The sequence below is a fragment of the Parambassis ranga genome, chromosome 19, assembly GCF_900634625.1.
Source record: "Parambassis ranga chromosome 19, fParRan2.1, whole genome shotgun sequence".
Lineage (NCBI taxonomy): Eukaryota > Metazoa > Chordata > Actinopteri > Ambassidae > Parambassis > Parambassis ranga.
The window spans coordinates 13,125,918-13,243,814 of record NC_041039.1 but is presented as its reverse complement, the minus strand read 5'-3'; the positions used below and the strand labels follow the sequence as shown (position 1 = coordinate 13,243,814).

At 41.3% G+C, this 117,897-nt stretch overlaps 15 protein-coding genes and 1 non-coding gene across 29 annotated transcripts; 7 read left to right on the top strand and 9 right to left on the bottom strand.

Moving 5' to 3' along the window:
• Positions 1–41,413: 41,413 nt before the first annotated feature.
• kif23 (kinesin family member 23) lies at positions 41,414–49,535 on the bottom strand. 3 transcript variants are annotated; one of them, XM_028430886.1, is made up of 24 exons: positions 49,438–49,535; positions 49,133–49,199; positions 48,802–48,930; positions 48,581–48,686; positions 48,324–48,460; positions 48,127–48,239; positions 47,844–48,014; positions 47,644–47,688; positions 46,927–47,039; positions 46,557–46,678; positions 46,368–46,470; positions 46,214–46,293; positions 46,014–46,133; positions 45,769–45,928; positions 45,399–45,560; positions 45,128–45,294; positions 44,875–45,048; positions 44,572–44,775; positions 44,027–44,368; positions 43,660–43,893; positions 43,245–43,333; positions 42,787–42,865; positions 41,724–41,794; positions 41,414–41,629 (listed from the first exon to the last, which is right to left on the bottom strand). In XM_028430886.1, exons 1-24 carry the CDS (start codon positions 49,449–49,451, stop codon positions 41,614–41,616), a joined length of 3,018 nt encoding a protein of 1,005 aa, XP_028286687.1. In that variant the 5' UTR covers positions 49,452–49,535; the 3' UTR covers positions 41,414–41,613. The 3 variants fall into 3 exon arrangements, with proteins under 3 accessions (XP_028286687.1, XP_028286685.1, XP_028286686.1); XM_028430884.1 differs by lacking the exon at positions 44,027–44,368; XM_028430885.1 differs by lacking the exons at positions 44,027–44,368; positions 47,644–47,688.
• LOC114452787 (Z30 small nucleolar RNA) lies at positions 46,771–46,867 on the bottom strand. Its single transcript, XR_003672364.1, has one exon. It is a non-coding gene; the product is annotated as a Z30 small nucleolar RNA (small nucleolar RNA).
• Positions 49,536–49,921: 386 nt separating the features above from the next.
• On the top strand, positions 49,922–53,004 carry ddb2 (damage-specific DNA binding protein 2). Of its 2 annotated transcripts, none has more exons than XM_028431033.1 (11): positions 49,922–50,026; positions 50,094–50,222; positions 50,299–50,408; positions 50,508–50,699; positions 51,110–51,276; positions 51,488–51,587; positions 51,679–51,856; positions 51,970–52,115; positions 52,282–52,437; positions 52,612–52,657; positions 52,736–53,004. In XM_028431033.1, exons 2-11 carry the CDS (start codon positions 50,102–50,104, stop codon positions 53,002–53,004), a joined length of 1,485 nt encoding a protein of 494 aa, XP_028286834.1. In that variant the 5' UTR covers positions 49,922–50,026; positions 50,094–50,101. The 2 variants fall into 2 exon arrangements, with proteins under 2 accessions (XP_028286834.1, XP_028286835.1); XM_028431034.1 differs by having other exon boundaries at positions 50,011–50,026; positions 50,076–50,222.
• A 220-nt stretch (positions 53,005–53,224) lies between these two features.
• Positions 53,225–53,708, bottom strand: LOC114451673 (protein FAM180A). The gene is made up of 2 exons (XM_028430460.1): positions 53,671–53,708; positions 53,225–53,575 (listed from the first exon to the last, which is right to left on the bottom strand). Exons 1-2 carry the CDS (start codon positions 53,677–53,679, stop codon positions 53,225–53,227), a joined length of 360 nt encoding a protein of 119 aa, XP_028286261.1. The 5' UTR covers positions 53,680–53,708.
• A 925-nt stretch (positions 53,709–54,633) lies between these two features.
• On the top strand, positions 54,634–57,867 carry kbtbd4 (kelch repeat and BTB (POZ) domain containing 4). Its single transcript, XM_028431031.1, has 5 exons — positions 54,634–54,701; positions 55,420–55,893; positions 55,976–56,117; positions 56,280–56,386; positions 56,475–57,867. The coding sequence occupies exons 2-5, from the start codon at positions 55,432–55,434 to the stop codon at positions 57,333–57,335; spliced, it is 1,572 nt and encodes a 523-aa protein (XP_028286832.1). The 5' UTR covers positions 54,634–54,701; positions 55,420–55,431; the 3' UTR covers positions 57,336–57,867.
• An 840-nt stretch (positions 57,868–58,707) lies between these two features.
• On the top strand, positions 58,708–64,301 carry rapsn (receptor-associated protein of the synapse, 43kD). Its single transcript, XM_028431035.1, has 8 exons — positions 58,708–59,340; positions 59,882–60,220; positions 60,687–60,845; positions 61,508–61,606; positions 61,685–61,807; positions 61,899–61,952; positions 62,489–62,688; positions 62,763–64,301. Exons 1-8 carry the CDS (start codon positions 59,116–59,118, stop codon positions 62,833–62,835), a joined length of 1,272 nt encoding a protein of 423 aa, XP_028286836.1. The 5' UTR covers positions 58,708–59,115; the 3' UTR covers positions 62,836–64,301.
• Positions 64,302–64,580: 279 nt separating this feature from the next.
• On the top strand, positions 64,581–67,003 carry LOC114452433 (zinc-binding protein A33-like). Its single transcript, XM_028431750.1, has 6 exons — positions 64,581–64,981; positions 65,105–65,200; positions 65,335–65,565; positions 66,014–66,036; positions 66,110–66,228; positions 66,320–67,003. The coding sequence occupies exons 1-6, from the start codon at positions 64,589–64,591 to the stop codon at positions 66,868–66,870; spliced, it is 1,413 nt and encodes a 470-aa protein (XP_028287551.1). The 5' UTR covers positions 64,581–64,588; the 3' UTR covers positions 66,871–67,003.
• ighmbp2 (immunoglobulin mu DNA binding protein 2) lies at positions 66,932–72,380 on the bottom strand. The gene is made up of 16 exons (XM_028431749.1): positions 72,242–72,380; positions 71,663–71,745; positions 71,311–71,480; positions 71,034–71,229; positions 70,858–70,955; positions 70,609–70,772; positions 70,286–70,486; positions 70,057–70,201; positions 69,793–69,967; positions 69,496–69,678; positions 69,164–69,282; positions 68,983–69,077; positions 68,467–68,590; positions 67,586–68,392; positions 67,289–67,488; positions 66,932–67,211 (listed from the first exon to the last, which is right to left on the bottom strand). The coding sequence occupies exons 2-16, from the start codon at positions 71,737–71,739 to the stop codon at positions 67,014–67,016; spliced, it is 2,952 nt and encodes a 983-aa protein (XP_028287550.1). The 5' UTR covers positions 71,740–71,745; positions 72,242–72,380; the 3' UTR covers positions 66,932–67,013.
• An 83-nt stretch (positions 72,381–72,463) lies between these two features.
• On the top strand, positions 72,464–75,831 carry chid1 (chitinase domain containing 1). The gene is made up of 12 exons (XM_028430466.1): positions 72,464–72,852; positions 73,010–73,153; positions 73,283–73,415; positions 73,500–73,544; positions 73,636–73,742; positions 73,827–73,888; positions 73,978–74,067; positions 74,153–74,254; positions 74,346–74,495; positions 74,752–74,832; positions 74,917–74,956; positions 75,052–75,831. Exons 1-12 carry the CDS (start codon positions 72,748–72,750, stop codon positions 75,148–75,150), a joined length of 1,158 nt encoding a protein of 385 aa, XP_028286267.1. The 5' UTR covers positions 72,464–72,747; the 3' UTR covers positions 75,151–75,831.
• On the bottom strand, positions 75,392–77,569 carry gatd1 (glutamine amidotransferase class 1 domain containing 1). Its single transcript, XM_028430470.1, has 7 exons — positions 77,379–77,569; positions 77,143–77,219; positions 76,604–76,709; positions 76,422–76,529; positions 76,261–76,352; positions 76,088–76,181; positions 75,392–75,965 (listed from the first exon to the last, which is right to left on the bottom strand). The coding sequence occupies exons 1-7, from the start codon at positions 77,425–77,427 to the stop codon at positions 75,850–75,852; spliced, it is 642 nt and encodes a 213-aa protein (XP_028286271.1). The 5' UTR covers positions 77,428–77,569; the 3' UTR covers positions 75,392–75,849.
• Positions 77,570–77,631: 62 nt separating this feature from the next.
• cd151 (CD151 molecule) lies at positions 77,632–81,520 on the bottom strand. Of its 3 annotated transcripts, none has more exons than XM_028430468.1 (9): positions 81,382–81,520; positions 80,548–80,659; positions 80,026–80,217; positions 79,338–79,412; positions 79,008–79,028; positions 78,597–78,701; positions 78,335–78,490; positions 78,168–78,254; positions 77,632–78,015 (listed from the first exon to the last, which is right to left on the bottom strand). In XM_028430468.1, the coding sequence occupies exons 2-9, from the start codon at positions 80,629–80,631 to the stop codon at positions 77,956–77,958; spliced, it is 780 nt and encodes a 259-aa protein (XP_028286269.1). In that variant the 5' UTR covers positions 80,632–80,659; positions 81,382–81,520; the 3' UTR covers positions 77,632–77,955. The 3 variants fall into 3 exon arrangements, with proteins under 3 accessions (XP_028286269.1, XP_028286268.1, XP_028286270.1); XM_028430467.1 differs by having other exon boundaries at positions 80,548–80,632; positions 81,382–81,519; XM_028430469.1 differs by lacking the exon at positions 79,008–79,028 and having other exon boundaries at positions 80,548–80,632; positions 81,382–81,519.
• A 272-nt stretch (positions 81,521–81,792) lies between these two features.
• cracr2b (calcium release activated channel regulator 2B) lies at positions 81,793–89,461 on the bottom strand. 2 transcript variants are annotated; one of them, XM_028430463.1, is made up of 18 exons: positions 89,380–89,461; positions 87,501–87,757; positions 87,312–87,423; positions 87,098–87,245; positions 86,499–86,645; positions 86,310–86,400; positions 86,134–86,229; positions 85,867–86,054; positions 85,277–85,348; positions 85,099–85,153; positions 83,883–83,962; positions 83,672–83,792; positions 83,407–83,533; positions 83,246–83,327; positions 83,046–83,160; positions 82,817–82,924; positions 82,625–82,701; positions 81,793–81,929 (listed from the first exon to the last, which is right to left on the bottom strand). In XM_028430463.1, exons 2-18 carry the CDS (start codon positions 87,753–87,755, stop codon positions 81,845–81,847), a joined length of 1,959 nt encoding a protein of 652 aa, XP_028286264.1. In that variant the 5' UTR covers positions 87,756–87,757; positions 89,380–89,461; the 3' UTR covers positions 81,793–81,844. The 2 variants fall into 2 exon arrangements, with proteins under 2 accessions (XP_028286264.1, XP_028286266.1); XM_028430465.1 differs by having other exon boundaries at positions 89,384–89,434.
• A 256-nt stretch (positions 89,462–89,717) lies between these two features.
• tmem138 (transmembrane protein 138) lies at positions 89,718–92,694 on the top strand. 2 transcript variants are annotated; one of them, XM_028432092.1, is made up of 5 exons: positions 89,718–89,845; positions 90,345–90,819; positions 91,502–91,673; positions 91,828–91,903; positions 91,994–92,694. In XM_028432092.1, the coding sequence occupies exons 2-5, from the start codon at positions 90,692–90,694 to the stop codon at positions 92,104–92,106; spliced, it is 489 nt and encodes a 162-aa protein (XP_028287893.1). In that variant the 5' UTR covers positions 89,718–89,845; positions 90,345–90,691; the 3' UTR covers positions 92,107–92,694. The 2 variants fall into 2 exon arrangements, with proteins under 2 accessions (XP_028287893.1, XP_028287894.1); XM_028432093.1 differs by lacking the exon at positions 89,718–89,845 and adding an exon at positions 89,861–90,144.
• Positions 92,695–92,961: 267 nt separating this feature from the next.
• tmem258 (transmembrane protein 258) lies at positions 92,962–94,511 on the bottom strand. The gene is made up of 4 exons (XM_028432094.1): positions 94,441–94,511; positions 94,013–94,122; positions 93,198–93,326; positions 92,962–93,112 (listed from the first exon to the last, which is right to left on the bottom strand). The coding sequence occupies exons 1-3, from the start codon at positions 94,441–94,443 to the stop codon at positions 93,200–93,202; spliced, it is 240 nt and encodes a 79-aa protein (XP_028287895.1). The 5' UTR covers positions 94,444–94,511; the 3' UTR covers positions 92,962–93,112; positions 93,198–93,199.
• Positions 94,512–94,940: 429 nt separating this feature from the next.
• myrf (myelin regulatory factor) lies at positions 94,941–112,705 on the bottom strand. Of its 7 annotated transcripts, none has more exons than XM_028430797.1 (26): positions 111,850–112,705; positions 104,998–105,088; positions 104,575–104,859; positions 104,096–104,157; positions 103,337–103,559; positions 103,119–103,216; positions 102,840–102,954; positions 102,142–102,337; positions 101,984–102,060; positions 101,784–101,894; positions 101,594–101,699; positions 100,169–100,369; positions 99,835–99,943; positions 99,540–99,649; positions 99,294–99,454; positions 99,120–99,192; positions 98,965–99,047; positions 98,800–98,868; positions 98,334–98,401; positions 98,166–98,240; positions 97,861–98,091; positions 97,597–97,690; positions 97,422–97,484; positions 96,969–97,074; positions 96,803–96,877; positions 94,941–96,681 (listed from the first exon to the last, which is right to left on the bottom strand). In XM_028430797.1, exons 1-26 carry the CDS (start codon positions 111,893–111,895, stop codon positions 96,601–96,603), a joined length of 3,009 nt encoding a protein of 1,002 aa, XP_028286598.1. In that variant the 5' UTR covers positions 111,896–112,705; the 3' UTR covers positions 94,941–96,600. The 7 variants fall into 7 exon arrangements, with proteins under 7 accessions (XP_028286598.1, XP_028286602.1, XP_028286597.1 ...); XM_028430801.1 differs by having other exon boundaries at positions 103,140–103,216; XM_028430796.1 differs by having other exon boundaries at positions 103,119–103,219; positions 111,850–112,704.
• A 1,993-nt stretch (positions 112,706–114,698) lies between these two features.
• LOC114451672 (transmembrane protein 80-like) lies at positions 114,699–116,015 on the top strand. Its single transcript, XM_028430459.1, has 5 exons — positions 114,699–114,717; positions 114,873–114,889; positions 114,989–115,082; positions 115,169–115,261; positions 115,706–116,015. The coding sequence occupies exons 1-5, from the start codon at positions 114,699–114,701 to the stop codon at positions 115,927–115,929; spliced, it is 447 nt and encodes a 148-aa protein (XP_028286260.1). The 3' UTR covers positions 115,930–116,015.
• The last annotated feature ends 1,882 nt before the right edge of the window (positions 116,016–117,897 follow it).

Genomic DNA, 117,897 nt, shown 5'->3' with positions numbered 1-117,897 from the left:
GATAGACAGACATTTATACTGTTTGAGCTTATGTCAGTAAGGCATGTCAAGATTTATTCAAAGATTTGGCTCTTTTGTCCTTGTAGGTACAGTGGTGTGCAATGCATGTTTTCGTGTGTTCCTGCTGAGTCATGACCTACAAACATTATGCACCTCTATTCACTTTTGCTTAGCTACAAACTTTCACCCTGGTCATTAATCTGTGCTAAACCGAAGCTGCTTTACAGTTTTTTAAGATTTTGGATTATTTCACATTTTGCCACTTAAAGCACATAATATGACTTATATTTGGTTATGTGCATGTATATATTCTTTAAAGAATGCAATCAACAACACACCAACCTACTGTATATCACATAGCACATTCACATTGTCCTGAACCAGGATGCTTACCGTTTCCTCTGCACAGAGTGAGTAGTCTAAAACTATAGAGAGCTACAGATGCTCTGTATCAAAGTAATTATAGTGAAATTGGAAAAGTCTTCCTCTTAAATTGGCTGCATTATGGCTGGGGAATGTGCAGCGTTGCTAGCACATTCTTCTACATTCTGTAGTTTAATTTAAATTTTCCTTTTCCAAGATGGTGTAAGAAAAGCATTTTTATCAATTACTACTTTTATTTGTTATGACTATGGGGACATAAAAGATAAACTCCTTTCTCCAGAAGTGCATTTTAATTTTCTTTCATCAAGAAATTATTCAGGCATTATGAAGATTTCCACAAAGTCCTTTCAAGAAATGAGTTGCAATCCTATCTTGTGAGTTATGTAGCAGAATCAGTGTTGAAGATGATAAAAAATCTTTCCATCAGGAATATACAGACCATATGTTAAGTCATTTAGTGTGTTTAGATTTAGTTGAGTTAATTGTGATAGAGGCAGGGATGTAATGGTGTGTGTCATTGTCTATAAACAGACCAATAAACATGGTGAGCTGCTGAAGCAGCTCTGTGGAGGAATGTGTTATCGGAGCTTCGACAGCATGTTGTAGACTCAGCACTGATGTCATTCACTGTCTAATGAGATGAGCTCTTACTGCTAATTAACCCATCCATAACTCCCAGAGCTGCATTCATCACCTCACAAAGCTGAGTGAAATCAGATACAGAAAAGGACAACAAAATGGTGCAAACTATTTAATGCCTCACAGAGGTTTCGGGCATGGTAGTTAACACTCAGATGATGACAATTGTTTGTGTTATGGAAGATAATACATTATCTTAAAAATAGTTCATACCCATTATGGTACTTGCTTTTTGTTTTTGCCTATTGCCTCTCCTGGGATGTAGGCCTCCACCTCTCCCTGTCCTCTGAGCTAGCTCCAGGTGTAAGCCATCTCCTGCATGTACACAACAGTGCCAGGTGTTTGGCCAGCCTGGCTTCTCTCAGGGGTTAGTGGTATGACACTCTATGCAAGTTTACATTGTGTATACTCAATCATTAAGTGTACATCATAGTGTACATGCACCAGTCGGCCATAACATTATGGCCACTGATTATTTGTTATAATGGCACCTTACAGCTGAATATATTTTTATATTAAAAGTAGGAAAAAATGGGAAAGCTGAGGAATTTGTGTGATGGCTAGAAAAGCATCCTCAAAACTGCAGCTTTTATTGGGTGTTCTAGTCTGCAGTGGTTAGTACTTGACAGAAATGGAATAAAGCAGTTAACCAGGAATAGGGTCACTGTGCATTGTATTTTGTTGTGTATTGGATCTCTTAGCAACAGACCAGTCAGGGTGTCAGTGCTTACAATCAATAGTTTTATTGTCTTCTCACACAATGGTCTGCATTTCTTGCATAAAGAAGCAAACCTAAAACGAAGGATACCTATTAAAACTATAAAAATATAATGACCTGCTGTGTGTATTTTATTTAGACTTTTATTGCGGGGATCCTGGATATTTTTGTTTTCAGCTTGTGGAACAGGCTGTTGCATTGGGACACAGATGAGCAGCATTAGTGCCCTTGTATGAGAATTAGATTGTGCCCTTCTGGTTGTATTTGATTCTGGTTTATTGCATTGATGGCAGCTTTCAATTTCCCCCTGTTCCCTTTGGTTTCAGAACTAAGCTGCGTAAAAAAAAGGATTAAGATTATGCTTTGAATGAGTCATCACTTTAAACTACAGATGGAGTTTACAGTTCAAAAGGGATTATAAATATTAAATAGGGCATTTTTTTCTTTTCAAATGATTGGGTTTTGCTCCAGTGCATTGCTGAATCACATAGCATGCACAAATTCAAAGGATTAGGCAAACATAAATCTTCAAGGTCTCTCTCATGACTTGGCTTGCATATGAATTACCTCTGAATGATCTCCAATTAAAAAAACTCATTGTTTTTGGAACAAACAGGAAGAAAGACAGACAGTCCTGTCATGGAGGCTGAGTAGCACAGGAGGTTAAGTCAAAATATGATCAAAAGGCTCAGGAGAGAAGTAAAATCATTTTAGTACAACTGTACATTTGGATTGTAAAATCTATAATTCCATCGTCAATATCTTTTCTCTCACTAAGATAGACCCTGATTTGCTTAAAACATACTGAATCTCTTAACACATCATTTCAATGGTTTGCTCTCTGTGAGTGTAACGGAGATACAGGTCATCATGGAATGGAAACCTCATCTCAAAATCTGTTTGGCAGCAAATTACGAGCTGGGTCAATGACCAGTAAGCACATGAACAGATCAATATCTTCACTTTGAGGGAACAATCTTCACTTATAATGACAATGTATTGACTTTTTAATACCCGCTCATGTTTCAGCAGTGCTAATTATTTTGCTTGCTTCTGAAAATGGATCCCTAACTGTGTGTGCGTGTGTGTGTGAGAGTGCATAACATGTTCAACATGAAAGATGTTAACAGAAAATTGAAATATCTCACCTGCTATTTTAATTCAAGCAGTTGTTTGGCTTTTAAAATGAGACACTCACTGCAAATGACAGGATGCTTTGACTCTAGGTCACATGAAACGTTTGCTGGTTCTGACCTGCTGGTTTGGAGGTATAACGGCCTTCCTGATCTGATAAAACTGGCCCTTTATTATAAAATAATAGTATAGTAATATAGTTTTAACAGGTGGGTAACATAATTTTAAATTTAACAACACATTTCTTTAAAACAATTTAAAAAAAAAAACAATTGTTGAAAAAATTTAAATTAAATGACTGTGTTTATGCCAGAGTTAGTGCTGGAGTTTTAAACCTATTAAATCCCACAACTGCTTAATATTGCATACTCGATGTTGGTTTGACCCAACTTTAGTTGTTGTTTACAACAAATATTTATTAGTTCACTTTCAAATGTGTGCTTTTGTTCTTAACACATTTTTTTAAAAATTAGAGCAAAAAACTCCCATACCCAATCCATACAACAATACCCTTTGTAATATATATATTTTACCTTCTAAATGTCGGCTGAATGACAAACAGGTTTTGAACATATAGATAGAAAGTAAATATAACCCCAAGTGCAATTTTCCCTCAGCTACTTGTGTCTGCCTCATTGCTGTATTGAGAGAGAGAAGAGGAGCAAGAGGCCCTGTGTTAAGTGTCTTATTAGTGGGAAATGACTGCAGTGTCAGACGAGCCCAAGCTGTCATACTGCAGCCATCATTAGAATAAGCATGAGAAGCTCTTGTCGTGGATGGAATCACATTTTAATCCCCACCACATTATTACGGTGGTGAGGAAGGTCAGCACTCAGGCACATTTAAGCAGGAATAAACTCCCTTGAGAGCTTATGATAATGTCTTCCCTCAATGGGAGATATTGGTCATATTTTAGTTTCAAGCTTTTTGTAGAATACGGCACGGCTAATGAAGAGCCTAATGTAATGCAGCTGTGCGGGCCGCCATGGTAACCATGAATAATTCAGCCTACTTGTTCTTTGGTTTCCTGGTCTCAGGAGGGTTCTGCCTATATTGTCCATTATGACAGGCCATTATCCAGCCTTCAGCTTGCTAGCTCTCAGATGGTGCGCAGAGCCCATTTGTTACCCCTCTTGCCCCTGGTAACCTTCAACCAGCTGGAGAGAATGATTGAGACTATACTGTTATATAAACATGAGAGCAAGAGGTGCAAGAGGCAAGAAAACGAAGAGACCCCTCCACCACAGGGAATTCAAGGAGGCCCTTCTATTTCATTACAAGTGCATATTACATTTCCCTCCAAAGCCATCAGTTACTCTTTGAATACAAATTGCACCAACAAACCACTGAGCGATATTAATGTGCAATGTGCATATCATGTTTGTGGAAGGTGTAGTCGGCTTCACACAAGTATTTTATCACCCCAAACATCCAAAAATCCTGCATTCAAATAACTACTGAGGATTCAGCTAAATGCAAGTGCAAATGTTCCAGTTCCTTGTCTAGTATTAATATTATTAATATTTTTTTTTTATTATTTTATAATTAAACGCAAAAAGCCTGTTTATAGATTTTGGTATGCTTCTTTCAAAGCAGCTTTGTTTGTGTATTCAGACAGAGCTGTGCTGGATCAGTGTCCAAGAGGCTTAACAAAATCTGGAGATGTTGTGTTATAACCAAGAAAGTTACCAGACCTCTGGCGACTTTTTTCATCTGTGTTTGAGACTGTTGACTGCAGGCTGTGTTAATTGAACTATCAAAATACACCAGAATTTTGAAACAAACTAGGTGGTCAAATTGCATTGTGGGTACCAAATTTTAACAAGACCTAAGTGCATCTAATTTTACTTTATTACTAAGTAAATGTAGTGAATATGAAACTATTATTATTACTGTGATTATACTTTGCATTGTAGTGGATGATTAATATTGTAATATCTTCAGTGAAATAATTGAGTATTTCTCAATACTCAAAACCATTTAATTTGCATTGAGGTAAAAAAGGATAAAAGAATGAATGAGTGATTTGTGTGACTTGGTTTAGTCTGGAATGTACTTAGTACTGGACCAGCCAGTTGAGGAGGTGTGATGCATTTGATCTAGTCATTAGGACAGGCAGAATGCTCTGCGTCAAGGTACCTCAGCCATTTCAAATCAATGCCTGTGGCGGTTCCTAAATCAATGAGCGTGTTGCATCTCAGAGACTCATCAGTGGACAGTCCCCCAGGAGCCTGGATAGTGAGAAAGAAGTAGACATGGCCGAGAGAGGGAGATAGACATTGGGAAAAGGAGGCAGGGAGGGGCTGCACTCTCAGCTGCTGACCTCCGTAATTACCCTGTGCTACTGCCTGAATCCAAATGTGATCCGATTGAGATAATTGCCTAGTGGAAACACCATTGAACCTTACTCCAGTCACAGCTTTCAGTGATCTCTGCCTGGATAATCCTGAACCTATGACAGGCTGAGCTGCTGCTGTGCAAGGGCCTGATATTTAGCAGAAGAGTGAATTGAGACTGATGTATGTGTTCTTGCGATTTTAGCCTAGCCATTGTCCCAAGGGCAGGGCAGTGTAATCAGGGCTGTGATAGCATCTCTTGGGGGGGGGGGGGCAGGGCCTGTGGGCTGATCCAGAGGGCAGATATATTTATCTAGGTAATGAGAGCCCAAACACTGTGGCTCTGTAGGGAGGGCCGAGGACATGGCCTAGTGCGCAGAGAGACCCGTCGGTGCCATGGCAGCGCAGTCCCCGTGCTGCTCATTAAACTTCCATCAGCGTGTGGTCACCATGTTCCTGCCAGGCCTCCAAAGTGCCCGTTATTAATTCATGAAAGCACACTGCACATGTGATTGAGTCTGGCGAGCAGTGAAGCATTGAGGCACGAGAGATGGGGGAAATATTGTCTGTGTCTGAACACCCAACCCTCCACCAAACCCCTCCCACACTTTCCCTCTGGCAGTGTGCCCTTGAAAAAACTGAGACAGAGACACAGATACACTATGTTGTGAAACATTAATAGCCACTGCTGCAGTTTGCCTGCAGCTGGAAAGGGAGCAATGCAGGTCATATGAGCGTGTATGTATGCGTGGGGTGTGAGCACGTTTGTGAATGTATACTATATGCATCAGGATGTGCATGCATGTTTTGAGCCCATTTGCTTTAGTGTTTTATAAATGTGGAGGAGGTGGTTGTGTATTGTCAAGACATTTTGTGTGAATATATTACCAACAAACGCAGTGTTGTTGTTTAGAGTTGGGATGCTTGTATATACAGTATGGTGGGCCAGCCACTTTTATCTTCCCTCCGCAGATGTGCTCTCTAAAGCTAGTGTTGGGAGGGCTGCCTTTAAAAAGGAGACAGTAAATTGGCCTGGATATGGATTGTTGCAATTGAATTTAAAACATTAGCTTCAGGATAATAAGGGTTGCTATAGAGAAAATCTAGGAAATGCATTTGGTCATTAGAGCATAGAGGGATGGGACTAATGGCGTACGGGGGTGGGTGGGAGGCAAGGCAAAAAAAAAAAAAAAAACGATGAAAACCATTTTTAGGATGAATGGGTTATTTCAGGGAGAGAGCAAGTAGAGAGAGAGAGAGAGAGAGGGAGGAAGTGAAATAGAAAGGGGGAGACGAGGGAGATGGGAAGAGAGAGGAGTGCTACATGATTTCAAATTAACCATTATTGTAAGCTGTGACATGTATTATGTCTCCTGAGGCTCCGAATCTTGAGCTCATTTTCACGGAGATGAGGGGAATAGTCCACTGTCACAGTTTGAACGTGTACAGCTGGCTTGAGCTCCTCATCTTAGGGCCAATTATAACTCCTCTTCTTCCAAATCCTTACCCAGCTCTCCAAAGCAAATCTCACCATGCATAGCTTATTGTTAGGCTCACTCGATGTCCAATTAACAGAATGTTCCTCTCACTTACTTTCTCTCGCTGCAGTGAAAAAATAAGACACTGACCAGTGAAATTGTGCTGAGCTGCAGCACTCTTTATCAATGTAATGATAAGATAATATGAATGAGTATACCTATGCAAGGATGACTATAACATTATAATCTAACATACCATTTTCTAATGCATATGGTGGATGCATAAAAGCACCATATTACATGAATAGATCACATGCTACTTTATATAATGAATGCATGTCTTCTGTCAACTGAATGCTAGCATCACTTTTGTGTGACTTCTCATAAATCATCAGCTTATATCTGCAGTAATTGAGCTGAGATATGAGCCTACTTCCATAGTCATAATAAAAGATTAGACAAAAAGTAATTGACCTTGTAAAGAATAATAAATATCTCTGGTTCAGCCTGGCTCTTGTAGCTTGTTGTGTAAAAATACAAAATTGCAGCTGTTGACAAAAGAGAGAAAATAATTCTTACCACATTATATTAGCTAATGTTTACTGTTTCGAAACATGAAAGGCGGTGGTAATAACGTGTCCAACCCAGGAACATCTGTCAGTTTTCATCAGTGTGTAATTCTAAGACAGGCTGAAGGAGCTCCTCTTGTATTATTAGACACATTAAACTGCAGTGTTTATGATATTATTAGGTCAGCATCTCGTGTCATTGTGAGGTAGGTGGAAAATGTAACACTAAAATAATGTGGAGAGGTTTAGGTCTAGTGTGAAAGAAATTTTAATTAACATACATTTGATGTAGATATTTAGGTGTTGGTTGGGTTTTTTTTTTTAGCATTATATCAAATTAATAAATTTAGGTATTGTTACCTGATGCACCTTCACTGGTGACCCGATTAGTTATTTAAATACAAGATATATGATGATAGTGAAGCAAGAGTACAGTTAGATTAGCCCATATCTCCTATTTTATCGCCCACATAGTAGATACATGGAATAACAAGGGTCACAATGCTGTGAACTGATAAAAAGAACTTCTAAAGACATGGTCATAAACTTTACAGTAAAAGTGTCCTTAATATCTGAGTTTGAAATCAGATCAAAATTCTTAGCAGTATAACCACAATGTCCTCGCATCATGGTTAGGAATATTATGCATGATGTCCATGTGCATACAGAGTAACTGACATCTATGAACCATTTAGAATCAGTGCCTACAGCCTGTATTATAGTCTTTCTAACCTTATATTGGCAAATTGATCTTCACTAACTTTTTCAGTTTACTAAAATCAATGTAGGCCTCTACCAAGATCTTGTTCCAGGAGCATGAGATCTCAGTCTCTTAAAGCCATTAACCACATACACAGACCATTATATTGCGCACAAAGTTAAATGCAGCTGCTGTGTGCAAACACGGTTATAAACCATATGCACTGCCATTTTATGTTTATTTCTTGTCACTGTTCAGAAGCATTCCAAAATGTAAATTACAAACCTGCTTTTGCTTGAGCGTTATTGATAAGTTCATGGCCTGGAAGCAGATGAGTTACACGCTGTCAATATATTTAGTACAGTGTACAGTATATTTAGTATATAAGTGACTATGACTATGATTTAAGTAAATTGTAGCACTTTCCCAGAGACCACAAGCCTTTAGTGGAAACAGCTGCTATCCAGAAATGTTGATCAAACTCGCTTGCTTACCTAATTTGGTACACCCTTAATGAAGATACATGTATTGTTGTAACCAATACATTCTCGTTTTAGAAGTATCCTTGGTGGCTTATGTGCAATATCTCCATAAAAAAATTGAGGTAACGTAATATGAAGCATGGATGAGTTTGCTGGTCCTTAAAATGGGGGACCTCACATCCTGATCATAATATGAAATGATACTTTTGCACATCAGCTTTTTTTTCTCATGTCAAATCTGTTACATGCAGTGTACAAAAGCATAACCACACATCGATTCAGAAAGACAAAATCACAGCAGATATGACTTGTGTTGGGGTGAAACAAACCCTCAGCTCCTTGAGGGAGTGATTTCTCGTCTCATCCTCGGAGTGATAGGCGTAGAGTATTAGTTCGTATTCAGCTAGCAGGGAAGCATGTTCTCTGCCAGCAGAGCAGAGATTTACCTCTGCCAAATGTCTGCCACCTGTCTGCTCTGTCTCCGCCACCAGCGCTGCTGCCCAAAAGGAACCATGTTAGACCTCTGTGCCTCTGTCTCAGTTGTCATTAGGCCGGACAGTTAACATGTTCCTAGTCAGGGAATGCTGCAAGTCATGTAATTTTCTTGCTTTTCTTGCTCTGTGCTGCTCAAAGAGTAAGACAATCTAAAATTAGCCACTTGCAAGCACTGTGTCATGTTAAGTGTCTGGGATGCAGGACTTCCAGTAGCAGGAAGACATCTGTGTTGTAAGTGTCAGAAATGTGTTAGTAGTTGCACAGTCACGAGGGGCGCTGTGGAGGAAGTGGAGTCCCACTGGGAGACAGATGGCAGCGGCCACAGAAGTACGAGGCGTGTGCTGGCTCTGCACATTCACTGTAGGGCCAGATCTCAACACCTCACCCTTTTCGATTAATCAAGCCTGCCGTGGTTATTTAAGGCCGCCGATTAATCATGCAGGATAACTGAGGTGATAGATTAGGGCTAAAGGAAAGTTTGGAGGATTTGAAGATAAAAATGTTTATTCAGGGTTAGTCTCACAGTGCAGCCAACAATCATCTGACCAAACGGCTTCAGTCTAGAGTAAAACCCTTTCATTGTTCTTATTTATCACTGAGATAAATTCTCTTGTCATCATTAGTAATGCGATATTTTGACTTACTGAGCTGCCTGTTCATAAACAGACAGCAAAAGGTCACAGAAAGCAGAATGTACTTATGTGGCCTCTCTTTCTTGGTAATATGAAAATGATATTGGTATTAATACAAATGTGTTAATGTATAGAAATGACCCTAAGTTCCTTTTAAAGGTTTTTAAATTAGATCTAATGTCAGTATTAATTTATTCTAATGGAGAATTGAGGCAGTGCTCTTCTGGCCACTTATGGCCGGTTATTAAACTGCTGTATTTGATAGGATCTGCATACATTACAGCCAACACGTCAACACTCACTATTGGCATAGACTGGGGAATGTGTAAGTGTCTTTCTGCGGCTCAGCAGAACCTTGGCATTGAATGTGCACAAGGAGCCATCAGAATGTTATTTCAGTCTGATCTATACAAATGAGCTGGTGGCAAGAGTCAAGAGTGTAATTACTTATGTTTACAGTATGAGTGTGTGTTTCATGCCTCATTGTGTGTCAATAAGAGGGTCCTTTAAACCGCAGTTCTATCAGTGTAATCACAACATTAGGTTGTACTGAATAAAGTATCTTGTTCATGAGCAGGCTTTCCCTCTGCACTGCAATAACAAGTCCTTGGTTTGCTAATGAGCGTCTAAAGTGAGACAGTCTGGTGTGCCGTTAAATGGCAGGGAGAGCCGTGAGGATCTTATTCTAACACTTAAAGCTGACTTGATCTTCTGTCTTTACTCCTGCCAGCTGCTCTTTGCACTGACAGACACGAGCACATTCCTTGGAAAGAAGATTCTGGTTGAGCCATTTACCTGTCAATCAAAACTGAAGGGGTCAAGCCCCCCTCCCGGGGGATGGCATGCTCTCACAACCTCAGCTCGTCATGCACTGCGGGTCTCCAGATGAACCCTGCAGCATGTGTGTTGATGTAGGATCATTTGAGCATGTCAGCATGTAGGCCAGTGCACATCAAGTACACCATGTCTATAAGGGGCCACAGTTAAGTTTAAACTAATTAATGGGGCTGAACTTGAAGGCAATGCATAGTTTTCCAAGCAGCAGGACCCAATTCTAAATTTAAATCTAAGATGCAGCAGGGTTATTTACAGCTGGGAACATTATCCAACACTTCATTTTGCTGAATCCTAATGAAAATTTGCCACCTGAGTGCAGAGATTGGAAAACTTGAGGGATGCATCAGCAAAATATTAATATAAACATATGTAACTATGCAATATAGCTGTTTTCTGAATTGTGTTTCTGATGATGTGTTACACATTATTAAAGGATGAAGGAGTATAACTGGATTATTATAACAGTAGTACTTGATAGTGTTTGGATTGTCTTCATTGACCTATAAACCAAAAATCTGCAACCTCATTATATGTACAAAGCAAGCTTATTACACACATTTTAGGTGTGCTTATTTAAGTTTAGCATTGGACTTACACTGTTTTCCTTTTAGGGTATTTTATGAAATTTGATTTGTCATTTCTTATGACATCTGTTTTTTAATTAGTGTTTGCCAAATGTTATTTTGTTAGATATATAAAAGGAGAGGTTATAATTTGTACAGTCCTGTTTTAGGTATATATGTATGCACAGATGCACAGTATGCTGTGTGAATATATATATATATATATATATACACACACATGAAAGAGAGGACATGTATAGAGGGATACTGTGACATTTCACAATAGCAGTCTAATCTGAGTTAATGCTCTTAAACAATGTAGCACCTGATTGTTGGCTTATCATGGGACCTGTGATGACTGAGGCCTGTCGTCCAGCCACTGCCCTGCTCTCCTGGGGCTGTAGTGAGGCACTACAGCTAGGAAAAGGGAAGGGGAAGTGCCTGCTGAGAGGGGTGGAGTGCACAGCAACGTAGGGGTGCTGAAATTTGTGCTCTCGTAAGACTCTCTCCCTCTCCCTTTCTCAGCGGGGCCCTGTTGCCACCTTTCCCTCAGACTTTACCCCCTCCCCTGTTCCTCCCACATGACAGAGGAGCCGTTGAAGCAGCTGGGGTTAGGGATACTTGTCAGCAGGGCGATCATGTGTCCTCTGAGTCTGTCCCCTGTCTGTCCCACAGCCATGTCGACTGACAGCCAGCATCAGCTGATTATCGCCACTGTGGCAGTAAAAGAAACCCACTTTGGCAGTGACAGGCTTATGACCTGCAAGACACACTCATATTGAGTAACCAACACTTCATCCAGAGGCTCAGGCTGTGTTACCCTAGCCTCGAGAACACAATACTGGGTAGATAGTCTGACACATTAGCAATATGTTTAAGGTTAAAGGATCAAATTGTAGCCACAGTCATAAATTGCATCTGTTACCCGTACAAGATGTTTATGTGTTTGTACGCTGTAATTGAACTTTATTGCTTCCTTGATACACAGAGCAGAGCGATTGTATGGTGACTCTAATCATATTTGCAAAAACACGTCTAATAGATCATTAAACCAGAATGTTTACTCATCATTAAACCAGTACTTTGCTATGTTTAAATAAGTTATATTGCTGACCGAAGGCAAGTGTGGAAATGACAGTATATGAGCATGGCACTCATAAAAGTTATTTTAATCCCTCCTGGCCAGTCGTGCTTGGTGTTTGTGTATTTTGAGAATCTCTGAGAGGTTAACACCCCCAGTGCACAGAGGCTCAGACAGACTAGTGGTGTCTGGTATCAAGCTGAATTAAAGCTATGTCAACACATTCAGTCATCCAGGCTTACATTACAGAGGCTCTCAGTCGACTCTTATCTGCGGCACAGACACACAGTCAGCTACATTACGCACACACACACGCACACACACATACACCAATATTCAACTGTTTCCCATGTTTATTCTGTAATTATATTTTTGTGTTGAAATGCAAATGAGGCTTTGTGTTGTCTGCCGTGAGGGCATGTTTGCCCTTGTTTACAATCCACAAAAATTCGAAAGCACCGAAAGACGTTATTTATTGATGGATTTAAATTAAAAATCTTGTACTTGTACACAAAAGCATCAGCACTAAAATAAATTATTAATATTGAAATTTGGCGGGTTGTGCACCAGCCGAAGCATTGTTCTGGAGTGGCAGACCTTGTAACTTTTTTTTACGGACTGACTTATTGTGTCACCAGCCTCAGGTCCTCATGCTGCAAAGTAACAGTAACTGACTAGCTGTTATGTAAAGATGCCAGGTCCAATAGGAGAGGTGGACTGCTGTCTGCCCGCCTGGTGAATTCGGCATGAATGAGCAAATGTTGATGTTGTCCTCAGACTCCTGTTGTTCTGTTGATTGCCTCTGTGTGTGGCTTGTTAAGGCTGCTGAAAGCTTTGTGTTTAGCCCCAGAAATGGTGGCTTGAAGGTGACATCTGTCTCGGAGGTGGAGGGGAGAGGAGAGTGCTGCGCTGTGCTGCTATAAATACGCAGCGGCCGTGACAGCTCACAGAGGAAACAGCTGAGAAGAGGAGCTTTGCTATGCTGCATACCTCCTAGTGACCCTGTCACTTCCACAGAGGTCTTAATTATTCTGCACTGGCAGCTCACCTCTGCTCACTGCTGAATCTGTGACACACACAGGCCTGTCAAAGGAAGGGGCCACTGTTCTCTCTAACATACTGCCTTCACAGAACATGTAAACAACATTTTGGTTTGGTGTGTATTCACAGTAGTTCCTTTACAAATCTGTCATTTTGGTTTTAAATTGGTATACTGCCATACATAATGTCATTTATCCTGCAATTACTTTGCACTTACTCTTGACGCTGCCCACTGACACACAGAATTTGCCTTATGTAGGTCTGTAATAATACAATTGTAAGGTACCTCGTTCCCTCTATTTTTGTATTTACACACATCAAATCAATATGATATTCCACCTATTTTATTTACTCCAGCAAGCCCCCGTTGTTGTTTCTCAGATGTCACTATAGAAATGATCCAGTTAGATGCACGGTTTCTAATCTTATACTCAGGGTTGCAGACCATAAAACAAGTAATATTTTAGCATAGTGCGAATGACCTCTGTTGCCCTGTGAATGACGTTAGTGGCTTTAACGGCTGGTACTGGTATGGAGGTACATCTTTATCACCTTTGCAGGCTTAATGGCAACTTATAAATGGGTCTAGTGTTTCCACACTCGGGTTTCACTGTGGTCAAGGTCATGAACTAGTTTCTATTACACATAAAAAACCCATGCACAAGTCCTATAATGTACAGAAGCTCTATTTGTCTATCTTAAAGCATCTTATAATTGCATTTTCATTTTGCTTCACATAGCTGGTGAGATATAAGTGCCAACTACTCATCCTGAAATAATTCCTCATGTTCCTGCAGCGCCTTAACCAGCAGTCTGGTCTGACAATGACTGATGCTGTTGTGTTGCCTTTATCTGGGCCCAGTTGTGTGCTTATACGTGAATGTGTGTGACACTAACTGGCACCAGTGGATAGATTACCTAATACAGACCAAGCACGTTATTAGACCCCAGGGCGCTGGCTAAGTCACTCTGAGTTCTGTTTCTGGCCTTTTAATTATTCATCAAGGTATTGCCTGGGATGTAACCTCAATTACTGTGGGCTGCGGGGCCAGGTCACGTGTTGTTAACACTGTGCTGTGATCAGAGCCACCACAGGGAAGGCTGCCAAAGGGAAGAAGTGCTCTGTGGCTTGGCACTCCACCCACCACCACCGATTGGCTCACATTTAGTAGGATGCTGGCTGCACTGAGGGCAGGGATGGGAGGGGCATTCCTCAGATTGCCACAAAGGGGACAGGAGGATGGTGTAAATACTGTAAATCAAAGCTTGATGGGTGTGATCAGTGTGGTGTGAGCACCCGCATGAGACTGGAAGAGGGAGAAGAGGGAGGAGGAGGAGGAACAGCTGAAGGTTTTAATGAGCCAAGAGGAGGGTGAGATGTGAGCACACTCTCTTGGGCCCACCTGTAGTGGGCAGACAGACTGTGCACCTGCAGTCCTGGAGCTCTCAGCTCACAGAGCGGTGGGGGAGAGAGGAACTGGCAACCCAGCAACACTTGACAGAAGGACACAGGGATGAGAGGCTAGCCTGATTTGATTGGCTGGAAGGTGACAAAACCAAGTACATTGTCTGTCAAAAGCTCCCAGCTTTTATTGTTGTCATGTTGACATGATTGTATTACCGCACCTTTATTCAAGTTTGAAAGAGAAACAGGAAAACAACCTCTACTGATCATTTCTGCTTCACGTTTTTTGCACCTTAATAAGGTGTTTGCATTTCCATTTGTTACATCCATAAAGTCGAATCACCCAAGCTGAATTTCTGTACTTCTATCAGATTTGGTGAGAGTGATCAGACATCCTATTTCTCGGCTGATTTGTGGCTGTCCCCAGTGCCTGTGTCGCTCTGACAACCATGCCTTGCATATCCAGGTAGTGATAATGAGAGCTGCTGTCATGGCGATCTATGACTAACAGCAGTTTCATGCTGTGTTAAATCAGGGCTGCTGCCTTGTTAGAGCCTGCTCCCTCAGGCCACACCTACCTACCATCTGATACCGAGACCTCCAAATCCCATGAATCAGGATATAAAAAGATGGTTATCATAAGGTGACAAATGTACAGATATTTTTACCGACAGTGTTATCTACAGATACCCTTACAATAGCACAAATAATCCACCATCTCTTGATGTTCCACTGCACTGATCCAATATGGCACCTGCGGGTTCTGTTGCTATGAACCATACAATTAGTACTCAAAGGATTAGTTGAAGTATTATTATTATTATTTATGTTGTACATAAATGTATGCACAAAATATTTGTGTATGGATTATTTTGTACTCAAAAACCTAATCAGCAACCATGGTAAGGCGTGTTTTTAACATTGCTATTTTTGGCATTTTAAAGTGTAAATAAAGATGGATGAATATTCAATGACATCAAGCAGTTTTAAAGCTCAGTGTGGAGGCTCTGTTATAGTGATGGAGCCTGAATCTGTCTTACCCCTGGTTAAATGATGCTATAAAGTTGGAAATTTCAGCCTGGAGGTCTGTGGAGATTGACCTGCTTTTAGCCACTTGAGGAACTGCAGTTGGCTTAATATCTTTGCTGCAGAAGGCCAAGCCTCACAGATGGAGTGCAAGCCTAACCAAAAGGATGCCGGTAGCTGTTTAGAATGAAATAAACCTTCAAGTAACTAGAACTCAATCAAATGGTTAAACCCAGAGCCTATTAAACACATGATCTGATTGACTACTCAACTGATTTGTTCATTACATTTGTGATTAAACTATCAGCTATGAAAATAATGGATAGCTGCAGCCCTAAACATCATCAGCTCATACAAAGACAAGCTGTTTTTATCTAAGCTAAGGCCCCCTCCGGTGTGACATTACAGCCAGAGGAGAAGAGCAGATGTCACAGAGAAGTGCTACTACTGGCTCCAGGCAGCTCATTCTAAGTAGGGTGGTTGCAGAAGACAGGAAGCAGCTCCAGATGGGACATCCTGCGTTATAAATATTGAGTGAATTGTACTGACTATAATGGCACATGCAAATGTCTGCAGTGCTTCCAAGTAGCCCTAACCATGAATTTATAAGTAGTGTGTTTAGTAAAATTAGTGGACAATGTTTTGTGAGTGATGTCGTATTTTTCGTTTCTGCATAGTGTATGGAGGTGTGTATTGCATTAATGTTTCATTATGTTGAAAGGTAATTGCAATATCTAGTGTCTACATGACATAAAAATGCACATATTAATTTACCCAACAACCCCCCTCCCCCTATTTTTTTTTATCAGGGGTTTAATTATGTCTTCTCTCTAAAGGTCTTGTTTAGATAATTGTAGTAGGTTCTAATTAACCAGCTTGCTCTCCCAGGGGTAGCTAAGGTCACAATATTGCTTTGTTCAAGTTGATCTAGCAGCTAAGCTGAAGCTCTCTGGTTTCCATTATACTTAAAACCAGAGAATGCTGAGGTAAACCTGCAAAATGAATTCTGGGGCAAGAAATGCAAACGTTGTGCGAGGCGAGTGAGCTGAGTGGATTATCTATAGCTGCAGTCCTGCTGCCTCTCTGGGATAGCGCCTTTTATTATGGAGTGTTTTATTGCTGCTGGAGTAAAGCTGACATGGAAGAGGCAGCTATAAAATGAAGCCTTCCATTCTTGATCGTCTGCCACCTCCTGTGGAAGCGCTGCCGTCTGTGTACATGAATGCTCATGTGTACTGTATCTGCATTCAGGAAATGATGTGTATAATGAGACTGTTTGTTTGTGCAGTTGGTATAAGAAGTTGACTTTTTAACGCATCAGCATTTACTCATATGTCACTGTAATCTATGTGATACCTTATTTTCCCTGTTCTCCAACCACACTGCGGTTGGAGTGCACACAGGAGTTTATGTGCACGGAGGAAGTTTGAGAAATGATTCATTTTAATCTGCTGCCACATCTGTTTTGAGGCTGACTAAGTTTTTTCTAAAATTAAGTGTCCCAACTATTTTTTTCAAAACCCACAATGAGCTAATGGGTCCATCTATAAAGCAACACTGGGGCAGTGCTGTATGTCATTGCTCCAGTGTTGCTTTTCATCTTCTATTGTAGTTAGTGTAGCAGGATCAGTAGATGCACGTTCTGTTATAGACACACCCAGAGAACATTTTCCAAGCTGTGTGTGTGACGGTGTGCGGATGACCATGTTCACATGCTTTGCAGTTGGGAGCAGCAGGGATCAGTGGAAGCAGAGCGCTGACAGGTTGACCCATACCAAAGCCCTCTGTCATTACAGGGATCAAACTGTTCAAGGCCACAGACTTTCACTTTTACTCCTCCCACTGAAAAAATGCCTTGCCTGTTTGTCTCACTTACTATATAAGTACAGGCAGTTTGAGGGCCATGTTGGTGTAAATTCGTTTTTTTTTTTTCATGTGGAAGGCATAAAGTTGCCCAGTATAATGTATTTAAGATTATGCAGATACTTATTCTTGATGAAATTACTGTGTTCCTCTGCAATATACATTTGCACACACATATTAAATCTCTTCCATTTGAGGCTCCTCTTCGTATTACTTTGTCTGGCTTTGCTCTTATTGGCCATTCAGTGCTGGAAAATAAGGACTGAGGAGAGGCTGCACAGACATGATATCATTTTGAAATCATGTCTCTTATAATTTACGCATATATACGACAAATTGGGTTTGCTAAATGTGCTTAGAATGAAACATAGCTGCTAGGTGAATTACTTTTATTCCAGTAAAGGAAGTGCTACATTTTTGTGTGTACACTAAAGACTGAGAATTACATCCTGTCTCAAGTATGGCGTGTGGTTGCAGATGCTCGACATGTGTTTGGGTAATTATTATTGTAAAATAATACGTGATGTGAATCATTCTACATGCTAGTGTTTACCTTTTATATATTTCACCACAGACCACAATATTTTCTAAACTATAACCAGATTCTTGACATCTAAATTCCTCTAAATTACCAAATGCAGACATTATGGTGAAAACAAATGTTTTTCTCATACGTTACGGTCAAGATTTTTCATAACTGGGTAGCTGATACATCTATTACAGATGTCTGATGGAGTTGTAAATGAAGTTTCTGTTAACATCTAAGATCCACAATGCAAGCTAGGTTCATTCTCTCTAACGTCACACATTTTCAGAGCTAATTCTGGCACATTGTTGTCAGTTATTTGAACAGTGTATGTGGTGCATGTTATATGTGTATGTACATGCTTGTGTTTTCTAACAGTAGAGTGAAAAGCGAGGTGTTTGTGTTGAGTGGGAGTGGGTTTTCTCTCCTCTCTCCCCTTCTCTGATTACTGCTGTTTTGGCAGCTGACGTCCAGTAATGGAGACCTGGCTGTCAGGGAAATTTGTAGCTGTCTACTGTAGCGCAGCTCTTCATTCCAATCAGCAGCTGTCAGACCAGCCTAGGGCGTTATTAATGATGGCCACTAACTGCCTCACAAATTCTCTGCACTATTTGAGAGCCAGCGTGAAATAAGGTTACACTCTCCCAGTGTGCCGCTGTGGGTTAATGGAGAGATCTCAAATATCAAACAACTCCAGAAACCAGCTCTTTGCCTTCTCTTATTTTAAGGAGCACATGCATCACACATAAAAAGAAAGTTTGTGATTTGTAAACAACAGTAAAAGAAGAAATTAAAGTTTTGTCCTTGAGAATGGTTTAGCTGTCAGCACACTGTACCGACACCTGCTTTGTCATGTCAGCGTGTGCACATTGCTGACGTTGATTGTCTAAGATAACTGCATCATAAAAAACTTCTTTATACCCTTACATGGTTGAAGTTGCACTAATAGAATTGTGTTTGAGGCCATAAATGTGATGTGACAGAAAAAGCATGTGTTTGTCAGCTGTTAAACATGGGGCACGGGCATTCACGACGGCACACTGGGGAACAGCTGCCATATAAATCACTCACCTTTGAAATGCTGCGATGAGCTTTCCACCCTCACCGTCGCTCTACAGTTGAACACAGGAATGATTCAGCGGATGACAACTGACACCCAGGACGTGACATCGTCTTCAATCTGCTGGGCCAAACCCTGTCTCCTTCAAATTATGTTTATATACAGTTAATTTGCATCAGTAAATCTGCTTTGGAGGAATGCTTTGATAACATGTTTTTGTTTCTTTGCCCAAATTCCGTCTTACAGCACAATATCTAATTTCAGTGACTACTTACCCCACCTGAGGTGCCAGATGGTTTGTTACACAGGGCCATCTGTGAAGTCGTCTTAGGAGGTAGTTTTGAAAGGGTCTGCTCTTTAAAAAAAATCTGGGGAAAACTTGATGACATCCACTAATTTGATTTTGTATTGCTGTCATCACCAGACCCTTAAACACACCTGTAATGGCTGGGTCTCCTGGAGTCGTGTTACATCTTCCACCCGTACAGTCTACTACAGCAAAATCACTGTATTGTTTTAGTTTAGTTTAGTTTAGTCCTTTTGTTATTTACAGACTTTCAACCTATTCTGTCATTTACTTTTTTTTAAAATTTAAATCATTTATATATTAAAGTTAATATCTTAATTTAAAAGACATGCACATTAATTGACATGAGGACTTGTATCAGTCATGCAAATGTGTCAGATTTAACCACATAAGCTAATTTTAATCTGTAGTTTTATATTTTTGTCATAACATAATACTGTGTAGATGGTTAATTTCTGGAAACAGGGCTAACCAGGACTGGTCACCTCTCATCAAGTTCCTTGTTGCTTAAGCTTGCTACGCCCCTGATGTCTTTTTGCATAAGGCAAAATGTTGTGGTACAACAACGCCCCAAAACACACAAAGAATTTCACCACAAGCTTTGTGGTAGCATTGGCGCACACAGTTTCCCTCTTATCTATCATCTGCCAGATTACTTATCCACCCTTTTAAGGTGATGAGTTACACCGCGAAGAAGATTGATGCTCTTGCTCGTTTGTGAGTTGCTACAGAAGGATAAAGTAGATGGAGCGGAGATTGTTGGGGATTTTTTTTGTATGACCTTTGGTTCACAGGTAATCCTTATCTTGAGAATCTTGAGCCTGTTTCCTACCCTCATTCACAGGGCAATCTTTCCATCCTTTCCCCCGTCTGCACAAGAATGCTCACACCTGTAGTACCAGAATGTGGCGCCTGTTGTGGGAATTCAACGAGTTAAACCTTTTTCTAGCACATGCTGATCACTTTGCAGATAACAAGCTGTTGTTTTGGCAACAGCCAGGCATCCGAGAAATGATAGAGCAAGAGAAGGAATGATAATAATAATAATAATAGTCACTGTTATATGAGGTGCCGGCGCCCTGGAGTCCTGTGGCTGTTTGTGGTTCATTAAGACCTGTTCTCTCTCTGAGATGCATTCCACAGTGTGTTAAGTTGTTTGTTAGTGGCTGTGTCTTGCAGTGTAGGGTGGAGAAATGGATATGTGTGTGAGTCAACAGCTCCACTGATCTGGGATTGAGGAAACAGTCATATACAGCTAACCACTGAACCACCTGTCAATCCACAGGCTGTTACCACCCTGCCCTGCAGGCAGAACACTGTGAAACTGCTCACGATTACAGGATGGTGTAGATACATGAGTAGCAAATGGGTCTTCCATTCTTTGGTATTTGCAGTGTAAGGTTTATAATTTATGTCTTGTTGCTGCACTAGTCTGTATAAAAGACTTTATAAAAAAAGTGGGAGTGGCCACAGTGTCATAACCCCGTTGTTTTGTAGACTACCAGTTTACAGCTTTGGCCTTTTGGTTGTGATCTGTTTCACTCTGAATTAGACCATGATTTTCTAAATGAACATTTATGTTGTACTGATGATACCTTGAAACCAACGACTAGAAAAATGTTAGGTAATACATTTAGAAAGAAGTGTGATAATATCCCATAGACTTCTACACAATCTGACTTTGTTTTGGAGCCAGTGGAGCAGCCCCTGCTGGCCATTTCAAAGAACGCAAGTTTAGGGAACATATGCATTGGCTTTACTCTTCATGTGTGCAGGTTATGTCTACTTCTACAATCATAGGACAAAAAAAATGCCAGCAGCATAACTCTAATCCAAATTTTCTGTTGCACCATGTCTGAGTTTTTATTAACTCTTACATTTATAGAAGGCATTCAAGACAGAACAGTGGAAACACAAAGTCACTGGAGCCTGAAGGCCCTAAGTGGTCTGATTTCACATATCAACTAGTACATCATTATCTGTTTATTGTTTTGACCAGTTGCAGATAAGTAACAGGTTTTATGGTTCCCTTTAGTTGGTTCTTGATCACAGCCAGACCTGTAACACGATCACACATTTGAAAAGATGAAAGGGTAGTCTGAGGTGGCAAAAGGTCATAGAGCCAGAGGCAGCACTGTCCAGATCATGAGTGGTACTTCACATGTGACTACACCAACAGCTAAGAACGTGACAATCTTTGTTTGTCTTTCTGCCAACCCAGTGAAAGTTTTGTGTTTTATTTCTCCTCCATGCAGACAGACAGATAACAGCGCTCCTTATAGTTACTGTATAATTACAACCCTTATTATAGTGAATAAATGTGAGAGTGATGCAACAAACAAAACCAATCTGGCTCTCTGAGGCTGTGATACTTATGCACAGCTGTGCTCTGAGCTAACAGCTAATTACAGCATGCTAACATACTCACAACCTTCTGTGGTGTCGGGGTGAAAATCCCCTTGTTTCCTTCTGATCACCCCCTGAATTAGTTTGTAAGGAAGGAGTGGATAAATTCTGGTCTCAAAATTATAATTTATTAAACAATGAGGCAAATTCTGAGTCGCAGAGCTCTGGGTTGTTGCACACACAGAACCAAACAAGAACAACACAAGAACAGGACAACCAACAAGAACAAACAACCACACAGCAACAACGAACAGCGCAACAACCACTGGACATGGAATTCACACATTGATATACCCCATGGGCGTTCCTGCCTGCCGGCCCACAGGGGCATCTACCGCCCCCCTGCAGACCCTGGTTCATACAGCAACTAGACCATTAGTGTTTACTGCCAAATAAGGTAAAACTTCAATTCCTCAAATCTCATAGGTTGTGAGTCCAATCTGGGAGTGACCATAAAACTGGGTACTCAGGAGAAAAACACATTCCTTTAGAATCTGGCTTTTATCAGGTCAAAGGTGCTGCTGTCCTTAGTCTGAATTTATGACCATCTCGTACCAACCGGAGCTCTCTCCAGAGAACAGAAAAACAACTGATCTCATCTGCCACAGCCTGAACTGCAGAAAACAACGTTATATGACATACTATGAAATTACTTATTAATACATTCAGTATCCTCACATTACTTTGATTTTCTATAAAATTTCCTAACACATAAACACTTATGAAAATCACATTATTAAGCGATAAACACATATAAACATGAAAACTTATATATCTGAACACACTGCATGTTAACACCATGCAGAATAAATTCTTTCACCCAACAATTCCCTCTTTTGAGCTCTTATAAGAGCTCACAACAAATCTTCCTCGTCGTCACCTGGCACGGGCACCTCTGCTGCCAGCAGAGGCATCTGATATGAAGGAGAATGAAAACCTGAATCCTGCTTTTCAATTGCTGACACAATTAACCTGTAACCTAAACAGTGCACACAGGGAATATAACAACAACAACCACATGTAGTCAAAATACCCAAGAATGCTGCAAAAGAAGTGATTAGTGACATACCATACTACCACCTTCCAGGGTCCAAGCACCCTAATCAGCCAGTCGTCCAGGGGGTTATCTATCCCTGAGTGCTCATGCAACGTACTGGAAAGAGTTCTCAAACCTTCTAAAGCTTTAGTGACCTTACCGTCGGGAGCAGTGTTATTGGGAATGAAAGTACAACACATTTCATCAAACATAGCACATACACCTCCTTTCTCTGCCAATAACATATCCAAAGTCATCCGAAATCAAATCCCCATGCATCGTCTGGATATAATGGGGCAGGTTCAGTGTACAGGTGGGGCCTCGCTGATGCACAGGCAACACAACCTGACATATTTTGCTCCCTCACCTGTTTTACCATCCGAGCCAAATATTATCATCCTCATAACCAGTAGATAACGCTAATACATCGAACGGGGTGAGCTTATGGACTACAATGTCGGGTTTGGAGTCCCAACATTGGCCAGGCACTCCGGAAGATTTAACATAAGGGTTGTGGTCCAGGCAAGTAATTGATAGCATAATGGGATTCTGCGTGCAGCTCCAATCTCTTTGTATATGGAAATACCCACTGAACAAGATCCGCCCGCCTGAGGTGGTTTTAGCTTTTTTAGGTGCCCAATTTGTGTGCTACCACCGTAATCCACAAACATAGACGCCATACTGTCTCCACGATGCATTATATCCCCCGCAGTTGATTACTGCGCACAAATCAAAGATAAAAGAGAACTCTGAACCCTTATAGTAGTCTAACTCTATACCTCCCCTGTTTCTCACACATGCATCTCCTCCTGTCCCTGGTGCTCTCCTCACCATTGGATCCTGGAAAACTGACAAAATAATTATGTACACACAAAAATAAAGTCAAAGATACACTAACTACAGACATGAAAACACAAGCTCCCAACACCCTCCAGTTACCCCACAGTCCCATCTTGTCAGCCGGAGTTTTCTTAATACAGGAACTAGAACCTCTGCTCCTGAAACTTTAGACCTTCCTTTCGACAGCTGACCTTACTGATGACTGTGGTTCGTCTCCTGGTGGGGTGATGCGCTTAACTTCGCCTATCACCCTTAGTTGGAGTGATGCGCTTAACTTCGCCTATCACTCTTAGTCCCACGCTGATCCTGATGATTGCTCATGTATGTGTATTCACCGTCTCATCCTCTTCAACCAAGTAGGGTAGACTACCTACTGGTCACACTCCTGGTTTCAGGGGATTATTCTGCCCCTTTTATTTTATCCTCCTCCTGCTCCTTCTAATGTCGCTCAGCGTTCTCCCTGGTTCTGTAGCTGGGGTGCACTGGCTCCAGTGATACCAGGTGTCTCCTTTGCCTTTCAGCCGCACCGCGTGGGAGGTGCGCTCCACCACCTGGTAAGGACCTGTCCACCTTGGCTCCGACCACTTTCTCTTTATCACCTTCAGGAGGACCCACTCAGCTGTGTGTGGCTCCTTCTGGACTCTCCATCTCTCCTTTCTCCTTTAATACAAATACTAACACCAAAGCTTTAAATTCATTATATTATGGTTTATATTAATACCATACTGCATACTTCTTCAGTCTCAGCCGGCCAGCTGGTCCAGGAAACTGTCGACCTGTAAGAAGCTCATAGGGTGTACATTATATGGCGTGATTAACAGAACATCAATACAATAGACAATACTTGAACCCATATAAATTTGGTCTGTGCACAGATTTTAGCCAATTTTTGTTTTAGGTTGTAGTTTCATCCTTTCCACTTTTCCCTGTGACTGTGGGTGATACACTGCACCATACCTATGTTTTAGGCCTAAAGTCTGCTCCACCTTTTCCAGGTCTAAACTCTTAAAATGAGATCCATTCTGGCAATCCATGCTGTGGAATGTAATAGTTAATCAAACAGTTTATCATCCGGTTTAAAACTCAAATACATTAATCCTGTCTCACCCTCTTTTTTCTGAAACAGAACACCATTCACAGCTCCACCTGTTTCAGAAACATCAAGATAAAAAGTAATCTAGGTGAGCCAGATCGGTATGGAAGTTGAGACAATGAAAGAGACAAGAGTACAGGAGGCACAGAACCTACATCAGTAAATGATGAAGACCAGATGTTATGTGGTAGTGTGGCTAACATCTCCTGAGCCTTATTATGCCTCTACTGTATGAATGGCAACCTAATAAGCTTTAAAGGATGAAGAATTCTAAACACCTATCCTCTGTGCCTATTTATTAGAAATAGCTTTACATTTCTTAACCATGGAGCCTAATTCTATAATATTATGTGTGGTACAATTACTAAGCAAACAAGTGGCACACTATTATGTGCCATTTTGAGCCATTTAAAACTGTTCTGGTGTTAACTATACGTCAGCAGCTACTCCCTCCTCAGTCACAAACAATTTATCTGCTGTGATGGACCAATGTAGTCCCTCTCATTAGGAGGTAGAACCTCTCCTGATAGAAGAGATCCTCACACCTGTCATAGAAGAGAATAACCTACAGGGATCAGTGGACAGCCTATAGGGTCAGAAAGACATTATCCAGGGTTTCCACAGCTGGAATAGACTGAGGAGACCGCCCCCTTAAGGAGACTCAGGTAAAAACGAGTCCAGCAGATATCTTCACAAGACATCTGTATCATAGTGGTTCTCATCAGCCACTGTCCAGTAAGAAAAGTCACTATTAATCCATCTGGGGAGCACATAATGGAGGTTCCAGTTTTGATCAACAAGTCTCTGCCCATCAAATTCACTGGTGATGAGCTGGAGCAAATGAAACAATGTCTGTGGTGCTGATAACACAGTTTCACAAGTTCTGTGAATGGCAAAGGTTTCCCAAAAGAAGCCAACCGACGAAATGATGTGATCTTTGACAGCCATTTCCCTGGGGAGGATACCAGGGAGTCCCTTGAGATCACTGACGGGGCTGCTTGTAGTGACAGTCTCTTTCCCAGTGGCCAGGTTTTCCACAATAGAAGCAGTCACCTCCACTCAAACCGCTGTATCCACCCTTTCCATGCCCCCTCCCCTACGGCCACCCTCTTTTCCCCTCCAGTTACCTCCTCTATGATATTGACCCCACCCACCTTGATAGTGGGGGCGGGTGACCCAAGATGGGGTTAAATACATATCAAGATTTCCCACAACTGGGGACTGTGGCTGAGGTGGGGGAGCAGGCTGAGGCTGAACCACCCTCTGTGATGCAGGGGTGTATTTCTTCATTTTCCTCTGATATGCTGCTTTCTTTCTAGCTTGAGCTAACTGCAGCTTTAATAATTGTGTCTGCAGCCTTTTCATCTCCATGGTCTCTGTGTCTGTGTGTAGATTCATATGGTGTACAACATGTCTCTTCCAAGCAACAGAATCACTTCCTGGTAAATCAGGGTCATTTTTCTGGGCCTGCTGAAGCAACAGGGGAAGCCCCTCCACTGTTGCCTGTCTATACCAGTGCTGCTGGGCACCAAGTTGACTAGAGTTCACTCCTGTCTGTCTGTCTGTTACTCGCCCCCTCCCATCAGGGACAATCATGATGGGGTACATCCCAGGAAGTGGGGTCTGAGGCGAAGCAGAAGCTACAGCAGAGGCTGGTGAATAGGGAGGCGGTATCTCCGCCCCCTGAGTTCCCTCGCTCTCTACTTCCTGTTTAATGTCAGTGGTACTACCAGACTCCTCACAATCATCATCTATGCAGCACAGATATGCCTGATATAGAATCTTACGTCTCTCCTCATCAGCCTGCACTGCCTCCTTCAACTCAACTGTCTCTAACACTAATAATCTAATAATCTCCTTTCACTCCCTGTCCTGTCATTGCTGTACACACCGCTGCTTCCATCTTAGCTGCAGCCTTCTGTTGTCCCTCTGGTCCTGCCTGTCCGCAGCAACGGCTCAACATCTTACTCATCTGTTCATCAATTGTCTTCCACGTAGACATGATTACCACTCACCAAATCCTTCTTGCGTACCTGCTGTATGTTAAAAATGTACCTTCTATATGTGCCTTATTCTATCCCTCACTGTGACTCTGGCAACAGAGTCACACACCTTCACTTAAACACACTTTCACACACACAGACACTCATTCAACCTACAAACACACACACATAGGCCTACACACACACACTCACTTCTCCGACGGCACGGAGTAAACACCTTTCCTCGACGGCGCAAGGTCAAAACAATTAAACACAATTTTCAATACATAAAACACAACTTAAACAATAGGCTATATATTTTCTTCTCTTTTCATTTTTCTCGTGATCCTTTTTTTTGTCTTTATTATTTTGTGATCACTGTGACACTTTTCCTCTGTGTGACCCTTTTTTTTTTATTTTTTAAGCTTTAGGCGGTCATCACTGTCGTTTCAGGGGTCATCAAATCCCACGGGCTTTCAACCGAGCTTTATCTATATTTGCGTCCAAATATAGCGGGGGATGCCACTCCCAATGACATAACGCTCATTCACGTTATTGTATTAACCCTTTTTTTATTCTTTTTATTTTTAATTGGTTAATATCTCTCTCAGTGTCACTTTTCCTTTTTCTCTTTTACTTCATCTCATTTTCTCTTTTACTTCATCTCATTTTCTCTTTTACTTCATCTCATTTTCTTTTACTTCACTTATTAAGACTTACAATCTGCCTCTTACAATTTGAACTCTAAAACACCGTACCCATCCCAGTGACTACTTAATTTAGATTGTCCAATGTGCAGAATTTTGATTAAACAGGTATCTGCTTACCTTGTTATTATTGGCCAGCCAGTAGTCACTCCGTCAGGCAAGATGTCATTTGACCCACACTCCTTCGAGTCCCTGTTCGGGCGCCAAATTGTCGGGGTGAAAATCCCCTTGTTTCCTTCTGATCACCCCCTGAATTAGTTTGTAAGGAAGGAGTGGATAAATTCTGGTCTCAAAATTATAATTTATTAAACAATGAGGCAAATTCTGAGTCGCAGAGCTCTGGGTTGTTGCACACACAGAACCAAACAAGAACAACACAAGAACAGGACAACCAACAAGAACAAACAACCACACAGCAACAACGAACAGCGCAACAACCACTGGACATGGAATTCACACATTGATATACCCCATGGGCGTTCCTGCCTGCCGGCCCACAGGGGCATCTACCGCCCCCCTGCAGACCCTGGTTCATACAGCAACTAGACCATTAGTGTTTACTGCCAAATAAGGTAAAACTTCAATTCCTCAAATCTCATAGGTTGTGAGTCCAATCTGGGAGTGACCATAAAACTGGGTACTCAGGAGAAAAACACATTCCTTTAGAATCTGGCTTTTATCAGGTCAAAGGTGCTGCTGTCCTTAGTCTGAATTTATGACCATCTCGTACCAACCGGAGCTCTCTCCAGAGAACAGAAAAACAACTGATCTCATCTGCCACAGCCTGAACTGCAGAAAACAACGTTATATGACATACTATGAAATTACTTATTAATACATTCAGTATCCTCACATTACTTTGATTTTCTATAAAATTTCCTAACACATAAACACTTATGAAAATCACATTATTAAGCGATAAACACATATAAACATGAAAACTTATATATCTGAACACACTGCATGTTAACACCATGCAGAATAAATTCTTTCACCCAACAGTGGTCACATGCTGGTGTTTTAGCAGGTAGCTTAAAGATAAGTAGCCCATTCCTGAGAAATATTGTTAATATGTGAACTCAACAGCCAAGATAAACACACAGTAAAGGATTAAAACACAGCCTTTCACAAAACGCTACATCTTCATATTACAAGGGAGATGACTCCCACCAGAGATCCACTCATTCACATGACAACAGGAGGTTCCCCACATAATCTCTACTTTCTCCACACATTACAATACAAGACTTTCATCCAGAGTCTATCAGTGACACGAGTACCTGCTAAATCCATCAGGCTTTGTGAGTGTAACACCAAACTGTCAGGGGAAATGGTAAACCTCACATTTGCACTTGTCAAACAAAACATGATGAACAGCCATATAGTGGCACGACATTAAATGTTGACTTCTCCCACGTCGCCCTGCTACAGAGCAGTGCCCGTCTGCAGAATCACAAGGCCATAACTCTTGCATGCACTGTAAACTAATCACTTCCTGGGCTTCTTTACTCTCAGGCAAGACCGTTTCATCCTTGTGCAGATGACAAATCTGGGTTATGAAATTTACACCCACTGAAATATCAGCTTATTCTTGAATACTCAGCGGACATAGAAACACAAAAACTATTTCATGAGGGAGCCGTTACCATCATAGAGTCACTGTTCTACGGCACTGTTCTCGGCACTATCATGAATCTTGTTTCAGACCCTTGAAATAAGACACCTCTGTGTGGTACGGCCTGCACATTTAAATCAATGGGTGTCAAAATCGAACATCAGACTGGCTGGGAGGTTGTTTTAGCTCAGGTCTCAAAGCAGCAGTTAAAGTGATTTCTCAAAATGTCTGGTCTGAGTAACAGCTACACCAGTCCTCAATGGATTTCACAGTTCTTACACTCCCATTTAAATTCATTGTTTGGATCACTCTGGATGAGCAAATGCACAAATTGCACCCAGGCCTCACGAGGTTGTTTCCACTGACATTACTTGTTGAAGTGGCTGTATTTGACCTTACAGACCAGATCTTAAAAACACTGAAGTGTATCACTTTAAAATGAGTGTCACAGTGTTTTTAAAAAGTGTGACAGGGACAGGCTTTGTCTCTCTTCTCTTCTCTTGTTCGTTCACCAGGACAAAATGTTTGTCATCGATTTCTTCAGTGACACACTGGATTGTTCACACTCTCCACTTGATGTGACTAGTGGGGCATCATGAGGGTCATGTCAAGTTTATTAGAGAGCCTGAAGAACTTTGACAAAATATCTTTTTTTTTTATTTTTTTGCAATTAGAAATATACACAACACATACAGTTTTTTAATTTAATCAAAATGTTATTTTGACATGTGCTGGTGTACCCTTTTTTAAAAGGCTTATGGATCTGAAAACTGAGCCTCCCGGTGCCATCGCATCTTAATAATGTACATCTAATTTAAAAGTTTGTCCGTATCTTGGCACAGTTGTAGATAAGTGAATCGTAAAGCCTTTTAAATCATAGTAGAAACATTAATCCTGTGTGCCAAACAAGCATATGAAGAGTGTATTATTCTCGCTTTACTCCCAGTGTTGGCATGCATTTAATTTAGTCTTTAAATCTTCGGTGGCCTGTGTATGCCTGAATTGGCTAATGGATACCTGCCAGATCTTAAAATCAGTTGTAAAATTAACAGCAATCTGGAACGAGGATAATACGGCAGCTAATATGTCTCCTTATCCTCGTTAAAAGTGTGGTTGCGCTTAACCTTATTAGAGCTGAGTTGTTTCATGGATTAAGTCACATTACAGCCCACAGGATGGGTTCCTAAAGCGCACTCCTAAAACACACTCCTGTCAGTCACATTTATCAAGGAGCGGTAAGGGTACACTGTTTGTGTAGGCCTTCATGAGAGTGTCAGTGATGGAGTGTCATGTTGAAACAGGCTTTGTAACAAGGCACCCACAAATACAGCAACCTGTTTCCCTGATGGAGTGTTTGATGTGGTGATGAGGCTGGGAAATGTGGGTAAAAAAATGGATTTTGTGCAGTGCAGCAAGCTGACAGACTGGAGCCAAACAGAATATCTGCCTCTGTGTATCTCTTATACACTGAGAGTGAACACTCAAGCAGGGAAAAGGAAACCATGGAAATTAACAATTTTGTGGCTAAGCTATTAGTGGCTTTTTGGCTGGCAATGCTAAAGATGGATAGCTTATCTGACTTTAATAGCTGGCACAGCAGCATTAGTGCTGAGCTGGAGCGAGGAAAGGAACAATACGGCACATTAGAGGAGCAGCCAGCACACGCCAGAAACTGCTCCAGACTTCTAATTAGCATTCATTAACAGTAGGGGAAAGAGCGATTATGGTCTTTAAGTAGTGCATTAGCTAATGTTGCTTTTTCTCATGTCAGCAGATTTAAATAGGAGGAGTGTGCTGCCACATCAGAGACGCTGCTTTGTGCTGACTGAGAGGTTTTGGTTGATGCTTGTGATGACCTTAAAACACACCACCGCTGTTTGTTTACACTAGTTGTTACTGCTAACAAGGCCACAGGCTCGGGCAGACATGACTGATTGTTACCATCACAGCTACTATAGGAGCTTGTTCAATGTGTGACAACTATCACACCATTTTGATGTTTTAATGTTGTTCTTTACAGGCTTACATAGAGGAAATGTTGCTTATTCGGATGTGATAATTGCTGTTCGCATCGTAGATTAAAACGGTGAATAATCAACTGACACCTCATACACACCCTCCATGACTAGAGAAACCAAAATGTTTTTTGTACCGGGCTGTAAACTGTGTTTATTTCTGCTCTACAGAGGATCATTTTAGCATGGGTTACTGTGAGGGTTAACTTTCTGTTTATCCCACCATCAAGTGGCCATTTGAAGAACAGTAGTTGTTGAGTAGTCTAATAAGCTCAATTTTTTTTGTACCTTCACCATCTATTTGCCTGTTTGCTATATTTGTCTTTGTTCATTGTTCAAGGTTTCTTAGAATTATATAGTTTATTTCATTTGTGTAGTTTGTGTAGTGTCTACCTTATTATTTATGTAGGACTTCATCACTCAGAGGACTTGCTTCTAAACTGCATGGCAATGATGGTGCCCATCTCCTGTCTCAGTTTTCATACAAATAATGATCATCTTTTAGGTTTATTTAAAGGATCACTTGGTTTTGTGGCATCTAGTGAAGAGGCTGTATACTGCAACCTTTTTCATTTATTTTTCCTACAGTGTTTATTTCGTTGAACATCTGGTGACCCCTCATATTTAATTGTAACCATTTGGTGGTGCTTATTGATAAAACTGGCTAGTTTAACATAGCTAACTAACATAATAACTATGTAATGAATGAATGAGAGACAAAAATACACAAAATAATTGTGTGTTATGTAAAATGCTAAGTATGCTTTTTGCAAACAGGATACAGGAACAGAATGTACAGTGAGCTGATTAGTTTATAATTTCCTTTTTCTTCATCACTGCAAATGAGGCAAAACTTAAACGTTGGTCTGCTGCCTTCTGTAATTAAAACATCACTCAGCCACAAGTACGCGTTAATTCCCTACATGTTTTTACATGCTGAAGTAGGAAATGTCATCCATCATCATATTGAATAGAAGGTTCATTTAGTGGTTGTGCAATCTGATAACAACAATATCATAATCAGGTTGTTGATACTGGCAGCTGTCTGACCTTAAATAAACTGAACCAAGAGTGAGACTTTCAGCTGCAGTTCAGAGCTTCTCATGCAGGACTGTCAGCAAGTCCAGGCTCGACTACAGAGTGCCCTCGGCCATGAGTGAGGTATGAGAAAGGCTTGATCGCAGGAACTCTGATGTCTAACAATAACATCCACATAAGGTGACAGGTGATAAAAGAAATGGCGTTCTTGTCAAACACAGAAGCCACTGAGGCAAAAGTAAGCACACGTTTGCCTCCTTCCTTTTTCTTTATTATCTTTATTATTATTACTGCGCCTGGCGGTCAAGGTTCACTGACAGAGCACACTTAACCATGTATGCTGTCCCACACGCACCCACCACATACACACACATAACTCCTGTCTCTCTCCTAACACCAGCCCTGCTCTGTGTGCTCTGCTAATATTGACTCTCCCGACTAACACTGCCTCTATTGAGTCAAACACAGAACTGTTTGACTAGAATTAGAACATCATTGAGATAACAGCCGTAGACCTGTCCAGGCTGGAGCTGTGCTGCTAATGTAAAGCAGAGCAGGAGAACTACCGCTGATGATTGTCAGTGAGGGGGCTGAAGGTGCAGAGGTGGATCTCGCAATCTGCTGTCTATACAAATGTTTTCTCACTCTGACTTTTATCGCTGATACACAATAACAGGCACTTGTGAAACGTCTTCTTGTGAAAGCACAGACAACATTCTTGTTCTGTGTGGGCAAAGCTGTTGTGTTTGTGTGGTGTTTCTGTCATTAAGCTCATTGAGTCCTTGAGGTTGTAAAACTGGCTTGTCGCCGGAGTCATTGTGTGGTTTGTGTCTCTGTAACGAAAAAAAACAAAAAAACAAAATGCCATCAAACTTGTTGGCTGGGGGAATAAAAGCCTGTATTATGTGTCACAGCACATTTTTAATCTAAATGCAGGTATTAAATGCTTATCTTCGGGTACACATTGCAACCATAATGTTAACAGCTCTACCAACCATAAAACACACACAGATAAGCAAACTTAGTCGACTACTCACCACATGGAGGCCTACCCACTCTTATCGCTCTTTATCTGTATGTCAAATGTATGCATTTCACAGACTTAGACTGTGTCTGAAATCTTTTCTTATTTACAAAACCATCTACTGTATTTGCACCATTTTCTTAAGCTGAAGTCTTACTGTTTACAGTTTGGTGACCATGGCGTGCTCTCTGTCCTACATATTCCTCATGTATAAATAAAGAAAACATATATGACTAATTTAGAAACTAAAAAGGGACACTTTAATATGCACATTTCCACCTAGACCAAGTAACATTCATTACCAGCTCATTACCAGGCCAAACATCTCATGGGTTTTTTTTTTTTGGCTCTAGCTTTTAGGCAGTAAAGCAAACAAGAATTTTCAACTCTGTATCAGCAGTGTGATTTCTTCTGCTTTGCCGTCTCAGTGACGTGCTGACTGAACTTACCATATTCTTTCAGAATTGTCCTGGACATGGTCACTTGTCTTCCTTAGTTCTGCAGCACATTATGTAAAACATAACACTCCAAAAAGACCCTGAAAGGCCTTGCTGTTAGTGGTATCTTAAAGTCTGATCCTCAAGATGATGAGCATCCAAAAGTCATTCTACCCACCAAGATATTAGAAAAGGGGATGTGCTTGTCTTTTAGTAAGCTCACTGTCATGGGTTAGACTCTAATGGGAGTTTTTGCCAACTCCTTTTTGTAACACTAACTGTATAAATATCTAATGTTAGCAAAAGGATATATGACTGACTTGAGCAGGTAACAAAAACAGTGTTTAGTCCATAACTCACATACTGTATTTGGTCTTACGTCTATGCTCTTAGATCATCCAAATTCTTTAAATACCACTTCTTTGTCTACGCCCACAAACACACGCTGCTTAAACATAGAGAATCCAAGTACCCATCATGACTTGACCATGTTAGGTAAATGGTCAATTCAATAAATCAAGTTTCTGTAAATCTTCAGTCACTGTGCTTAATGTGGAGTGCAGTGATGTGGGTCAGGTGCAGGCCATGTTTGTCAACCACATGAAAAGGGAAGAGCTGAATAGCAGGCGGCTGCAGATGGCAGTGCTGCAATCTTTTCTGCTTATGTGGTTTCATTTTATCCCTGCAGGCCCCCGTGGTATTTTGAATTGCCCTGGGTTATGTATTCACTCGGTCATGTAAGCTAAACGAACCATCCATAATGTAAATGAGAAAGAAAGAGAGATTGAGAGAGAGACAGGGATGCAAATGCACTGGTGCCCCTGGTGTTAGGAGGGAAGAGAAAGAGATGTCAGCATTTTCCCACATTTCACTTTTAAATGAGCCACAGATGACTGGAGAGTCAAACCTTCCTACTGCAACACACCATATTGCGCAATTACTTACCAAAAGATGCAACAATTTGTCAATTTAAAAAGTCAAGGGCGTGACATGTTTGGTTTATTTTGCACTTGAGCAACAGGCTTCTTGTCTCAAAATACATAAAGAGAGATGATTCAGCAGTCCCTGCTCCTTCATTTACAGAGCTGCTGACTCTCTCTGATTGCCTGGTTATGTTCCTCTGTTTATTGTGGCTGAACATCTACCCCTGCGTCTTTTACACCCACAACATCCCAAATGCACTTTTTGCCTGTTTAGACCATATAAGGCACTTATATAAAAAGTTAATAGCTCTTTGGTGACCCTGGTCATGTTTTGAGTTTACAGTTATCACTATAGGAAAATTCTTGTCTGCTTGTTCACATAAGGTATGCACATAACAACAGTGCTGCTGTCTCCACTCCATCTCATTTCAATCAGTAATTACCCGGCATATTTGCACTTGGCACGGTGAAACATGATGCAAGTTATTTTGTGTCCTCTATGAGAAATCTTTCCTGGCATTTCACCGCTTCCAAAATATTACAGCCAATTTGATATTAGATAAATATTTGAGCTGGCATGCAATGAAGCGTATGTCAGATGAGCAAAAAGCACTGGCACTACGGATGCATTTAGCTGCTCAAAGGGAGGAAAAAGACAAGGGAGAGGCCTTGTCTGTTCTCCATTAGAATCCACTCAGTTCTTCTACAAACAGAGAGAATGCTAGCCAAACAAGCTTATTCAAGGGGGTTCTGTGTGGAGCGTGTTAGCTCAGCAAATCCAGCTCCACAAACATGCTTCAAAGAATCCTGCTATCTCCACAGAGCCTTTGATGTGGGTATTGATCATGCAGCGGTCTGTTAGAAGGAGGGATGCAGTGGAGGTTTAGTATTCTGTTCTGGCTCAGATAGAATAGATAATAGCAAAAACATGCACTCCCATCACGCTGTGCTGTGCTTCAGTTATGACAGCTGCACAACCATTTTCTAGCTCTGAGGTAGATGAGATTAGGAGTAAAAGACAAGGGAAGAGCAAATCAGATCATTCACCCGGAGGACAGGTCACGGCGCATTATGTTTACCACAGTGGAGGAGCCACAGCAGAATCCAAATAGTCAAAACATCAGTTGACAGAGGAGAGCACCAAATGCCTACAGGTGACAGTGAAAACAGCCTGAGATGTGTCCACCCACTTCTGAAAGCATGAATGTGTTTTCTGTAAGGTCACCTTTCCCTTAGGAGGAAAAACCAGAACAACAACATTTGTGATGGGTCTTTGTGTCACACTACAGTGGCAAGGAAGCAGAGCAAACAAAAACAAAGCTAACACTTCCACAATCACACAGTCACGCTGTATGCTATAGAAAGACAAACAAAGTCTGTTCTTCTTAGCATGGTAAAACAACCACCCACAGCCCTGCTCCTGTCTCACACTGAGACCATTAGTCACAATGATTTCTCTGCCAGCTGTCCTGGTGTTTGCTTAAGCTGGCCTCACAGGCAGTTTGAGCCTCATTTGAATTCTCACTTCAGTTTATTAGGCATGCACTGAATCATTAGTATCCAGTAAGGCCGATGCAGATGTGTTCCTCAGGTAATGTTCAAATGCAGAGCTGAATGGCCATTAATCATGTGGATAAACACATCATAAAAACAGCATGCTCTCTAAATTATATGAACCCACAGCCATACAATGTTTTTGCTTTTTTGTCCCTCTCACCTTGTCAACAGCAGTTGCAGCCAGCAGTCTAATCTTATTTGTGCACATGGATGCTGTAATCTCAGTCCTTATACTCATACCTGGCCTGGTGTGATAAAAGTTGCTGCTCAATTAGAATGACTCAACTTTGCAACTTAGCCATATCTAATGAATTCAGTAACAGTTCCTGTCTATGTGTAATTGCCCACTATTTACAAAGTGTAAGGCACTGCATAAGAGCAGCAGTGTGGCAGACTATTTTAAGATAAACAGCTGATGTGTGCCTTCAAAGAGGCTTTTGTGATTGCTTTTGCGTGGGAGTTTGTGTGGAGCGACCTGACGGCGCTTTATGCAGATATGAAAATCATGTGGTGCTATTTCACCCTCCTCCAAATGCCACCTATGATTGTTCACAGATAAGCTGGTTCCAGTGTGAGTAATTTGCATGAAAGCTTTGACAGGACAAAGGTTTGAAAAACTGTGCTCGTCATTTCTGTAGCAAGCAAAGATAGACATCAGTTTGGTGGGTTAATCAGAGGTCTGTTAGAGCTCATTTATTCTTTGTCCTTTTCAGAACTGAGGCCTCATGTGTATGAGAAAGCTGAATCAATCTCCACCACATCCAAATACCATTCAGTCATCATACATCATCTGTGCATTGTACCACTGACAGCAGAACAGTTTCTGGCATCTCCTTTCGTTTCATCATCACACTCCTCGGAGTGCTGCTTAAACAATCAGCCAACTGCACGCAAAGCCTGGTTACGCTGCAGCGTTAACTAGACGAGTTAAACCACTTGTAAAAAAATGAACGCAGACTTTTCTGTTAAGGACACATTGTGGTCACAGTGCAAGTGAGTCAACGGAAATCAGTCATGACGCACTGTCACCACAGTAAGGACACAGCCAGTGAAAAGTGTAGCCAAGCCACATATACTGGGCAAGGAGAGTACTTTCAAATGACAGCTGCAAGCACTTAGTCAACCGCCAAGAACAAAGACAGGGAGGAAAAAACACCATTCAGCTCAATTTGGCTATAATGAGCCTACACAACAATGGCTTCCAATATTCTCAGTAAGGAATCAGTCATGTCTTGAATTGCGTTTGTCAGAGTTCAGCTCTCTGTGTGCGGATGTGTAACCACAACAACAAGCATGAGGACAAATGCCTCATAATAACTTGAGCTATTGATGATACTTGGACACAAGGAAATAGAAATGGATGGTGACAGATGAAACATCTGTTGTACTCATCTTTGTTTAAAAGAAAAAAAAGAAAAAAAGCATGTAGCCGTAGACGTGTAGCTCTAGATGTGAGTGGAGGAGTGCAGCAACACGAAAGGCTTGAGTGCAGTGCTAGGAAGAGGAGGCGACAGATGGGACGAGGTGTTCTGAACTACTAACCACATGCACTTAAGGGTCAGAGCAATTCTCATTCAATGTGTTTCTAAACAGCTGAAAAACCAAACTTTACCTCGGGGAGTATATGTGAATTTGTGACTCTTTAACCCATCTGTTTGTCACAGCCGCACCAGCAGAAAAGAGAGCGTGGGAGCTTTTACCTTTTATTAACACCGAGCGCAGTGCGTCCACTGTGCATGTTAGTATGCATTAAGGCAGATGAGTGTGAGGTGAGCAAGCACTGAAGGGTAGCCTCACAAAAAAGAAAAGGCTAGATGAGTCCCGAGTGGCTGGGAGATGGGCTGAATGACAATTGACTGGCTGTCAACACTCATCTGCATTCGCATATTTTTCTGGAGCCGACACATTTTGCTGGCAGACAGCCTCGGCCTTGACATATGAAGACATAGTGTGGGAACCCTAGCTCACAGCTTTGGTTTCTAAATCTCTGTCCTCATGCAGTATTTACTTGTGTTTTCCACTAACTGACTTTAATTGTCATGGATTGTTATCCTTGCTACTGAAAGAAAGCAGAAACCCGTATAATGGGTTCTGGTTTTGAAGGACAGCTGTGGCTGTGATTGAGTCGCTTGCTGCGACATGCAGTCATTCAGTTGTTATGATACAGCTTTGGAGGCAAATAGGATCAACCATCATACCTCTCATGCCCTGCACAGCCAAGTATAGCGAGCTGCTGGATACAGTTACACTTTCATCACACCTATTTAAACTCATGCCCACTGATTCTATACAGCCTGTTAATCATGTGAGCAGAAAGTCACATACCTGCATTAAATGGTGAACATCTACTTTAAAGCTTAACATTTTGATATAAAGATTGTGTGAAATGTGGAAAGAGTTTGCCAGACTTGGTTCATCACAGTTTTAAAGGATCAATATGTAATTTGCAATCTGTGGTTTTGTTCACTAAAGCCACTTTCATTATAATCGGCTGTGCTATAAATTCAGATTTGATATGGGTGCTTAAATCCTCATAGAGGCAGCATAAAGAACATTTCTGTATAGAGCTAGCAGATTTTGCATCACTGTATAAGCAGAAATCATGCACTACAAAGTCTATCCACTACTCCACCAAGTAATGAATAAGTGTAACAATACGGGCCACCACCACATCCCTGCATTTCTGTCAACACAAAACAGGGTGATCCGATCTAGTTGAATAATGGCCACACAGATAGCCACATCTATGTGCAAACAAAGATGTTGCAGTCTCTAAACTCATTAGTCTGCCTGAGATGAATGTAGCCCAGTTTATTTTGTCCAGGGATCTTTTTTAGCCAGGACCTTGACATTGATATCACTCAACACAGAACCCCTGAAGCCTGTACTCACATAACTTATCCAGCAGACCAGCGTTCAAGTTGGTTGTTGGCAGACTTCACTATCACATGTAGTCATGTTGCATGAGTGTTCAGTTGGCAGCTAGCATGTTTTCCCTTGTCTGTATATAACTGTAGAAAAAGTGTCTGTGATGTCACCTGTAGGTTCCTTAGAGCTTTTTTTAGTCTCTGTGGGAAGAAAAGCGTTGGAGCAAGAGAGGAGCGGAGGATTCAACATACATTCAACATGCATAATTTAAGTCCAAATGTAATTTAAATGATTGAGTTATTTAAAAAAAAAAATCACCCCTGCACAGTTGTCGCCACAACAAAACTGAACAATAGACCAAGACCAGGCTTTTATAGTTCGTTATAGGGATGGACTGGCTTTCAGTGCCTGCCCCTAGTGGCTGTGGGCTGAACTGCAGTTTTTAAAGCATGAGCTTTATTTCCTAGACCCAGAAGTTGTTGCTTAATGTAAACTTAAAGAGAGATATTTGAACCACATAAATGTCATGACATTTTGGCAGTTATTTTTGCGCTCTGTTAATCACTTTATTGCATTTTCAGGCTTTGTCCTCACTTGCTTTTGTGAACAGTTTTTCATTCTTTTCTTCATTGAAAAAGCTACAGTACCCCCAAGTCTACTAGCAACAAACAGCAGGCACAGTTTTGCAGCCAGCCATTGAATTTTGTAGAGCATACAGCAGAGATGGCCTATGCATCAGACAACCAGATATTCCGCGCACAGTATATTTCTGCTTCGCTTTCATACACACCTTTCGTACCTCCAAACCAGCTCACACACCGAGGCATGCACAATAACATCACAAGCTGCTGTGGCCCATGTTGTCAAAGGTAACTGTCCCAGACTTTCACCTGGCTGCTTTTTTTATCTGTGAGATTATGTAGCAGATAAAAAAATAGTGGACAATGGCATTTTAAATGAGTTATGAACAGCCCTAACCCGCATTATAGATTGGTGTGAAAATTATTTTATCCTGGCTGTGCCAAAAGGCAGCTCTTAATCAGAGTCATTCAAGCAAAGAGTCAATAAAACACTGCAATTAGGCCTGCTCTTTTAAAATATGAGACAGTCTAATTGACTGTGTATTGAAGTAGAACAGCAGAATTCCCTTCAGCAAGTTTAATAACATTGATAAGCAACATAATGCATAATCATAAGCCTGAAGCTCTGGATTGCTGTTGCTGTTTTCTTGCTATACAGTTGGCTGAATGGTGTTGTCTCTGAGATTTGCTTCATGCTTATTGCAGGCCTTTGTGTGCACTTTTATTTATTTCCCTCAAGTGTCTCTTTGAAACTGGTAATGTTGATCAGGGACTCAACAGGAGTTTTCATAATAACATCTTTATAATGCTCATGCCACTTGGTTGTGGAGGGCTTGTGGTGAGGAGCTGGAGATAATAATGTGGTGCAGCACATAAAACAGAAGCCTGGTCAAAAAGCAAAGCTCTCAATATCTCATAGGAGTGAATTTAATGGCCACTGGTTGCTCTGGGCTCTTGACCCTCTCCAAGAGGCTCCATGTTAGTCACTCTCCAGTGCTTTCCAATTGAAACCCAGCCAGACTGGTCGTAGATGAGATTTCAACTGTCCACTCAAAGCCTGGATGACTGTACCACTTGCTTCAGCTGGTCATTACACTGGTGATGCTGAGCTGATAAGAGATAGTGAAACTGGACACTGTCTCTTTGGTGAGGTGAGCACAGGGCCATTTCACACTCTTGATTTGAAATGCATCATAGATTGTTATGAAATCAACAATTTAACATACTTTGTTTTTTTTTCTTCAGAAAAATACTGAAATATATTATAGCATTTAGATGCTCTTTAATCACTCAGTTGTTTAAGCATATTTGGCTGCTTTGTTTTTTGTTTTGTTTTTGTACCAACATTCACTTGTTAATTCCAGCAAATGCTAATACTAACCAGACTAAACCAAAACCAGGAACAGAACATGTGCAGGCCTTTTAAAAGCCCAGCTGACTTGTCCTGAAGGCAGCCAACCAGACTAATTTAATATGGATTTATATACAAGGTGTCTTGTTTTACATAATGAATATCTAATCAAGCATGAGCACAGGGAAGCAATTTCAGCAAAGTAATTGAAATCAGACTTTGTTTATGTCAATGACTCGCTCTACTCAATGCCCAGAGCTCTAATCTGTTTGCAGGCATCATGGTAAAATAAATAGGCAGCTCTTCCACATTGGCTGGTCAATAAGGAAAAATAATTTCTGGGTGTCCTGTTTCTTGTTGCATGTTCATTGCTCCTACAGACTAATGCAGTATAAGCCTCGTCATAGCCGTGGCTTTAGTGGATGAAGGCTAATGTATTGCTGTCCTCTGCTGCCATCTAGTGTTCAGAATGGATCCTTGTTTTGTGCTTTGTCTAAACACTCACAGAGTACAAGAAATGCCACAAAGGAATTTTATTTCTTTCTGAAGAAAGAAAATCACAAATAACTTCAACAATCAAAACAGCTGGCAGAGGAATATACTGTGGCAGATTCACAATAACGATATGTGCAAACAGACTTTTTTTCTGTAATATTTGCCACCCCACTGACTGAATCTTATAATACTTATGTTTGAATCAACATATAAAATGGCTTTGGTGACCTATGTCGTGTATACTCAGTTGCATATACAAAAGCATGAAAAATATTTAAATATTACAAGAGCAAAATATAAAAACAAAGTTCAGACTATTGCACAAAAGACAGGTGAGGAAAAAATACTGATCACTGCTGCAGGCAGCTTTCAGGGTTTTCTGCGCCTGTAATGGAATGAAATGTAAAACAACAGTTAAAAATTTTCAGTTTCAAACGTAATGCTGTTTTTACAAGTGCTGTGGACACTTAAGCTCTTACTTTGTGATCCCATGATGCTCATATCCAGGTCCCATGTTTGATCCAGCCTTCATCTCCACAGCCATAGAGCACTGAAAGAAAACAACAAACAAATTTACTGGGCTGGGTGTTTTTACCGGAAATCTTGCCACTGCAGTAGGCGCGAAAGCTGGCCAGCTTTTCTTTATAATCCGCTGGAAGTTGCTGCGCCACGGTAGTCCGTGTGCGGATCGAGAGATGACGCCTTTTCATAAAACGAAAGCACCAAGACGGACCTCCTTTAAAGTGTTCAATATCCATGTCCTGTGCTATCGTTGCTGCCTTCAGTCGAATGGTGACAGTAGAGACGCTTCTCCCGGCAGTTCTTTGCTCAACAATCCACTGCTCGAGTCGGTCTTCTAACTGTGGCCACCTCGCTTTGTTGCCACGGAAACTCAGTTTTGTTTTCTTTGCTTGCCGCAGTTCGTCTTCCTGCTTCCTCCACTTACGTACCATCGATTCATTGATGCCGAACTCCCTCGCAGCTGCTCTATTTCCCTTTGCAACCGCAAAACTGATCGCCTGCAGCTTGAATTGCGCGTCGTAAGCAAGTCTCTTCACTGGTGCCATCGTCAGGGGTCCGTAGTTGTAGTAGTAGTAAAAGATGTTATTATTTTGCAGGTTATATACGTGCCGGGAGCTGTACCGTAGCATTCAGCTGATTGGTGAATTGCTGCCAGCGTACGTAGGGTACGTATGACGTAATATCCATCTGATTGGTTCATCGCTGCTAGCGTGCGTAGTGTACGTATGACGTAGCGTTCAGCTGATTGGTGAATTGCTGCCAGCGTACGTACTTTACGTATCATGTCCCCGTGTCTGGTACTCAACCCATACACAAGGCGCACCGCATTATAAGGCGCACGGCCGACTTGTGAGAAAATTTTAGACTTTTAGGTGCGCCTTATAGTCGTGAAAATACGGTAAGTCAGAAGTCTTAAATTTAGATAAAGATAATTCTCTTGAGTATTGTGTAGATTACTATGGCAAATGGATTTCTAAACCAAGTCACTTTACTGAAGCCTCATCGAAACTATCACCTTACCCTTGTCTCCACATCAGTCCAAGCTCCATCGGAATGATCTCCTTTAGCCGGGGTGCCTTCTGAAGATTTTCTCTTGTGGCTTCAGAGTAAAAGTAACCCGTATGTTAAAACATAATGCTTTAAGGCTGTGTGTCACATTCAAAAATCAATTGCAGTTAGCTCAAAATCCTTATTTTGAACAACAGAAATTTGTAAAATGATACCGAAATATACTATTATTATCATTCATATTGCACATACTTAGAGTGCTGTGAAAGCCCTCCTTAAACAATCGTGCCATTTCAGAGTTAAATATGGTACAGCAACATTTTTGATCAATGTTGTAGTCTTTCCTCAATTAATGTAGATCTACCTGCAAACACGTCTTGCGTTAAAAATCTTACTGCAAGTTGGTCTCAAAGCCACCAACAAAATAAAGTAATATTTAAAACTCCAAAGACAGTAGAGTATAAAATTACCGTGTAGCTGTGGTCAGCTCTTGTTTTAGTGTCTCAATGTCAGTGAACTGGACAGCCTGTCCTCCTCCCCTGGTTTTAATCACATCTCCCTGAGAAGTGAATTACATGATTAATAGGATTCTGTAATTACTGGTTAAATGCAGTTTTATTTGTAAAAATAAAAGTTGTAATGTTTAAATCCAATTCCACTGCATCCCTTTTATTTCAAGATGAGCATGGAAGAGGCTGATGTTGGAGTTAATTTACCAAAACATGCACCAGTTACAAGCATGAAAATAAGGGGTCCTTCCAGCTATCATGACTGCGATATCAGACCAATTAAGGAAGTAAAGCCAAAACAGTTCATCCTCATAATCAGGCAAAGCCATCTACTATCAGATGCCAAGGTTCAATATCCTGCTGCAGAATACTTTACCTTAATTAGTTTGGTTTGTATCTCGCCATCAGAGGCCATCTCCTGGTGCGTTAACACATATTTGTCACATTTGGACAGAGCCTTCTCATTCGGTGCAGACACCTGGATGGCATTGGGGATGACAGGCTGCAAAACTGTGCCCAAGTCCAGGCTGGAGGTTGGCTTGTGGTCCACCCACTTTTCACCACCAGTAGAACGGGAGCGACGGTGTAATGGCCGCACCGGCGTGGTTGTCTATGTAGTGGTTCAAAGAGGGAAAAACTCAGATTATCAAAATTGACATAATAATAGTATATGGTTAGAGAGTTCTTCCGACACAAATTCTGATAAGGGTTTGTTTCAGTCTACAACTTGGTTAACCACTAACCCTGTAGATTGTCTCATTTAAGTCTAGATGAAATATAGGGGAGGGGGAGCGGGCTTCTTCTTCCTTTCTACCACAGCAAAGGGCTCTCCTCCTGGCTTGGCTGACTGAGGAGCTAGCTGGAGCCTGAGTTCTCACGGGTGTGCTTGGGGAAACACAACTTTGTTTGCTCTCCTGAGCTGCAAGCAGCTCCCATGTAGAGATGGAGCTAGCCACAGACAAAGGGCTATTGGACATGGGGATTGGAAATACAGATCTTGGATTCATCTCAACCTCCTGAACTCTAGTGGCACTGACTGGCTGTGGCCCTGGCACTGGACTGACATGAGGAGAATCAACAGGACTCTGGGGATCAGAGTGGAAAAACAGCACAATTATGGTAAGTAACAAACACTGTTTACCTCTATCTACAAATATTACAGTTGGGGTTAGAGATGTTAGTCAGAATTATGAGTGGTAAATGTTTAGAAGGAACCCAGTAAATGTTCTATTTAACTGCCATGTCTTCTTTATATAGCAACATAAATAAGGGGTAGAGCATTACATACAGGGGTAGGTGAGGGCGAGGCTGATCTCTTGGCTGGGAGACGCTCCTCTCTGGAAGGACGCTGAGGCTGTGTCTGACGCGGTGGAGGATTGGGACGACCTGGAGTTTTGCCCTCAGTCACAATGGCCTTCAGCTGCTTCAGCTTTTCATCCTTCACCCAGAGCTTGTTTTGCATCTCGAGCTTCATTGCATTAACACGTCTCTCCTACACAATAATAATGTTCATGGTCAGATGCTAATTTAAAGAACAGATAAGGTTGCAAAATTGTTCCCCGTTACCAGCTGTAATAAACTTTTTACTTACACATTCTTTCTCCCACTTCGTCTGTGTGTCTGAGACGACACCATGCATGCGCTGCTCCATTAGCCTTTTCTCAGACAGCTCCTTTTGCAGCCTGTTTTCTCTGGTTTCCAGCTCGTGGTGGAGAGAGCGCTTGTCATCCTCATATATTTTAGTGGTTTTCTGCAGGATGTCAATCTGAAACAGGCGGTCAGTTAGGAATTAAATGTATCTACAAACCAGCTCCTTTAGAGAGGCACATGTTTGTTTTTCCCACCTTATGTTCCTGCATCTTTGTTTTCTTCTCCAAGCGTTCCATCTCTGCCTTGTTGGTCTGGATAATTTGGTCTTTCTCTGCCAGTTTGCTATTTTGCTCATGAATGAAATTGTCTTTAGAAATTAGGTTGTTGTCTAGTTCCTGAAGCATGGACTTCATCATGTTGGCTGAAATAACATTAGGGAGAGGGAAGGTGAACATAGGTTAAAAACATTTCAAGTAAAGTGGCCTGTCAAAGCCACATGGTGGAGCTAACATTTTAGCTAAATACCTGCTTTGTTGTATTCTTCAATCATCATCTGCCTGACCATGTGTCTGTTCTGCAGAGCGTCAATCAGCCTGGGCAGAGTGATGTCATCGTGAGGGTCAGTCAGCTCACAGGAGGGCAGAGGTGGGAGACTGCACACCAGTGGGTTTATAGCAGAGGTAAAATCTACAGAATAACAAATAGCATTTAATGTTTTTGTGTCTGAGAACACCTCTGTAAAGATAAAATACATCCCCAAGTTGTTTTTCCTGTTTAATTATGATATTATTACTTTTTCATATTAAATAGTGCAACATTAAAAAAAACGATTTATACACTTACTACTACTTGTGTTTTTAATCAGATAAACTGTATCTATATTTAATATCTTTACCGTTGTCTATTGGACCGCCACGCTCCTCCAGCTTGAGAGCCAGTTCATCTTTAAATGCTTTGTTTCTATGGCGACGGCCTGGAGTGAAGCCACAGATGGGCCTGTCCATTGGAGAAGCCACTTCCACCTCCTGGGTCATCTCTGCAAACCGCATCACTAGCTGCACAGAGTGCGATATGCGCGTCACACCAATGGAAACTTCCAAGTTCATTTAAGATGCAGCAAAAAGTGTGGGATGAACTCACCAAGGTTTCCTCGTACTCATCAGCTTTGGGATTGACACAAACAACCATTCTGACTTTCCCCTCCCCATCAAAGTAGTTTTTAAACAGATGGGTTACTTTGGAGTCTCTGTAGGGCACCATCTGTGAAAGAAGACTTGTATTACCTACGTGGGTCAGAGGTCAATGCCAGTAAAGTTCTGGGATAGTTTGACAACACATACCCTGTTTGTGCCACACATTTGGTTTTCTCGAAGTATCTCGATGCAGGTTCGCAGGTTTAGCAAAGACTGATTAATGTTACCTGTAGAGGTGAAAAAAAATCTCACATTAACCTCAGCTAACTGTGAAACTAAATCCTGCCACTTGGTAACGGACCTGCTTCACGAATTCGAGTGCCCTCTGCCCCCGTCCTGCCGGTACGCTCACTTCCTGCCAAGTCCACCAGGCACAGCTGACTCACATTCACTTGGTTCTTATCCTGAAAGTCAAAATGAGAAAATACATATTGTTTACTAGAAATTACAAAACTGTATTGAACTCTTTCTGGTTTCACTTTAAGCAGACCTGGAGAATGTTGTTGCCATCTGCATCAAGAGGAGCTTGAGCTAGTTTGATAATGAACACGCTGTGGGAGCGACTGGACTCTCTGTTCAGGCGCGTGTTTGCAACCTTCCTCTTCTTTTGACCTAGAAAAACCAAGTGTGAGGAAATTTTACGTCATCATTTTAAACAATTGTAGACACAAAACTTCTGCTCATTCTTCCAACTTTTCTGTGGCTTGCTCAGAGAGAAGATTAACTGAGGTCATTTCCTGAACAGAGCCAACTCGGAAGCCAGCAATTCCAGGTCAGTCACATCTACAATCATCAGTGCAGTGTTTATTTTATTCCATTATAATTCAGTCTAGATCATAAATCATAAATGAAGATATTACCTCTCCAGAATACTTGAAATGCCTCCTCGGCAGACTTGACTTCTACCTCCATACAGCCAGCCACATACATGTTGTGATTGTGATCCTCTCTGAGGATTTTGGACTGAGGCGGTCTACATGGAGAGGATGAACATGTTATTCAGTGAAGACACTGAGCTGCGTTTTTTTTTTTTTTTTTTAAATGGAACAGGTGTATTGCACAGAGGATTGCAGGGGTATGAGAGGGTAGCATGTATGCTGTTTTCAGCCATATAACTGTTTCAATAATCAAATGCCATACAGAGCAGCACACAGGTTTATAGACATTGAGGGGATTTGCCATGACAATGATTAAAAGCAGCATGAGGTAATGTGAGGATTTGTAGGACACAAGCAACACTCATCAACACCGGAGACACTAACTGAACATGTATTTATGTTTTTCCAAGTAATCAATGATTGGGTCCACATTCACTTAAACATATTAGCCATGGGTCTTTAATAAGACTGTAAAAGTTAATTTTGGTATCTGTTCTAGAATACAGACAGCTGTGGGAATCTTCTTTGCAATAAAGGCTCACATATTAATCCTGCCACACACCACAACATCTGTATGACCTTGAAAATGTCTCCAGCAGTGATGACGTGTGTAGACTGCACATTAGCGTGTAACAAGACGGTTCACTTAAATCAGGCTAATCTGCTGTGCAACAGTGCAAGTATTCACTGGTCACATACATGAACTCAGTGTTCTGGCGCGTAGGTGTGGCTCCGCCATTCCACCTAGTAAAAAGACAAAACAGCATTTTTCTCTTCTAGCTACTGACATGAAAACAAACACTGATACTGCTGTACTAAACTTTTATATCTGATTATTCTAAACATGTAAAATGCTGATCAGACACTCATTCTTATATCTAAATCATGCTTGGACTCACTTTGGCTTGATTGCATCTTCCTGAGTTTCTTCAAGGAGATCATAGATGTAGTTGTTGTAGATTTCTATGTAGGAGATGAAGACGCTGTAGCTGCTGTCCTCATCCACGCCCTCTGCTTTGTAAGTGTCCTCTGGCTTAATCATGTCAGCGATCTCAGGATCAAGTTTTTGTCTAAAAACAAAGTAGAAAATGACAAACTACATGTGGGTCCAGGTGGAAAAACTTACTGCTCAACTTACATTTCAGAGATCCCAGAATGAAACGGTATAAATGGGGTCTTTACCTGGATGACGTTGCTTTAGGAGCAGACAAGTTGTTGTCTCTTCTTTGGCGCTCCAACAAAGCATCAACTTCACTTTGCACCTCCATACCATTTTTATCATCGGTTTTGAAAACCTAAACAAACATTCATCTGCATAAATAACACAATATTACCACACTAAGAGGGGTGGTGATGTACCTTTTGTGTGTTACTCTTACATATCTTCTGGCCTGGTAGGGGCCTATACTGTTGAAGATCAGGTTGAGGGAATGTGGCAGAAGTCCACCCTGGCCTGGAGAACCGGTCATGCTGTAAGTCTTGCCACTTCCTGTCACTCCATACATAAAGAGTAGACCTGCACCAAACAGAGAACAAGTCAGCTGCCAATTAAAACAATTAAAACCTAAACTGTTCTTGGCATCCGAGCAGTATGCAGGAGAACTTAATGTGAGAAAACAGAAAAATGTCAGAGTACCATTTTTTCCGCGGATGAGGTCATTAACAAGAGGTCTGGCTACATGTTCAAAGAGCTCCATCTGAGATACGGAAACTCCAAAGACTTTCTTGAAGGTGTACTGTGTCTAAGAGGCAAAAGAGATTTTACATTATAGTCCTGCATTTTTAGCAGTCAGATTACACAAAGGGACTAAAAACTGTATAATTTCTCCTCTCACAGCTTCAGCTTGGAAGTGTTACCTCTTTGTACTCTCCATTGCGGTTTGTTTTGAAGCCCTCGGGGGCATGCAGCTGGATGGTGGTGCTGCTGATCACTTCAATGCAGCAGCCCTCGTCCTCCGCACTCAGAGGCCTCACCCGGCAGTACACCTGAGGCGCAAAAGATCACAAATCAAAGGTGCTCATGCAGCGATTCTGTTACAGTAGTCTGGTTAATGTAACTCATTAACTGCACTGAATGAATTGTATTCTATATTTGCAACAGACTGTTATGCCACAGAAATCACAGCACCGAGGTAAACGGCTACGTGATATTAGCCAACTGCTCCTTTAATAACCCAGTGGCACTCACCCCAACCGGGTCTTTCTGGTTGCTGGAAGGCTTCTTTGGAGGAGGCCTGCGGGGGGTTTTACCCTTCCTGAAAAGAAACACATTCACATCACATGTTCTTATCGTTAGCCATGTTGGTGATGAGGGGTTAACAAAGCCACTGGCTAGACAGCTTATTAGCCCCAGGCTAAGGTTAGGAACGTACGAAAGCAGTACAGTAACCCGCTGACTGACCCGTTAACTCCATCACAGTGTGTAGCGACAACATAATACATGTTCACATTAAACTCTGAGCCCGACACACGATGGTATTGATCACTACTTACCCTTGTCTGATCATAGTGTCCTTCTGTTTTCAACAGTTTCTGTTGCTCCACTTTTGAATCTTCCCTCCGCCTCATATACCAGAGGACTCTTTCAAAAGGAGGCGGCAGCAGCCAATAAGATTTCAGAACAACAGACACGTGTTTCCGCCTCACAGCCAAGCACTGTACTGTAGGAGAACGTTGGCATTTTCAGTTTATTAGAAAATAAAAACAAAAACAAAACCTATGACCACATAATTCTAAATATATCTATTAAATTTGACTGATAATGTGCTGTAGTGAAAAAAAACGAAAAAAATACAAAACTTTTTATTGCATTTGAATGGATTTGTAGTCTCCGTGGTGTATTTTTAATCTTTATTTGCCTTATCGGACTTGACGTCACGTTGTAGTTCTGACTGAACACCAAACATGGCGCCCTCTTGTGAGTGCTGAACGTTGCACCCTACCGTCCGTCGGTAGTAACATTACTTGCGTTACAAAACACTGACACATGCAGCCATTTACACAGTCACGTGTCCTACAGCGTTATGCAAACAGAAGTTTCCGCAAATTATCAAACTGCGGCGCTGATCAGGGAGCACGAGAGGTAAGCTGCACGTCACTGAACACGACTGACACGCGAGTCAAATCATGAGTGTGTTCGTGTTTTATAGGTAGAGAAATGAAAAGGACGTCCGCCAAATCCGATGCCCCTGAATCAAGGAGCAAAGCGAAGAAACGACCTGCCCCCCCTCTTTCCAAAAAACTGGCAGCCAAGAAACATGGAAAGGCTTCAGACCAAGGTGTGCGACCCTGGCAGGACCATGCAGCGTGGTCAAATGTTGTCGCCCTGACTGTGTTTGTGTGTGTCGGTTGCAGGACCTCCTCTCAAGCCTTCAGGAGTCCAGCAGAGCGGGAACCACGGCAGCATCCTGCACTATATCAACAAAAGAACCCTGGGACAAAGTCTGCACTCACAGATGAGACAGGTGCTCCATTACATCCACTGCTGTTTCAGTGGTTTAAACGCCACTAGTTCACCATTGAGTTCACCATTAAGTCTTGCAGCCTGTCCCTGCCTCCTCCAGTGTCTCCAGGAGCCTTTCATTCGCTCTCTGTCGGCATACCATTTCCACGGCTCCTCTAGTCCCTTTGACCGCAGGATCACCTGCCTGGAGTGGCACCCCACTCATCCCACCACACTGGCAGTGGGGTCCAAGGGTGGAGATGTTTACCTGTGGGACTTCGAGGTGCCCACAAAGACCACCTTTATTCAGGGGGTGAGTTCCTGCATCCCATTTCCATTTGAATGTGTTCTTCCTGATATCTGAGTGTTAGACCCCCAACAGGTCCTTGTGAGATATGCAGCATTTCAGAAGTTTAGATGCACTTTTCCTCTGCTCAGATGGGGGCTGGAGACTCAGTTACAGACATGAAGTTTAACCAGTTAAATCCCACTCAGCTGTTCACCTCGTCTATGGGGGGTACGACAGCACTCCGAGATTTCAGTGGGACCCCTCTCACAGTGTTTGCCAGCACAGACACACTGAAGTAAGAGTCCCCTCTGTTTCTGTGAGCTAAAGTCTAGCATCAGTCTTCTTATGGAGAGGGGCTTCCTAAGTTTAAACCTCTGTGTAGCAGTGCTGACAACTCCCCAGTGATAGGCCTGCATCTGTTTGTGTGTATGCAGAATGGAGCAGGAGACTTCATCGGGGGGATGAAGTTCTGCCCCACAGACTTTTCCAGAGTCTATGTGGCCTCTGGTGAGGGCACACTGACCATGCAGAGCTTTGAGGGCCAGTCATCCACCCTACTGTCCAGAACTCAGGACTGTGGCCACGAGCACCACAACGTTTGGTGAGAAAACCACAAAGAAGACTGATGCTTGGCTCCCACTGGTTTCTGCTCGGTCAGCACATAGTGAATCCTGATTTTCTTGTTGTGTTTTTCTTTATTAAATCAGGACTTGTATAGAAAGCCTATACAATATTGAACAAAGAGAAAAGATCCCAGATTTAGCAACTAGCTACCTTCCATTGTTTTTGTCTTTGTTCTGTACTCTGCACAGTTGCTGGTACTGCTGTGTTGATGTGTCTGTGAGCCGTCAGATGCTTGTCACAGGAGACAACATGGGACAGCTTTCACTTCTGGGTTTGGATGGCCAGAAGGTGTGTGTGTGTGCTTATTGAACAGGAGGACGATTAATCATTTACATCTCGTGCAAAGGACAGCACATTTTAAAGGCTTGTGATGTTTCAGATTTTCAGTAACAAACTGCACAAAGCCAAAGTGACCCACGCAGAGTTCAACCTGCGCTGTGACTGGCTGCTGGCTACAGCCTCAGTTGACCACACAGTGAAGCTTTGGGACCTGAGGAACATCAAAGATAAGACAAGCTTCCTCCATGAACTTCCTCATGACAAAGCTGTCAACTCGGGTAACATTATCAGAAACCTCTGCTGTTTACAGCCAATGTAAACACCTGTAAACAACCAGGCAGATTAAAAAAATCCCATCTTTAATCATTTTTTCTTTGTTGTGTCCTCACAGCTTATTTCAACCCATTCGATTGCTCCAAGTTACTTACCACAGATCAGCTTGACCAGATCCGCGTCTACTCATCGCCTGACTGGTCGAAGCCTCAACACATCATCCAGCATCCACACAGGCAGTTCCAGCACCTCACACCCATCAAGGTCTGTGTCCTCTCTGCACAGCCTTCAGTGCATTCTGCTGTAATGTCTCCTGTAGCACATTGGATTGAAAAACCTTTAAAATCAAGATCCATGCAGCAGGTTGTTAATGAAACAATGAGGTTTTTGTTGTAACTTGACATTAGAAAGCTGTTATAATTCTGCATAGGCCACGTGGCATCCTGTGTATGACCTCATTGTGGCTGGGCGTTACCCTGATGACCGGATTTGTACCGGCGATCAGAGGACCATTGACATCTATGACTCCAACACAGCAGAGGTTGTGTGTCAGCTGTACAACCCCAATGCTTCAGGGATCAAATCTGTGAGTCCTGTCATGGTCACTCATATCTGAAACCCTCTGTTAGCTCAGCTGGATGTTGCTTTACATGTTAAGAATGCAGCAAAGTGACACGTAATCAGTACCTAGAGACAATTCTGACACAAACATCTAAGTAGATGAGATTTTTAAGGCCTGAAATGTTTGTTTTTTTCACAGATCAACAAATTCAATCCAATGGGCGATGTGATTGGATCTGGCATGGGTGAGTTCCATCACTGATTAACTTCCTTGTGTTATTATTCGACTAAAAAACGCTAAGCTGCGTTCTGTTTCATTTCAGGTGTAACTGTGCTAATCTGGGATCACAGCGAGTCATTGATCAACGATAGGCACAAACTGCAGGAGGAAACCTCCACCTCTGTCTCAGCGGACGCTGTGGGGGGCCAGCGGAGAGGCCAGCAGCGCTCTAACAGAGAGAGGGAGAGAAAGACTCCTGCTGTGAATCCAAAGCTCAAGAAGAAACTAGCTTCTCTGGAACTAACAGAGACCAAACCTAAGGCCAAAAGTGGTTATACTAAACAAAAACAAGCCCAGAGGAGAAAGGAGTGAACTGTAAAAATAGATATTTTTGTAGATATTTCTTTGTCACTGTTTGTTTACAGGTTTAAAAACAATGTCTTTTGATACTCTTATAAACAAACCTGAACTCTGTGTATGTTCTCACTGCCGTTTTTCTGCTGTTTGACAATAGCAATCATCCATATATTCATACATAGCCGACACATGCACATTACATCAAGATGGTTTATTACATCTTAAGTTATGTGTATCAGGCATAGCTAAAAAGGTAATTTCCACGTAGTTCATAGACCGTAATGTTTGCTAGCTGGAGGAGCACTCCACCCCAGGCCTCCTGCTCTTCTTTACTCTCCTGATTCCAGGCTTGGTGGGCAGAGTACACCATGCTCAGGATCAGATTATCAAACTCAGTTCGAGGCAGGGGCCGCATCCTCCTCTGGCTCTCCAGTGTGCTCGCCATCTGCTTCATGGAGCTCAGACCTCTGGGAATGTTGTCGTTAATCTGAGACAGGAAAGCCCGGCCCTGCCTCATCGAAGCCATCTCCTTGTCGAGCAGGACGATGTTGTTGTCCTGGTCGATTTCCACCCCACCCAACAAAAGCTGCAACCAGGAGAGAATAAATGTGTTGCACTGTCTTTCACACACAGCTAAATATTTAAACGGTCTGCATGTAGACCTAACAAGAACACAAATACCTCAAACATCAGGTTTGTATCAGACACCAACGAGGCATTTGGACTAATGCCTGCAGCCGCATCTGAAGGAGAAACGTTTAACTGTGCAACATATTTGAGCAAACTTTAAAGCATGCTAATAAACAATAAATTATACAAATCAAAAACCTGTTCTGTTTCAGTGCATACAATGCATAGCATCATTATGTAACATTCTTAATATGTTTTTACTTACCCTGCAGCAGAAAGTGGAGCCAAAAAATGACCTGGATGCAAAGGTGTAACTTCATGATCTTTCTTATTTTGATTATAGATGATAACAGATGATCAGCAACACAACCGTCTCACCTCCACTCTCACTGCTGCACTTCTGTGAATCCAGGCAGGAGAGGAGTCAATACCGGACATATTTTCACTTTGGAAAAAAGGACCAAAAGCCAGTTGGCTTTGATGCAGAGCAGAGCAGCAATAGTTTGGGATACTGCCTCTTAATACCCAGCATGAAAAGTGTTCAGCTAGCAGCACTCACACTGAATCGTGCAAAAATTAACAAAAGGCATTACTTAATTTCCCAGAATTTAATGACACAAAACAAATCAGTATTTTTAGTATTTTTTACTATTAATTTAAATATTTACCCAATGAAATAAAAGATTTTCCCTAAAAATCATCTTATCAAGGTTATAATAATTCAATGGATGAAGTATTATCAATAAAACCTTAAAGTAGACTCCCCAATGAGGATATTAATTATGCATAGTATACAGTTAAAACTTAAATTGATGTGACAAAAATGGTTTAATTGTTTTTTGTCTGTGCATGTGCTGACGTCACTTATTATAAAAGTAAAGCTGGATTAGTCTATTTACCAAAATATGTTGAGTTTATGAGTTTTAAGTGAGAAACTGTAGTTACGAAGGTCTACCACACGGTGGCACTATCGCCAGCTAGAGCCTTTAAAGCGCTTCATAGAGGAAAAAAAATGAAAAAAGTTTATGTACTTCCGGTGAACAGTTCATCTTTTTCTGAATGATAAAGTAGTGGAGATTAAGGTAACCACGGTTGTTTACTTGCAACGTCAACAGTGTCATTACTATGCTATCTTATTTGCAGCCCTAGTAATATCTCAACCTTCACAAAATCGCATTTGAATTGTGCACTCATAGGAACGGTAGCTAGCCTGCTAGCTGCTATGGCTAATCATAAGCGTAAACACAGCGTTACTCGTTAGCGTAGCATAGCCATCCAGTAAACACTATTGTCTTCGTAAAGTATCGTTTTATAGCTTAGCCTTGCAATTTTGCTGATCATATTTATATATTTAAACTGACATCACGCACTATTTAAAGATTCAGAAACGTATGTGATTGAATTACCGATTAATTTACCTAAGTTGCCTTATCAGTTCATTTATTGGCAATATAATTTAGCCTTTGGACAGTTGCATTTGTGTTGAATTTTTACATACAAGTTTTTGTCATTTAAAACCATAATGTTTGATATATTTAACAACAGTAATAAATATAACTAACGGGCACCAAAGCACTCAAGTTTCAGTCAGATTTGTAAAATGTTTTTATTTGCCATAGTCTGTTGTAAAATGAATAAGGAAAGTTTTTCATATTTGTTTAGTTTATCTGTTTGTAGCCAATGTGTGTTGTCAAAGTACTGTTTTCACCCTAATGAAGGTAGAATTTATAACAGACCTGTTTTCTTACCTTATAAACTGCCATATAAACGTGACGATTGTTTTTGGTGACCTTTTCTCAGGTGCCAACAAAGATGGAGTCCAGTGAGGAGGGAAGCCTCGGTGTCGGGGGCTCTATCGGAGAGGAGAACTACTTCTTGGGATACACATTCACTGACAGATCTCACTCAAGCCGAGTGGTAAAGAGCATCATGGACTTGTGCCTTGAGGATGGCTTGTTCGCTGATGTCACTGTTACCGTGGACAGCAAAGAGTTTCAACTGCATCGGCTAGTGCTCTCAGCTCAGAGCAGCTTTTTCCGCTCAATGTTCACCTCTAACCTCAAAGAGTCTCACAACCGCTCTATAGAGCTGAAGGATGTCAGTGCCACTGTCTTTCAGCTGCTGATTGATTACATCTACCATGGTACAATTAAACTAAGAGTAGAGGAGCTGCAGGACACATATGAGATGGCAGACATGTACCAGCTGACTGCTCTGTTTGAAGAATGCTCCCGCTTCCTGTCACGAACTGTGGAGGTCAAGAATTGCTTACAGGTGACTTGCAGTTTTAGTTCACCAATATAACAGCCTGGCATCTTAACAATGTTTCATCAGCTTTTTCTTTGATTTTTTTTAGGTGATGTGGCTTGCAGACAGACACAGTGACCAGGAGCTGTATACTGCTGCCAAGCACTGTGCTAAAATTCACCTGGCTCAGCTACATCAAACTGAAGAATTCCTCAACCTGCCTCTCTGTCTGCTTTTAGACATCATCAAAGGTAGCGTTTGTAGTTTACATAGAGTAAAGCATGCATGTCAAGCATACATGTTTTCTCTTGGTTTTCTTGGTGTGAAGATGCTGTTACCTTCTTGTAAATTATTTAATGTAAACCATATTTTCCAAGTGTGTAGTTTCTAATGAGCCCAGTGTTTGTGATCAGATGGTGTTCCGAGCTCCCAGAATCCAACAGTGGCCATTGATTCATGGATAAACCACAATAAAGTTGAGAGAGAGGAGTTCTCTTGTATCCTCCAAGAAAATCTTAAGGTAACATTTGTCTGTACAGAGCTGAGGAAAGGTTTGTTTATTGATCTATGTTCTATCTCTGATGCATTTCTTTCTGCTGTGTATACAGGAAATTGGTGAGAATGTCCACATTTACCTGATTGGTAAAGAGGAGACGAGGACTCACTCCCTGGCTGTGTCACTGCACTGTGACGAAGACGATGCGATCAGCGTGAGTGGCCAGAACAGTTTATGCCATCAGATCACTGCAGCCTGTAAACATGGGGGAGACCTGTACGTGGTCGGGGGGTCTATTCCCCGCCGTATGTGGAAGTGCAACATGCACACCATGGACTGGGAGCGCTGTGCACCACTGCCCAGAGATCGCCTCCACCACACCATGGTCTCTGTCGCCACTGAGGATGCCATCTACTCGCTAGGCGGTAAGACGTTGCAGGACACACTCTCTAATGCTGTCATCTACTACACAGTAAAGGACAACATGTGGACAGAGACCAACCAGCTGGACACTGCAGTGTCTGGGGCTGCTGGCGTTAACTTGGGTGGGACCATTTACTTGCTCGGAGGGGAGGAGAATGACAATGACTTTTTCACTAAGCCATCCCGTCTCATACAGTGCTTTGACACCTCCTCCCAAAAGTGCCAGCTTAAACCTTACATGCTTCCGTTTGCCGGCTGCATGCATGCCGCGGTCCACATGGACGTGATCTTTATTGTAGCAGAAGGGGACTCCCTGGTTTGTTACAATCCCTTGCTGGAGAGCTTCACCCGCCTGCGCTTCCCCGAGGTGTGGAGCTGTGTTCCTTCTCTGTGGAAGGTTGCCAGTTGTAATGGCTGCATATATGTATTCAGGGACAAATGTAAGAAAGGTGACGCTAATACATTGAAGTTTAACCCAGCCACATCCGTTGTCTCCGTTATCAGAGGTATAAAAATCCTCCTCACGAACTGGCAGTTTGTTTTGGCCTGACCTGTCCTCCGGATGTTCACACTGTGGTCCACACACACTTGCCACAGACAATCAGGGAAGACTGTTGGATAACTCAACCATGACTTCACTCTTCAGCCATCCAGTGAAGAGACCTGCCCTAAATGTATTTACTCAGCTGTGTCACTCATTCCATTCAGACTTAACTACCAGCCGACAGTTAAGCGGCGTGTGTCTTCTATTACAGTACGTCTCATTGTGGATCCTTTAGCTGAGAACTCAGATAATATGTGGTGATGCTGTAACCAGTGATGAACTAATCTATTGTTTCCTGTGCTTGTTTACTGACACGCATGAACAGCTTCAGTGTAAAACCTCTACTGATGTCCCTCAGTATAATGTGAGTGATCAAGTGTATCCATCATGTTGTAGGCTGAATATCTTCAGATGTCAAATTTTAAGTCATAGGGATGTTTTTTAACTTTCCAGTTTTTCACAATTTATTGTCTTAAGATTGTATTTTTTGATGTACACACTGTACATGTTCAAGTAAAACTGTTAACAGACATAAATCAAATACATTGCTGTAGCTACAAGCAGCTGCTGTTTGTTTCTATAATTATGACCGTTTAGTCTTTATGTATCTCTTGGTGGTTTATTACCAAGGATTTAGCATCTTTCATTGGTGCAATTATACATTGATTCATTTAGAAATGCAGCTCTGTGTTGTTAAGAAGGTCCTGAAAACCTTCGCTCAACAAACGCATATCTTCTGCACACGTTTATCTTTACATTGGCAGGTTCTGATTTTGAATGGTGGTGAAGGTGCCCATTTCTGCCCTTGGAAAATGTGAAAAAGGAGAATTGAAGGAGAGAAAAGGTGCTACAGAAAGGCCAAAACTTTGATCCCATTGATGTGCTGCAGGAGGTTGTGCAGCTGAAACCCAAGCCCAGTAACATGTCAGACTTTGTGAACTATTCTAAGCATCAGTTGCTGACGCCGAGATGAGGGGTGGGGGTTTCTGGGGGCACATATGTGCCTCCATAAGACTCCCAATAGGACCTGACTGCCACTACAAGCGCCATCTGACACGCCAGTCTTTAATGTGTGGGAATAAAGGCTGCTTATATCTTCCATATCGCAGTTCACAGCTCTGCTCAAGTTCTTGGTTGGATGAGTGTCTTTAATGCTACAGAGGTTTGTGATGTAAGAAGTTGCGTCCTGTGTTGGTCAGTGAGTGAGGTTTAGTGTGAAGGTAGATCGCTAGGAGCTATAGTGACCTTGGGTTTGTTTGCTGAGGGCAGAACATAATTCCTGAAGGGACACATGGTCTAGAGTGACAAGGCCATCTGCTGTAGCGCCAGCAGCAGGAGGAAGGTGGAGGGGGTGGGACACAGGGGTGTTGAGAATTCCTTTCGCTGGGGTGTGGAGGGAGTAGATATTCTGGGATATCACGGCTAGCACTCCGCCGGGAAACGTGTTTCTTTGACGTTTTTCAAACGGAAATCTGAGGGAGACTTTTTGAACACTTGATGGTGAGAGGCGATCACTGCATGGTTAAATGGGGAAGATATTTTCTTGGGCCTCCAGCTCTCCACGAATCGTTTGGTGATAATGGTCTTGGTGTGTCACCGTTACTCTTTGGTGGATCCAATTTCCTTTCTGTCTCAGCACAGCCGGAGCTGATAGAGCGGGATCTGGTAGGCCTCCTGGCACCGACCTCTCACAGGATCATCTTCAAGGGACCTGCTTTGGAGTTGTACTGTGCATGGCAAGGATCTGCTTTCTTGCTTCCTCACCGAAATTGCATGGCCTAAACTAATGAATATTTTTATGAGGCGCCTTACAGCAGAGATGGGCCAGGACCAAACGAAGCACCAGATAGAGAAAGGCCTGAGATTGTATCAGTCCAATCAGACAGACAAAGCCCTGCATGTGTGGACAAAAGTGCTGGAAAAGACCTCGGATCCTGGAGGGAAGTTTCGTGTATTGGGCTGCCTGATCACAGCTCACTCAGAAATGGGAAAATACAAAGATATGTTGAAGGTAAGCCTCACTGTGGTTCTTTAAAAGAAAACCCTTTGTGAAAATATGTGTATCTGAGCAGTGCTGAAGCTTACTTCGTAGTTTAATCAGATTTGTCATAACTTGGTTTAAATAATTTGGGACTTTTTATGTGTTATGAAGGTTTCTGTGTTTGTAAATCCTTTTTGAATGTCGGTAAATATCTCATCATTTTAAATATGTAACAGCATTTAATCATTTCCTCAATATGTCACTGATTTCTGCATGGGAGGAGGTCAAAGGTTACTATCTTCCATTTGCAGCGATCGTGAGAAGCATGGGTTAATTTGTGGCTTCCACACGTTGCAGAGTAAATAAGTGCTCTGCAACCTAAGTATGAGTGTGGGGTGTCTTGTTGACATAATCATCCTCGCTCAAACACCACCCACTTTCTCTCACTCGGTTTTAATGAGGACTTTATAAAGCAGGAATCTTGTGTCCTGTCAGATAATTCCTCTTTTTTAATTGTAGCTCTTTTTCTGTACCATCTTTCCTCCAACTGCTCTCCCCATGATCCCCGCAGTACGCCCTTGATCAAATTGACACAGCCAGAGAAATGGAGGACCCGGACTACCTGACGGAGGGCTACCTGAACTTGGCACGCAGCAATGAGAAACTGTGCGACTTCCAGAAAACGGTGTCCTACTGTAAGACCTGCTTAAACATGCAGGGCACCACTGTGAGCCTGCAGCTGAATGGACAGGTATGTCTAAGCATGGGCAACGCCTTCCTGGGCCTCAGTGTCTTCCAGAAAGCCCTGGAGAGCTACGAGAAGGCCCTGCGCTACGCACACAACAACGATGACAAGATGCTGGAGTGCAGAGTCTGCTGCAGTCTGGGCAACATCTATGTCCACCTTAAGGTACTCAAGTGATCTGAATGTGGCACATCATAAAAATTAGTATTGAATGAGACATTACAGACTTCACTGCCTGTTTGTGTGACTTGATTGCGCTATCCACACTGATTTTGCCAGCCTATTTGCAGAGTATGAAAACACTGCAGAGCATCTGAGTGAACATCATCAATGGTTTGCTGGTGTAGTGCTGGGTATTGTAAAACAAGAGACAAGGGGTGGAGTGAGGCTGCTGTGGGGGTTTATGTAGTACCCTTGACATCAGAGATTTGTAAGTGTAATCCCCTGGCTTCCCAGGGAGGATTGGTTTCAATGGGATTGTGATGAAGCGCTGTTTGAAGAATGCACTCGTATGTCAATGTTGTTCTGTCCAACAATAAAAATATTACATAGTAATGCAGCCAACAAACAGTCTTGTCTTCTCGGAAGACAAACTGCAGAGATTAATAGTGTCTTTCATGTCTGACCGCAGGACTATGAGAAAGCCCTGTTCTTCCCCTGCAAAGCAGCGGAGCTTGTCAATGACTACGGCAAAGGTTGGAGCCTCAAGTATCGAGCCATGAGCCAGTACCACATGTCTGTAGCCTACAGGAAACTGGACCGTCTGCCAGACGCCATGGAGTGCTGTGAGGTATTGTTTTATAACCGTCCACCACATCCTCACTGTCCTCTGAGACAAACTTACGTAACACGGAGACTGTCACAGTTTTGGTTTCCCTTTGCCGACGCGCCATCCCCTCGATGCCTTTGTTCATTCTGATACCTACTGCAGATACGGTAGATGCTGTGCTGCTGACAGGTGCAAGCACCAGCTGCTCTGTTGTACGAGGCCTTAGGCCTCGACAAAAATATGCTCACAGAGGCACGGTTTAAAGTGTTAATGAAGAGCTTGCTTTTAGTCTTCTGTCTGTTCTAATTATGTACCAAGGGTGAAAAATATCTTGATGTCATTGCCTTAGAGTGCAAAAGTATAGTAACAAGACAGCGGGATGCATTTCAGATTTATTACATTTGCCAAACACATTTAGCCAAACAATTTACACATCCTGTCATATTCAGAATACCAGAGTACAAGAGGAGTCCTAGAGGTGAAACAACAGCAGCTCAGATTCCTCAGCTGCTTCTCCCTGTGGGTTGTTTGACCGTTTAATGAAACCAGAAATTCTCAATAAAATCATCTCTGTACTGTGTGCTTTTTAAAATAATCATGAGTCATGTTTACCTCTAGCTTTTTGTAGCATGTTGGTGTCAGTTTGTTTTTGTTAGTAAATCATCTGCTTTGTGCTTCAACAGGAATCTATGAAGATCGCTCTCCAGCATGGTGACCGGCCTCTTCAGGCTCTGTGCTTACTAAACTTTGCAGACATACACCGCTGCAGGCGTGACGCTGATGTAAGATGTTGCCATCAGTACTAACTTTTTTGGGTTGTTAAGAAGAAGCTTTAATTTTATTCCTCTTCTTATGTTTAGAAAGCATTCCCTCGTTATGAGTCTGCACTGGGCATCATGACTGAGATCGGAAACCGTCTTGGACAAGCATACGTCTATCTTGGAGTCTCAAAGTGTTGGCTTCTGCAGAAAGAATATGACAAGGTCCCTACAAATATAAATTCCACTTATACAGCAAAACTAAAAACAACCACCTATGGATGGTAATCATGACACACTGCTGTTTATTTTGCAGGCTCTTGACTCTCTGCAGAGAGCACAGGAATTGGCAGATGGGATGGGAAACAAGGTGACTGATTGATTACTAATTAACTAATCGATTATTGAGTAGAATACATGAATGATCTCTTGGAGATTTTTTTAGGTAAATATCCAAAACCAATAAAGGTAGGGTAGGAGATTTTGAAAACTCAGTGAGTCAGCCAGATTTCAAAAGTAAACACACGCCCCTTTCTCTCGGAGCTCACCCCGAAGACACACCTCCCAATCACATGGATGCGCATTACCTGAAGATGAGCTGCGGTCTGTGACTTCGGCCATCATGCATGTACCTCAGAGCAGGAAGAGCGTGACAACCAGCCAGTACTCCACGCAGGGTCGTCCCGGAGGATTGGCTGATGTTTTTAGCATTTTATAGCTTCCACAGATGATTATTATTCTTCGTTGTAATGGGAAACTGCCGAACTAATTGGTTGCTATCGGATTATAAAGAGAAGTCACACTAATTTAACAAAAAGTGCATCAGAATGAAATCTCCTACCCTACCATTAAAAAAAACTTGACTGCTTATTGATGTTTACAGCCTTTTCGTGCTTCTGTCTAAAGCTGTGCACACTGAAGGTTCACTGCCTGAGCGAAGGGATTTACCGCAGCCAGGGGCAGCAGGAGGAGGTCAGAGAGCAGGTGGTGAAGTTCCTGCAGTGTGTTGAGGAGCTGGAGCTCTACTGCGGCATGTGTGGGGAGTCCATCGGGGACAGGGACCAAAAGCTGCAGGCCCTACCCTGTTCCCACATTTTCCATCTCAAGTAGGTGTTATTAGCACCGTTGCATTTCAGTTCAATGTGTGCATTTCTTTATTTTAATGGGGCTCTTCTTTCAGGTGTCTGCAGACAAACGGGACAAAGGGCTGTCCTAAATGTTTCAAGTCCTCCATGAAACCCGGATTCGTCTGATAGAGGACTGCTGTTTGTGCAATCGGATCTGCAGACACAGCATGATGCCTCACAGCCTCCTGACTGATCTGAGAGAAGCAGGTGGCCTTCAGGAAGTGCCGAAGATGTTTGGGGAGTAACACCCTGCCGCTCTGTGCAGAGGATGCTGAACTGAACCCAGAGTGTCCTGGAGCACTGGCTCAGAGGACATGATCAGGGCACCCATCTTTTTGAGACATCAGTCTGAAGCTGACAGAGGAGGTATAACTGACATTGCTATATTTCACAGTAAGCTGGAGAAGACACATTGTCTCTGACTGTCCATTTGTTGCAGCAGTTAAACAGGACACAGACAAAGAGCATTTAGAAATTAGTGTATGGGCTATTTTATGCATTAGACTTTAGTAAACATGAGATTGAAAGATCTTTTGTCCGACAGCTTCAAATTCTACACTACCTTCTTACACTACATCCAACTGTTGAGCCATTACTGACTTCATACATATTTATTACTTCATGTACATACTCTTCTAATGTCAAATTGTTTAAAGAGTTTGAATTATTTGAGGTGTTTTGTAAAATCTAAAAACTAAACTAAAATCTCTTAACCATTCAAAAACTAGTATGTCTTTACAAAACAGGTACATGCAGCTGTTTTATTATCCTTATTCACAGGATCAACACATGTTGTGTTCATACTGAAATTCCTTTTCTGTGTCTTTCTGGGAATGTTTTACTCTTAACTCTGACATCAGCACATTATTGGTGCATTTTAAGAAGGAAGCCTATTATTGGAAAAGCATCTTTGACCAATCACACACAATTACAAACACACAGTGTTTAATGTAGTGTTTTTGTCTTTATGAATTAAAGGGTAATCAAAGATTTACTTGCATTTTACCATGATGGGGGGGTGGGGGGGTTGCATGTTTTATTTACAATGCAGCGCAACAACATTGGATTACATCAAATTATGTAACAGCCTATTTACTTAGTTCACTTGTTTATTGTAGTATTTATTCATATTCAGTGACTTTTATCCATTATATTCTGTCTACATGTATTCTCATAGATCGTTTTTCCTCAAACTCTTTCTACTAAATTTAAACCAAAACTTTGGGAGTTCACACAGAAACGTAACATCTTTCTCCACACCAGCTTTGAGCAGGAGACAGGCCGACACTTTTACTGCACAAGCACTTAAATTTCTCACTTTAGGAACACCTTCCACCTCACCGAGGTCTCGACATCCAGTCAAGTAACGTTGACTCATCAGTGTAAAGCACAAATTGTATGTGCAGTTTATTCTTGGTTCTGCGGTATGAAAAGGATTTTTGACAGTATATAGCCGCTCGTCTGTTTAATCTACCTCTGTTTCTGCCTCTATGCTTTGAGGATAATGCAGTAATACAAAAACATTTAAGACATGTAGATTTGTTAGGATTTTTTTTTAGTCATCGTGTTGATATAATCATGATTTATTTGATCTAGAGTCTGACTAAAATGCATTGTTAATATATTTATGCATTAAGTCACACAGTGTACCTGGAAACATTTCAATACAGAAAATAAACTGCAATGAAAAGCAAGTGTTCCTAGTTTTGTTTTCAAACAAAGTCAATGTGTCAGTTGTACTACCACACGTACCCGCATGTGCATAACTAGTCAGACTAGTTCAGTGGTTTCCTGGAGTTTCAGTCCAGCACTCTACAGTAACAACACTCATAGAAGGGAGTTCACCTGTCACCTCATTTTACAGGAACACCTTACTCTGATGGCAGCAAATAGCACGATCTCCGAAGAGGACTTAGTTTGTCCTCAGTGCTCCGAGATTTACTGTTTTCCTGTTCTTCTGAAATGCGGCCACAATATTTGCAGAGTTTGTTTACACAAATTCTGGGAATGGAAAGGATGTCGAGAATGTCCTGTGTGTGGCAGCGTGTCCGTCCCCGGGAGGCCTCCTATCAATTTGGCACTAAAGATAGCTGCAGACGAATATCAAGTGCAAAGGACCAGTAGGACTCAAGACGTTTGTTTAGTTCACAACGAGAAGCTGAAGATTTTTTGTAAGAATGACGAAGAGCCCATTTGTGTCGTCTGCCAAATATCAAAACAGCATAAAGTGCATGAGTGCTGCCCGGTAGAGGAAGCAGCCACACAGAAGAGGGTAAGGATGATTCTTTCTACCATCAATTCACTGTATTTAAAATGTCAGAGAAACATAGTTCAATTTAAACCAACACAGAAGTATGTCTATAAAATAATGATTTTAACTCTCTGGTTGTTTTAGACTGAAATCTCAACTATGTTGGAGTCCCTGCAGAAGAAACTCAGAATACTGAAAAATACAAGGGATCAATGGGAGGAAACTAAAAGTTATATTCAGGTAACATTTTTATTTCATCCACATTGACACTAAACTTAGTGGGACCTTTGTTTTTTTCTCTTCTGTCCTTGGGGGGGAAATCCAGCAGCCCAAACCTGTTATGTTATAAATAACCAGCTTCCTTTTCATTGCAGACACAAGCTCATCAAACTGAGGCATCAATTAAGGAGGAGTTCCTGAGGTTCCACCAGTTCCTCCAAAAGGAGGAAAACAATCGACTGAAGGTGCTCAGACAGGAGGAGGAAACAAAGGTCCAGGTGATGTGTAAGAAGCTGGAAGACATTGAGGACCAGATCGAAACTCTCGCCTCCACCATCAGTGACATCGAGGCATCTACAGCAACAAATGATTTGACTTTTTTACAGGTACGTTTACAACCAGTGTTCACACACTGTTTCTTAAATGTATGAGGCAGTGAGACAGCAAAACTACGGTATGTCAAAAAAAAAAGTTCTCTGTTGTAGTAGTAGTAGTTCCTCTGTGTAGTATTGCAAAATAGTAGCTTGGCTGTGGGTAATTTAGGGGATATTGATAGTAACTGTCTAAAAATAACCTTTACTATGTCAAGCTTAAAAAAAATGTTACTAGATCAAGAGACAAATTGCTTTTTAAATCATTTGGTGTTTCATTGTAAAGAAATAATATGTGCTAAAACATTTAAAATGCGTATTCAGTGCCGTAAAGCCTGATGCTCTGTGGTATACATGTAGTTTGGAATCAGTGTTTACATGCTACATTATATAAATCCAAACCCTGCCTGGCAGAAATTATGTTTTTCATGACTAAATTTCGTCTTTCTTCATTCACTTTCAGGACTACAAAGAGACGAAGAAAAGGTATAACACACACCTTTATAAAAACCAGCACCAACTCTTCCCTTTATAGTATTAATATTTTAAAATGTTTCAGGTTCAAAAGCAACATTCGACAGCCAGAATGTATCAGAGATATTCTAATAAATTCTGCGAAGCATCTGGGATTACTGAGGTTTGGAATCTGGAAGAAGATGGCCGGCATTGTCACATACGGTGGGTGAACAGACAGTAGCCTCTGATTTATACTGATACTCTACTGAAAGGTGTGGAAGCATTTCATCCATCTGTGTTTCCTGTTTTCCAGTTCCCATCACATTGGATCCAAACACAGCTCAGTCCAACCTCAGGTTCTCTCAGGAGCTGACCTGCGTGCAGTACAGCAATAAGCAGCCCCTTCCTGACAACCCTGAACGCTGCACCAGCCGTGTGTGCGTGCTGGGAGCAACCGGCTTCACATCTGGAAAGCACACCTGGACCGTAGAGGTGGGCCAAGGCAAAGACTGGTACATCGGAGTGGCCCGAGAGTCCATCAAGAGAAAGAGCACCATCTTCCTCAACCCCACTGAGGGCTTCTGGGTTATAGGCCTGTGCAATGGAGAATCGTTCTGGGCTCAGACCTCGCCTCGCACCAAGCTCGTGATGAAGCAGAAGCCTGAGCGGATTACTGTGGAGCTGGACTATGACAAAGGAAAAGTAGTCTTCATCAACTCTGCTGACCTGACGATCATACACGCTTTCAAAGACAGATTCACAGAGAGGATTTTCCCCTACTTCTCCCCTGGGCTGTATGAGTACGGGAAAATCTCAAGCCCATTGACAATCTGTCCTCTGACAATAAGGGTGGATGTGGAGTAGACTACAGCAGACACAGCTCAGGCATGCTTCAGCTCAGAAGACTGACAGAAACAAACAAGAAGGCAGTTGAAATATATTTTATTTATTTATGTTTCACACAGCAAACTCTGCAGAAGCCTTATAGTTATTCAGGTTATAGTTGATTAGCTGTTCTTCTCCTTGTTCTTTTGTTTCCTCTGTGATGCCATATCTTTCAGTTTAGAGTCCAGTTTTCTCTGCAGATAGGCTTTCTTATTAATGTCCATAGATTTGTCTTTTGTGCCGCTTCCAGCATACAGAACACCCTCTTTGCTTATTCTCATCCGGGCATGAGACTTGGCTTTATCTCCGCAGCCGTGGACCTTTTTGGAGGAAAATAAGAAAACAGTTCAGTAGAAATATCAGCCTTAAGGAAATGTAAGCTGAGGTCTGCTCTTACCTCTGGTATATGATGACTGAGACAATACTGCCTGTTGCAGAACAAACAAAGCTGTCCGAGTGTGAGCACAGACGCTTTACACTTGACAAAACTACACACGCTGTCCGCCTTCACGACAGCATTGATGAGTGTGTCGAAGTCATCATCTGGAGCGGCGGCGGCAGCGATGTCACAGGCGCCCGCCTTTGTTCGGTTCTTTTCTGGGGGGAAAATTATGCAGTTAGCGCATCCAAGCGCATCCAAGTGTGCACAGTGTTAGACTGTGGATGTTTTAAATCAGACAATATTGATACAAACCTTTTGCCTTCTTTGAGGGCTGTGTCTGAGCTGGAAGAATTTTGTTTTGTTGCTTTTTTTGTTGAGTGTTTTCTTCTCTTTTCTGCTGCTCCCTCTTCATCCTCTCCAAATGTAAACTTTTCAGGTCTAACTGAGGTGTGCACGAAGGCCCACTTTGGGGATTTGGGACTGTTTCCTCCTCCTGGACTTCTTCTTTTTCTGCTGCTTGTGTTGGTTCCGCTGTCGTTGCTGACTGCAGGGGCCTGGAGACAGTGATACACCTGTTGCTGCCCTCCCCCTTGCTCTCATGTCTGAGGCCCAGCTCCTCTGCAATCTGATGGATCAGCAGGCGGTCATGAGAGTTAAAGGATGAGGGAAACTGTAGCTCACTCTGATTGAAGTCTTTCACAAAGTTCTCCACTTGCGCTCTGATCTCAGCATATCTGTTCTTGTTCTCCTCATACTCTGTTGGTGCTGATGTGCTGGACTTTGTGCACTTCTCTGAACCGGCAGTATTTTCCTTACTGCTGGATTTCTTTTGTGCTTTCTTTTGTGCTTGATCCTTGACCTTCTGTTTGGAGGATGTGGAGCCGCTGGCAGATGTAGTCTTTGTGTCTTTGTGGTCACGTGTGTGGTTCTGTGGCACAATATCTCTAATGTACTCGAACGCTGTTCTGACCTCACCTTTCTCAGTCATGTGATTGATCAGGGATTTCAGGAAAGCGTGAGTCTGAACCGTTTGTGTGTCACAAACTACAGCAACATGGCGCCTCGCACGTGTAATAGCGACATTTATCCTTCTGTCCTCTGCCAGAAATCCAACTTCACCTGAAAAAAAACAAAAGTAAATCAGCAAAGTTTATCATGTGCACCATCAACAGGACGCCACATTCAGAAATTACCTTTTCTGTTGGAGCGGACCAAAGACAACACAACAGCTTCTTTTTCTCTGCCCTGAAATCCATCTACTGACTTTATCTCCAGCTCTGGATGCCTCACAGAAAGCTTCTGACGTAGAAGGTCGACCTTTGAGAGAGATAAAGACAAAACACAATTCATTTTAAAGTTCATCTTCTTTTTAGGGCGGCACGGTGGTGCAGTGGTTAGCACTGTCACCTCATAGCAAGCAGGTTCTTGGTTCGACTGGGTTTGCACGTTCTCCCTGTGCCTGAGTTTCTAAAACCAGTCTACAGGACAAAGCGGGTTCTTTGTAATCAAAATCAATGTCTTGATGACAAATTCAAACACAAAGTTTTTGTTCCATCATGTAATGGCAGTTTGTGTTTTTTCTGCAAAACAGGAAACTTGATGGCATCCTGAAAAGTTTCAGAAAATCATTAGATGTTTGCTAACTGCTATTAAGTCAGTTAATTCATAATAATAAAAAAGTGTTTATTGCTTTGCAGTCTGTGACTTACTTGTAGATTGTATGGCGCTATAACTGCAATGTCTCTAGCTTTCAACCCAGCTTCAATCAAGGCCTTTATGTGCAGTTCCACAATTTCTACCTCACCTGAGGGAGCAGTGAATACAATGTTAAATCTTACACACAAAGAGCGAAAACTTTGTGTTATTTTCTAAAAATAAAATGTTTTTCACCTTGGTTGCCTTTGGACTGCTCATCTGTGTCCTCCATTTCACTCAGTCCACACCCTGCGGTGTCAATAAGAAGAAGTGGCACGCTGGTCTCCTCTACACTGCTGACTCCTGCTAAATCTCTGTTTGGATCAACAGTAGAAACATAAAAGGACATCAAACAAAAAGTATCACTGTTACTACTGCTAAAAGATAATATATACACAAACATATACATGAATGAATAGAATAAAACATAAAAGGCAATTTAGAGCAATAATAAGGACGATATGAAGAAGAAGAACCCTTCACTGATACACAAATATAGATATTTTCATGCCAATGTGCAGACTTACTTCAATAAATGTGTCTCCACGGAGCTGTGAGCAGTTAGTCTGCCCTGGTACATCTCTTTGGAGGCCCAGTCCATGATGGCACTGTTCATGCGGTACTGGACTGTGAGCATACGGACCACTGGGTCTCCATACATCTGGATAAGCCTTTCCATTAGACTCAGAGACAAGCCTTTTGATGCAGCCCTGTGAGAGGGACATAAAGGAACAATTGGCACTAAAGCATTAACATGAAATACTCAACAATATTTTTTATTTTTTTGCAAATGTTTAAACAATTATAAAAAGTTGTTTTGTTACGTTTGTGATTTGATAGTAGGTGGTAGCTGCTTATAGTCTCCAGCCAGAATGCACTTGCGTGCTCTGAGGAGGGGGATCCAGCAGCTGCTCTCCAGGGCCTGAGCACACTCGTCTATCACTACCCAATCAAAATGCTCTGCTGAAAGGAACTTCAGAGGACCGTCCGCACAAGCACCTGCAGACACAGACAAGTGCTCTCTGATTACTTTTCATCACTCCTGCTACAGCGGAATAACATTTGCTTCCGTCAGTGCTCCTACTGACCTGTGTTGGTTGATAACACAACATCAGCACTTTTAAGGATCTGGGCGATGGATGTGGCTTCTCTGTTTTTCAGCTCCTTTCTCAGCTCCCCTATTTCTCGTTTGAAGTTCCACCGCTCTCCTTTCTCCATCTTCTTCCTTCCCATCTTGAAAAAAAAAGACACAATAGGTCACAAATCATTCAAGCTGATCCTTATGCTAGCAGGAGCGCACACTAAAAAAATACTAACAAAAGCTTTGTCAATGTCTTTACGGATGTCAGCAATGATGTTTGCGTTGTCACTCTGAGCGAGGATGGCATCCAGTGAATGTTTCTGTATGGACTCCAGCAGCCTTGCAGGGTGACCAAGCCTCAGGACTTTGGCTTTGCACTGGGCTAACCTCTCCACTAAATTATCCACAGCCACGTTCGAAGAGGCACAGCATAGAACCTGAAGTCAACACAGCCCAGTGATTAAAATGACTCCTGAGAAGCTGCACTAAACAATAAAGCAACCAACTATGACACACTTTTAATTTAATTGATCAGATGTATGAATGAAGCTCTCTGCACCTTCTGGCCTTGTTTCACTGCTTGCAGGATGATCTCCACCACCGTGGTGGTTTTCCCAGTGCCTGGAGGTCCATGTATCACAGCCAGCTCTCTCTGTGACAGAGCAAAGGACACAGCTTCTCTTTGGGAATCATCCAAGTTTGTATTAAAGAATTCAAACTCATCTGAAGAAACAAAACAGAAATGGTTACATTCTGTATTGTGAATTTTATTTTGGTTTTGCGATCACTGTAAAAAAGCTTTAAATACTTGGTTGCGACTGAGAGGTGGGTTTTGTGTGCCCAAAGAGAACATTTATCATGTTGGCAGCTGGTCCATTGCTGTATCCATTTAATGCATTTAAGGCACTACAAACACAAAAAACACATGATGTTTTGATTCTTTAAGAAAATATAATTCATATTGATGATTAAGATTATACTCACTGCTTCATTCGTTTGTAGGTGACATCATTTGCCAACTTCAATAGGTTGTATTGAGCATCAAAATCAAAACTGAGCCCATCCTTGAAATCATCAAAGGCCACACTCACAGATGTTTGGCTGACCCTTGTCACTATCCCTGTACTGATCTGTGAGGCAGCAGTGCATCCGGAAGTGTCATATAAACCAACTATATCACCTGCAACAAAAACATGAACCTCACAGTAAGCAAAACACAAATCTTAAATCTTAATAAACTCTGATTTTTTTTTAATCTCACCAGGTCCAAAGCTGTTGCTTGGCAGAGTTGAGAAGCCAAGGTGCTTTCTTGGTTCAAGGATGACAACTGTGCGTCCATACAGGCCTGTGGACTGACTTCCTATTTGCAATTTCAACAGGCAAACTCCTTTACTTTGAAGATCCTTTAGAGAAACATTCTCCTGCCAAATCCTGGAGGCAAAAACATGACCCACAAGAAAATATAAGTAACTGTCAACTGGACCTGCATTCCAAACTGTGGGTGTAGGTTTTGAAAAGTCATATGTCATTGTGGAAAGTGTTGCAACCCTTGGTTTTACAGCCTATCACACACCATTTGTTATTGGTACAATAAACATATCATCATGACTTACCTGGTCTCTTCTATTTCAGCCTCACGCTCCTCTTGTAGAAGTTCAAGTGTCTTGGACACAAAATTTTCCACCTCCATCACTCACTACAAATAATCAACAATAAAAAAACTCATTTTTACAATTCAAATTAATCATCCATTACCCAGGAAAAATCTCCCTCTGCAATGATCAAATTTAAATAATAATAGGATTTTAATGACGTTATTCAAGTGCTAAAGGTACATAGACTTCATTTGAACTTTATTTTAGTTTTGTAGTATAAATTAAAACAGTGTTTTTAACTAGAAATAAATATTTAGAGTGTGATTGCTCTGTGTATGCCTCTGTGTGCCCGACTGTCATCGTGGTAACAGCAGAGGAGACCTCAAAAACCACTCCAACTTTGAGAGCCTGGCGTGCGGAAACGATTAAAATCAAGAACAAGATACAGCTTAGCAGTTTAAATGTATGCTACAGCTAATTGTTAGCATGTAAGCTAACACCACCACACAGTTTAGCTGCATTTAGTAAGCGCGATAGACAGTGACACATTCGCGTCAGCTACGTGACGATACAACAGAAAGCATAAAAACAAGTTACCATTAATTGTCCTTATAATATCTTCTCTAGAACACACGTTGTAAGAGCACAACTTGCAGCGCTACAGCGGTAGGTTTGTTTGGCTGGCTCATGCTGCCTTGCTTGTTGTGCAGCTGGGTGGTCACAGCGCCACCTATCGGCCCGGATGACTTTTCCTTTTGCTGCTCAAGCCGCACGCACACAGCTTTTATTTTGAAAAGTACACAACGCGGAAGTTGTCCAGGTTGGTAGACGCGCTGTGGAAACACGTTGAGCTAAGTTGTCAGTCAAACGGGCTCAAACCTCCAGGCAGTCAAAGCTGCAACGCTCAACATTAAAATAGCCTGTATGTGTTAACAGTATGAAGCGGGCCGGTTTGGACCGCTGTTTCCTGTGACTTCAGACCGCTGGAGGATATGCTGGTTTTTAATCTGCCACATCTTTAGTCAGGAAGGAAGCACTTGCACTGCAAGCCTGCACACGGTTTTTATTTAAAGAATCCTTTTTTCGCAGTCTATCTTTCGAAAATGAAAACGACACTGGTCTTGCTGCATGTTATCTCCTGCTGTTGGCTGGTTGGAGCCACACTTTCAAAAACTGATGCAAAGAAGTCGTATAAAGCTGACACAGAGGTGAGTTCACTTCACAGTGCTGCGAGCTGTACCTGCTGTCAGGTTTGCATTTGCTTGCTTTGCCTGTCACTGAACTTACCTGGACGGTCCAGCTTCAGGGAGAGGCCCTTATCCCCTATTGATCCTGTCATGGTGATGGTTATCTGTGTGTGTTTAGACCTCTCCAGCTGAATTGTCAGTGTTGGAGAGAGGCCTTGTGGTGTCAGACCCGCACTGGAAAGACATAGTGAAGGAGGAGAAGAGGTACTGTGCTCATATCAAGAGAGCATTTCAAGGACCAGTGCTAGGATATGTCACACCTGTAAGTCTGACACGTCCTTGCTGCTGTTCAACATGTTAACAGTATTCAACAGTTTAAAAGACACCAAAAACCCTAGTTTGAGTTTATTAGTTAAATAAAATAAATGTGTATTTTTTCCCCATCCTGCAGTGGAATTTCCATGGCTATGACATTGCCAAGATGTTTGGGTCCAAACTGACATCCGTGTCGCCAGTGTGGCTTCAGCTTCGCCGCAGAGGGCCTGAAACCTTTGATGTGACAGGACTCCATGATCATGACCCAGGTAGATGATCCACAACACTGGCGGTCCCATGTCTTTTACTGAGCGATGCACATGAGACAAAATAATCTTTGTTTCTGTCTCCAGGCTGGGTCAAAGGTGTTCGCAAGTCTAACAAAAAAGTCAGGATAGGTAAGTCGATGTCTGCCACGCTGCTCCACATAATGTGGGTCAAGGCTATTGGCTTCAGATAAGACAGCAGCCTCCTTTGTTTCCCTTTCAGTCCCTCGGCTGTTATTTGATGGCTGGTCCTACCAGGACTATATGAGTGTCCTGGGAAGCGAGGATGAAATTGAGGAGTTGGGAAGTGAGCTGGTGGATGTTGCAAAGGTAAAAAAGTGATGGGTTTATCTGTGATTCCAGTGAAGTGTTGCTGTGTTTGTTCATCTTATGTGAAAACTGTGGCCGTTTCAGACTGAGGGTTTCGATGGTTTCACTCTGGAGCTGTGGAGCCAGCTGGGAGGCAACAAAAGAAAGTTGGTTGTTCCGTAGACAGATCAATACTGCAAACTCTTGATCTCTGAGATTAATCACTAATCTAACATGTGAAATCCTTCTCATATAGGGAGCTGGTCCATCTGGTGAAACACATATGTGAGACTTTGAAAGCTAAAAGATTAGACTGCATTCTTGTCATTCCACCAGCTGTGACGAGGTGAATACATTTATATTTTATATTAGATAGAAAATACAAACTGATTGGCACTATAAATTTTTTAAATCTCATTCATTATTGTCAGTACGGGGCAGCCAGGTATGTTTGGTCGGGAGGAGTTTGAGCAGCTGGCCCCTGCAGTTGATGGATTCAGCCTCATGACGTATGACTACTCCAGCGGGCCCAGGTGAGAGCACAGACACACAACTTAACAGCTGCAAGAAGATTCATTAAAGCCCCCAGAGTTAAATTTTGTTGTTTGTATGTTTTTTAAACAGATCTGGCCCCAGTTCCCCCCTGCCCTGGGTGAGAGACTGTATTCTGCAGCTTGCACCAAACACTCAGTGGAGGCAAAAGATCCTCCTGGGATTGAATTTGTATGGACTTGATTTTGCAAGCCAGGGAACAGAGCCAGTCCTGGGGGGGAGGTAAGATAGCACCGTGACTACTGCTGGAATACTGTACACACATTTCAGCAGTTAGACTTTCAGATGTGTCTATCTTTACAGAGTACTCCGTATATTTAGCATTGCACTTCTGCAACATAAAATTATATGATGCACAGTTTTTGACACATGTACAATGTATCATCATCACTTCCTGTCTCACCAAACTTTACGGAAACAAAAAAACATGCTGATGCTTACCTCTAACTCTGTAAATTCTCTCTGTGATTGTCTGCAGGTACGTTGAGATTTTGCGAGAACACAGGCCAAAGTTTCTCTGGGATGAATATTCTGCAGAGCATTATTTCAGTTACAAGAGGTGCTAATTTGATAAACACATTAAATTGACGAAATATGCCTTTAAATACTGAACTAAGACCTGTCCTGTGCCATTCCTTTTTAGGAGCAATGTAAAACACGTGGTCTACTATCCATCACTGAAGGTAAAACTCTTACATTAGTTTAAAATAGTGGATTCAACACAGATTTTCATTTACAGCAATGTGAGGAGATTAACACTATGTTCATTTTTTTACAGTCAATGTACATGAGGATCTCTTTAGCTACTGAACTGGGCACAGGAGTTTCCTTGTGGGAATTGGGACAAGGACTGGACTACTTCTATGATCTCCTATGAGATTTGGACCCGCTGAAGACTGGATGTTGAAGTCGTCTTTTTCACTGAACTTGGTGCTGTATGCAGACAGCTGTTGTTTTATTTTTTCCTCTCTGAAAAGAAAAAGAATAATAATACCTGGCTGCTGAAATGAACTCTGAAGTGAGCCACTGAAGCGGTTTGGTTAATACTCAACTTGTTTGAGGGTCATGAAAGTGTTGCGAAATCAGGCTTCGTTGATTTAAACAGTACTTGCAGTAAATAATAGGTACTTGAGTATGTTTTATTTCTCTTTACTTTCTCAACATTGTGAAAAATGTACAGTTCAGAGTGTAGTAAGACATTTGCATTCAACAAAAAAAATGTGCATGATCATCAGTGTGTACAATGTTTAAATGAAGGTGACCTTCAGAGAACATCAGAAGCATCTCCTCAGCTCAAAGTTACAAATCATCTCTGCTCCAAGGCCAGCTTTTCTTAGTCAGAAAATTCATCCTTTCTCAAGAATCATTTTTTTAAATATTCAAATGAAAAAAATCAGATTGTGTGTTTCTACGTTAGATATATAATAACACCACCAACGATTAATGAAGTCACAGTTCTGCCAAACATTTGTTCTAATGCAGTATTTTCCAATATATGTTTCAGGTTGACGGTTCTTTATAAACATGAATATAAATGTGGGGCAGCCGAGCTGTTCAATTTGCCTCTGTTCTTTTGTTATTTGGTATTACAAAGCAGGATTAGGTTATTTACAGCGAGTGAGGTTGACTGCATGTTCTGTGCGGTTATTAGGTGTCTGTCTATGACGAGGTGCACGGCATCTTCTTTACTTGCTGGAAAACACAAAAAATAAACATGAGGTGGGATTTTAGGAAGGATTATTTTCACTTCAGTAATCTAGATTAGAAATGATGATTATTTTAGTTCAGTGTGAGTGATCTGCTGGTCTGCTTACCTGTGTATGATCCACCACTATCTTTTACAAAGTCTTCTACAATCAAGGGCAGGTTGGCAAAGTCAGGCCTCTGCACCAGCTCAAACACTGAAGGCTGTAAGAAAAGTTCAATTAATGCAGTGAACACACAGTGACCGGACATTACTGTATACTCTCTGAATCAAAACACTAACCCCTGTCAAGCTGTAGCCGCTGAATATCCAGCTCTGTCCTTCAGTGGCGCAGCATAATGCTGACACTCCTTGTCCCACTGCACACACAGGCTCTACTCAGAGAAGACAACAGCATGTCAATACAAAAACAAAAACTGTTTCTAAATGAACGCCAAACTCACTTTGTTGAGAGATGAAGTGTGTGAGAATGCGATGCAGAGAACCACTGTGGGCCAGGTCATTTAGCGCTCCAGGGCAGTCCGGGATGAGCAGCGCCTGGTATCGGGCACCTTCAAATGGTTATATCGACAAAATTAAGCAGAGTCCATCAACAGAAGTTGCCAGACGAGTGATGATAACTCACCATCTATAGATTCAAGTTTGGCTGGTGTTGCGTAGGGTTTGACATTAAAGTCCTGCACCCATCGTGCTGTGCTGTCATCGATTCCAACAAAGTCTATTGGCTTCCCCTGTAATTCAGAGTTCAAGGCCTCTCATCAGCACAGAGACACATAGTGTTTAGTCTTGTTGTATTGTGTGGTGTAGTTTCTATCCTGGATTGTGGCTATTTGAGATATGAAAAAGGGGGTTTCCATCACTGCACATTTTATAAATGATTGCACAAGTAATATGAAGACGTCAACTAGGATTAAAGTACATGTACTCATACTTAACACTTTTTTTGTATTTACACTTTACTACATTCATTTGACAGACTAAGAAGCTTGTATTGTGGCTTTACACAACAGATAACAGAGAGACAGACATATAATATACAAAATGTTCCTTGCAAACAGCAGTGTCATATTTCAGATGTTCCCCTGTAAAGTTCTAACATGGTTTTATTGTCTATCTCAGAATGAAAAAACATAAACAGTAACTTCAGGTAGGAGGCGTTCTTACCCCAGGTGTGGCTGTTTGTAGGTTGAACGCAGAACTACAGAGACTGAATGACTGATGAAATGATTTTGCTGACACTCCTGAATAAATAAATATGTCAGTTTAACCGCACAGATTAATTTAACACAAAACAATTGTTGTTCAGCTAGCTTTAGCAGCTAACAGTGAAAAAATGAATGATTATATGCGGAACAGGTTGCTACTGATAAAAAAAAAACTACGAGCTGTATTGAACGCACCTTGAGGAGAAGCACTCGCTACGATCAAACAGGTTGGTTTCGCAGACATTTTATTGATCTGTGTGCCTCACCACGAAATGTTTCAGTTTGCTTGAAATGAATAAAAGATATTTGTGTGTGAAAGGGTAAGGCAGGAAGTAGGAAGTACAGTCAGCTGACAACAACATCCGGCAAGATGATTTCAAAATAAAAGTTCGATCTCATTAGCATAGGGGAAAAACTGAGATTAAAAAAAATTAAAAAATAAGAACAATCAAGGGCCAGAATTTGTTTTTATTTGCGTTCAAACAAACATTCTTAAAAAATTATATCTTTGATAAATGCTGTGTGATCAAAAAAACTACATAAATGACAACACTGATTGCAAAAGTGTTCAGATACATAGGCTCTCTGCTCTTTTAAATGATTTTAGAAGCTACCTATAGCATGCAATTGATAAAGTGCTGTCCAGCAGCATTTCAGTGTCTCTGGTGTGTGTATCTATGTGTATTTGTAGTTATTGATTCTCACTATCAGAGGCAGCGACCATGATATTACAATATCTTGTGAACATTGTTAAATTGATTTGAGTCCAAAATTAGTATGAATCTTCTTTCAAATTCTGATACAGGCAGCAAGTGAACATCATCCCCACAAGCTGAAAGAAAGCAGACATGAGGAAAGAGTTAGTTCCACACTGCACACAGACATGCCTACTGCTCACAGCTCAGCTTCTGGCATGTAGCGCACCATTAAAATAGATGTTTGTATTAACCTGCATCGTGCTCAGTGTTTAAGGCTTTACTGTACCTGTAAAAAGGCAATCCCAACACCCACTGCACTGAGTATATATAACTGATTTAGGATGAAGTCCTCTAATTTCATGATGCAGCCTCCCTGAGAGGACAAGAACAGGGAAGAAAATTCAAATCTAGTTAACATTTATTCATGCTGAGCTATTGAAGAACCCTGCCTACCTCCACCCTGTAGATGTTGGAAGGATGGTCCCTGTGCCCGCAGAGCTCGGTTGGAGTTTTACAGCAGCTATCAGGAACAAGCCGCTGATTCTCTGCTGCCTGGATCCACGCACTGTCCCTCCAGTCCGAGGAGTTGTAACTACCACAGCACTTAAACTGAGAGCAAGGCAGTTCAGGAAAGGACATTATAAAATAGACCAACTATACACATGAAGTCTTCAAAATCAGCTGGAAAAAAATGATCAACATCATGGTCACACACCTCCTGTTGTAGTTTGTCTACAGCTTGTGTGATGCTCTCTTCTCCTGGCTGCTGGTATTTCTGCTGCATGGTCACCTTCAGGTTCTGTCTGAGCTCTTCGTCCAACTGTGAGACAGGAGACGTACTTTAGTGTAGGTGGGAAAAAAACATCTGTCCCATGCAAATCTCCTCCCATCAATAAAAATATCTCAGGTGTTTCCTTCCGTAAAAAATTCCTGTCTACCTGTGCAATGCCCACTCATAACTCAGAGCATATGTGATTCTCTGACCTCACTCTCTTATTCTGCGGAATGTAAAAAATAACTTCTGTTGCTTGACTAACAAAGTACAAAGATTGAAGACACACAAGCTTATATCAACCTGTTAGTGATACAGATTGATATGAAGCAGAAACACATGGCAACAGATTACCTGATAGCAGAAAGGGAAACACTGCAGCAAGAAGAAGGGGGGGGGAAGAAAGAGAGGTATAAGATGGATGGAAAACAGGACAAATGAAGAACATGCAGAGAAAGGCATGCAGAGCAGAACAGGCTGCAGCAACTGAAACAATGTGTGGATGTTAAAAAAATGGAAGGAATGGTATTTAAAATCACATGGTGGAATGACATAATACAAGTACATGCAAAAAAGAAACTAAAATGACTGTAATATATTCTAATATGTATGTTATATAATACCATACACTCTCTACTTTTTGTCAAATATAAACACTTTTAAACAGACAGTAAAGCCCCTCACCTCCTGGTAGTTAATATAGGCCAGGACACCGGCAATGATTTCCAGCAGGAAAATACAGAGTAACAAGACCAAATACTGTAAAAGAAGAGACAGGAAAGCATTCTCAGTAAATTCCTTGACTGTCCAGTAGATTTCTCAGGTGTGTGGACCCTCAGAATATTAAATCTGTTTTGTTTAAACGTGTATTTATGTAACAGAAATTTCCTCCTGCTTGTGTGTTGTATAAATTCTTGAAAAAAAGACTCCCAGACAATATGAAAGAGAAAGGAGACATGAACATTGACATAACGTCACAAAGCTGGTCTCCTGGTCTCCTTTTGAATGAGGTCCCCTCATTGCATGTGTCTGTCTCTGACACTCTTCAGTCCAAGCAGCCGCTTGCAATGCCCATCATTCCTCTGGCATGAGCTGCTCTCTAAATCTAAACTCTTAAAGACACACTCTGCGTGACTTTGTCTGTTATATATCTGGCAGGCACGCCTGACATAATGAGCTGTACTGACAGAACGCAGGCAGACCAGACAGAAGGTCACCGTGGATTAACTTTCAACACACGACTCAGACTAGTCGGTGTGTGTGTGTGTAAACAAGAACTTGAAAGTGTCTTCTGATTTGACATATTGATTTGGTGGAGTGAAGAAAAACATGCAAGATATAAATATGTGTTTTTGGTGACAGATCACCTTACCACAATCAAAAGACTCTTCACTTCCTTCAGAGTGGCGCAGCATCCGATCAGCCCTGTCACTATCACAATGACTCCAGCAGCTATCAGGATGTAAGCTGAGGCCGAGTAGAAGCTGGAGCTCAATAAGCTGATGTAGTCACTTTTTTCCACTAGAGTCCACACGCCCACCGCCAGCACGGCCCCTCCTGCCAGCTGAAAGGGGTCACCACGTTATCAGCTCAATTCAGTCCAGATGTTCACATCAACAACACACCACTTTGCTTCTAAAATGTAACCATGATGCAAAACAGGGCGCCGCCTCCTCCCAAGAGAGGCACAGTGAAATGACTTTTTATAATCTGATGCACATAAATCAGGAGAAATGTACAAAAACATATAAACAATGTTGAAACCTTATTTATTACTAATGGTTGTATATTTATAAACGCAGCCTAACAGAAGGCTCTTCTGTGTTTTTCATCTTCACAGAATTGATCTGTGAAAATCTTCGTCCTGGTTCATCAGGGAAATAATTTCACTTACCCAGAAAAGCATGTTGAAGAGAAACAGTAGATATTTTAGACAAATTGTCCCACAGGTGTGTGTTTTTTCACGCTGAGCTTCCATTCTGGACAGAAAAGGACGTGTCTATAAGCTGACAGAAAAAAATGACACAACAGAGACACAACACAGGCTGCTCTGAGACTTTCTAACAGATTATTATCAATCAACTTTAACTGTTTTTAGTCATAGTCTAAATATATGTTTATATGAATATGAATATAATTTCCTCACCACTTTGGTTCTAAGAACCAATGCAGCAAATAGTATAGACTTTGCATGTCACATCTATCAAGTATAGTACCGGTACATTGCGCGTGTGAGTGTGTGTGTGTGAGTGTGAATTTTAAACTTGCATCAAGTTCGTATGACTCACAGATGTAATCAAATATGTTGTGGGGAAAGCATACTTAACAACTGGTGTCACACGGTCTCCAGCAGACTGATATATCTTAACTATCTCAGTAACTTATGCGCTTCTCCACACTCTCCACTGTCTCTCTCATTCTCTTGACTTCGTGCCTGATGATTTTAACCTAAACTGAACTTTCCTCTGCTCCTATTTTTAGAGAGGACCCAGAGCATCATGGGAAAGGTTGATTTTAAATGTCTAAACATAAACAAATAAAAAGGATAAAGGGAGAGCAGATAGAAAATAATTACTCATTAAAGACATTAGTTCATGAGCTCATGAGGATGAGCTTTTAAGACAGTGTGCAAACATGACTAAAAAAAAAATGTTAATGGTGATATTCAGAGTTATTTTTAACTCATTGTGTCATGGAAAAACTTGCTCTCGGACCAAAATACTCCTACCTGATTTTAGATGGTGGCCCCCCCAAATGATGTAGATTATCGGGGTAACGTCTTCCCAGATCCCACTAACCCCTGTGTCAATGTGCTGCTGTCTTTGAAGGTTAACTGCAACAGTGCAAGTTCTCAGCTGACAGTCAGACCCGAGCCTCCGACCCAAGCGTCTGAGTGTCTGTCCTCTTTTGGCACAGCAGACAGCTCGCCCCTCAGCAGGCTGTACAGAGTGCACGTCTGCCCCCAGCTGGTTCCTCATGAGCTCAAACAACAGAGTTTCTTACAGAACATTGTTCAGTTATTTGAAAAAAGGCAATTACAAGAACAGCTTTTTATTGGTTGTATTGAAAAGATAAGTATCAACATAGGCAAGTGCTATGGATCCTCAGTAAACTAACATAAAAATAGCACTGTTTGTATTGTCAGTGTTGGAACACTGCTCCTCAGAACAACAGCTGCAACACCTGGGAGTTTATGCACAACAACCTCTTTTAGTTGTGTCCACACTCAGTAAAAGAGCATCATTACATTGTCGATCATGCTGCGTAACAAGCATCCTACAAGGAAAAAAATCAAACAGAAATGAATGAGACACACAAATCATAATGTCTGTGAAGCTAACGTTACTAAGGCTGTGAAACATTAAAAAAATTATAGTGACTAAAACTATTCAAATTAAAACAATCTGAGACCATTGGTTTGGCCCATTAAGACATTTAAAAGCTCCTGCTACTTCTCCTCTTATTTTGAAATGAATCAATATTTAATAATCGCATTTTAAAAGTAAATTAACTTGATAGAAAAGTTCATTTTCATGCTAGTCAATATTAAGAACAAGGCACAGATAAAACATACATACACATTCAAAAAGAGAAGTCTGATTTCCAGCTTGAGATTTTATACTCAAAGACTAGAACCAACAGACTGGTGGAGAAATGTTTCTCACTCCCACATAATTCTATGCGATACAGGAAGTGATAATAAAGAAATCTGAACCTGAATCTCAGAGTGACCCTCGTTATTATAATGAGAAGTATTTATATTTGTCCCTCAGTTCTCCTGCTTCTGGCCCCTCATAGAAAAGACTTTGGGCCCCTCTACTGTAAAGGTTCCATCAAAAACTGACCTTCATGACCTTTGGGAAGCTAGACTGACTAGAGCTTTGTTTGCTTTGTGTGCTAATACAACACTGCAAGTTCAAACATTCTGCAGTTTGTAGATGAAGTGATGGCAATGAAAAGTGGTGTCATACCCAGCCAGGTGTGTCATCAGCTCCTCCATGTTGCATCCAGTCTTTGCACTGCACTCATAAAACAAAGCCTGGTTCCGCTGTATAAACCAAGGAGTAACATTATCTCTTTATTTTATGTGTTTCCTGTCCTAGCTGGGTTTTTCTGAGTAAATCAATGTAGAAAGCTGTTTGAATATTCAAATGCCTGCTCACCTCTGCCAGCCTCTGCCCCTCCTCTGTGGTCACCCCTCTGCTGTGACTGTTCACCAAATCCAGCTTGTTTCCCAGCAGCATCAGCACCGCACTTTCACACATCTTCTCCTGGGAGACATCACAGTTTTATATTAAAGGAGACACAGCAGGGTGAATTAAATCACTACGGCGTCACCACCTCTTTTGTTTGTTTTACATGCAAACACCCAAGAACCCTTCACCTGCTCACCTTGACGCAGTCCACCCATCCTCTCACTGCAGTGAAGGAGGCCGAGTCAGTTACGTCATACATGGCGAGGACACCATCAGCCTTCCGGTAGTACTGCTCAGTAATGCTGCGATACCTTCATCCACCAAAAAAACAAAACAAAGCAAACAGTTAACAAGCATCAAATGAATTCCTGGTATCTGTGCAGCTGCACGTCTGACCTCTCCTGGCCTGCAGTGTCCCAGAGCTGCAGAGTTATGGGGCTCGAGTCCACAGTTAAAGTCTTCATCTGAAAATCTACACCTAAAAACAACAAGGCCTCGTGTCCCTTTAGTCAGATATAGTGAAGCATTGTTATGAAAAGAATGGTTAAAACACCTACCAACAGTAGCACTCATTTCACTGTACAAGGTTCCTGTGCAGTAGTGCTGGATGAAAGAGCTCTTACCAACTCCTGAGTTACCCAGAAATACAACCTTGAACACTTGTTGAGGACTGACAACTCTGCTCTAAAATCCAGGTAAAGGAACCAAACATTACATTATGGTATCAGTCTGATACTTCATTATATTTTTTATGAATGTAGGAGGGACCATGATCCTGCCAGAAAGCACTGTAGCCGCTAATTTGAGTGTTTAATTTTTTACCTTTGTTTGGGTTTGTTCAACACTTTCATCCCTGACTCTACATGATGGTTGGGGTGCCTTGGATGAATTTGTCACCGCTTTCTTTTTGTCCTGCTCCAGCTCATCAGAAGAGCTCAGCTGTCTTCAGAATCAACGAACACACAAAATTAGTAGCTCCAGCTGTGGCCATCTGCCACAAAAATGACAAAAGCATGCAGACAGTCATACAAACCTTTTCAATGGCTTGTCCTGCAGTAAGTAGTTACCTATGACTGACCCTTTCTTCTGCAAAGGCTTTCTGACTTTTGGACTCTAAAAATATTTGTGGAAAATGAGGCAGAAGAAATAAGTGTTGAGATTGTGTTTTTGTCCCCAGCCAAAGGCAAGAATCCAGTGAAATAACACAGTGTCTTTTGTACATTTAAAAAACAGTAATTCAGTTCATATACAGTATTTATTTTCTTGCCAAGTAATTAAACATACACACCTTATACACTTACAGTAATAAAAAAAAAGAAATAACCAACAGGGCTTTGTTCACTTTGATGTTAGGGCCAGTTTCTTGAATAAATATGTGGTTTAAGGGACAGGATGAGCTCTCATTGCGAGTGTGAGGTACAGAACTGAAGCTTTAAAGAACCATCTGAGTAAGCAGCATGGGACTTTGTGCAGCTATCTGCTACCTTGGTCACAAAAGGAGATGAGAGTCACACTATTACAGGAGCCGACTATACTGAGCTCCTGACACAAAACCCCTTTTCACCTGATTTGGCACAGTCAGATAAGCGCCTCCTACCCAGGACGAAGAAGAAGCTCAACAGTAACATTTTAACAGGGGTCATGATGTCATGTGTTGTTGACCACTTTCTGCAGTTTCAGGAGGCTGACTCCTAATAAAGGTAATGAAAGTGTTTAGATGTAGGCGGGGACATTGTTAATCATACATCAATCTGCTAGATGTTATCCTTTTTGCTTAGGTTACGCCCCCTCATGTTTTTTTCCAGAAACAACCAACAGAGCAGTTAATAAAGCTAACTACAGTGAAAGGTTTTGGCAAAAAAGTGTTTGTACTGATTTATTTATAAGATTAATGCTAACCTGCTAACTGTAATATATAATATTTAGTTTGCTATGCACTGACCTACTTTAGTTAACCTAGCATAAATAGTACAATGTACAATATAAGTCTTCATTTAACATATATATACACTCTTTCTTCGAGCCAAGCAAATCCTTCACTGAACACACAGAAAAGTAAGAACTGTGTCAGTGACATTAATCAATACCAGCTGCCTATATAAATAACCATTGTCCAGTGGCTGGAGTGCAGCATGAAGCTATTCCTTAGCTTAGGGTGGATAAGTCTGCTGTGTCCATGGAGTACAAAGGTCTTCACTCAGGTAATAAGTTAAAGGCATAGGAGGAAGGACAGAGTCTCTGTGACTAACCCTCTTCTGAGACTGCTGGGCATCTTTCTCATCTCGCAGTCGTCTGTTCATGTCCCTAAAAAAACAGAGACTTTTATTTATTCTTCCTCAAATAAAATCAAACATAATTCTGTTGCATTGATTCTTTTAGAGTTACCGTTTTGACCTATAAAATGTGAAGGAAAGTGTTTAAACTCACCTTAGTATCTCCAGTTGTCTCAAGAGACTCTCCTTCTCCTTCTTCATGTTTCTTGACACCTTCATCACATTTCTAGAGTGAAGCAAACAAATACTGTTTAGGCATGAGTGTGGTGATATTTGCCGTTGTGGACAAAGCTACCAACTGTTTTGTAAAATCTGACATAAGCTAAGGTCGTGCAGCTGCTGGGTGATACTAATGGCTGTTAAAGTAGAAGAGCTTGGGGCTTTTGTGTTGCAAATATGGTGTTAATTTTTTGTTTTGTTTAATTTGTTTTACGGTTTTGAACTACTGAAATATACAGACTTTAAAATGCTTCCGCAAATAAAGTCACATCAGCTATTGAGAATCCTTTATAGTTCTTTTTTTAAGTCTTTTGACATGAGAAAATGTTTTTATTTCATTTCACTTTGGTCATGGTAACATTTTTAAGGTCTTGATCAAAAGAATGTTTTCAGCCAGCCCGTCTGTGACTAAAGAGAGAAATCACAGGACGTTATGTGCTCTGTTTTCTCCAGCGGTAGTTATTCCTTTTCTCTCTTTTTATCAGAATATTCTGACAATAAAGAGTAAAGTGTTTGTTGGCTCACCTCTGTCTGGACACTTGTTCCTCTGCAGCATGGCTCTGCAGCACGTTGAGTTGAGTCAGTGCAGCCTGCAGCTGCTCCCGGCTGCTCTCCACCTGCTCCTGTAACTGGACGTTGAGGCTGCGCAGCTGCTGGTTCTGCTTCGTGATGTTAGTCTGTTCACAACTCAGCTGCCGGATTTTCGACTCAAACTGAAAACAACAGCAGGTCACATTAATGTGAAGCTCTATCATCTTTCAGAACCAACATCAGTCAGATTTGGATGGCTACCTCTTTGTGTTTGCTCAGTGTATTCTCCAACTCTTGTTCCCGCATCCTCAGCTCCTCCTCCAGCTGTTGCCCTCTTTGCTTGGATTTAAAGCTGTCCTTCATTTCATAATAAATTTATTAAAGAATCAATCTTGTTAAATGGCACAACAGCTGCACTAAGGTGGACATGTCTTTACCTCAGCCAGGCGCTTCTCTCTCTCCTCTCTGATCTGGTTTTCCATTTCTTCATATATGGATCGAACAACCTGATCATGTTCACTGTCTCGTCTGAAACACAACCAATCAAACAGGATTTAATTTATTAGGGACTCTTTAGGATAAAACACTTACCTAACAGCAATAATGTAGGGTAGGAGTACTGCTACCTGCGTAGCGTTTGCTCCAGACTGTCTCTTTCTCTGATGGTGTCCTGCAAATAGGACACTGCCTGGACTAAGATGCCCTCCAGGATGCTCAGCAGCTCAGGTCTGTCTCTCTGGACCTCACACAACAGAGAACAGAGCTCCTGCTGACTGAATACACAACACAACAACTGTTAAATGGAAGCGGTTATTTTCTTCTTCCATCTTCAAGCTTGGAGTCACTGAGTATAGTATTAAAGGTAGGGTAGGAGATTTTGAAAACTCAGTGAGAGTCAGCCAGACTTCGAAAGTAAACACACCCCCTTTCTCTCGGAGCTCACCCGAAGCCATGCCTCCCAATCACATGGACGCACATTACCTAAAGACGAGCTGCGGTCTGTGACTTCGTACATCATGCACGTACCTCTCTGGTTTAATATTCTTCGTTTTAGTGGGAAACTGCCGAACTAACTGGTTGCTATCGGACTGTAAAGAGAAGTTACACTAATTTAACAAAGTGCATCCGAATGAAATCTCCTACCCTACCTTTAATCTGAAGAAGTTAACACAGAAATTCAATCTTCATGCAAGTTAAACACATCAAATCTTTTGTAGCATCTTACTCTTTGAAAAGTTTGTCAGCACCAAGCTCCATTATTATATTGACAAATCTGACTGCAGTGGGGTCCTGGGACCAGTCCACCTCGTCCGCATCATCTTCTGCTTCATCCTGACTAAGCTCATCCGTCACCTCCAGCCCCACCAACTCACCTGCACCACAGAAAAGAATTAGTTTATGTGTTATAATTAAGTCCCCATAAGTTTACAGTCACTCACCAAGTCCTGTGTTGAACTCATGAGGAGTGAGGAATCCATTGCTCTCTCGATCCAGACTCTCGAACACCGTCTCCAGCTGTTCAGGAGACAGTGGCAACTCCTCCTGGAGCCTCTGGGTAGGAGACAACAGAGAGTTCAACTGTGCACAATCAGACTAAATGCTGGCACTCCACCACATCTGCTGCTTACCTGCATGTCCATTTTTGTGATGAACCCTTTTCCCTCTTTGTCACAGAGCACAAACAGCTCTTTGGCCTTCCCCATGGTCTCTGCTTGCGGACTTAACTGCGCTGCTTCCCTGGCACGTGGTGAGGCCAGTGGACTGCGTCTTTGGCCTGACCTGGGGCTCCCAGCTGGTAGGTTCCACAGTCTGGGGCTCAGTGGTACAGCTTCACCGCTGCCCTGACCCACCAGCACCTCGCCATCATTCAGCCACTTCGACATTGCTGTAGAAAGGCAGACGGTTTTGCGTAACCATAATGGATACATGTCAAACTCATAGTTAAGTATCTTCAGGATAGTGCTCAGTTTAGAGTAGATGCAAGTGTGGCACTATATTGAGAACATTACCAGCCATTTTTAAACTGGAACCACTGGCTCCCTGTCAGAAAGGCTGCCCAAATTACTACCTTTAATACAGTATATCAACAGTGCTAAAAAGTATTTATACCAGTCAGTGACAAAATCAGAAAAACATGCTTTTCCGTAAACTAAAGAGAATTTAAGGACATTCTGAGTCTGCTCAGTGAATTAAAACACTGTGAGAAGCAGGCCATACAGGTCCTCCCTTGTCAAACATGAGGTGCTGAGCAAACTAACTACTGTGAGTACTGACATTATCTCCAGCTGCTGTGATCACCTGTCAGCCATGTCTACACTACATTTTATAACTGTTTTAGGAATCCTGTGTAAAAAACGTTATAGAGGTATACTTGTTCTTCATTTTTTCCTAAAGACAGATATGTCATACACATTCACAGGTTGCTGTCCACACTGTTTGTTTAGATGAAGAAAAGCATGTGATGTACCAGGATGTATAAAGAATAAAAAACCAGGATGGTGACATGTGCTGTGTATTTAAAGGGGAGGGAAGATAGCTATGGAGGAGGACATGCAAATAAAACATTTGCAGTTGTTTGCATTGTCAAACCAACGACAACTGCAAACAAATTTTACTTTTCAGATCTATGGAGGTAAAATATGACTCTGTGTCTCTATAAAGCTGTGATTTATGATGGAAACACTATCAATCTTAGAGTTAGAGGATGTTACACTCACACATAAAGATTATATGAGCATAAATTATAAATATTTTCATATCCACACAACTACAACTGTTCCCAAACTTAAGTGGAAAGAATATAATTCTGCAGCTAGTCATGCTGAAATGCACACTAAACTAAAATCATACTTTGCCACCACTCTTCAGTCTTGTTATCTATGAAGGCATAAAAACCTGTCCTGATTATAGTAGTAAAATATCCTGCTGCTGATCTATGAAGCACTTCTAAAAGTAACACAAGAGATATAACAGTATTCCAGATAAGAGACCTGTGTAAACACTGTATGTAGAGGATTTTGTGTTAAGCCAGACTCACAATAAGCCAGCAGCCACGCCAAAGGTCAAATAAACTTAAACACACTTAACACACTTCTATGTCGGTGTCATGCAAATGTAATATGCTCTCACTTAGTCAACATAACACCTTATTCTGTCCGTCTGTGTGGGTTAACTAACATATGTTGCTTAAGAAAGAATAACACCTCAAATAATTAAAAAAAACAAGTTTAGGTTGTAAAGGGCAGATTATCTGCGACACCTTTACCCAGCGCCAGTCGACAATAAATTTAATAGCTACAAACGCCCAGAGTGATGTCTCAAGCTGAGTAAACCAAAACCAGCAGAATGGAGGAACGCACATTAATTATTAAAGGAACGCAACACGGAGCAAACAGACGCTTGTTGACTTACAACAGCAGAGATATGTGCACGTACACAGTCCTACTATTTCTAAATAAATCGTATTACTGCATTGTTTTTCAGTTTAGCGAAACTTTCACTACTCACCTACCGCTGAGTTGGACGCAGGTGTCCACTACCTTTGATCACCTCACAATTACTCAGGCTAATACTCGCTGCAGCCGCTAGGTGGCAGTAACGACCAAGTGCTGGCGATTGTTACCGTAATGCCTAAATGTGACGTCCTCCACTAAATTGTTTTACCGATTGTTATAACTTGCATTAAGTAGTTCGTTCAGTCACGAATAGGGGCTTTTTCTATTAAATAAACGAACATATAAAAGATTTTCACGCAAATGACTCTGTACCTTCCTGGGGACACGTTGATTTGCGGTAACACAGAGAACTTCTACGCACTATATTACGGTAAGGAGCGGCGTTACCATGGAATATACGGAAATACACACGTTACCGCTAAAAACAGCAGTGGACGCCTGGAAGCTTTGTTTGCGACGAAACAAGTAGAGATGTGATATTTAAACTGACTAAGAGGTGTTTGTTCCCTTTGCATCTTGTAAGTACGTGTTTGTTAACATGTGAACGGTGAAAGGAGTTACATCAATGTTGTTGTAGTGGCTAATCTAGCGAACGTGATCGGGAGGGAGTTCATCGAAGTTTAAATCTGAGCTACGCCAGTCTCACCGGGGTGATTTGTTGTGGTAATAATCCAGCAGCAACTCTAGCATCCGTCTGCCAGATTATCCACAGCCAGGACTAAACAATGATATGGAAGGCTACCATGTTAGGTAGATTAGAAAGGTGAGCGGAAAGAGGGGGTGAATCACAAGAACAACAAAACGAGGTGGTGGCTGGGTGAGTTAAGGTCTATAATCCCATCCGTTACCTTTCAATACCTTGTCTATGTAACAGCATGATCACGTTGGCACTTCATGGCGAGATCTATTACTAATTTAGCTCTCTGAGACAGGCGTTACATCAACCCGTCCTCCTCATCTGCTCTGGAGATGGCTACTGTTTGGTGATGGTCCTGTTTGAATTCTTCTTCTTTGCAGGTGATGCTGGGAATGAGGTGACTGTATTCTCCTCACAGAAGATTTCAAAATGCAACATATGACAAGATCAAACACATTTCATCTGCTTTCCTGGAAAGACTAAAAATTGTTTTTTTTTATGGGGGACAACAAACGTTTTTGGAACAGACAGGAGTGAAGACAACCAGAGTGGACCGTGTGAGTGGACCATTCATATGAATGTCTTCTAGCGTTTTTGTACTGGAGTATGGAGGCAGTGAATACTGACCAAATAGATCTGTGTCACCATCAAACACCTGGATCTGACGGGCAGAGGAAAGGAGGAGAATAAACTTTGAAGCTTGTTGGTTTGTAGGATCAACCTGAAGATGCTCCAGACTGGCAACTATTCACTGGTGCTGCTGATCCAGCTGACACTGTTAGCCTATGACCTCTTTGTCAACTCCTTCAGTGAACTGCTGAGGGGAGCTGCTGTCATTCAACTTGTGCTTTTCATGTGAGTCACAACTTTTTACAGACTGCACCTGTGATTTGTCAAGTGAACAATTACCAAACATGAGTGGGTTTCAACAGTAGTAATAATGAGTAGTATACTTAATTATATTACATAACTTGAAGTCGTTAGGATTTGGGGATTATAGTAACATTGGGTATTTTAAAGACACAGGCTTAACATCTGTAAATTTAGTGGATTAATCCTTTCTGATCAGCAGTAGTTTTGTTTGTATGGTGTGGGGTCAGTGGTCATACTAATATTTCTAATGTTGGCAGAAAAACCTCAGCTTTTTGATGATTGACAAAAGTAAAGGAGCCTTTTGAAGAAATCCTCTCACTCAACTAGTCAACACAAGAATTTATTAGAATAGAATAGAATAGAAAATACTTTATTCATCCCAAGCTGGGAATTTTCACTGGAATGAATAAAGTATTTTAGATAGATAGATAGATCCTGCAGGGGAAATTGTTAAGTATTATGTACTCATAAAAGCTAAAAGCTTTACATGCACTTTACATGAAACTTGGAAAACATGCTTTGTGTCCCTCGTTTTGACACGGTCAAATCTGCTTGTGTTTTTGGTCACACTGCTCTCTGTCTGACACAAACTGCAGTCCTCGTCACTATTTGCTTGCAACAGAAACTAATGCAGCAAGTAAACGGTTACAAATTCTGTTTGCAGCATCCAGGACATTGCCATCTTGTTCAACGTGATCATCATCCTCTTGATGATGTTCAACACCTACGTGTTCCAGGTCGGCCTGGTGTCCCTGCTACTGGAGAGATTCAGGGCGCTGCTGATATTCTCCACTCTTTACCTGACCCTCAGCATCTGTTTCCACTGCTGGGTGTTGGTATGTTTTGTTACACAGATGTGTACAAATTCAAACTTATATCTGAATATATATCTGACTGAATGCCATGTATGTACAAACTGAATTGGTAAATCTGATACTTGTTACCTATATTTATCGATCATTCATTCACAAGTATTTTTTTTTCCCCTAGAACCTAAGATGGCTCAAGTCAAACCATTTTGTTTGGACAGATGGTCTACAAGCTCTTTTTGTTTTCCAGAGAACAGGTGAGGATGGGTGGATTTATTAAGAGGCACATTTTCCATCACATTTATCCAGTTTTCACCTAGTAAGCTGACTGCACTTCTTGTTAACAGTGGCTGTGTTGTACTACTACTTATACAAACGCACAGTGGAGTTCATGGGCGACCCGAGGCTGTACGAGGACTCTCTGTGGCTACGTGAGGCCTTTGCCAGAGCTCGTCAATGAAGAGGAGAACGTTTTTAAGAGACTAAAAGAAAATCAGAAGAAAGACCTGTGTAACATTATAACACTGGACCTCAGCTACTCAGTTTTATCTCTTATTTTTTTTAAGAATAGACACTTGGAAGGCATTTATCTGCTTTGTATATGTAACAATGCAAAGACTCTGCCAGAGTTCGTGTTTACTGGCTCTTTGCAGCCAAATGGACGGGCGGTTAAAAGGTTTACCATGGCAGGTAAGCCAAGGATGGCATGTGTAGTATTGTTTTAATCAGGATTAAGTCAGTTAATCTACGTGGCCTTGTAAATCAATTTGGGTTGTAGACAGAATGCAACTCATTGAAAGAAAACATGTATTTCCGTGGGTGTTTTTCATCCTATGTCAACAATATGTAGAAATAGTTTTACTAAAAGCCCTGCTGTTCCCCTACAAACGAAGAAACCAGCTAATATATGTTGCCTTATTTTAAATGGTTAATGTGGTGTTTACATGGTTAATGTAATTTTATACAGCCAATTTTCATGTGGTTATCCATTTGTCTTTGAGTTGGGATCTTTGAATCATGTTCCCACTGTTTTTATTAAACAATCCCTTGCTAATTCCTGTGTAATCCTTCATTAGTAGGGTACTCAGTATTATCCAGGAGACAAGGTGAAACAGACTGCTCTATATTTAACACAAAGATTAATCAGGGATTGAGGTTTTAGCACCCACTAGTGAAACACACCACAAAAAGCTTTCAGTGTGTCAAAATAACTTTCTATTCTTGAGCATCAACATGTTGCACTGCAGTGCACATCCGGTCTGGTCTCGGAGTAGGATATATATGTGGATATTAACAACAAACAATGACACCAAAATCGTACAAATCCCCCTTTACTTGTCAAACAAAATCCATGAAGTCCATATGATCCCAAAATATTGTCAGTGCTGTTCAAATCAAATCCGGAATATGGTTTATGTTGTGAGTGATGTCCTTTACTCCACTGGAATGTGTCATAGATCAGTCACCTGAAACAGCAGGAAGAAACACGGTTCAACCATACCGTTTAAATTACTGCAACTAAAAACTACAGGGCTTTATGGCCTTTCATACCTTCATACATAGATGCCAACCCAGAGTAATAAGAAAAGCACGCCGAACCCCATGAAAAGTGAAGCCACCAGGGAGATCAGCAGTTCTTTGTAGACATCCCTCGTGTATTTTGTTGATGTCACCTCATAGCTGATGAAAAGTTAAGGAAAATGGGTGAAAATGCAACAGCCAGGACCATGCTATGTCCAACCTCTCAAATGTCACCTGTAAAATCAAACGACCTTAAAGTTTTTTCACAGTATTTGACATACATAAGATGATAAAATGTGACGTCTCATCCCAAGGCTAAATTGTAGTTTTAATTAGACAGCAACTAGAGCATGAGCATGTTTCTTTGATTTAGCTGCTACAAAAGTTCTATTACAAAGACATTGCATCGGGTACCCGTTCCTTACTGCACCAGTCAGAGATGAAGCAGGAAGTCAATTGATAAATTGCCACGTTTGGATGGTTTAAACTCAACAGGTTTAAGAATTTGTCTTTTTGGTGGTTTCTTCAACATCACAAGAAGGGTCTTTTGCTGGTGTTTACTGTCCAGCCACACTGCAGGTCTGTTCACAAAGTCAATATGTGATTGAGTGCTCCATTACTAAATTCAGAAGTTAAGCTTATGTAAGGTTTGCTTATGGGCTCAATTAAAAGATAGGTTGGGACAAGTTATAGTTTATACAGAACGAGCTACAGCATGCAACATAACTCGTAACATTATCTAATCTATACGTTTTTATTCTGTACCAGGCAGCACGTTTGTCTCTCCTACAATCTGCATTTCCTGGTAACCACAGCACGTTATAGGGGAAGCATTGGAAGGATACACAAAGAACCAGGCAGTGAAGAACATGCCGATGGCCAGCAGAACCACAGTGAGGTGGGGAAAGACAGCCGGGTTCACCGGGCTGGTGTATCTGGTCATGGCCTCGAGTTCCTGCAGCCATAGCAAAAACAAAGCGCAGATATGAAAGGGTTAGAAAAGGAATTTCACACGGCACACCATATATACCGTTATGTGTGTATACGTAGATGTGCTGAAAGTAAGATATTATCATTTCTTAGTTGGGTTTATGCAGCGTAAATCAGTGAGTTTGACATGAGAAGCTAACGTTATTTTTCCCTGTTTGCAGAATTTCATTGATAAATACATTATTTCACATCTGAAATTGAGATTATCGTGTATGTATAAACCACATGTTACTATATATTAGAGCTAAAGTTATGGAAATAATATAAATGTGGGTAACTGTACCATTTTGTGGTGGTGTGGAGCTCCGGCTGCTATCGTCGCAGAGGAAAGGCCACGTACTGACTATAACTTCCTGGTTTTTTTTTCCTGACGCAGGGTGGACGTAAAGCCTCTGGAAATGTTTTACCCTCGGCTTTGCCTGTCAGGCAAATCTAATTTTACGGGACTGCTGATGTTCAAGTTGACTGCTCTACCCTACAGTAATATTTTTCAACTTTCTTAAGCTTTCTGGTTATACTTATTTGGTAAAATACTTTGTACTTCGACGCAAAGGCGAGCATTTCACTACCCGAGAGGTAAAACTCAGGGCCAATACACACCATTACTTGCACGGGCTGCTCATGGATCATCGACTGCCATCTATCGGACAAAATAAGCAACTGCTATCAGAGAAAACAGCCAAACAGCCAATCACACATTTATTTATTGCATAGTATTACAGCATAAATTTGACAAAAAGCTTTAAAAATGTAACAATAAAATGGACTACAAAGAAAAAGTAGTGATATTAATGAAGTACATGGGTTTTAGTCTGCCATTTTGTCTTTACAAATAGAGCTAAAATTACAAATGTGTATGTTTTATTGCTTTGAAATCAATTTTTGTTTGTTTTTTTGGGGGGGTTCCAGTAGCTACAATTATATATATTATTGATAAAAAAAAGAAAATCACCTATAAAAACATCATGATAAAACACACTGGATAAAAATGGCCATTGGTAATAACAAAATGAAGCTATACAGTTATGTGTAATCCAGTTCTACTACATACAGTAAAAGCAGTTCATATATATACAGTGCAAAAAGTGCAACAGTGGTTTCATTATGCTAGCAGGTGCATTATAAATAAGCTAAATAGTATATCATACCCACTGAAGTCATGATAATTGTAGTGAAAGCATTGTACAGGGTTTGCATACTGTGATAATTCCATATAGTTTGTCTGATGGCTGTTCTTCCTTTTTTTAAAAAAACTCATGTTACACATTGGTGGCACTATTTTTCACTCTCAATACAGACATGTGGAATTTGTATTTAATAACACAGTTCAACAAATGCAATAAAAGCACTTAAGTGGAGAATTCTGTTGAAACAAGATGAATGGTCATACAAAAAGAAAACATCAATAGTTATATTAAAAATGTTATCATTGCATATTTTTAGTTGTATAGGCACATGAAAAATATTTAAAACATCCAGAGAAATACACGAAAAATGTCCTGTGTATATATCCATTATTATCTCTGTACTGTGTGAATTCATCTCAGCCTTTAGGATCAAGATTAAAACAGAACCTGCCTCTGAGCTGCGATGTATCATTTAAAGAAATGATTGGGCATGCACCTGAAATGATATACTGCAGTATGCCATTTATTGCCTTGCCAGCATTGTCCAGTTAGCAAAAATACAGTGTAAGCTATTCCAGTGTTTCTTGAAATATCGTCAGTGATGGACTAAGAGCTGTCAGTGTATATACATTTCCTCTGATTTTACTTCCAGTCTTAACACAAGTCATCCAGTGAATCTGCTAAAATGAGTCAGGGCACATCTACTGCCTCTACTTAAAGAATGATTTCTTAATTCAGTGTTACAACTAAGACAGAAATACTGCTAAGTACTTCCTTCACCGCACAGTGTTTAATCAGATATAGTTGACAGTGCAGTTGACTGCAGCAGCCTCAGCATAAAGCTCCACTGTAGAAAACCAGGATTGGCCAGTGTGCACTACTGAGGTATATTATAATAATGTGAGTTGCAACCATTCACTGAGGCCTTCAGCAAAGGCCAATGATCTACTATCCAGTGTATAAACAAATTTTCAGTTGTGTCTTTACCCGGACTTGCTGCTAAAAAAGAATTTACACTGAGAATGGAAGTGATCAATAATAACGTGAGCTAAATGTTACCTTTTACAACAGTGACACCAGTCCTCTAAAACATTTTCAGTGACAAAAACAAAAATAACAGTGGTTTAAAATCTGTGATCGCAGCAAAAAGAGATGTCTTAATGCATTTGGAAGGGAATACAGTGGTATAGTATATAGTTTACTCTCTATGGATAAAATAATGTACAATAAAAAGACAAAGCCCTATCCCACCACAACAGCATACAAATGGAGAAACATAATGTACTGGAAGGCATCGGGACACATCATCTTCCTCCTCACACACAGCTGCTCTGAATGACAAAATGGTAGTCAGAGAAGGAAGAGGTTTTTCCTTCAGTGGCACAACTCACTTCACTCTGTAAATAAAAAAAACCCATGTGGGAGACAGAATTAATTAATTATGATTTAACCCAAAAGAAAATGCTAAGGAGCACCTGCAAAGTCTAAAACAGCCTTTTATTTTTAAAGTTTACTCACCGTCATGGAGACACGGAAGTGATAGGTGATGTCCTGGAAAGACAGCAAGGGAACTGACCACAGGTGATGAGTCCCCTTGGAGAGAAGCAGAGAAAAAAAATTGATCATCCAGAAAGCAGAGTAGTTTGCAGTAAGTGATGGACCACATATATTACTGTATCTGTACCTTTGTTGTGGTACTTTGTTCACTGTAGGTCTCGGTTTCTGTGTGGTTGGGGCATAAACGCCCCTTGGTGTTTCCACACTGTCGAACCCACACGCTGTTTGTGGACCTGAAAAAAATGTGTTGTTTCTTTTTAATTTTATATGGAGAACTTGTTATACTAGTGCCATGTGTGAATGGCTGTGTTGGGTTTCAAAACAGAATCAGTGGGCTTTCCTTGAAATAACTGCTCCATCTAAGCCCAGGTTAAAATGCATTTATCAATAATTTAATAATTTATTATCGCCAATAACAGCCTTCATTTACACTGTACAGTGGTACATTTTGCACAGCTGACCTGTTTGCCCTAGTTGAGCTGGCTAGCATTGGAAATGTATACTAGTCTCTATACCATTTTTGTGTGAAACAGAATCATAGCATTATATGTAGTAGTATAGTCAGAGCCTTTATACTCACTTCATGTGTAAAGTGATTTGTGAAATAGAGGAATTTCTTTTTCCATGGAGTGATACCGTGTAGCTATGAAACACAGAGCAAAAAAGGTGGATCATATACAAAATACTTGAGTTTTACATGTAATCATGTAAAAATCTTGTGGTCAGCACTGCCCCGGTAACTTAATGGTACATACCTGCAGCTCTCTGCTGTTGCACAACTGTGCGTAGTGATCTCCTGGTTTGTCTCCATGATATATACACCACTGAGGGATGGTGCTGACTTTCCCCCTGTAAAATAAAAAAAACAAATGAAGCCATGTTATAAATAGAATTCCTTTTTACAGTATGTAGACGAGCTTTGTTTGCTGTTGTCAAACAAATAGCTTTACTGAGTTTGCATACTGCACATTATGTGTGTAAAGAAAGTGCCATGACTGGGTTTGTGTTTATGGATTAACCCTTTGTGTGTAGGCTGCGCTGCCTGCGCGGTGCTGGCTGCTGCCCCCCAGGCAGACGGTTGGTGGCTCCTACTCCCTCCAGGTCCGTAGAGACTGGCCTTTTGGACTTAGCAAAGTACATGGGGGCTGAGGTGTGACTTAGACGGTTTCTGTTGTGGCCATCCTTGTCCATTGGTCTGGATTTGGCCTTCTTATTAATGGTGCCTGGTGTGGGAAACAGGCTGCCTAAACCTGGAGAAGGAAGATGATTAATCTACACAGAAGGTATGTGTATAACACAGACACACAGAGAGCGGCTTTTTTACCTGGTGAAGACTGGTTATTGTTCAATATTAACACAGGATCTGATTGGTTGCTTACAGCTGTGGTTGAACAGCAAGCTGTTGAAATTTAAACCAGAGGAAAGAGAACGTTAAATATATTTCTAGTATTTTCACCACCAAACAGTGTATTTGTAGAGGACTTCCTCTCACCTGGTGTGGGGGTGGTGGATGGGGGAGTGTATGGGCTTTTGCGTGAGGATCCCAGTGCAGCTCTTGACCTGGACCAATCACATGAAACAGTGCAGGAGGTCAAAGTAAAAATAATGATTCACTTAAAAGCTAATGAATTTCTAGGTGCATAGGAATATGACTCATGGTCACCTTTCACACAGGCTGAAAGAAACACCCACACTAAGCAATCAAAGATAAGACTTAAAAAGAGTAGGTCAGAAAATAATGTGACAAAGCTGGGAGTGTATACCATGGACAGACAGGTGGACAGACAGTGACAGTGGCAGTGAAGATGGGCATCCAAGAGATGTAGAGAACACAGGAAGGAACATAGCTACAGACAGCAGGGACAGATTATACAGAGATTGATTATTAATTCAATTAAAAGTGAAGACTGATTTATTTCACTATTAATCTAAATGTCTGTGGCCTATAGTGCACATACCCATCTTTCTCTGTGACGTCTCCTCTGTGGTGAAGAGTGAGCACATAGAGAATGGACATGGAAATGACACTGTGGACAAATAAAGATTCAGTCCATCATCCTCATGTCATTGTTGTATACAGGTGTCATACTGCTCGCTATGCAAACCCATGTTTCTCCTCTTACCTGAAGGCCATGACAATGACCAGTGCCAGGATGGTCCCCTGCATGAACCTCTGACTGATGCAGCCCTGATCCGGAAGTGAGTTCTGCAATAGATACATTTAAAGTTGTACACACTGCTGTACATCAGGTTATAACACTTTTCTAAAACCACAGACCTTGCTCCCAGGTTTGACTGGCTTCTTCTTCAGTGGACCACTTCCTGTCCTGCTAAAATAACTTCCCGATTGGCTATATGAAGAAAACAAGGTATGAATATCTCTTTGTGATGCTCTCTATGGACACCTCATCTAAAGCCTAAAACTAAGGTGATTTCAACATGGTTTTCCCACCTGACTGTGCCTCCGCTCACAGTGCTCTTCATGCTGTCAAGACGACGCAGCTTGGCCAGTTTGCGACTCCAGCGCTCCAGTTCATCAATACGAGTTTCCAGGTTGTCCGTCAGCTTGCACAGCTCCTTCACTGCTCCCACGTTCTCCATGAAAATACGTTCCTTCAGTATCAGAGGAAGTAATCATTCAGCCCTCATCAGTTAGCACTGTGCACAGTGTGTATGTGTGTGGGTGTGTTTATATTACCTTGTTGACAACTAACAGGTTGGGAATAGTTTCTCCATTGGCGCACACAACATCACCCCCCTCTTTCACTGCTTCAGGCAAGATTTGTTGAACCTCTTGGGCAATCACTCCTGCAGGAGCATTAACAAGTGCAGGAGTAAAAAAAGAGCAGCAGAAATGCAGATGTATGCAGGACACACACTGATTACAAATATGATGAAATGATGAAAACATAAAGATGATAACATGAAATACAGTGTACAAAAAATGACATGTTGGTACCAATTTGAACAGAGGTTATTCATGGAATTGTTACCAGTCTCTGCAGTGTTCTCTATGCCCACTGTGGCAGCAAACTCAGGCTTGTACTGATACTGGACCAGCCTCATCTGAGAAATCCGTTTTAAATTGTCTGTGGTGTCGACCTACATGCAGACAGAATGACAATGATGTCTGTGCAGCTGGCATGAAAACACAATGTAACTGACAAGACTTTTGAGCAGCACAGCCATTGACCTGTGCTGAGTGTGTGCATGATGTGATGCATGATAACAAGCCCAAAACACGCAATGACACACTGACACTTTAGAAATGCACAAGCACACATATAGACAACACCCACAGACAAACACACTTAGTGCCAGTCTGACCTCCTGGACATTCTCTTTGGCCCTGATGTCTGAAGGGTGGACCAGAGAGCCCATGACCTTCAGGTTGCCATGGACAACAAGGGCCTCGTCTGGGCGGTCTGTATTGATACCAACTCTGCCGTGGTGGTAGACAGAGTCTGGCAGTTGGCCGCGCTGCCACAGCACCTCGTTGTCACTTTCAAATTGTCCTGGGTTGGATGCCTGTAATAAAGAGACAAAGAAGACAGCAGACACATGATCTGTGATTCAAACAATAAAATATTATGCAGAAAATGATAAAAAGAAAAAAAAGGGTCAATACCAATAACACTTTGACACTTAGGACAGGGATGCACGGTGATATCTGCAAGTGATCAGTATCAGCTGATAAAGGATTTAAAAGATATCAGCATATGACCAATGATCCCAATGTTCATCCTGCCAGTAGTTTTAGTATTTGAACCAGATCACATTTCTTTAAAACATCAAATTTATCACACATCTTAGTATGTGAATTCCACAAACAGTTTTTGCAAATAGCTGTAAAAAATATATATATAAAAATATATTGACAATATTGGATATCTACAAAAATCCAATACCATGCATCCCTAGTTTATGAACATAGGCTTATTTGCTATAAGAGCTGGTGGGAGGATTGGACAGTGTAAAGGAAGTATTAAAAAAACAAACAAACAAAAACACTTTCATACATGGGCTTGCATTTAAAAGCATTAACAACTGGCCGGGGGAATAAGGGTTTTTGAACTTCCTCTCTTTTTTATTTATTACACAACTAAATAAGGCAATTCCAAAATCCTCCTTGTTTTTTGACAGCCATCTTTGACTCTGACTCTGTTTAGTTAGAGTTGATTATTAGAGCTTAGAGCCAGCCTTCTTGTTTCCAGCTTAGATGCTAAGCTACGCTAACCAGATTTACCATACTGCAAAGAAGGTCATGCAGTGTTTACAGAATATAAATTAAAATGACAAGTAAATGATGTATGTTGTAATAATATACTGTAGTTTTGTAATATTTCTTAAGCTTATGCAGTTAACTGTGTATTGTCATGTAGAATACAATGCCACAGCTCATTACTGTCAAGCAAAAATGGCATCTCCAAATGTGTATTTTAGCTATATTATAAACTGAAACTTTTATCCTGACTTTAATGTAAAACAAACTTTGCTTGACCTCAAAATATTTTGACCTAGCTTATGAACGGTTATAGTGTATGGATTTCCCCTCAACAGGAGATATATGATTTTCACAGGACAGCAACAGTTCATGCACTCTGCTGTCTAATGAGGATCAGTCACACAGGAAAAAGGGATTTTACAGGATGGAATAGAAATAAAATGTTGAGAGAAAGGAAACGTGAGTATAATAGACCAACAGAATAGTGTCACATTCACGAGGGATATGATTGTAGGAAGTAGACAGACATGGCCAGACGTTACCCTGACGATGATCCTCTCAGACACTTGAGCAGCCACAGTGTAGCTTTGACTGTGGGACTGTGCGTGCAGCGCCACCACCAGCATGAAATATCTGCAATGACCAGGAGCAGATGAGGCTACAGGAACTTTGGATGTGACCACAATGTATGTTTACATGTGATGGCTTATGTTTCACCTCTGATCAGGATTTGGTTTGCCCTTCTTCCTCATGTTGTTTGCTGTGGTCTCACTGAAGTGGAGCCGACCCACTGTGACCTTTGTGACCTGCTCTGGGGGCAACGTGACACTGGAAGAGACAAAAAAAAAACACAATGCAACAAAAATCCTTCTGCCACAGCTTCAACCTGCTGCTACAGTTTAAGAGGTCAGACTCACAGCACTGGTTTGAAGGGTCTCTTGCTGCGGTCAGACTGGGACTGCTCTACACTGATGGACTGATTCATGGCTTCCACCTGCCAGAAAACAAAAAAAAACATTAAATACTCAGATGGTCACCATGCTACTACATCCATCAATCTGTTCCCATGACTCACCTTGACTCCATGGAGTTTAAGATAGAAGCAGTCAATGGGCTGCAGTCCCTCACTGGTCTTGATGTACTTGGGATCTCCGAGCATGCCGATGTACACTGTGACCTGGAAGTGGTTCTTCTTTTGGCAGACAAAGGCATCATCAGCCAGGGAGAAGTTGAAGCCTTTGTCAGCATCAACACGATAGGTTGGCATGGGACTGAAGACAAACAAGAAACATAAGCAGACTCATAGATACAGTATTAAACCTCACTATTTACTTTAAACCCTGGAAGCCCTGTGTACACCTCCTGGGCCCCTAAAAGCCTTCTCAACAAACAAAATAACTGTCTGTAGCTTTGCGTAGGTGTGCTCTGCTTAAAATTGTGATGCCAAACCAGGTGGTTTTGATAACATATCTGAGAGGCTTGTGAGTTCATTTTAACCTTCCTCCCTATCTATACTTCTTCTTATTTTGGCACTGCAGAAAAGGGTGCACACTCATTTTTCCCTTTATCCCCTCCTCACATTGTCTTTCTAAGCCGAAACCCTGCGCTTAGTCACTCCCCCGCACAGCTCACCACTGTGGAATTTCTGGACCTCTGCAACCCAGCTCTTGCTTTGAATCATCAATTTAACCAATTAGAACTCCTCTCACTTTTGACTATTCATAAAATGCTTTCCAAAAAAAGAACAAAAAAATCAAAATAAATTCCACCCACAGCTCTTTGCAGTTGGCATCATATAACGGGGTCCACTTGTTCTGCTGGTGAGGCTGCCACTTAATGCATTGATAATTTGGGTCCAGGTAAGCGTTGTCTGCATCCTGCATTAAACCTGTGACAAACAGTTTAAGACACCAGCTATTAAAGAGTGGCTGATGAACATTAAGAGCGTTCACGACTGTTCTGTAGATCTGTTATCTGTGTTCAGGTTAAGTTTAGATGAGAGCGGGGGTGAGATAAGGGGAGGTGAGGAAGGAAAGAAAGATGCCTGCCTACCTGGTTCTTGTTTGATGATACCTGTGAGGATTTGGGAATTCAAGGTGCTGTTTGGAGAGTCAGAGTGCTTCCTCTTCTTCGCCTGATGAACAGGGATGCTGCTGTGAGAGGAAACAGAAACACAGTCAACCTTCATATATCCCATAATTCTTTCTGTGAGATACAAAGTGGACACTCCCTCCCTCTTCTCCCCCCTCCTGTATATCGTCTTGACTCACTCTTGGCCCTGAGGATGCTGCAGGAGCTGATGGAGCATCTGCGTCTGCTGAATGTCTCCACCCCCGCTTGTAGCTGGTCCAATCGGATACTGTGAAATCATGGGCTCTGGCTTTAGGTACATGTCCCGATGCATGTTGGAATAGTGCCCATGTTGTGGCAGTGGTGGTGTTGGAGTCATGTGACACATGTTCTCTGGTGTCATGGTCCTGATCATGTGAGGATCTAGAGAACATAAGGAGACGAGACCTTTGTAAGGCAACTTTCTCTTACTGAGATAAACAGTCTGTTGTAAACTGCTCCACTTTCCTCCAACCTTGGCTAAAGGTATTTTTAGTTGTATTAACTGGCTGGGTGCCCATCAGATATTCCACACCTTTTTGGTAAGACCAACACAGGTGTGTGAGAGGTGAGAAGTAGCTGCGTGAAATGCAAACAAGTCAAACATGCACTGTAGTCTCTGTATAATGAATGATAAAATACATTTTTGAAAATGTATGTAAGGAGTACAATAATATTTAGCAGACAGCAGCTCAGTGTCTTCACAGTATATTTATGTTTGTCTTTTGTTCTCTTTAAACACCCTGAAGTGAAGAGTAACGGATACTGACTTGTGACCTACGTACACCTTGAATACCTCAAAGAACTCCCATGATTCTGACTCTGAGGGTTTTCTACAGATTACAGCAACTGTTTTGTTGTTTGCTCTCACACACACTTTACCTTTTAGAAACATGAAAACAAGATGTTCTGTTACTTACCATTCACCTGTTGAGGAGAGTATGGCTCTGAGCTGGAATCTGGAGGGGACTCAGGCAGTGTCCTGAAAAGCAAAACACAGACATTACATTCACAAGATGCTCTTTAAGCTACGGATATTTGAAACAGTGCCATGTTCAGCACATATATTCTTATCACATTTAAGGGAGAAACTCTCCTTTGGGATCAGACATAGACATTCTTCACACAGGACTGTGTGCGTCAGGATGTAATTTGACTCCCTTTCTCTCTGTCTGTTATCACTCCCCTCCTTCTTGACCCACTAATGCTTTATTTGTCCAAATGAAGCCTGATTGAAGAATTGATTACATAATGAAACTTTGGTCAGGTGGGTGTTAAGTTTTTGTTACATGCTTGTAAATGATGACTTTATGTTTTCGAATATGAGCTGCCATTAGCGTCATGAACATGTCTTGTTAAGTGTCAGCTTTTCCATCTGCCTGTATGATATCATACTCACCCTGGAGCGTAATGGCCTCTGTGCTCAGGCTTGACGTGACCCTGCTGCTGCGGCTGCTGCTGGTGTTGGTGCTGCTGTTGTCCCAGGCAGGGGTAGCTGTGTCGGAGGCCCAGGGATGGTCCTGGGGGGTAGGTGTTCTGACAGATGGGGGGCCCTGGTGGAGGGGCTCCTTGGCGTTGTGGAATAGGGGGGCTCACTCCAGACACCAACCCTCCGGAGGAGGACACTCCTGCCTGGGGAGATGAGTAATTTGGTCCCGGGGTGCTGTGGACCTCTGAGAAACAGCTGGGAGAAAACGAAGAAGAAGAAGAAGAAGGGGATTAGCCTTATCAGGAAAAACAAATTCCTTTGTAAGGACATGATCTGATTTGGTTGGCTCATGTTGTTTTGACGTTGCTGGGTTGATTCAGAGTCCCTACTGACATGTCAGTGCTATCGTCCTCTTTGCTGATGTACTCTTCCAGGATACTGGTGTCGATGTTGGCTGGCTCCAGAGAACTGGTAATATCATGACCTGTGGTGAAGGGAGGGTTTGGAACAAGAAAGGAGATGGAGAGCATCTGGGGATTAGCAACATGAATCTTTCAGCAATTCCACACAGTGCCACAGCAGCACGGGTTTCAACACCCGCTTATGTCGTAACACTACTACTACAAACCACAAATGACAATCTCAGTGGGTCATTATCTTTTTTTCGTGAAAAAGAAGAACTCTGATTGGCTTACAGAGAATTTCAAGATTAAGGATTGAAGAGTGACCAGCAGTCTAAGTATGTGGCAGTAGTCAGCATACTACCACATACTGATGATTCGGAGCCTCTAATTGGTTACACACATAGATTGGAATCAATACAATTCATGGTTACATTTTTTCTGTATTTTCTTTACTACAACAGTGTCAGAAGACTTCAAAAAGTGCCCTATAATTAGAGGGCTTATACATATACATAAATATATACATATATGATTACATAATTTTGAAACCCTTGCCTTCACCTCAGGGTCATTTTCTGGGTCTTTAAGCCTCTGAAATCCCAAACACATGACCCTACTTAATCTTTACAACACTGACATGTAGAACAAGCACTTGCCTATGCATATATTTAGAAGAGAGTAAATCACTTTATATAAATCAGTGGCACACATAACATTTAACTCAAGGGCTGCATAAGAGCGAAAGGGAATGAAAGGGTTATTAAAGCTGTCACTAAATTGAAGACTCCCTCTTTCTCTCTCTCTCTCTCTCTCTCACACACACACACACACATCTAGATAGATTAGGCAGCTACTCAGTTGGGAATGCTAGGAATTTTTGTGTTAGGATTGGGAAAAAAATCCTTTTCCCCCATTTTTTAATCTTCTGCTCCCACTTTTTTCTCCATCAGGCGTTCATCGCTATGTTCCTTACTAAATCCAAAAAACTAAAGCACTTGCAAAAAAAACTAATCCACAGTTTCAATGATTACACACCTTACATTACTATTTCTCTCATAAAAACCAAGTGTCTTTCCTCTCTGGATAGAAACAGATGGTAAATGTCTTCTATTACGTGCCAGTGCAAGGAGAGAAAAGCAGGATGGATCCCCCCTTAAATAAGATCCAGATGTGCACCCCACCCAAAGAGGCAGTAAATTTAAGGTGGCAGGCCTGATAACAAAAAATAGAGTGATAGAGGGAGAGGGGAGTGCAGATAGACGGAGGCGAAGGAAAGAGCAAGGCTGAATGCAAAGCTAAGGATATCCAAGGATGGAAGGATAGAGGAAAACAGAGGGGGGAAATATGCAACAGAGCTGAAGTCCAGACCATCTCTGAATCAAAACAAGACAAGATCTCTGACAAGTCAGAGATCAAGTGCGAGTTCAAGTTAAGAGGGCACAAGTTCAAAACCTACACTAACAAAAATCCTCTTTCAAAAAATTGAGACTCTACCACCTGAGGGGAATATCTTGCTCTGTAGCTAGTTCCTTCAGTATTTACACTGAAAACAACTAAAAGGTTAAAAATTAAATCATGGCATTTGTGACAGTGAACCAGGAGAAAAGATGTGACAGCTAAACAATAAGCAAATATTCATGTTGAAGCATCCTTTAAGTTGAGGGGAGGAGGGCGGGTTCATTGTCATTTTACTAACAGGTCATTATAGATGCTTATCAACGTACAAGCCTCTACAGATGTCCTGTAAATTATTCGTTTTAAAACAACACATTTTCTTGAAAATGATTTATGTTGTTCTAGTAAGCAACTCTTCAAAAGAATGATGCAGCATCTTGATGTAAAGTGGTATGACCAGCTCATAGATGCTCACTAATTTCTTTAACATTGCTCCATAAGTATACCATAAAGCCATTTACCATAAAGCCTCTTGGAAACTAAAACATGAGTTTATAACGGGGTGCATTGGTGTCTTTTTAACCCCAACAATATTCTTTTTAAAAGCGTCAAAAGTTTCTGTTGACTAAACCTGAGCAGGTAATGACCTAAAGTGATGCAACACCATTGACCAAATGCAAGTACAAGGGGGAGTTAAAATGGTCTCCTGGTGCCGACCATTGGGTGCCAACAATCCACAGGCATCATTGTCAGATTGATATTATGTCCGCTGTGGACTAATATACTGTAGCTGTAACACAGACTGGGTTAGAATTACTTAAAAATAGTTCAGACTTTCCTTGTATGTTAGAATCTTAAATTAAACAACTGTAAACTCTAAATCACTGACTCACTTGAGCTGTGAACTGGATGTGTAAATTTCCCTGTCCTCTATGTTTTTCTCTGTCCAGCTGTGTCCAGCGAGGAACAGTGAAATGATTGTCAGTCCAACTTCGATACAGACTCGCCTTTTGACAGATTAGGGGGTTGAGAGGGGAGTGTGTGTGTGTATGTGTGTGTGTACGCACACACATGTGAGTGCACACTTGTTTTGTTTGTGTGCGTGCATTACGCCACTGTTTCAATGCAGTGTGTGAACACAGAGAGTTCTGTGTGAGTGGCCATTAAACATGATTTGACTGAAATTAATTATAGTTAAATATACAGTTTTACCTTTTCTTTAAATGCCTTTCCTCCGGTTTGGATGTGATGAGGCTCACCTGAGGTTTCTTGACAACCACCTGGATTATAGCAGCCTGTCATCCTGATCGATCGCCTCTACAGTAAATCTACTATGTTTGCCTGTGTGCACGTTCTTAAAGAGAGATCAATCCTCAGCTGCACTTTCATGCCTTGAGGCCAACATGTAAATATTCTCTTGAACAAAATGTGAATATTTTACTGATGTTTGCATCCAGATGATGTGTGTATGCTCTTACATGTATTTGTTAATAATTAAACACATTCAAAGTAACTTAACTAAGAAGGAACAAAGTCCATCTGATTATCACATTTGACTAGAACAAACTTGGCAGCACATGGGCCAGGAAATACCTTCTAAAACAAAACATCGACACAACAGTAACGGCTTAAAAACCTAATGTCAGTACGCATCATATTTATGAATCTTGCATCTCTGGTCACTTACTGAACTTTTAAGTTAGAAACAAAAATCAGTCAAAAATTACAATAATCAATGTCCACAAGTGAATGATTTCTTAGTTGTTGCAAAAAATCTCAATCTAGAAACATGGAGCTTGTGCCCACACAAAAGAGTTAACACAGAGACACCAAGAAGGAGATTAAAACATTACTGGAACATGTTAGACACGTCTGACATAAATGAGCATCACAACAACACAGAGCACATGAACAGAAAGCTCCTCGTCAGGTAGAGACGACTAAATCACACATCTAGACAGAAGCAGAGCGCACAGAGTGGCACAGAGTACCTGCACGTAGCCAAAGCATGTTGAAGTCCGTGAGATGAAAACACCTGAAACAAAAGATGAGAAGAACAATTCCTGTCTATTTTTCACATGTTTCCCTACTCGGGCTGAAAGACTTTCTTCTGCAGACCTGAGAGCTGCAGATCAGGGCAACAAATGTGTGTATGTGCAAAAAACATATTGTCTATGTGTGCAGCTGTGTGTGTGAGAGAGAAAGGCTTGGAGAGTGTTATAATGAGGATTATTCCCCAGTCATGAGAAAGGGCTGTACCAGGCTACCACACACAGTCCTTGTCGCACACAAGCACTGGTCGCACCGGCGGACCTGGCTCAGGAGATTACAGGAGTAACAAGGCTGGGACCGGCACATGGACAGAGAGGCTGGAAAATAACGAAACACTGCTAATGTGGGGGCGAGTTGGACAGGGTTACAGAGTGAGACGAGACAATGCAAGAGGGGAAGATGCAAGAAAAAGAGGAAGACAAAAATCAGATGTAAAGAAGCAAAGCATTTCCTTTTGCTACTGTTGCTGAGAATTTGCAGAATATCTATAAATATCTCTATGATGCTGCCAAGCCATCCCGCAACAACCTGAATATTAACACATAGATTGTTTCCTTCCCAGCTTTCCAATCGTTGCGCACAAACCACAAGAACACTGATTCAATGTGATGAAGTCAAGTTTAACTATAAACAACATTCACCAGCTGAGGATTACTCGTTGATGGGTGTGAGGCGAAACAGTGACAAATAAAACCTAACTATGAGCACGGTAAGCCTGGCTGCTCAGAAACAAGACATTCCTCCAACACCAGTTCACAACTAAACCCATAAATCAGAGGAGCGCTCCAATCATTCACACAGGTTCTTAAAAATGGACAGAAGCCTTCCCATCCATTACTCACAATAACTTTGGGAGTGCGGGGGAATGCAATAAGAATTTTTATATAGAGTTGTTCATCTTTCAAAGGAAATATGTAGCATGAACATGATTAATCCTCCATCAGATTCAGATGATGGAGGAGGGTGGATATTAGCAGCTAGAATAACAATGACGTCTTCCACAAGTTCTGATGACATGAATGTATGGATCTTTGCTGCTAGCCCAGAAACCTGCTATGCTGTATGGTCCACACAGCACTAAATGTAAAAGTTTTACACTCAGATAATGTGAGGTCCTTGCTGTGCAATATGTGACCCTCACCTGATGTACCAGACTGTCTGTGGCACAGAAATGCTCATAAAATTAGAGGAAATATCTATCAACGCTAAAAACAAGGCCATAACTGTCAAGAGTTCCAAGCAGCGATTGGTCTAAATCACTGCTGTTCACGCACAAGCACATTGCTTGAAAACTGAAAGGATGAATGATCATGTGATCATTTCATGAATTTTGAAAGACTGGAAAGACTCCTCTACACTGGAAGTTATAGTCAAAGGGCATCTACAAACTCAAGCTAAAATGCATCACAACACAGAAGTAGACATGAGTAAAAATGAAAAAAAAAACAACAGTTTTACATACGAAACATACTCAAGTCACTCCTGTCTGTGACTTGAATCCCCATCAACACTTTTAACCTTAATCGATGGACACACAGGCTAAAATAATCTGTGTGCTGTGCCATGGTGTTGTTGTGAATTTTTGTACATAAACTGGTTCCTGTTTTTCCATGTGTTTAAACATCTGGATTTAGCATCTGGACTGAATGTGTCTCACAGAGACACTAATAGATGTACACTCAGTCAGAGTAAAGTATTTTTTCTCATTTGTACACAAATGTTTGAATTCCAACTCAATTTAAAGTTAAACTAAAACACAAGCAGTGCAGCTTATCATTTAATCAAGTGTTTGACTTTACTTGCAGCCCAACACAAACAGCCAACACACGGTGTCGGTGAGGAGTGGAGAAGGTCAAGTTTTGAGGGGGTTGGTGGTTTTCAGTTTGGTTTCGCTCAACAGTGGAGTCCCTCTGCGGCCTGAGTCTGCACTATCTCACCTCCTCACTGTGTCTGCACAGTGTCACTCTAATGGAGTCAGAGAGAGAGAGAGCGAGACGGAGAGGCCAAATGGCCAAGGAGAAACACCAGCCTCACCTCATTGTGTTTTAACAGCCACCAAGAATATGTCAGTAATGTACATTACCGTGAATGTATACATATTTCACTAATCCTTTTAAAACACAGTTCACCATGCCTGAAATCTGTCATAGTGCTGTCTGCGTGTGTGCATGTGTATGTGTTTCTAGAAATAAAAATAAATAACGATCAGTCACCTGTTTAAATTCAAGACTGATTGCCCTAAAGTCCTAAATTATTATTTCAGAGAAAGAAAAGTTTAAATAGAAAAAAAAATAAGCACCTACTGTGTACTTCTCATGGACAAGTTGACATTTTAGTTCAAGCAAGAGTGGCTGAAATAAAGCCAAAGTAAGAACATCTCTTTTACTCCCAAAGCAAGAATGTAAACACAGTAAATTCCTGTCAGGATGGCGAGGAGCCTCCAACAGTCATGGATGGCTGTGTATATTTAAGTCAGCACCATGTGTATACTATAATAAAGTGCTAAGTCTCTTCACAGATAACTAATTATGTTTTAAGTGTTTATATGTGCACCTGAGTCCTCATTCAATAACAACAAAAAACTGATCACTGTGAGGAAAAAGGAAAAACTGAATGTGATCAGGTATGTGAAATTTACTGCGAGGAGACAGAACATGAATTATTAGTCAAATTGCACAACTCTGCTAAGATGTGCTAAAAATGTTTTGTTTGGAAGAATAAAGTCAAATGATTTAAGGTCAGAGGACATTACATTGCCTCATTATTACGTTTATTTTATGGAGAGCATGATGATCAACACTGCATCAGTCACTTCGCTCATGTCTCCAACACACATATTGTGCAAAACACACCATTTATCTTGACTTGAATTCCTACACCCTTTTAACCCTCAAACCCACCCTCCTCCTCCTCCTTTCTCCTCCTCCACCTTCACCTCTTTTTTTCCCCTAAGGATTCCCAGTTTAAGTTGATCTGTTACTCATCAGCAGCACTTTTGTTCCCCTCACCCACTCCTGAAAACTGTATTTCTGTAAGGTGAACAGCCGCTTTATTCAGAAACAGCAGTAATGAGTTGGAGAACTGTACATGATACACTACTATTGTCTTATCCACCTGCCATCTCTGTGGAATGCAATTTAAATGAGTATGGTATTTGAGAGGAGGTTACGGTGTGGTTACATGTATTACACCTGGTGTAACTGGGACCGACAGGAGCGGACACCAAAACACATAAATCATATAAATAAATGTTCTTCATGAAATCACAACAACACAAAGTGAAACTTTTTGGAACATAAAAGATGACATCTGTCGTATTTACTATTAATTCTTCTTTCATGTGAGCTTGATAAATATGTCTATAATTGGCTATATAATAATCAGAAGTCCTTACCTTCAAAAAATCTCTGTAACGCTTCTGTTTCATCTACCACGTCCATCCTAGCGGGTCCCACATAAAAAATCCATTAAAGTCTCCCCTTGTCCGAACGAAATCAATTCGGATGGGGGGAAAACTTTCACATATACATCACGGAATCCAGATTATTTATCGCTGCGACTCTCCCTTGTTGTAAATCCACCGCTTGCGCAGAACTGCTCTGCTCAGCAACTTGGGAACGGATTGACGTCCTAATGTCCAAACGCCTCCACTGACGCGAACTATAGGCTATGGTATGAGCTACTACTTCAGAGGACCACAGGTATTATTTAACAAATCGAAAATGTCTTATAAAAATGATGCATGTTCATTCTTGTGACGCACCCTCACACCAGCCCCAACAAACTTCATAATAAACGTAACTTTCTCACAACACTTCAGCCTGTGGAGGAAAAATGGTCAAATCGATAGTCAGATGTGACATTAAAATAAAGTGTGCGTTCAAGGTAAAAAGTGGTGTCGTGCGTCCCTGCCGCTGATTCTCTTCCTCCTATGCGTCTCCCTCTCACACAGGGTGTGAGCAGCAGAGTCGGAGGAGAGTCGCTGGTGAGCTGGCAGGTGAGGGATGTGCGCCAGGCTGCTGCAGAAAGTTTCTGTCAGGGCGCAAACTGTCTGCGCTGCTCACCAGCTGGCTCCTAACTATCCTTTAATAAGCTGCAGCTTTTTTCTATGTTGTAAATATTTGTGAAAAAAATGTGTTGTAAAACTGACAAAGAAGTTTTCCGGGAGTAGCTAGTTGGCTATATTATAAGGTTTTTATATGTATAATCTCTCTCAGCTGTAAATTAGCTTTATTTGTACCACCTTCAAAAACAATTAATTCTTTTGCCTCAGAGGACTCTATAAGAAAATAGAATCCCCCCCCCCCAAGTCCCTGTAGGACAGACAGATACAGAATAGCCAAAAATAAACTTAGAAGTGCAGTATTTGACTCGAATTTCACAATAAATGCTGTTTTTGAGGTCTTTATGACAAATGTTTTCTTTTTTCCATTTTAAAACACAAGCAAATAAAGACATATCTAAGTGTAAACTAGAACAGAACTCTCTGGCTGAGATACAAGTGCAAGTAAAGAATAAAATGATCAGACACCACTAATAAAGAACAAACTGGGCAGAATTGAAACATTTCTGTTCTTTTTTAATAATTTGCTTATTGTCAAATTTATGAGGATGTTATCTCTTAGCTGCTTTTTTGGCTCTTTGAATTGCATGATGCTGAGCTCACTTAAAATTTAATGAAAACAATGAAATCCTGATGAAAAATTTAACAACTTACCCACGTTTCTAAACATCATCTCAGGTGGTTAAAAACTACAAAAAAACAGACTGTTAAATCAGAATACTTTATGAATAAGTTGCTTTTGTTTTATGTAAATGCATTACTGTATTGTCACTGGCTGGATAAGACACAAAATTGCGATAATTGGCACACAGATTTACATGACGTATCACCCATTCAGATGATGTATGACCCCTAAAATAAATATTTTTGCCCACTTCTGAGCTAATGAAAACATTGAGAAACTCTGATCTTTAGTCAGCTCTGGGGTTTGAAATACTTCAGTGGTGACTTTTTTCTTTTACAGCCGCACAGCTACAGGCGTGTTTTGTGTCAAATCTTCGCAAGGGGAGGATTTGAGGGAATGATCCATTTCTCTCAACCTTATCAGCTGCATCCCACCCCCCACCCCCCTTATAACAATGCCACTGTGTGCAGCCCCCACACCCTTGACGCCCCCACCCCCACCCCACACCCCACACCCTCCTCACCCACATGTGAGATGCTGTTGTGTTGTCTTGTTCCCCCCCCACAGCTGGAGCATCTCCCTCTCCACCCCCTGCACCCCTCTGCTTTTCCTCCATTCAACGCAAACAACGCCTCCGTTCTTCCAGCCACACTATGCAGATTGTTTCAGAGGACAAGCAAGAAAGAGAAACAGATAGAGGCTGCGGGGGACAATGAAACAGCTGGCTATGTTAAAACAGTTCATTTTGATATTCTGTATTTCTTATCTCATGTAGCTCTGTAACTGTATGTGTTTGTGAATGAGTGTTGTTTGTTGTGTGGACTCTCTACCTGTAAACAGATCTTCACAAGGTTAATTATTTATGATAAAGTTTAGGCTTAGGTGTTGTTTAGGGTTTAGAAACTTTCCCCTAAGCAACTAGAAATGAATGCTGTGTTCTAGTGTACAGCACCAATGAAAGGTTATAAGCATGGCCTCATTTTTCATGCTTGCAGCATGGTGCATGTATATGTGGATGGTATGCTGCATTGGGTGTATGGAGATGAGGTCATCAACTATAAGTCTGAGACTATAGATGGCCTCGCCATAGTCATCAAATGTAAGCTTTCATATAAATGAAATGGATGGGTTACATATATCAAAAACTGAATCCATTAGAAGCCACTATTAGACGCTAAAACTGTTTGTGGTGAATCTGCTGTAAAGTTTGTAAGCCAGAAAAGACTTGTTTCCACAGACTTTGGAAAACACTGAAGCCTGGTTTAATCTTCTCTAGAGGACCTTTTACACTTGCACCACATTTGTGCCATATGAAAATAAATATGCATTATTGAGTAAGGTGATATAAATAAAAGTGATAAAAATCAAGAACCGAGCTCATTTTTGTGCTTTGTAGAGCCCAAAGTTTTTATTCATTCTTTAATACCGCTAGTATATTATATTTGCACAGCCTCCTAAAAAAAAACGTTCTCTGGGTGTAGTTCATCTTCCGGACTGTAGGGGGAGACGTTCGAGTTGGTGGTTAAATGTGAAAACACCGAATTAAAAAATCAAAATGGCGATTCCCGGACCAGGTAGGTGGATGCGTTGCTATGGTTGCGGCAGGAAATCGCTAACAAAGTTATTATTATAAGGTTTATTTCACAGAAACAATAAACCGAAGCGACTTTGAAAATATTTAACCTTTGGTTTATCGTGCTATGTCTGATTTGTGTGTGTTTCTCTGTAGGAAGACCTGCAGGAGTTGTATCCTTTTAATGCAAACCAGCGTGCGTGCTAAAAAGTCCGTCTACGGAACCAAGTTAACTCCTTCTGTCTCTGAACGACTCTTAACTCTGCAGCCAGCTCTCGTCTGTAACTCTGCAGGTGTTGCTGAATCTGACCACCGTCTACTTTTCCTTTTATTTCCTCTTCACTCTGGGCTTGATCATCAGAAAGAGTGAGTGCTGAGGGTGTATCTGTCTCCCTGATGTTTAAGTGTTTTTTAATGTACCTTAACATGGTGACTGTATCTGCTGCTGTCAGGTTTGGAGCTGTCCTATCCTGCTGATGCTCTGGTGTGTGATGTGTGTCTTCTGTTCCTCCTGGCTGCTCTGGAGTTTCTTCATTTTTTCTGTGGTGAGGGAGCACATATTAAACCTTGATTGACCATTTCAAGCCTGTCACCATTATGTGCCTCTACTTAAGTGTTGTATAGGCTAAAGCTAACCTACTCTAAATCAGGTTCTGAATACAGAATGTATATACTTTATTACTGGTTGCCATTCATTTCTCTGATCCGTGATACGTTTGTACATAATCCAACATATTATGTTAAAAAAACTTACAAGATTATATTTATATTCACATTTTTGTGTATATTTTTTAGTATGCCTTAAATGGAAAAAAAAACATATGGTTGCTTTAAAAATTTATTTGAGATTTATAATCGAGGCAGCTGTAGCATAGTTTCTAAAGACGTTTCATGGCTTCATAGTTCTGACATTTCATCAGTCTGGTTACCTCAGTTTTGAATAATGTTTTGAAAAATGGTCCGTTGATTTTGTCTGTCCGTGTCTGCAGGAGTCAAGGGCAACCTGACAGAGAATGAGGGCTACATTATAGGTAACCTTATTTTGACGGGGGCATCTATCCTGCTGACAGTCTACTTCCTGGTTTGGCAGTCCTACGTGATGAGGGCGGATGTGATCATCAGCAGCATCTTACTTGCTCTCTATGGTTTAGATGGACTCTTGGCCTTCAGCACCTTGGCACGTCTTGCCAGGTTAGTCACAATTTTATATTAAGTTTCAGTTGCCAGGAAAAAAAAACTTTATTCTATGGTGTGAGACCTGTAATGCCACCATAGAAGTTTTTTTTATGTCAACATAAATGACAGGAGAATTACAGTATCTGATGTCAAATATAAATGGAACACATCATCACATGAAGAGTTCGGCCTACATTTTAGGCTCCGTTTATTTTGACTGACAAGATATCTCATTGTAATTAGCATCTCATGTGTGTTTTGAAAGGCCTGACAGCGCCAAGCTTTGCTTTTGTTCTCTCTATTGTTCATGAAAGAAATAAGCCTGGTTCCCTTTAGGACTTCAGTCTGAATTATTGATCTGGGCAGCATTCATTCAAGTGATACTGTACACCTGGTACAATGCCGTCACATCCTCAAATTTTCCTCCCAAGACAGAGCCAAAGAATCCAGACTCTTATTCTGATCAGATGTGTGCAGTTTAATGTCGATTTCTTTGTGCTTTTGTTTGTGTCTTTCAGCGTCTACTCATGAGGAAGCCTTCTCTTCATCATCTTGTCGGAGAAGACAATGTAGCTGAACTTGCAGTATGTCTCCACACAAACCAGAAGACTGTTTGGACTGTTCGACTGTTTGTTATGGGAGGAGTGTTTTGTGGACTGTTATTTTATATAGAGATCTGGTTCATGTACGCACCCGCTACAGTAAAACCACTGACAGGTCAAGCTAATAATATTTTCTTATTAATGTGGCTCCTGTTAATGGGCTGGATTTGTTTGGCACTTGGAAGCAGGATATATAGCTTTACCTCATTACCTTGAAAGGCAGCTGGATTGAGATTTGAGAGATCACCAATTTCAGCATCCTGTGAGGAAGCACATGCAGTTATAGATGTGGTGACGACCTATGGTGACGACAGTGAGAAGAGACTATTAGCCTTTTATGCACATACTTGTCTTTCCATATTTTCCTAAAATCATGGAAAAAAACATGCACATATGCACATGCGCTAACGGCTACTGGCTAGCTTTCAAAGACCCTCAGTGGCTTGTTGTACTTCGGCAATTTGTTGATCTAATTAGTTAAAGTATGTCTTGTATTTAATACTTCTCTGTTAAAAACCTATATTTCTGTTTGTTTTAATATTTGTATAAATGTTAACATTTGATATTGGTTCTTATTTTGTCCAGTAGAGGGCAGGATTGTTTTAATAACGATATAAATTGTAAACACTGATTTTAATACTTTTTTGTCAAATGTTTAAATAAAAGGTATTTTTTTATAGGACTTTCAAAATGGAATCTTATTACACATGGACATGTATGTATAAAGACACATATTATATAAAGATTGTTAATTCATATGTGTTTGATGTCAGTTTTATTTATTGGTTCATTGTCATTTCCACAGGTGATTTTGTTTAGTACTGACAGCCGAAGTTAATGATCAAACTGGAGGAATGGAGGTTTCCAAAGTAACATTTTTCCAAACAAATCACAGAGTGCCTGCGATTGAGCAACAGTTGAGCACCTGTAGGCAAACACAGACTGTGGGTCAACCACAGTATGCACAAACCTTCCTGTTCAGCATTTTAAAATCTGTCACTAATCCTCAGGACTTACTAAACATGATCATTCTGCTTGTTTATATTATTTGACCAGAACTGCATTATCCTAATGGTTTTCTTTGCAGGGACAGCACACTATAGCTGGACAAAGAGTGGTCATTCTTACCAGCCGGTGACATTGAAACCTGGGCAGTGTTCCACACTGTTGCTCCTCTTTCAGTCACCCTGTTGAATCCAGCTAGTTTAAACCAGTCACAAAGAGAGGCCTGTGGAAATAGAGAGCTTTGACATAAGTGTGTTTATGTGTTTTTATTGCCATGAACATGTTTAGGTTGACACCAAGGGGAGCGTCTATGAGGTCATTGAGTGTTATGTTTATCATCATAGTTTCACAGGATTATTAAAGAAGGAAAACCGTTCTGGTACAATTCTGCATTTATT

Excerpts from the sequence above, each read along its gene's own strand:
- kif23 (XM_028430886.1), bottom strand. Across the intron at positions 42,866-43,244 it reads GAGCTGACCACAGCTACACG|CCACAAGAGAAAATCTTCAG; the intron begins GTAATTTTATAC and ends TTTACTCTGAAG. Across the intron at positions 41,795-42,786 it reads GGACTGATGTGGAGACAAGG|TGCTCTATGGCTGTGGAGAT; the intron begins GTAAGGTGATAG and ends GTTTTCTTTCAG.
- ddb2 (XM_028431033.1), top strand. The coding sequence starts at position 50,102 with ATGAAAAGGACGTCCGCCAAATCCGATGCCCCTGAATCAAGGAGCAAA. Across the intron at positions 51,277-51,487 it reads CACGAGCACCACAACGTTTG|TTGCTGGTACTGCTGTGTTG; the intron begins GTGAGAAAACCA and ends TACTCTGCACAG. Across the intron at positions 51,857-51,969 it reads TGACAAAGCTGTCAACTCGG|CTTATTTCAACCCATTCGAT; the intron begins GTAACATTATCA and ends GTGTCCTCACAG.
- kbtbd4 (XM_028431031.1), top strand. The coding sequence starts at position 55,432 with ATGGAGTCCAGTGAGGAGGGAAGCCTCGGTGTCGGGGGCTCTATCGGA. Across the intron at positions 56,118-56,279 it reads GCTTTTAGACATCATCAAAG|ATGGTGTTCCGAGCTCCCAG; the intron begins GTAGCGTTTGTA and ends GTTTGTGATCAG. Across the intron at positions 56,387-56,474 it reads TCCTCCAAGAAAATCTTAAG|GAAATTGGTGAGAATGTCCA; the intron begins GTAACATTTGTC and ends CTGTGTATACAG.
- rapsn (XM_028431035.1), top strand. The coding sequence starts at position 59,116 with ATGAATATTTTTATGAGGCGCCTTACAGCAGAGATGGGCCAGGACCAA. Across the intron at positions 61,607-61,684 it reads GCTGCAGGCGTGACGCTGAT|AAAGCATTCCCTCGTTATGA; the intron begins GTAAGATGTTGC and ends TCTTATGTTTAG. Across the intron at positions 61,808-61,898 it reads TGCAGAAAGAATATGACAAG|GCTCTTGACTCTCTGCAGAG; the intron begins GTCCCTACAAAT and ends TTTATTTTGCAG.
- LOC114452433 (XM_028431750.1), top strand. The coding sequence starts at position 64,589 with ATGGCAGCAAATAGCACGATCTCCGAAGAGGACTTAGTTTGTCCTCAG. Across the intron at positions 64,982-65,104 it reads AAGCAGCCACACAGAAGAGG|ACTGAAATCTCAACTATGTT; the intron begins GTAAGGATGATT and ends TGGTTGTTTTAG. Across the intron at positions 65,201-65,334 it reads AAACTAAAAGTTATATTCAG|ACACAAGCTCATCAAACTGA; the intron begins GTAACATTTTTA and ends TTTTCATTGCAG.
- ighmbp2 (XM_028431749.1), bottom strand. The coding sequence starts at position 71,739 with ATGGAGGTGGAAAATTTTGTGTCCAAGACACTTGAACTTCTACAAGAG. Across the intron at positions 69,968-70,056 it reads TGTGTTATCAACCAACACAG|GTGCTTGTGCGGACGGTCCT; the intron begins GTCAGTAGGAGC and ends CTGTGTCTGCAG. Across the intron at positions 68,591-68,982 it reads TAGCGCCATACAATCTACAA|GTCGACCTTCTACGTCAGAA; the intron begins GTAAGTCACAGA and ends TCTCTCTCAAAG.
- chid1 (XM_028430466.1), top strand. The coding sequence starts at position 72,748 with ATGAAAACGACACTGGTCTTGCTGCATGTTATCTCCTGCTGTTGGCTG. Across the intron at positions 73,416-73,499 it reads ACTCCATGATCATGACCCAG|GCTGGGTCAAAGGTGTTCGC; the intron begins GTAGATGATCCA and ends TTCTGTCTCCAG. Across the intron at positions 74,957-75,051 it reads TCTACTATCCATCACTGAAG|TCAATGTACATGAGGATCTC; the intron begins GTAAAACTCTTA and ends ATTTTTTTACAG.
- gatd1 (XM_028430470.1), bottom strand. The coding sequence starts at position 77,427 with ATGTCTGCGAAACCAACCTGTTTGATCGTAGCGAGTGCTTCTCCTCAA. Across the intron at positions 76,182-76,260 it reads GCGGCTACAGCTTGACAGGG|CCTTCAGTGTTTGAGCTGGT; the intron begins GTTAGTGTTTTG and ends CTTTTCTTACAG. Across the intron at positions 75,966-76,087 it reads TAGTGGTGGATCATACACAG|CAAGTAAAGAAGATGCCGTG; the intron begins GTAAGCAGACCA and ends TGTGTTTTCCAG.
- cd151 (XM_028430468.1), bottom strand. The coding sequence starts at position 80,631 with ATGGAAGCTCAGCGTGAAAAAACACACACCTGTGGGACAATTTGTCTA. Across the intron at positions 79,413-80,025 it reads TGAAGAGTCTTTTGATTGTG|TATTTGGTCTTGTTACTCTG; the intron begins GTAAGGTGATCT and ends CTTCTTTTACAG. Across the intron at positions 78,016-78,167 it reads TTGGGATTGCCTTTTTACAG|CTTGTGGGGATGATGTTCAC; the intron begins GTACAGTAAAGC and ends GCTTTCTTTCAG.
- cracr2b (XM_028430463.1), bottom strand. The coding sequence starts at position 87,755 with ATGTCGAAGTGGCTGAATGATGGCGAGGTGCTGGTGGGTCAGGGCAGC. Across the intron at positions 87,424-87,500 it reads TCACAAAAATGGACATGCAG|AGGCTCCAGGAGGAGTTGCC; the intron begins GTAAGCAGCAGA and ends TCTCCTACCCAG. Across the intron at positions 86,055-86,133 it reads CACTGAGCAAACACAAAGAG|TTTGAGTCGAAAATCCGGCA; the intron begins GTAGCCATCCAA and ends TGTTGTTTTCAG.
- tmem138 (XM_028432092.1), top strand. The coding sequence starts at position 90,692 with ATGCTCCAGACTGGCAACTATTCACTGGTGCTGCTGATCCAGCTGACA. Across the intron at positions 90,820-91,501 it reads ATTCAACTTGTGCTTTTCAT|CATCCAGGACATTGCCATCT; the intron begins GTGAGTCACAAC and ends TTCTGTTTGCAG. Across the intron at positions 91,674-91,827 it reads GTTTCCACTGCTGGGTGTTG|AACCTAAGATGGCTCAAGTC; the intron begins GTATGTTTTGTT and ends TTTTTCCCCTAG.
- tmem258 (XM_028432094.1), bottom strand. Across the intron at positions 93,327-94,012 it reads TTCACTGCCTGGTTCTTTGT|CTATGAGGTGACATCAACAA; the intron begins GTATCCTTCCAA and ends ACTTTTCATCAG.
- myrf (XM_028430796.1), bottom strand. The coding sequence starts at position 111,895 with ATGGACGTGGTAGATGAAACAGAAGCGTTACAGAGATTTTTTGAAG. Across the intron at positions 102,955-103,118 it reads TATCATCAAACAAGAACCAG|GTTTAATGCAGGATGCAGAC; the intron begins GTAGGCAGGCAT and ends TGTTTGTCACAG. Across the intron at positions 98,869-98,964 it reads GTCATTGTCATGGCCTTCAG|TGTCATTTCCATGTCCATTC; the intron begins GTAAGAGGAGAA and ends ATTTGTCCACAG.
- LOC114451672 (XM_028430459.1), top strand. Across the intron at positions 115,083-115,168 it reads GGGCTTGATCATCAGAAAGA|GTTTGGAGCTGTCCTATCCT; the intron begins GTGAGTGCTGAG and ends TGCTGCTGTCAG. Across the intron at positions 115,262-115,705 it reads GTTTCTTCATTTTTTCTGTG|GAGTCAAGGGCAACCTGACA; the intron begins GTGAGGGAGCAC and ends CCGTGTCTGCAG.